General features: G+C 46.9%; 7 protein-coding genes across 12 annotated transcripts; 4 read left to right on the top strand and 3 right to left on the bottom strand.

Annotated features, from left to right (window-relative positions):
* The first annotated feature begins 15,894 nt into the window (after positions 1 to 15,894).
* Positions 15,895 to 23,007, top strand: C1ql1 (complement C1q like 1). Its single transcript, XM_008838217.2, has 2 exons — positions 15,895 to 16,781; positions 22,345 to 23,007. Exons 1-2 carry the CDS (start codon positions 16,185 to 16,187, stop codon positions 22,522 to 22,524), a joined length of 777 nt encoding a protein of 258 aa, XP_008836439.1. The 5' UTR covers positions 15,895 to 16,184; the 3' UTR covers positions 22,525 to 23,007.
* Positions 23,008 to 32,452: 9,445 nt separating this feature from the next.
* Kif18b (kinesin family member 18B) lies at positions 32,453 to 54,575 on the top strand. 2 transcript variants are annotated; one of them, XM_008838444.3, is made up of 16 exons: positions 32,453 to 32,613; positions 42,756 to 43,082; positions 43,702 to 43,859; positions 44,175 to 44,279; positions 44,467 to 44,577; positions 44,656 to 44,853; positions 44,973 to 45,149; positions 46,053 to 46,127; positions 46,262 to 46,359; positions 46,766 to 46,952; positions 47,514 to 47,629; positions 50,630 to 50,835; positions 51,090 to 51,618; positions 52,556 to 52,645; positions 53,343 to 53,428; positions 53,648 to 54,575. In XM_008838444.3, exons 2-16 carry the CDS (start codon positions 42,764 to 42,766, stop codon positions 53,752 to 53,754), a joined length of 2,562 nt encoding a protein of 853 aa, XP_008836666.2. In that variant the 5' UTR covers positions 32,453 to 32,613; positions 42,756 to 42,763; the 3' UTR covers positions 53,755 to 54,575. The 2 variants fall into 2 exon arrangements, with proteins under 2 accessions (XP_008836666.2, XP_029421882.1); XM_029566022.1 differs by having other exon boundaries at positions 32,454 to 32,578.
* An 8,931-nt stretch (positions 54,576 to 63,506) lies between these two features.
* On the top strand, positions 63,507 to 72,060 carry Gfap (glial fibrillary acidic protein). Of its 3 annotated transcripts, XM_029566021.1 has the most exons (10): positions 63,525 to 64,036; positions 64,906 to 64,966; positions 65,128 to 65,223; positions 66,039 to 66,200; positions 67,104 to 67,229; positions 67,398 to 67,618; positions 68,134 to 68,177; positions 68,534 to 68,653; positions 69,867 to 69,952; positions 70,573 to 72,060. In XM_029566021.1, exons 1-10 carry the CDS (start codon positions 63,582 to 63,584, stop codon positions 70,612 to 70,614), a joined length of 1,413 nt encoding a protein of 470 aa, XP_029421881.1. In that variant the 5' UTR covers positions 63,525 to 63,581; the 3' UTR covers positions 70,615 to 72,060. The 3 variants fall into 3 exon arrangements, with proteins under 3 accessions (XP_008836434.1, XP_029421881.1, XP_008836435.1); XM_008838212.1 differs by lacking the exon at positions 68,534 to 68,653 and having other exon boundaries at positions 63,507 to 64,036; XM_008838213.2 differs by lacking the exons at positions 69,867 to 69,952; positions 70,573 to 72,060 and having other exon boundaries at positions 68,534 to 69,102.
* A 731-nt stretch (positions 72,061 to 72,791) lies between these two features.
* On the bottom strand, positions 72,792 to 74,310 carry Fam187a (family with sequence similarity 187 member A). The gene has a single exon (XM_008838215.2). It carries the CDS (start codon positions 74,239 to 74,241, stop codon positions 72,997 to 72,999), a length of 1,245 nt encoding a protein of 414 aa, XP_008836437.1. The 5' UTR covers positions 74,242 to 74,310; the 3' UTR covers positions 72,792 to 72,996.
* A 52-nt stretch (positions 74,311 to 74,362) lies between these two features.
* Positions 74,363 to 78,435, bottom strand: Ccdc103 (coiled-coil domain containing 103). The gene is made up of 4 exons (XM_008838216.2): positions 78,330 to 78,435; positions 76,850 to 77,001; positions 76,182 to 76,320; positions 74,363 to 75,557 (listed from the first exon to the last, which is right to left on the bottom strand). The coding sequence occupies exons 2-4, from the start codon at positions 76,990 to 76,992 to the stop codon at positions 75,120 to 75,122; spliced, it is 720 nt and encodes a 239-aa protein (XP_008836438.1). The 5' UTR covers positions 76,993 to 77,001; positions 78,330 to 78,435; the 3' UTR covers positions 74,363 to 75,119.
* Positions 78,436 to 78,612: 177 nt separating this feature from the next.
* Eftud2 (elongation factor Tu GTP binding domain containing 2) lies at positions 78,613 to 128,649 on the top strand. Of its 2 annotated transcripts, XM_008838211.2 has the most exons (28): positions 78,613 to 78,764; positions 83,593 to 83,701; positions 92,511 to 92,676; positions 93,259 to 93,337; positions 95,276 to 95,351; positions 95,833 to 95,898; positions 96,621 to 96,656; positions 99,434 to 99,524; positions 100,176 to 100,258; positions 103,177 to 103,343; positions 105,927 to 106,051; positions 111,556 to 111,619; positions 112,027 to 112,117; positions 114,591 to 114,726; positions 116,844 to 116,971; positions 118,046 to 118,239; positions 119,865 to 119,976; positions 120,379 to 120,519; positions 122,074 to 122,175; positions 123,232 to 123,314; positions 125,360 to 125,446; positions 125,638 to 125,764; positions 125,963 to 126,050; positions 126,668 to 126,786; positions 126,937 to 127,031; positions 127,472 to 127,625; positions 127,792 to 127,899; positions 128,200 to 128,648. In XM_008838211.2, exons 2-28 carry the CDS (start codon positions 83,597 to 83,599, stop codon positions 128,293 to 128,295), a joined length of 2,919 nt encoding a protein of 972 aa, XP_008836433.1. In that variant the 5' UTR covers positions 78,613 to 78,764; positions 83,593 to 83,596; the 3' UTR covers positions 128,296 to 128,648. The 2 variants fall into 2 exon arrangements, with proteins under 2 accessions (XP_008836433.1, XP_029421880.1); XM_029566020.1 differs by lacking the exon at positions 78,613 to 78,764 and having other exon boundaries at positions 128,200 to 128,649.
* A 454-nt stretch (positions 128,650 to 129,103) lies between these two features.
* On the bottom strand, positions 129,104 to 131,334 carry Higd1b (HIG1 hypoxia inducible domain family member 1B). Of its 2 annotated transcripts, none has more exons than XM_017799437.2 (4): positions 131,251 to 131,334; positions 130,365 to 130,555; positions 129,845 to 129,979; positions 129,104 to 129,239 (listed from the first exon to the last, which is right to left on the bottom strand). In XM_017799437.2, the coding sequence occupies exons 2-4, from the start codon at positions 130,462 to 130,464 to the stop codon at positions 129,178 to 129,180; spliced, it is 297 nt and encodes a 98-aa protein (XP_017654926.1). In that variant the 5' UTR covers positions 130,465 to 130,555; positions 131,251 to 131,334; the 3' UTR covers positions 129,104 to 129,177. The 2 variants fall into 2 exon arrangements, with proteins under 2 accessions (XP_017654926.1, XP_008836432.1); XM_008838210.3 differs by lacking the exon at positions 131,251 to 131,334 and adding an exon at positions 130,606 to 130,798 and having other exon boundaries at positions 130,365 to 130,516.
* Between the last annotated feature and the right edge of the window lie 8,129 nt (positions 131,335 to 139,463).

The following is a 139,463-nucleotide window of genomic DNA, read 5'->3' as shown; positions in this document are numbered from 1 at the left end:
CTGTCTTGTGGTATGCAGGTGGCTTTGTGAAGGCACAAGAAGGAATGTGTGAGCTAAGGATGTAGCTTAGTGGTAGAATGCTTCCTTAGCATTGGCAAGGTCATGGATTCAACCCCAGCATGGCCAAAACCAAACAAAAAAACAAACCAGGAATGTGGGTTAGAAGTCAAAGGACTCAGAGTTTCAATATTTCTCCAAGCCTCTAGCAAGTCACCTGATCTCTCTAGGCTCAAGGTTTTGTTTATTTTTTTCATGCAAACGTAGTGAAAAAAGGTTCCATACGCAGGGATTCTGGTTTAGTGGGTCTGGGATAGTGACCTGCACTTTTTTTAAATAATATTTTATTTATTATTTTTATTGTATATGTATGAGTGTACTGCCAGCATGTGTGTAAGTGCATCCATGTTGTACAATGCCCATGGAGGTCAGAAGAGGGTATCGGATCCCCTGGAACTGGACAATGTCAGCCACTACCTGGGTGCTAGGAATCGAACCTGGGGTCCTCTACAAAAGCACCCAGTGATCTTAACTGCTGAGACTTCTCTCCAATCCCCCAAAGTTTTGTAATCCAGGCTGGCCTGGAGTTTATGATCCTCCCAGCTCAGCCCCCTGAGTACTGGGATTACAGCACGAAACTCTCAGTTTCCTGATCTGCAAAAGGAGACAATACTCTCAAGACAATGCTATGAAAATGAAGGAAACAGCACAGGACCTGGCACACCGTAGATCCTTGGTGCTTAACTAAAACTGACCTCTCTTCCAGCTCTCAAGTCTGAGGACAGCTTTCTGAAATGAGATTCTTCCACCAGTATCACCACCTCACCATCTACTTCCACCACCCCCCTACCAGCAGCAGTACCATCTCCCATTACTACCATCACCAGTAGCATGGTTACCACCAACAGTGCCACCTCCTCCATCACCACAACCTCTCCACCAGCATCACACATACACACATGCTTTTGTAACTGAGTCAGAGTGAGGAAACATTGACATGCTGTACTGTTTAGGTGGTGCAGGAGCAAAGCCAGACCTGTCCATCCTCCATGCCACCAATAAGAGACCCCCCCTTAGAGCAGTCAGAGTGGAGGACTGCATGAAGCACAGGTTCATGGTGCAATGGAATGCTGGGCCTTCCTGTACCCCCAGCTTCTTTAACTTCCTCTGCTGGCTATTGTAGATGCAGCAGATACAGTTGGCATTAGTTGAGGTGCTACTACATCCCAGGCACTATCTCTGGTGCCATGTATATCTATATACATATATATGTATATATAGAGTGGTATATAAAATCTCCTTTTGTGCTATGGTACTATGTGATGGATACTAGTGACTACATTTTACAGAGAAGGAGAAATAGTAACTCAGAGACAGGATTTGCCTGTGGTCACCTGATCAGTTACATGTGAGATTCACACCATACTCTTATCTTTTTTTTAAAAAAAAGAGCCTTTTTTTTTTTTTTTTTTTGTCTTTTTGAAGCAGGGTCTCCCTGTAGCCCCAGCTGTCCTGGAACTCACTATGTAGACCAGGCTGGGCTTAAACTCATAGAGATCTGCTTGCCTCTGCCTCCCAAGTGCTGGGACTTGGAGTGTGCCACCATGCCCTGCTTGGTTTGTTTTTTTAAAAATATTTTGTTTATCATTTTTATTTCATGTGTATGAGTGTACTACCTGCATGTATGTAAGTACACTCATGTCATGCAATGCCCATGGAAGTCAGAAGAGGATGACAGATTTCCCTGGAACTGGAGTTTCAGATGGTTGTTAGCCACCATGTGCGTGCTGGGGACCAAACCCAAGTCCTCTGCAAGAACAGCCAGTGTTCTTAACTGCTGAACCATCTCTTCAGTCCCTTATTTTTATTTTTTATGTATGAGTGCTTGCCTTCAGAGACCAGAAGAGGGAATCTGATCCCCTGGAACTGCAGTTATGAATGGTTGTAAGCCACCGTGTGAGTGCTGGGAACAGAATCCAGGTCCTCTAACCACTGAGCCACCTCTCCTCACAGCTCACCCTTGCTCCCATTCCAAGATGGCCTGCTCAGGAGACCCGAGCTGAAGAGGGGCCACAGGGAGGTGCTGATCCTGGGATGATAGAGGTTTCTGGGTCACATTTTTACTTGCTTATTTATTTACTCTTGGTTTTGAGTCAGGGTCTCATGAAGCCCAGGCTGGCTTTGAATACACTATAACTGAGGTTGGACTTGAACACCTGATCTTCCTGGTTCTGGCTCCCAAGTGCCAGAATTACAGACATCTGCTACCATATCTGAATATCCAGCTTCTTCTTTAAAATTAAAAATATTTTTACATTTATTTATTGTACATGTGCATGTGTGTGCATGTGAGATGCATGTGTTAATCAGTCTCTCCTACCATGTGGATCCCAGGAATTGAACTCAGGTTGCCAGGCTTGGTGACAGATGCCTTTACACAGCAAGTCATCTCATTGGCCCTGATCTTTTTTTTTTTTTTTTTTTTTTTTCCCTAACAGAGTCTTGCTATGTAGTCCAGGCTGGCCTTGAACTCTCAACTTTCCTATCTCATCCTCTCAAGTGCTGGGGTTACAGACACACAACACCACATCTGGCTTCTGGATCATTTTCTAGCTTTCAGCTGGAAGAATAGGATGTCTGGGTCCCTGGACTAGGCACTTTGATATTGTCCTTCAAACCCTAGGGGGATAGACATTATGAAATCCCCTAGACCCCAGGGAGTCTCTTAGCTGTACATTTGATCATCTTTGGCCAATTCTTAACGCCTAGCAAGCAGGAACCTTGCTGGGCTCTCTTACTGACTGCCAGGACACAGCACAGGGCCCAGCACTGTGATGAGTAATGGTGGCTGAGTAAATATATGAATGAACTTGTGAAAGCATGAATCAATCAGGACGTCAAGACCTGGGCAGAACTGCACCGATGACTAGAAAATGGGAAAACAGCAGTCAAAACCACTTTCCCTGCTTTTTATTATTATTTTTTTTGTCCTTTCTGATTTTATAGAAATGGTTCTTCTCAGATTGCAGAGCACAAACTGACTGATTGATGCTCCAGAACTAATACCCGCAGACAGACCCGAGGCAAGAAGGACGGTTATTTAACACAGCACCCAGGGGCATGGGGTGTGGGAACATCATTCTTGTGCAGTATAGCAGATGAAAAAAAAAAAAAGTTTATGCCAAAAACATGTCAGGCTCCTCCTTGTGGTGGCTTTCTTTTTTTCCCCAGCCCCTTTAAGGCCCTGTCTGTGTTCCCACTCCTGTGGGTCCTGGATTCCTGAGAACAGAGGATTGACCTATGTTCCCCAAGCTCTGCTTCTGAGTCTAGGTCCCTAGGCAAGGTCTAGTTAACACTGTCCATCTTTTGAGGAGGGGGACCTACTTACTCCCTTCCCCCAGATGCAACCCTGCAAGGTAAGGGCAGTGATGATGGCTGGTCTCATCTGGGTCCCTGTGGGTGATGAGATGGGCACTGACTGATGGGTGAGCTGGCAGCTGGGCTGGAGTGGCTGCCCTGGGCGCTGTCTTCCCTGCTTGTCACCACTCCCGGCTGCCCAAGCAGCAAAGCCAAGCCACTGTGACAAGATCCAGAGGGGAGAGGCTCCAGCTGGGGATGGTGCTGGTCTTACAGGCCACTGGAGCAGGAATGTGACAGCTTCTCATCTGGAGGAGGGGCTCTGTCCCCAATCCCTGCCCCCTCTGTTCCAACCCTGTCAGTCTCCATTTCTTTGGCTTCCCTTTGTTCCTGTCTTCCATTCCAGGCTGACCTCACCTCCCAGTGATTCCTGGTCCATGCCTCTCTCCACTTTCTCCTCCTTTTTCCTTACTCTCTGACCTCAGGGCTTAGTCCCTACACAAACACACACACACACACACACACACACACACACACACACACACACACACACCACACACACCCCTCTGACAGGACATAGGAACCTCTTCCCAAGATAAGTATTAAGACCATAGCATAGTGGCCTGTAGGTGAGTATAAACTGGTATGTGTGCAAAGGCATGAGCCTGTGAGCATCAGTGCAGTTGCAGGAGTCAAAATGTGTGTGTGCACACAAGTGTACAAGTGAAGGTCCCTGAGAGTTGAAAGAATATGTGTGAGATGGGTGAGTGTGGCCTTGTTATATGAGCCCTCAGGTGGGCAGGGTGAGGTAGGAGGATGGGAAAGATTCTGGGTATGGAAACCCAAGTTGGGGGCAGCTGTACAAATGCATCCTTCCAGCTGGAATTCTGGATGTAGAAGCAGCTAACCCTATACCCTACTGGACCATCTCCTTTGTCATCCTAGACTCCCTCAAATCAGGCCAGAGAGTAAGGAAGGGGGAGTGAAGCTGCTGAGCTGCAGGCAGAGCCCGTGCCTGCTCCCTGGGCCTGTCAGCCACTGATCTGTTCATGTTCCTATAAATATTTACAAATCCCAGCTGCTGAGGAGCAAGACATCCTCCACCAGCTGGGGCTCCCAGGCTGGAAGCTGGCAGGAAGGAACTGGTAAGTGAGGACCGTGGGAGAGGGTAGGGCTGTAATGGAGAGACAGGCACCCAGGACTCCTGAGTTCAGCTTTGTAAAGCTTAGCCTAAGTGCCCTTGTAGATTCAGAAATATTAGCCACAGCTTGGCCTCAGGAAGCCTGCCCCACCCCTATCTAATAGAGGATCACCCCCGACACTTTTCAGCCAACCTTATGCATCTACTTATGATTCTCAATTAGGATACAGAAAAGGGTTTTTCTACATTTTAGATGACATAAAAACTCCCCCAGAGTCCCTGGAGGGTACTGTCTCTGAATTTAAAATCTTTCCCAGAACAATTTTATAATCCCCCAGGAGCTTTCTGGATTGAAGGAGACCAGTGGGCCTGTAGTTCAAGGACCCCCTCTACAATATATCCATCTGTACACTAAAGCATTTTCAGCTGGACTCACCCTCTGCCATACCCAGTTCGGTCACTCTTGCAGCTGGGCTGGGAGTAAATACCTAGAGAAGGAGGAGGAGGAAGAAGAGGAGGAAGGGGAGGAAGAGGAGGAGGAGGAGGGAAGGAAAGAGGAGAAAGAGGAGGGAACAACTTATATGGAACCTATGGGGAAGACCCAGGCCATCTACACTGGCCCAAAGTGGTAGTCAGGCATCCTGGTGAGCTAGCCAAGGGAAGCTCTGTTTCCTAGAGACTGAAAATTGGTTCTCTATGCCTGTGTCTAGCACAGTGCCAGATATACCACAGGCCCTTAGGCATCATGAGTGTTGTCTGACTGGCTTTGAACTTGTTACATAGCTGAGGTTGATCTCTAACTTGAACCTCTTGCCTCCACCTTCCAAGTACTGAGATTACAGACATGTGGCACGATACCTGGCACTCCCATTCTTGAAGTCAAGTTTCCCCAGAAGCACTTAGAGGCAGATTCTAGCTCCTAGTGGTAGTAAAAATGTGCCCAGTGTATGATACCCCAAGCTTCAAATGACCCAGTCTACCCAGTTCAAGCAAGTCTAGTGTGGATCCAATACAGAGCATCTACAATTTCACGCAAATGTTTGCTGAGCTCCCCTGACCCCCAGTGGGACTCCCCTTGACCTTGCCAGATAATGCCTATCCTGGTCTAGGTTTTTTTGAGAAGCCAGGCCCTGTAGTGAAAGGAAAAAAAAGAAAAAGCAGGCAAAGGGGAACCCGACATTGAGGGCCTCTGACTGCTTGTGTGGGTCACCCAGCTGGAACTGGGCTGGCAGGAGCTGTGCTCTGCCAGAGGGTACAAGCCAGCCCAGTAGCTTCCCATCTTACTCTCTGGCATGCAGGTCAGCAGTGTGTAATTGATCCATGCGGGTGCTGGGAGCCAAACTTTTTCAAGATGAGAAGTAAGGCTGGAGAAATGGCTCAGCAGTTAAGAGCGCTTACTGCCCTTGCCAAGGATCTAGTTTGGCTCCCAGCACGCACATAGGGCAGCTCACAACTGCTTGTAATTCTAGCTCTATAGGATCAGTTGGGCTTCTGTCTTTTGTGGGCACCCATACATATATGCACCTGCAAACACACAGACACACATACATACATATAAATAAAATATATAATAACAATTTTTTTGAGACAGGGTCTCCCTGTAGCCCCAGCTGGCCTGGAACTCACTATGTAGACCAGTCTGGCCTTGAACTCACAGAGATTTGCCTGCCTCTGCCTCCTGAGTGCTGGGATTAAAAGCATCCACCACCATGCCCAGCAATAATAACAATTTTAAAGATGGAAAAGGCTGGGGCGATGCTCAAAGCGACTGCTGTGCTCAGTTCAGGGATTTGGGGAAATGAACAGAAAAGGGGGCCCAGGGGCCAGGAATTTTCCATGGCAAAAGGAAAACTCTGATTTTCTTAATTGCCAGGGAAGAAGAGCAGGGGCTGGGAGGAGGGAGCAGAAACGTCTGCTGATGGCAGTGGTATGGGAAGGGTTAAGAATATTCCTAAAATAGCCAAGCCAGAGCCTAAGCTAGCCAGCTAGTGCCTTTCCCAGAGAGCATGGATCTATAGCAAGAAAAAGCCATCCTGCTCTACACCCTACCGCCTGCTGCCTGGCATGGCTGCTAATTAAGCCTCCCAGCCCCTTCCACCAACCCCTTCTGTCCCAGCAGGAGGCCTTGGGAGGAGAAAGCAGAGTGGTTACATCTCATTTCCCCAAATGACAGAAAATTCCACCTGGGACCAGGGGTCTGATGTCCAAAGGTCCCCATTCCATGTATACCCCTGGCCTGGGTCAGGGGTGGGACACAGATGGACAGGCAGGCACAATGTAATGAGCCTGCTGTTGACAGGACACTGCCAAGTTCTCCCAATACATGCATGGTAGGGTGGGGACCCTAGGAAGCTCATCAAACACCAGTTTCTCTTAGGTCTGTGTCCCCTCCACAATGGGTAATATTAGGGGCAGGGAGGAAACAGGGGAGCCGCCCCAAGATCAAACCATAATTTCATTTTAGGGATAGGACCAGCAACATTATTTGCAGGACCTGGTAAAAATGAAAATATGGAGTTTGTTTAAAAAATTGGTAAGGGGGCTAGAGAGATGGCTCAGTGGTTAAGACTGTTCTTGCAGAAGGCCCGGGTTTGAATCCCAGCACCCACATGGCAACTAACAACTGTCCATAACTCCAGTTCCAGGGGATCTGACAGCCTCTTCTATCCTCCGAAGGCACTGCATGGCACCGGTGCACTTACCTACATGCAAGCAATACACGCACACACATAAAATTTTTTAAAAAGTTGGTAAGAAGTGAAGCCAGGTGTGGTGGTGCATGCCTTTAATCCCAGCACTCAGGAGACAGAAGCAGATAGATATCTGTAAATTCAAGGCCAGCCTGGTCTACATAGTGAGTTCCAGGCCAGCTGGGGCTATAGGGAGATCCTGTCTCAAAAAGACCAAGAAAAAATTTTTTTTCAAGTGTAAATTTGAGACTGGGGAGATGGCTCAATGGTTAAGAGCACTGGCTACTTTTACAGAGGACCCAGTTTCAGTTCCCAGCACCCACATGGTGGGTAACAACTATCTTTAACTCTAGTTCCAGGGGATCCACACCCATTTCTGGTCTCTAAAAGGTATTTCATGAAGAGAGTGCACTTACACACATGCTGGCAAAACACTCATACACTTAAAATACAAATAAATTTAGAAAAAAAATAATTTCAGAGTGGCAAGGATAGAGTATTGTTCAAGTTTGCTTTTCTTTTTCTTTTTTCTTTTTCTTTTTCTTTTTTTTTTTTTTTTTTTTTTTTTTTTTCTTTTTTTTTTTTTGTCTTTTTGAGACGGTCTCCCTGTAGCCCCAGCTGTCCTGGAACTCACTATGTAGACCAGGCTGGCCTCAAACTCACAAAGATCTGCCTGCCTCTTCCTCCCAAGTGCTGGGATTAAAGGCGTGCACCACCACGTCTGGCCTCTAGTTTGCTTTTCAATTGCTGTGACAAAACACTGACCAATACTAACTTGAGGAGGAAAGAATTTATTTGGCTTATATCTCCCTAGTCACAGTTCATCATTGAGGGAGCCCAGTACAAATTCAGAGCAGGAACCCAAAGGCAGTACCTGAAGCACAGATCATGGAGGAACGCTGCATACTAGCTTGCTCTCCTAGCCTGTGCTCAACCTGCTTCCTTCCTTCCTTCCTTCCTTCCTTCCTTCCTTCCTTCCTTCCTTCCTTCCTTCCTTCCTTCCTTCCTCCCTCCCTCCCTTCCTTCCTCCCTTTCTTTAATATTTTTATTTTATGTGTATAAGTTTATTGCCTGGATGTATGTAAGTGCACCCGTGTTGTGCAATGTCCGAGGAGGTCAGAAGAGGGTGTTGGATTCCCTGGAATTGGAATTATGGATGTTGTTAGCTACCATGTGGGTGCTGGGGATCAAACCCAGGTCCTTTTCAAGGGCAGGCAGTGCTCTTAACTGCTGAGCCATCTCTCTAGCCTCAGCCTACTTTCCTATATAATACAGGACAACCTGCCCACTCAACAATCAAGACAATGCCCCACAGACATAGCCACAGGCCAGTACAATGGAGGCAACTTCCCAATTGAGGCCCCTTCTACCCAGGTGTGTCAAGTTGACAACTAAAGCTATCCAGCACAAGCATTAAACCAAGTTCAAGTAAAGTTTAATCTGAATGCAGGGCTTATACCACTGCCTAGACTTCACATTCATGAAGCCAGCCCAGTCCAGGGGTTCTGTTTAATGAACATCTAGTATGTACCCATTGGTCAGCTTTACCATCTAAGACTATCCCTTCCATGGAGGAACTCTGGAGCCCCCTTTTCATAAAGAGGTGAGATCCCTTTATGAATCTAGCAGGAGAGGGGAGTGAGATATCTCCAACTCTTGCTGACTTGGGCTCTCCAAAGATACTGCTGCAACCATAGTTCCAGCTCTCCCAGTCAGCTGCTATATCTCTCTGAAGCTCTACCCTCCACTAACCACCCTCAGAGGCTCTGTAGGGACCACCCAGTCCACAGGTGTGTTCCTGGGCCCCTCACCAGGGTGACCTTGGAAAGATCCTTAGGGATTCATCCTGGTTCTGCTCAAGATTGGCCTTGCAACCTGGGACAAACCAATCCTTCCCTTCCCACAGACTCAGTTTCCCTGTCTGAATGGAGAGATCTCTAATACTTCTCTACATCCTAATGTCTATGTCTCCTGAAGTGCGGGGGTGGGGGGCAGGTTTTTCCTGGAAAGGAAAGCGCTTTTGAGCTGGGCCTGGCTGCTCAGGCTTCTACTCCCAGCTACCTAGAAGGACAGTTCAAGGCCTGCCTGGGCTACAGAAGTGGTTCAAGGCTAGCCTGGGAAATTTGGCAAGATCCTGTCCCAAAATAAAAAGAGGGTTGGGCACAGCAATGGGAATCTAGTCAATTTAGCTCAATGGTAGAGTCCTTGCCTAGCATGCACAAGGCCTATGCTCAATCCCCAGTTACCCCATTCAAGAAAACAAAACAAAAACAAAAAGAAGAGAAAGAAGGCCTTCTCCCCAGGCTCCCATTCATAGACTCAGAACCTCCGAAGCCCTTCCTGAAGTTCCTCAGGAGCCCCAGTTCCTTCTCCTACTTTGCTGGTGGGGCTGAAAGAATCAAGGCTTGTGGAGGGGGAATCTAGAGGGAGATTGCAGACCATGTTGACCAGAGGAGTCTCTCTGCTGCCTTTGCAGAAGGCTCAGCATAATTGCACTGCCTGTCACTCCTGTGTCCCGCTATCTATCTCTCCAGCTGACCCTTCGCACCCGCTATTATATTGGTTCCTGTTGGGGCTGCAGAGTCTCATCACTTATACATGCAGCTGGGATATGCAGGCTGGGATGAGAGAGATGGCCCCTCCCCTTAGCTCTCCTCCATCCTCAGCCAGAGCCTTTCTTGAGCTGTCTCCCTGGAGTTGGATCTGGGATGGCAGTAGGCATCTGCTGATCAGAATGGGTGGGCAGGATGCATATGGCTGGGCAGGTCCCTGGAACCTTCAGGCATGAGGCCCAGGGTTCTCTGATGAGAGAGGGATAAGAAAACCTGCCAGCGACCCAGAAATGTTGGTTCTGCTCCTGGACCTGTCTTTCTTCCTCAGGAGATAGGTCTAGAGGCAAGGAAGGAAGGAAGGGCTTCTGGGAGGAAGCCCTCTCTCCAACCTCTGAGATGGGTCAGGACTGAGTTCTGAGGGCCTTTCATGAAAGATCTAGAAGTGTCTGAATTAAAATGTCATGGTGGGATTTAAAATATTTTAATGGATGCCACTTGGGAGATGTCCTTACCGTGAGCATCACAGCCTTTCAGAGCTGTCCTGGACAATTACTCAGTCCAGAGAAAGAAAGAGAAGCCCTAAAATGTGGTGAGACTTCTCCCAAACACTCACGACAGACTGGTAGCCTAGCTGAGCCTTCTAAGTCAGTCTCTGCCTCTGATGCTCAGCTCCCTGTCCAGTCTAAGGCAGGGCTGTAGAGAATAGAAAAGAAAAAAATATGCCTTTCATACATCTGAACATTGACTCTGAAGTTTTCTTTGTCTTCCCTTTCAGATGTATGCTCAAGAGAGTTAGAGAGGTAAAAAGACTGTTCAAAAAGACTGTTCCAGTCCTGACTCTCCCTCTTACCAGCTATATGATCCTGGGCAAGTGTCTTAACCTCTGTGACCCTCGGTATCCTGTTCTCCAATATAGAGTTGGCAACACTTATTCCCTAGACTTCTATGAGGATTCAATATATAGAATATAAAAGCATCTGGCCCATATCAGTACCTGTAATGGCAACATCCATCTATCCTTCATTCCTTTAATAAGCATTTTAAGAGCCTTCCATAAACCAGGAAGTCCTCTGTCTTCCTCCCTCTTTCCTTGGGTCCCTTCCAATCTGTCACTAAATCAATTCATTCTACCTTTTATTTTTAATTTTTTAAAAAAAATTATTATTTTTATTTTATGTGTATGCCTGTATTGCTTGCATGTAGGTAAGTGCAACTGTGTCGTGCAATGCCTGCAGAGGTCCGAAGAGGCTGTTGGATCCCCTGGGACTGGAGTTATGGACAGTTGTTAGCTGCCATGTGGATCCTGGGATTCGAACCTGGGTCTTCTGCAAGAACAACCAGTGTTCTTAACTGCTGAGCCACTCTCCAACCCCTACCTCTTATTTTTAATTTTTAAATTTATTTTAAAATTTTATTTATGAGTGTTTTGTCTGCATGTATGTAAGTGCACCATGTGCATACAGTACCTATAGATACCAGACGAGGGCACTGAATCCATTGAAACTGGATTTATGGACTGTTGTGAGCAACCATGTGGGTGCTGAGAACCAAATCCTGGTCCTCTGTAAGAGCAGCAAGTAGTCCTAACCCCTGAGCAATTTCTCCAGCCCCCTAATTCTACCTTTTACCTGCCCAAGTTAGGCCACTATCAACACCTGCCTGGACCACCATGACTGCCTCCTAGTCTCTCACCATATTCTATTTTAATCTTTCCTCCATATAGTAGCCAGAGTAACAATTCTCATGTGAAAATTCTGATTATATCACTCACTCAATATCCATCAGTAGTTTTAATTGCCTTGGGATAAACTGTAGACTCTGTCACATCACAGCCCACAGGGCCCCAGAAGCTTAGTCCTTAACACATGCTGTTCCCTCTGTACTATTCTTCCATCCCTCCCCTATCTCTGACAGGCATTCTCTGTACCTTGCTGACTCCCTCATCAGGGATTAATTTAAATAACACCTGGACCAGGAAGCTGCCCATGATTTCAGCCTCCAGATGAATTCAGGTGTCAATGTCACACATTCCCATCCATTCCCAGGCAGCATGCTTGTCAGGCTTAATAGCCATTGCTTGTTTAATTGTCCAGGGTCTAGTGATACACTGTAAACTACATGAGGTCAGAAGCCTTCTCTTGTTCATCATTATGTCCTATGATAATAAATCTGGCCACTAGTCAATTAAAATGTGTTTATAGAATGGATGAAGAACGGATGAATGAATAGACAGGTGCAAAAGAATGACACTTCCTCTGTAATGCCTTCCTAGAGTCCTTTGGGCTGGCCATTCTTCATCTGTGCGTCATAACACCTCAGAGAAACCTCTACTCAAATCTAGATTCCTCGGCCATAAAATGAGACAAAAAACAGTGTCTGCCTCAAGGTTTGTACTATTAAGACATGTGTAACACTAAAACCATCATAATCAATTGTGAAACTTAGAGAAGGGAATCCACATAAAATGCTTAGAATGCATTTAGTAAGTACTCAAAACAAAGGAACAAAAAACATTGGGTACAATAATTACCATAGCATTTATAATTTCTTTCTACTTCTGCCTCCTCCCAAACAGTGGTCCTGAGTTCTTTTCTTTGGTAGATCACTACCACCTTGCAGTGCCCAGCTAGGTGTCTTCTGTCAGCGCAGAAACAAATGAGCACATATTTGCCAGCTACTGAGTCAAGGCACAGCACCCCCTTCATTACAAGCCCGACACCACTAGCACAGTCTCTTACACTTTCACACCCACACACATTCATTCAGAGCACCTCCAAACACCAAGGAAAAGCCACTCAGTTTCCTAAACCCAGGCATGCATGAGTTAGGAGGCCTGTACTCCTTTCCCTGTGCCGTCCCCAATCCACACCAGCACTCAGGATCCAGCCCCACCACTAAAATGATGGGGGTTACAGCCTACAGTAGGAATGACCCCTCACTCACAAGGGGAAAATCAAAGCCAGAGCTTTAGCCTCAGCCATTGCAGGATTCCAGCTGCAGATGCCCTCCCAGCAGAAGCCTCCCTCCAGGCCCTTCCTGGACATCTAGGGCCCTGGCATTAGCCCATAGTTCAGAAGAGGTCTGGGAGCCCTGGGGCTGGCACTAACCTGTAATCTCAGCAATTAAGAGGTTTAGACAGGAAGAATATAGATTTCAGGTCAGCCTGGGTTACATAAGAAGACCCTGTCTTTTTTTTTTTTTTTTTGGTTTTTTTGAGACAGGGTCTCCCTGTAGCCCCAGCTGTCCTGGAACTCACTATGTAGACCAGGCTGGCCTCGAACTCACAGAGATCCACCTGCCTCTGCCTCCCAAGTGCTGGGATTAAAGGAGTGCGCCACCAAGCCCGGCTCAAGACCCTCTCTTAAGTGGAGAGAATAAAAAGGACAGATGAAAGGGAAAGAAGGCCAGTAAGATGGCTCATAGGGTAAAGCACTCACATACAATGCCAGGCCACCTGAGTTAGACCCCCAGAAGCAGCAATGAAGATCAAAGGAAGGGGAGAACCAACTCCACAGAGTTGTTCTCTGACCTCCAAATGTGGCCCGTGGCATGTGTGCCCACATGCATACATCATGCACACGAAATAAGAAAAAATTAGAAAAAGAGAGCTCTACAGACAGAGGTGTACCTGGGAGCCCAAACTCCAGACTTCCATAATCTCTCATGGCTGGCCTTGTGAACCTGGAAGCCCATTGCCCTCTCCTAACCCAAACACAACAGTGTTCAGGAAAATGACCACACAACACCAAGGAGACTCAGGCCTGGGGTGGTGAGGGGCGTTCTTAGACTTGAGGTGAAATAATTATATTAACTACTAAGACCCAGCCTTTTATTTACATTATATCTCATTTAATCCTCACCACCACTCTTTTTCCAGAGGAGGGCACTGGAGGTATGCAGGTAAAATCAGGTAAAATCACGAGGTGATTGGCACCCTGTTCATTAATTCCAGAACCTTGGATCAGGTTTTTGAGAATGGAGAAAACCTGGGGAAGCCTTTAGGAATTAAAATGGGGAGACGCCCTCAGTGTAGCACCCTCTTAGCCCAAACCAGTTGACCCCAGTCAAGGGGTGCTGAGCGGCACATAAGAGGACGGTATTTTTGGGGGCCGTAGCGCGAGCCCAGGGGAGGAGCCCAGGGCCTGAAGGCGGTGGCCCAGGCTCAAAGGCCAAGATGGCTGTTAATTAAAGTGCTGGCACCAGCTCCTTTCTGCAAAGTTTGAAGCCGTTATTTTCCACTCCAGCGAAGCGGGGAGAATCCGGCTGCGCTGGCAGAGACGCCACACCGCGCTAGGGGAGCCGGCGCGCTTCGGGGCGAGGGGCGGAGCGTGATGGCGCTGCGAGCAGGTCCCTACGACGCCCCGGCGAGCGCTGGGGTGGTGGCTCCCGCCCTGTGCTCCACGCGAGCGGGCTGCCGGCTTCTCTCGCAGGCCCAGCCACAGCTGCAGGCTGCCAACGACACCAGCCGCCTAGTGCACGAGGAGCTCGCGTGCGCGTCCTGGAGGGTGGAGGTCTGCACAAACCATACTCCAAATGACCATGCACTTGGCCCTCGGGGGTCACCACCCCGTGGCTCTAAAGGGAAGCACACTAAAGAAACTGCCCCCCCCCCCCCCCCCGAATCCCAGGCAGGAGAGCCGAGCGCTTTGGGCTACCTGGCCTAAGCAGCTGCCCTAAGCATCCTCGCAGCATCCTACACTTAAAAGTCCCCAGAGACTCCATCGCACTGAGGTTGGAAGAGCTTTGGGAAACAGGCCGCGGGTTTGAATCTCAGCTCCGCCATTTCTTACTTTTTTGACTTGGGGCAAATCTCTTAACTTTGCAGAGCCTCCGTTCTCCATCTGTAAAATGAGAATAAAGATGGGCTTTATTTCTAGATTTCTATGAAGATCAAAGGTGGTTCAACATGCAAAGCGCTCAACATGATTTGTTTGTTTTAGCTGCCCCCTCCTTGGTGCTGGATGTCATTATTACTTAGATTAGGACTTGAAAGGGCAGTCTCAGCTTTAGGTAGGGACTGTCAGAGAATCATAAGGATGACAGGAGGTCAGCAGGGAGAGGGTGAGCCGGGAGGAGTCCTGCAGGAGAGGAGAGTGACGCTGGAGTGTCATTGTTTAGAGTGGCCAGAGGTTTTCAAAAGGCAGAGCCCTCCCCTGGATGGAGGAGGGTGATGGGGGAACAGTGCAGTAGCTGGAGCTGGGCCTCAAACATTATGACAAACATTTTGATGGAAGGAGACACATTTCAGTTTATGCAATCTAAACACTTTACTGCACTCGAGGAAGAGGAGAGCACTCAAACGACCTGATGGGCAGAAGGGTTAGGGGAGCCCTCAGGGGCTAGGAGAGATCAGCCCCTCCTCTTGGTCGCTAGAAAAGTGTACACTGGTCAGGAGGGATAAATACCATAGGGGGTGGGGGACACCTCACCTTCTTAGGGTCCTTATTTCTCCCTTGTCCAGAAGCAGGGATCAGAGGAAAACGGAGGAGAGAGGCCCCCAGGTAAAGGCAACCTCGAAGAAGAGGTTGAAGATACTGGCTTTCCTGGGAGAAGGTGACCCCTAACACTTGAAACCAGAAAAGATGAAGCGGTTGCTATCAGAATTCAGGGGTCCCTCTGAGCAACCTAAAAGCAAAGGATCCAGTCTGGTGATATAGATGCTAGGTCTTGGAACAGACGGAATGCCCCCTCCCTAATTCTTCCCTCAAATTCCCCTTTCTGCTCCTGCCCTCTTGCTCCCCATTTTGTACCCACCCCTCAATCACTCTCTTGCGCCCCTCAAGTTACAGGGTCCTGTATGTGGAAGTGGGCCCTTTGCTGGCCTGTAACCGTTTTCCTCGTGACTGACCCTCGGGACGTCTCTCCTGAAGCCACTTTGAACTCCCTTGCGCTTGCTCTTTGGTCCCTTCCCTCTGGGATCCTCCTTGTTTATCAGACTCTAGTCCCCTTTCCATTCCCCAGCCTCAGTCTCCCCCTACACACCCTCATCTCCTAAGCGCCGCCCCCTCTCTGCCCCTCCCACGCCAAGGCGCCCGCGGCCCAATTAGGCGCCGGGCCAGTCCGCAGCCCCACCCCTCGCCCTCTCTGAGCCGCGCTAGCGGGTGGGGCGGGGCCCAACGGAGGGGGCGGTGGCCCGAGCGCTGGGAGGCGGGAGGAACTGGGCGGGAGGCGGGAGGTGGCGGCCGTGGCGTTCAGTCCGGCAACGCAGCGGGAGGGAAGCACGAGGCAGGAGCCGGAGGCTGGGCTCCGTAGCGCTAGCAGCGCAGCCGGCGCCCGGGGCCCGGCCCCATGCCCGCAGCCCCGCCGGACCGCCCTTGAGCGCGGGCGTCCTGCCGGCGCCCCCCGCCCGCCGGCACCATTGCCCCGACGGCGCGGCCGGGTGGCCCGGCGCTTCCCAGGCTCCGCGCCGGCCGGAAGACGCTGCTGGCAGCTGCCGCGGGCGTGGTCATGCTGTTGGTGCTGGTGGTACTCATCCCGGTGCTGGTGAGCTCCGGCGGCCCGGACGGCCACTATGAGATGCTGGGCACCTGCCGTATGGTGTGCGACCCCTACCCTGCGCGGGGCCCCGGCACCGGCGCGCGGCCCGACGGCGGCGACTCTCTGAGCGAGCAGAGCGGTGCGCCCCCACCCTCCACGCTGGTGCAGGGCCCCCAGGGGAAGCCGGGACGCACCGGCAAGCCGGGTCCCCCCGGACCTCCGGGGGACCGCGGTCCTCCGGGTCCTGTGGGGCCGCCGGGGGAGAAGGGTGAGCCAGGCAAGCCGGGCCCTCCTGGTCTCCCGGGTTCAGGAGGCAGCGGCGCCATCAGCACGGCCACCTATACCACAGTGCCACGCGTGGCCTTCTACGCCGGCCTCAAGAACCCTCATGAGGGTTACGAGGTGCTCAAGTTTGACGACGTGGTCACCAACCTAGGCAACAACTACGATGCGGCCAGCGGCAAGTTTACATGCAACATTCCTGGCACCTACTTTTTCACCTACCATGTCCTCATGCGCGGCGGCGACGGCACCAGTATGTGGGCGGACCTCTGCAAGAACGGCCAGGTGGGCCATGAGGGGGCATGGGGCTGACCTGGGGGCAGGGCACCCAGGGAGCCCCGGGAGAATGCGTATTGGATTAGAGTCGATAGGCACGCCAGGCAGGAGTAGAGACCCCAAAGCGGCCCCCTTAACTATGACAGGAAGGATAATTGTAATTAGCGTCCATCCTTGATTCCCCAGTCCTTGGGCTCCAGCTCTAAGGCAAATGCTATTGAATACCCGCCGCATTGAAATGCGAAAAGATAAACCCAAGTAGTCAGATCATAGGGCTCTGGGGCGCGCTGACTGGTGCTTGGGGGAGGCTGATTCGGGCTGTTTGCACTTGAGGGCTGAGATTCAGGCAGACGCCAACTGGCGATAAAGGAACAGCAGAGATGGGCTTTGGGGCACCGGGTAGGGAGAGGCAGCTTCTGCGCCCTCCGGCTGTGCGCACAAAAGGAGAAGGCGGGCTGCAGGAAATGTTTTGGGTACAAAGGCAGAGGGAGTGCTGTGCCCAAGAATCTTAGCTGAAGTACATCCCCGGCACTAGAGGAGGGCTGATCTGTTACCCTTTGCAAAATCCCGGGAATGCACAGCCTTCTCCAACACTGTACAAGAAGGCAGCCTCCCGGGAAAGTTTTCCTCCAGAGGCGGGGCAAAGAGATGGAAACTCCTCTCCTTAAGATCTTCAGGTCCAACTCTTCACTCGCCTAGAAGGTAGTGGGGGTGGGGAGAGTCCGCTATTCTCCAGAGTGCTTAGGGACTCCGAGACTGGGACCTCAGATGAGCAGGGCTGTCCTTGGAAACACCCACCCGGGATTAGCCTCTATCCAGTCTTGCCCTAGCGCCAACAACCTAACCCAGCCCCCTCTGTTCCTAGTGCTCCCACCTCTCTAGCTTGGGGCTCCAGGGGGTGTGGTCAGGCTGAGCATTCTCTTAGAAGGAGGGGCCCCTGGCTAGAACTAAGGCTAGGATGGTGGGAGTTGGAAGGAATCTTCTGAAGTTGAGACCCCAGCCCTTCTAGGAGCTCCTTCCACAGCAGCACTACCCTGCTTTGGGATCTGCAAAGTTTGGAGAGAGGGGAATGGCAGAAAGCCTATCACCTTGGAAGTCTGTCCTCCCCTTTTTTCTTTCTCCTTCCATCTCTCCCACCCCCAACTCCAGTTTCTGTCTCTGTCTCTTGACCATCTCTTATTGGAATTTGCCATTCCTTTCCATCTCTCTCCTCTGGGTCCAGCCCCCTCTATTTGCTGTATCTCTCTCCCATTTGTGTCTATCAGGCTTCCTAGTGTCTCTCCTCTTTGTCCTTGGTTCCTGACCAAACGGGACGCACCAGCATCCAGCAAAGGCTCTTTTTGCAGACAGCCCAACAGTTCCTCTTATTAATTACCAATAAGGGATACAGCAATGTCACCTTCTTTGGTGGAATTTCTTATTTCCTCGAAGAAAGTTTGAGGTGGCCCAAAGCTGATGTTTCTGGGACTAGGGGCTTGCTGGGAAAGAAGAGCAGTCACTAGGCCCTAGACACTGCAGCAGCAGAGGATGTCACAGAGGGATCCAGCAGTAAAGCAAGAGGAGGCCCCAAAGATAGAATGAGCTTGATGTGGGGCCACTTGCTTTAGTCACTTGGAGGTAAAGCCATTCCTTACCTTACCCTCCAGCAGAACCAGGGTGTTGGCAGAGCCTGATGAAGGGGGGCTTACAGAAGGGGGGATCACAGGCTGCTAGAGGCCCACTGGAAGAATCTCTTTAGGGGTTTTAAAGACTCACCACATTAATGGTTATTCGTCAAATAAACCTCTCCAAAAATATAAAAAAATAAAAACAACAATGGGGCCAGCAGCCTCCTCCACAGCCTTTTCTTCCAGACTGTCCACAAGGCTTACTTAATCTCACAAATCATTCCACATATTAGTTTTGAACCCCTACTAAAACCAGCTTTGGTAACTAGGAGTCAGTCCCTCATCCTCTAAGACTTCACAGCCTATGTACAAGGGACAGTAGTAGTTGCACAATAACACACCCCAACAAGTACTGCATTAAAGGTAGGCTGGGAGTGCAACTCACAACTCCTGTCCCCATATGTGTTGGCTGAGGGGTGATTCAGTAAGCCCTACCCTAGCTCAAGCTCACCAGGCAGGAGGGAATGGATGATGGACTTGGGTCCACCAGGTTAGGAGACCAAGGTAAAGAGAAAAGAAAAAGTCTGGTAGGGAAAGGGTGGCTCATAGGTCAGTGAAGACATCTAACTAAGCAGAGAAAATGTCAGGGCTGGAAACTGGGTGGGAATTGAAGAAAAGATCTTCAGCCTCCTGTGCCTTCAGGATCAAAGGCCACCATGGGCTTTGGGTTTCTAGTTTCCTGCCTGCAAAGAGGTTTCCAGTAATTTTTTTGGGAGGCTGAACCAAATCTAGGCTCTGGTCCTTCCCTGAGCAAAATAAATTGAGAAAAGAGATTACCACTTGTGTGCCTAGTGTCTAGGACCTTTGAGGCCCACTGGTCCCTCTCCCTAGGGGTAGCTTTGAGTCTGCACCAATCTGATAGAACCTAGTGCTAGTCCTTAGGGCATGAGGAGCCTGAAGACAGGGTTCTAGGTTAGCCGACTGCTGAGCTGCCCACGACTGCCTACATATCGGTGGTTCAAATGGGTCAGGGTGGATACAAAATTGATAAACGGTGCTAAAGGCTCTACGTGGGGACATGCCAGTAGTCTGGGTGCTGTTTATCCAAGGAAGTGGGAATGTGGGGATGAGAATTACACATGGGTGAGGGCTTCAAGGACAAAGGCTGACAGAGATATATAAATTGAAGGCTGTGCTATAAAAACCTGAGGATCAGCCTCTTTTCTGGAAATGGGAGAAAGCTGCAACTGTCCTCTCTGGCTTCGAGTACCATTCACAGCACAGAGCCCAGTGCTAGCATAGAAGGGTCCCAGTAAACCTGTGAACCCACAATTTGTGAGTTAGGTTGGTTAGCTGTCAAAGCTACACTTGCACACCCAAGACCTCAGCATAAGACCAGGCGTGATGGTGCACACCTTTAATCCCAGTACTTGGGAGGCAGAGGTAGGCGGATCTCTGTGAGTTCAAGGCCAGCCTGGTCTACATAGGGAGTTCCAGGCCAGCCAGTGCTACATAGTGAGACCCTGTCTCAAAAAACTAACAACAAAAAACCCCCAAGACCTCAGCATGGATTTAGGACAGGGCTACTTTTTTTGGCTATACCCCAGCAACCCAATTCCCCAGGTCAGGTCACTGCCTCAGTTTTCCCTCCTGACATCACCCAAGGAGATGGTTCTATAGCACCCTCTCCTGACAAAGCACAGGCTGCTTTCCTGCTTCCATGGCAACCTCAATTCCCTCAACTTCCCCAGGGCTCTCAAGAGGAGGTGGATACCTCAACTGCTTCCAGCCTTGGGTAGAGAATTGAGACTCCTGGGTTCCATTCCCAGATCCCCCACTGTCTAAGGATGGAAGAGCATAAATTCTCATGCTTCTGTGGATAATTAGGATAATTACAGCAACAATCATGGTGATGAATAAATAATAAACATAAGCATAACAGTTTTGATGCCTGTCACATCACCAGGAGATTCCTGGTGACAGATGACTGTATTCTAATGAGTTTGGCTATTAAAGAGCACACTGTTTTAATGAGTTAAGGCTAAATTAATCTGGGTAATAAAAATAATTGTTATTAGTAGTAATTTATTAGCAAAGATAATGAAATGCACATGTAATAATAAATACTACTAGGCTTAGAGCCCAGGGAACAATGTAGAAGTTGGCTGCTTGCTTTTAGCTCTTCTCTGGTAGTTTAAAGCCCCATCAAGACTTAATTTTTTTTTTCCTTCACCATCTAAAAGCTTTCATAAATGTGGCTTTGGTGAGATAGGGTCTTCTTATCCATTTTTCTAGGCATAAACTGAAGCTTTTGATAAACAGGGGGGAGCAGTCATTTTATTTCCTCCCATCTTTAAATTTTTTTATTACATTTATTTATTTGGGGCAGGGGTACACGTATGACATAGTGTTCACGTGGAAATCAGAGGACAGTTTGCAGGAATCAGTTCTCTCCTCCCACCATGTGAGTCCTAGGGATTGAACTCAGGGCATCCGGTTTAAAAGTAAACATCTTTACCTGCTAGGTTATCTCACCAGCCCCTCCTCGTACCTTTTTAACTGGACCTTGAGTTTTCTAGGTTGTGACCCACACAGAGTTCCATCCCAGGCTGGGGATGAGGTTGAGAGGAGAGAAGGGTCTGGAAGGATGCTGGGTTTATGGAGGGCTGCATACAAATGTGTTGGGCCCTCTTCCTTGCAGCATTACTACTGAGTCAGCAGTTTTGGCACAGATGATCTGCAGTTATGCTTCCAACCTTAGAGAGAGGACAAGCCCCTCCCAGTGTGGTTTAGGTTCAGTCAAGACATCAGTCCTGGGTTAGGGGGAACGGACAGCTGCCTTCGGGAAAGGAGCTGCCTTCAGGAAAAGAGGGGCTGTGAAAAAGCTAAGAGAGAACGTGGTTCTCTGCAGCCCTCCTCACTGCAAACCACAATCCAGGAAATGCTCCTCTCCTGTTCTTTATTCAAGTTATCTTTGAGAGGCCCCAAGTCCTAAGGCTTAGCCTTCCTATTGCCCCAGGAATGTCCCCAAGTAATACAGCTACCAGGTCCCTCCTCCCAATGTCTTGAGATTGTAGTCAGAGCCTCCAAAGGTTAGCAGGTTTTAAACCCCAATGCTAGTGCTCCCTCTGACCCATCATTCTCCCTGCCCTTCCCATCCTCCTTTAAGATAAGGACCAGCAAGTTTGTCAAATCAGACTGACTGAGGATCACAAAGGATGTGATTCCTTGCTTCTCTCTGCCACCCTGGGATGAGATAAGAGCTGGAAGTCCTCTAGCCAGGGCAATAGTCACAGGGATATGCCCATAACTCCCTACAGCCTTGGGCACCCTGGCCAATCTAAGCCTTGGGAGGGAAAAGAACTACATGGCCCAGTGTGGTAGTGTGAGAGACTCTGGGATGAGCTCTGGACAAGAACAAAGGCCCAACTGTGGCTATGGGATGGTTCCTTATAGCACTCTGCTATTGTTCCAGCTGCCTGACATATGGGCCTGAGCTGCATTCTTTGTCCATCTGTTGACATAGGAGCAGGTGGGTGTGACAAATGAAAGGCACCATTACTATTGAAATAGAGAGGATGGAATGCAGAGGAGAGAGAAGGTTCTCCATCTGAATAAGCACAAGGCAGCCCTCTGCAAGGAAGGACTTCCAAGGCAGGGTCATTTTGGAGGGACTGAGGTAGGCAGCAGGCAGATGGTAAGACCTGCAGGGGCTATGGAGGAAGACTTCATCTATACCCCAAATTCAGGCCCAGATGAGTCCTATCCTAGAACCCTGTGTTTGGCTCCCAAACATGTTATGAATGAGTGGAAGTGGGAGGGGTGGGATGACAGGGAGAAACAGGCCAAGGTCCTGAAAGCTGGGCTTTAGGGTCTCCAGATCCTCACCAAGTGGCTGCCTTACCTCCCTCCCCTTTTACACCGCCCCACTCCCCATCCCCACATCCCCGGCCCTGCCCCCGCAGGTGCGGGCCAGTGCCATTGCCCAGGATGCAGACCAGAACTATGACTATGCCAGCAACAGCGTGATCCTGCACCTGGACGCCGGCGATGAGGTCTTCATCAAACTCGACGGAGGCAAAGCACATGGCGGCAACAGCAACAAATACAGCACTTTCTCCGGCTTCATCATCTACTCAGATTGAGCCCCTGTGTCCCACTCCATCCTCCGTTCTTTTCTGTGGGTCCCCTCCCAGAAGGGACAAAGAAGAACCCATCCCTACTCATTCCCAAGTTGCCTGGCCCAGGCTGCCAACCCACCCCGGCTGAACCTCCCCTAGCCCACCTCTACCAGCGAGTCCACGTCTAAACCCTCCCACTTGGGAGCACAAAGCCCCTGGTGCTGCAGTTCCGCCCCGGGTGGCAGGTTGCCTTCCTGGTCCCAGCCTGCGCTGTATATTTGTACAATAGGACTGTTTACTGCCCACCCTCTCCTGCCAGTCAGCCCCAGCCTGGGGGGAAATTGGCGGGGTTGCTTCCTGCACTGGGATGAGCTGCTCTCCATCTACTGATGTCCCAGCCTGGGGAGGGGAGGGCTGGGGGCTGGATAGCTTCCCAGGACCCACAGAACCCTGGACCAGCTGCACCCTGTCTGACCAAAGCTATAATAAAAACATTTCCACCCCGTGGGGGATCTCAGTCTGTGCCCTGGGGAAGGCTGCAGGAGACATCTGGACTATGGACTTCTCTAAGATTGGTAAGGAGTATGGTGGAAATTTCTGGAGGAAATCCAAAGGCAGGTTCAGAGCTGCTTTGAAAGGAGGGCCAAAAGGACTGATGATGCTCACTACCACGTGGGCCTAGGAAGCTGGAAAGGGAAGCAATCCACTTACATCTTCTATAGTGGTAAAGTTACATTTTTGCATTGCTGAAATGCATTCCCAAAGCACAAGCAACTTTTAGTCTGAGACCTGGGTTCCTGGTCTTTTGTGGTACCATGTGCAATCTACAAGTCATTCTCTTCAGACTCAATTCTTGGTTGGTGACAGCCATAGAATGGAACAAGCTTTGCACTACAGGCTGGTTGACCTTAGTCCAAGAACTTGACCTCTGGGCCTCAGTTTTTTCATCAGTAAAATGTGGGAGGATTAAAGAGGTGTGATGTATATGCACAAAGTACATAGCTCTAACTAATCCTATGTCATTTTAGTTTACAGAATCCTTTCAGGTGTGTCTTCTTATTCAAGTTAGAGTGAGGTGAATGGGCAGGTTTTATTCTTCCATGGACTTTAAAGTGACATGGTTGCTAAGTTTTGGGGTTGCACTTGAATCAAGTCCTACTAAGCCTCCTTGGCCTGTAGTTGCCTCTCAGCCTCTTAGAATTGCAGAGCCACAACATACATAGTTAGGGCATTCCTAAATAATTATAACTAATATTTAAAAAGACCCACTGTGTCAGACACATAAATATTTTCCTATAGGTATGTGTGAGGTACAAAGTGGATTCATAGGAAGTATTTCTGTGCCCATAGACGCTGTTATTCTATCCATTTTAATGATTTATTTATTTTGAGATAGAGGTTTCACTGTCTTGCCCAGGGAGGTCTTGAATATCTGAGCCCAAGTGATCCTATTCCAGCCTTCCAAGTTAGTTGGAACGACAGATACACTCCATTACACCTGACTGTTTTATACATTTTAGATGAAAAAACTGAGGCTCAGAGAGGTTATGTAACTTACCAAGATCACAGAGCTAGGAAGAGGCAAATGCCAATATCTGAACCAAAGACAGTGCTCTTACCCAGTCCATCATGTTTCTTAAGGAACTGGGATCTTCAAAGCAGAACTTTGACTAGCAGTGGAGGAGCCCAGCCTACCTTTCTAACTCCACCCCAGCCCTACAGAGGCCTGATGCATTTATAAACATCTGTCCTGGGCAGCCCCCATGGAATGAGGCGGAAAGGGGTAAGGTCCCATCTGTCTCCCCAGTCTGGCTCAGCTGGAGAGACAGGAAGGAGGGGTAGCCTCCTTCCTGGCCAGGCCCCATGTATGGACCCTTGTCATGGCTGGCAAACTTGAATAACTTTCTTTATCTTCCCTTCTCTCTCCTAGTTCCCCCCACTGCCAGCTGTGGCCATTTAATAAAATTAGTTTAATGCTTGTTCCTTCCCTGTGGGATCTGGAGATTGAAATCTGCGGGTCCCCACAAACCCAATAAAACCCCTGGCAGGTCTGGCTGGAACTAGAGTCTCCATGGGAAGTGTGATTAGATTAGAAGGCACTCCTCCTGTCCCCCAGTGCTGCCCACAGCTGACTCTGCTTCTTTAATAGTCACATTGGCCTGGAATTGCTCAGCCACCATATTTAGGGGCTTCCACCCTAGTGCCAGAGGCCACAGGGACTGGCCCAGGACCTCTGTCACAATAAAAAGCATGTTAATCATTTGGACAGTGAATGCCTGGCTAGCCGACTGGCTTGCTTTTCTCTCTGGTGACTTGATAATCCTCATGTCATTTTGAGAGATGGGACTGAAATCTCCCATTTTTGCAGATGAGGAAATCACAGAGAGAAGGAAATTCGTGACTTGCCTATGGTCATGCATTTAGTTTGTGGCCCAGCTGGAACTGGACTGAAGCCAAGGAGGTTTTCTACCTTTGCAAAGCTCCAGGAATGTCCAGCAGCTTGTCACTTAGGCAACATCCCAGCTACAACAGAATCTACTAGAAGGTGTCTTCCCCATCAAATAGTGCCTCCCTAAGAATAAAAATCTGTTTTTTTCCTTCAGATGAGAGACAGCTGAGGGCAAGAGCTGTGTCTCCATCATCAGACTGAAGTTTCCTGAAGGCAAGGCTTGTGTCTCTTTGCTCAGACTAGGGCAAAGACTATTTTCTCTTCAGTCAGCTCCTTCAGGGAGGGATGTGTATCTTTGTTTTGAGACAGGGTTGCCCTGTTGCCCCAGCAGACCTGGGTTACTCACTATGTAGACCAAGCTGGCCTCAATCTCACAGAGATATGCCTACCTCTGCCTCTGGAGTGCTGGGATTAAAGGTGTGTGCCACCACACCCTGCAGGAATTATTTTTAAAAGACAAGGTCTTACTATGTATGTAACCCTGACTGGCCTGGAACTTGCTGTGTAGACAAGGCTGCCCTCGAACATACAGAGTGAGTCTGTCTCTGCCTCCTGAAGGCTGTGATTAAAGGACATGCACCACCACACCTGACAGGACAAGAATGTGATTCCTTAGTGCAGAGATGGTGGCTTCCACTAGTGAGTCTGTGAGCAGGCACTAGTTTAGTTTTCTGTTCCTGTAGGCCTTTCTAAGATGAGGTGATAAGTCTTTTCTTTTTTTGTCTTTTTGAGGCAGGGTCTCCCTGTAGCCCCAGCTGGCCTGGAACTCACTACGTAGATCAGGCTGGCCTCAAACACAGAGATCTACCTGCCTCTGCCTCCTGAGCGCTGGATTAAAGGTGTGGGCTACTATGCCCGCAGAGATAGTCTCCACTCTTAAGCTAGGTTTCCTTTACGGCAAATTTTCTCCTTATTCAACTGGGGACTTTCCAAGAACAGCCTGTCTCTCCCAAACCTCCTTAATCAGGGCTTTTTAGGTAGAAATACTCCAGGGGGTAGGGCTGGTTAGGAAGAGGGCTTGACAGGCAGAATGGCAGGGCCACTCTAGGGAATGAAGGGAAGGTTCCCCCCCCCCCCCCGGCCCCAGTTGCTTCCCCTTTAGAAAGATGTGTGATTAATTAAGGAAGAATGTCCCCAACAGGAGGGGAGTGGGGATGGAGGTTTCCCTAGAGCTCACCCACATAGGAATGGCAGACCATCATATATCCAGGCAGCTGCCAGCCCAAACCACTGGTGTCACCCTGGTTTCTGGGGTTATGGGGTCCAAAGGGGACAGTGAGGCCCACTGCTGGGTGCCACCCTAATTGGATGACTTTGCAGGAAGGCCAGACAGGTGTGCTCAGCTCTGCTTCAGCTTCCTACAAACACATCTGCCATGGTGAGGTCTAGGGGTTAATTGGCTCCTGCCTCACTCTTGGTAACCAATATTTCATTTACTGCTCGGAGGGGGAGCTAACCAGACAATCAATCCCGAACAAGCATCTAGGAGGTAAGGGAGCTGGACTGGCATGGGAGTTGCTTCAGGCAGAGTTTGGAGCCCCACAGAAGGAAGGAGGAGGCACATGCCCAGAGAAGATGGCCAACTGCTCAAGGAGCTTCTGGCCCTGGCTAGAGTTCTACTCACCAAAAAAACCTTCTCAGAACCCTCAACGGCTGGGAGAAAAGTCCCAGGGATCCAGAGGCTTCCCTACTCGAGCCTGCCATGCTAGATTCCTTCTGCATTTATTTATCTCTGCGCCCCCGCCCCCAACATAAAGCTGTGGCAGGTTAGATGCTGTTAATAAGGTTATTTTCACAAGTGATGAAGGTATATATGAAAAGTGGAGTTGGAGGTGTGAGCTTCTTGCTCCCAGGTAACAAACCTTAAAATTCTACAAATGAGGTGATAATAAAGTGGAAGTGAAAAGTCTGTACATGTCTGGAACAGGAAGGAACTGGAAGGGTTACTGAGAAATGGCAGCTGGGAGCTGAAAGAGAAAGGGACCAGAGCACTCCCCCATCTCTGCATTTTCAATATGCTACCCAAACACCCCATCTGCCGAAGCTGAGACTCAAAGCCATAAAATAGATGGTGCCCATTCCACAGCTGGAGAAAACAAAGGCCCAGAAAGGAGCCCAAGGTTGCTCAGGACAGAGCTAGAACCGGGGACAGCAGGACCTAGTGGATACACAGGGGATGGAGACAGAAGACCTGGGTTCAGGTCCTAACCCTGCACAATGTTTTTGGAAAAAGACACTTCGTTCCTCTGAGTGTCTTTGTCTCCTCATTTACAAAATGGGGCTAGATAGTGAACATATTCACTTGAAAGGCTGATGTGAGGAAGAACTTATTTTGGAAGTTATAAAGAAAAATTCAAGCGTTACTGCAACCCAAGCCTCCTGAGCCCCATGATTTAGTGTTCTTTGTACTTCAGTGCCTGGGATGGAAATGTTGATCACTGAAAGATGACACCTGGGTTGTTTTCCTACCCTGGTAACAGCTAAGTGAGTGAGGGGTTCTAAGGGGAGGACCTGATATGGGGGACCCAGGAGGCATAGCTAAGTATCCAGAATGAAGCTTCCAGTCTCCATTCTGGACTTTCCCACCCTTCTGTTCTGTGACCTCCCATTTGGGGTGAGAACACAGGGCTCTTCCACAATGTCTTCTCCTGGCTAGGAAAAGGCAAATCCAAAGGCAGAGTCATCCCAAGTCCTCAGGGTAGAAGCCTCTTAGCTCCCTAAGGAAGGAGTCCCAGCCTGGACTAGGAAAACCACCTAGCCGGAGAGTACAGACCTCCCCTGGACTGATCAGCATGGATATGCTAGACCCTTGGCTGATGCAGCTCACTATTCAAAGCCCAGATCCATTGCCTGTTCTTCCACTAAGCTTTCCTGGACTGTCCTAACAGCTTTCTGTCTCCAAGGCAGACTGAGGCCATCCTCCAAAGAGAACATGACACTGCTTGCCATATAAGAACCATCCTACCATAATAGCTGCTATTCCAAACATCTTTCACCCTCTTTAAACTTCTGCGTTTTCTTCCATGGTGGGCAGTTGGGCACTGTGAGGCACTGCCCAGGTCTCCTTCAGGACCGAAAAATGCATTCCCCTACCCACTGGGAGTGCTGCCAGCAGATGGCTCTACCAGTTCTCGGTGGAGATTACCTCTACCAATGTAAGCTGCCTTGCTCCCCATCCTGCCCTCTTCTCAGGACAGCCTGTTCTTACCACTGATTGCTATAATCCCCTTCTCAGAGCTTACTCTGCAGAGTACCAGCCTGTAACACCTACCCTTGATCTTGTTCGTTCAATGGCTCTTTCATCCAGTGCTTATTGAGGACCTATTAAGTCAACCAGCAGCAAGGGCAGGAGATGGAGTGTGAAACTGTCTAATGGATGATCATCTTCGATCTTATGTATTTGCTGGATATTACAAGAGGGAGGCTTCACCAACTTTCCATAAACTTTAGCCAGGTCCGTGGCAGCACATATCTGTAATTCTAGTACTTGGGAGATGGAGATCAGAGGATCAGGAGTTCAAGGCCAGTCTGGTGATATGAGACCCTGTCTCAGAAAACAAAACCCCAAAACATCCACCAACTTTCCTGCACCTGTGCCTCTCCATCTTCTCCTTTCCTCTTATCTATATGGAAAATGCTCTGCATTCTGGTGCCCTCACCAGGGTGACCAACCTGACCTTGTTTGCCTTGACTGCCCCAGTTTTAAAACTGAGAGCCCTGCATTTGGTGAAACCTCTGTTCATGCAAATGGTCTATTGTCCTACCTCCAACTTCTTGGAGACTTTACTTAGTTGATAATCACACTTTTCTTTTGTACTTTTTTCCGTGTGTGTGTGTGTGTGTGTGTGTGTGTGTGTGTGTGTGAGCGAACACATGTGGAAAACAGAGGTCAATCTAGGGTGTCATTCTTCCAGAGTTTTTTAAACTTTTTAAAAAATTGTTATTATTTTTATTTTATGTGTATGTGTGTATTGCCTGCTTATAGGTAAGTGCACCTGTGTCATGCAATACCTGAGGAGGACAGAAGAGGCTGCTAGATACTCTGGGACTGGAGTACTGACAGTTTTTAGCTGCCATGTGGGTGCTGAGATTCGAACCTGGGTCTTCTACAAGAACAACCAGTGTTCTTAACCGCTGAGCCATCTCTCCAGCCCCTCTTCCAGAGTTTTTTTTAAAGACAGACTTATTTACTGGGGTTGGTGATCTCCCATTAGCCCCAGGTCACCTGTTACCACCTCTCTAATGCTGGCATTACAAGTGTGTGCCACCATGCTCTGCTTCTTACCTGGGTGCTGGGGGTTGAACTCAGGTCCTCCTGCTTGCATGGCATGCATTTTTCTGACTGAACCATTTCCCCAGGTCTGATGATCACATAATCATATTTTGGTATTAATCTTCAGCTGTTCATGTTTCGTTAGTTCTTTCCTATATATACTTTAAAAGTATCTTTTAGAGGCTGAAGAGATGGCTCAGCAGTTAAGAGCACTGGCTACTCTTACAGAAGACCCAGGTTCAATTCCTAGCACCCACATGGCAGCTAACAACCATTCATAACTCCAGTTCCAGCGGAATGTTTTTCAGTCCTCATCATACTTGGCTCCTGTACTTGGCCAGACCTTAAGATTTGGTCTGGGGTCCAGCAAGATGGCTCAGCTGGTATAGGTACTTGCCAACCAAGCCTGATAATTTGAATTTGATCCCTGGAACCTACATGGTGAAAGGATAGAAACAACCCCTAAAGATTTCCTTTGACCTCCATGTGTGCTATGGCACACTGGAGCTAGTGCCATTTCACTGAATGTCTAAAAGATGTGCTACTTACATTTTTCTTGTTAAAATTTTCCTTATTATTGTGTGTGATATATGTGTGTGGTCACATGTACCATGATGCACTCTGTGTGAAGGTCAGGGAACAACCTTGGGAAGTCAGTTTTTCACCTTAATGTAGGTTCCAGGGATCAAACTCAAATTGTCAGGCTGGGTTGGCAAGCACCTTTAGCTACTGAACCATCTTTCTGACTTGACCTGCATTATTTATTTCTTTAAAAGTATTTATTTATGGGGGCTGGAGGGATGGCTGGCTGCTCTTGCTGAGGACCTAGGTTCCATTCCCAGCACCCAGATGGTAGCCAACAAATGTCCTTAATTCCAGTTCCATGGGAATCTGACGCCATCTTCTGACCTCCGTGGGCACTGTACAACATGGGTGCACTTACATACCTGCAGACAGTACACTCATACACATAAAATAAAAACAACAAAATATTTTTTAAAATATTATTATGGAACCAGGTGTGGTGGCTCATGCCTTTAATCCCATCACTTAGGAGGCAGAGGCAGGTGAATCTCTGTGAGTTCAAGGCCAGCCTGGTCTACATAGTGAGTTCCAGGCCAGCTGTGACTACAGGGAGACCCTGTCTCAAAAAGATGAAAAAATTAAAATAAAAATATTATTATGGGACTGGAGAGATGGCTCAGCAGTTAAGAGCACTTGCTGTTCTTCTGAAGGACCTGGGTTCAGTTTCTAGCACCCATGTGGTAGCTAACATAGTACACTACATACCTGTAGGTGAAACATTCATAGACATAAAAATAAAATTTTTTATATGAGTGTTTTGTATGCAGTACATGTATGCATGCAATGCCCATGGAGGCCAGAAGCGGGCAGACAGATCCCCTGGAACTGGAGTTAAGGATGGTTGTTAGCCTCCAGTGGGTGCTGGGAACTGAACCTGGATTCAGCAAATGCTCTAAACTACCGAGCTATCTCTCAAGCCCCTCAATCAGCTATGACATGACAACTCCTAGCCTGATGACAATTCTAATGGAGGGAATTCTGCCTTCCTTACATACTCCAGACCTGTTCTCAGTGTCACAGTGGGAACAAACCATGTTTACTGAAAAGTGGAAAGCAACTGACTCCTTATAGTCTTTACTTGTTAGATCCTAATCAGATTCATAAAAAACTATCCCTTTACCAGGGCATGGTGGTACAGGTCTATAATCCAGCACTTAACAGGCAGAGATAGGCAGATCTCTGTGAGATCCAGGCCAGCCTAGTATACATGGTGAGTTCCAGGCTAGCTGTGCCTACAGGGAGACTCTGTCTCAAAAAAACAAAAAGCTATCCCCTTACATAGGAAAGGCAGGATATTTACTTCACTTCATAGATGAGGAAACTGACCTTCAGAGAGCTGAAGTGACACCCACTGTGTCAACACTAGCTAGCCACTCAGTCGGGTCCAGAAACTCAGGCCTCGAGAGCCGAGTGCAAGGTTTTCTCTTCAACTCCTACCTCCAGTGTTGCAGATCAGCATGCAGTTGGCCCACCTGAATCCAAGCAGTAGGTAGCTATGGAGGATGAGGGTCATGAAGTACACTGGCTCAGTTCATTTCCTGACAGTCAAAACCACACAGATGGAACTGCCATTTTTGCCACTGCCAGTTCCCCCCATTTATGGATGTCCCAGAGCAGGAGAGACAGTGGTTGAATATCCCCTCTTGGGTAGGCAGATGCCCATTTATGCCACAGAAGTAAATTTAAAATCCTGTTGAAACTGCCAGGCATGGAGGCACACACTTTTAAACCCATCAGTCGGGAGGCAGAGATAGCAGATCTTTGTAAAATCTAGGCCAGGCTGGTCTATATAGCAGTTCCAGGCCTGCTGGGGCTACAGGGAGACCTTGTCTCAAAAAGACCCCAAAATGGCTCAGCAGTTAAGAGCACTGGCTGCTCTTACATAGGACCCAGGTCCAATTCCCAGCACCCACATGGAGGCTAACAACCGTCCTTAAGCTCTCCAGTTCCAGGGGATTCAACACATTTCTGACTTCAGCTGACATTGCACAATACGGGTACACTTACACACATGCAGGCAATATATTCATACACATAAAATAAAAACAATTAAGTATTTTTAAAGAAATAAATAAATAAAAAGAAGGAACGAAGGGAGGGAGGGAAAAAGAAAAGGATTCAAGTTCTGGAAACTCACAGAAGATGAAATAAAATCTGGAGTTCGATGGTGAAGGGTGCAGGATACTGTGAATGTGTTTGATGACTTTGAGCTGGCTGTACACATATGAAGTCAGGGTGCGAGATGGGGTGTTAGAATATGTGATTAGTATGCACAAGGCCCTGAGATTGCAGACAAAATACTCATACACTTTAAATACAAATAAGCCCCCCGCCAAAAAAAATTTAAAAACAGAGCCGCCCCTCCCAAATCCCTGTCGAATGTCTGGTCGCTGTAACTGGTGCTGAACTCAGTCCAGGAACAGAGATGAGGCGTGGCCCCTTGTAACCTAGCAAGGTACTGGTTTCTGCCAGTCATTCAAGTCAGTCTAGCCCGAGACAGCCAGGGAAGTCCAGCAAAGCAGGAAGGCGAGTGCGCAAGCGCACTTCGGGCTGTCTTTGTTACTTAGGAAACAGCCAATCAGCGTTCCGGACAGTGACCAATGGGAAGCACGAATGAGCAGATGGGCTCATTTGAACAAGCGGCGCGGCGCCGGAAGGATATTGCCGCGGTGGGAGAGGGTGTGAGGCGACCTCTCCTGCCTCAGAGGGCGCCCGTCCGCGGCACAGGGACGCGTGAGCGGCCGGACACCAGCGGCTGGAGCCGACGACCGGTGAGCTTTGGCCCCGGGTGGAGACGGCCCCGTGGGTAAGTTGAGGTCTTGGTACGCAGCCCTAGCTGCGGGGTGCTGCACCCTGAGCCCGGGTTTCTGTTATGCAAGCCGGGTGGGAGGGCACTTCCTCACCCCTTGTGTTTGGAAGATCGGGACCCCTCTGCCCTTCTGCCCAGGACCCAGCTGGGGCCTGTTCATCAGCTCCGGGTCCTCTGAAAGATACACCCGGTAAAGATGCCCCTCCTCGCGTGTGAAGTCGAACTGGTTCTTCCTGCACGCTAGACCTGGAGAGCTGGGGATCCCCCCCCACTTTCCCCGCAACCTCCGGGTTAGAGAATGGGGTATCCATGCTCCTCTCCATACAATGCTACCTAGCTGATTACACAGCTGTGTGTACCAGGGGCTGCAACTTGGTTACTGGAGCACTCCATAAATACTGGCTTGAAGGAAGGCAGGATAGAAAACCAGGCTTCTATTACTGCTTCTAGGATGATGCTCCTCCTTTTAGCTGTGAACCTTTAAGATCTCTAAATGATCTTTTTAGAAGTAGCGTCTAGCCGGGCGTGGTGGCATTAGTCCGTTAGAAACTTGCGGATCTCTGAGATCGAGGCCAGCCTGGTCTACATAGCAAGTTCCAGGCCAGCTGGGGCTACGGCTCTCAAACAAAAAAGGTAGAGCCTTTCTGTGCCAAAGCACTTGGGTTCTGGGCACCATGGGAAGTGCTGTATATCATATAATTTTGTTAGCAGTGTCTGATACTTGTTGAGTATTTAAATGAACTCAAATTCCAGGTTTGAATGAATTCATTTAATCCTCACAATAATCTCATGGGGAAGATACTAATAATGCTTACAGTTTACAGATTTAGACATTGAGGCACAGAGAACTTAAGCCTGGCTCGGGAGAGGGCATCTAGAATTTTATTATTTGAAATGAGCTCAATGTTAGTACCCCCATTTCTTCTGTTGCCTATTTCATTATGAATTCCCCCACACACAGATTTTTCAAGGTGTCTCAATTTCAATTAGTTGGTTTTTATATTATCTAATTTAACTTCATGTTTTTTTTCAGGGTGCTAGCCATAGTACCTTTTTTTGAGACAGGTCTGGTTGGCCTGGAACTTGCTATGTAGCCAAGGCTGACCTCAAACTCAGAGAGCTGCCTGCCTTTCCTTCCCAAGTACTGAGATTAAAGGTGTGCATCACTACACCTGGCTCCTAGTATTTTTTAAAAAAAATAAAAAAATTTTAAAAAAGTAGCATACTGTTAGAGATATTTGTAAACTTCTCTCTACTATGAAGACAGAGCAAATGTAAGCAATTATAATACTGTACAAAATACATTCTCTATCCACAAGCAATTAAATTATAAATAAAAGCCAGGCATGATGGTGCATGCCTATAATCCCAGCACTAGACAGGCTGAGGCAGGCAGATCTCTGAGTTCAAGAGTAACCATAAGGAGCCTGTCTCTCTTTTTTTAAATTTTATTTATTTGTTATTATTATTTTTTTTATTTTTTTGGTCTTTTTGAGACAGGGTTTCCCAGTAGCCCTAGCTGGCCTGGAACTCACTATGTAGACCAGGCTGGCCTTGAAGTCACAGAGATCCTCCTGCCTCTGCCTCCCAAGTGCTGGGATTAAAGGTGTGCGCCACCATGCCCAGCTCTTATTATTATTATTTTTATTTTATTTTTTATTTTATGTGTATGTATGTATTGCACCCATGTCATGCAATGCCAGCGGAGGTCAGAAGAGGCTGTCAGATCCCCTGGGACTGGAGTTATGGACAGTTGTTAGCTGCCATGTGGGTACTAGGATTTGAACCTGGGTCTTCTGCAAGAACAACCAGTGTTCTTAACCGCTGAGCCATCTCTCCAGCCCCAGGAGCCTATGTCTTAAAACAAAAATAAGCCTGGTCATGGTGCCTTTAATCCCAGTACTTGGGAGGCAGAGGCAGGTGGATCTCCGTGAGTTCGAGGCTAGCCTGGTCTACATAGTGAGTTCCAGGACAGCTGGGGCTGCAGGCAGACCCTGCCTCAAAAATACCAAAAACCCCCAAAACAAAAATAAAACTACACTCACAATGCAAATAAATAGAAATGAAAATTAAATCCATATTTGTAAATTTAAAAAATATATTGAACTTGGGGGCTGGAAAGATGGCTCAGTGGTTAAGAGCACTGACTGCTCTTGCAGAGGACCCATGTTCGAGTCCCAGCACCCACATGGCAGCTACGAACCATCCTTAACTCCAGTCCCAGAGGACTCCAAAGCCCTCTTCTGACCTCCACGGCATTACACGATATGGGTGCACTCACATACATGCAGGCAATACACTCATACACATAAGATAATAATAATAAAAAAATATATAATATATATATTGAACTCAGCCAATGGGGCTGGAGAGATGGCTCAACAGTTAAGAACACTGGGTGTTCTTGCAGAAGACCCAGGTTTGAATCTTAACACCCACATGGCAGCTAACAACTGTCCATAACTCCAGTTCCAGGGGATCTGAGTCTCTTCTGTCCTCCACGGGCATTGCACGACATGGGTGCGCTTACCTACATCCAGGCAATACACGCGTACACATAAAATAAAAATGATAAATAAAATTAAAAAATATATATACTGAACTCAGTCAAATAGGATAGCATAATTATTAAAAGATGATTAGCACCGGGCGTGGTGGCACACGCCTTTAATCCTAGCATTTGGTAGGCAGAGGCAGGCAGATCTTTGTGAGTTTGAGGCCAGCCTGGTCTTCATAGTAAGTTCCAGGACAGCTGGGGCTCGAAAAGACAAAAAAAAAATAATAATAATAATTAGCATGGAATTGAGGGTGTGGCGTAATGTCAGACATTTGCCTAGCATATATGAGGTCCTGAACTCAATCCTCAGCAGCTGCCCTACTCCCCCACAAAAGAAATTGTGGAACTTGAGGAGGTCGAATTAGTTTAAAATTTACCTTCACACAACTGAAAAAAAAAAAATCCTAGCAAACTCCATCAGAAATTTATAGTCGGTTAGAAAATCAAATGTTTCTAGTCTATCTTATGACTTCAGATTTTATCTTACATGATGAAAACTACAAGTCAATCTCTTACAAATGTAGTTGTAAAATTTCATATAAAACATTGGCAGTTATAAACCAGCATGTTCAGTGTCCTGAGTTCAATTCCCAGCATTGCTGGCATCAAGTCAAAACTGGGCTACACAGTGAGACCCTGTCTCAAATATCAAACAGAAACAACAAGGAAAAAGAGAAACAAACAGAACTATTAGCAGTTACAGTTCAGTGCCAGAGTACTTGCTTGGTATGTACAAGCTCCAGTTCAATCTCCAGCCCTGGGGTAGAGGGAATTATAGCCTGTGATTATCTATTTAAGAAACAATCCATGTATAGGAGGAACCAGTTATTATAACACACTGTTCAGTGGATACCGTAGAGGTGGGCAAAGCCCAGAAATTAGGAGTGGGGGAGGCAGTAAAATTATCTCAAGGGCAGAACAGCCCAAGAATCTAGCAGTGCCTCTGAATGAGCGGCCTTGCTCTGTGATGGGTTAAGTTCTTCCTGTCTCCACTTTACCTTTGGAGAATAGGAATGTAACAATTATCAATATTCACATACTAAAATTGTTAGGAAAGCTAAACCAAAATATTTGTAAAGCATTTAGCATAGAGCACTTAGCACACAGACCCATATACTCAGTAAAACACTCAGTAAATGTTAGCTATAATGATAATTATTTTTAGGCTTTTGGGTTCAGCCCTTGCCCTTCTCTACACCTTATTCATTCATAGGACCAATATTATTCATTATGTGCTGCATGCTGTGCCTGGTACCTAGGTTTTTGGCGTTACACAGGTGATGGCCAAAGAGGGTCTTGCTCCCTTGGAGTTTAGGGAGAAGACACAGTGTCTTGAGTGATGATAAAAAGCAATGAAGGGGCTACAGCTGCCTCTAACAGTATCCAAGGACTGGACTCCTTTCCTCCCTTCCTTAGTTCCTATTATCCCCAGGAGGATCCTCTCAAGTCCTCAGAAATTCTCCACGTGTTTCTAAAGAGCTTCTGCTTGTTGAGCTCATCCCCTACAAGGGTGGGTAGAAGAGACCACCCCCAAAACATCTGAATCTTGGCTTCCTAGCCCCAGCTCAGCACACTAGCCTCTGGGTTTTAATGAGCTGCCCAGGGTTAGAAATAGGACTTGAATGTGGCTGCCTGAGAACCCTGAAGATCTTATTAAAGCATCATCTCCCTTGTACTTTGGGCTCAAATGCTCTTTCCAAGCGGGGATCAAAGCAAGCTTGACAAACGTTCTCTCATTAATCTCCCCATCCCCCTGGGGTGGGAGCAGATTGGTAGCTGTTCTCTCTGGCTCTCAAAGAGGGATACTGATGTGACATTGACAGGTTGTGGCTCAGGGAAAGACCTCCCCACTAGTCAGATGTCGAACAGAGACCAGGACCTAGGCGCCTAAGGGCGTCCATGTCAGGTGTCACCCTGCATTCTGTACCCGGTGCCCCCAGCACTGTCTTGAGAAGAAGGAAAACATCTCATTAGGCAAACAGACTCGGCCTCTCTGGCCCTCAGGAGGCGGGAGGAGAGAACTGTAAAGGTTATGCTCAGTCTTTGCCAGTGCCCTTTTTAATTTCCTGCTTAGAATGTTGGGCCTCTCTATGGCTCCTCCTCAGCCAGAACCCTCCCTGCAGGCAGCTGGGACTGCCAGGAAGGCAGCCAGGGTAGACCCAGCAACCCTCTTCTCCCATAGAAAAGCAAATTTCCTGGGGGTGTGAGTGTAAAAATGAAAAAGGAACTCTGAGTGTTGAAAATTAGGTACAGTCTATATATCTGCAAGTGTTTGCAAAATATGTAATATAGTTCCATAAAAGCATTATAATCATTATACAAACATAAGGGACTAGTCAAACCATGTGATCGTCAGAGCATACTATATAATATCATTATCAGGCAGGATAGCGGGCGCTGCGGTCAGGCTGCCTGGGTTGGAACTGGGGCACCATCACTCACTAGTATTAGAACCTTGGGCAAGTTGCTTAACCCTCTCTGTCTCAATTTCCTCACTGAAAAATTAGTGTAATGATGCTACATCCATCTTGTGGGTTGCAATAGAGATGAAAGGGAATGCTATGTGTAAGGTGGTTTGAACAGACCTAGATAGAGTGAGCCTTTCACTAATATGTTCCTTATGACAATCTGATTGCTGGGACAAAAACTGAATTATGCACACATAAAAGGATTATTGTTGGCTGATCTCTTTCCTCTGTTTGGTGTGGGCAAGAAGGTTAGGGATGAGAGGACTAGAGTTTCAAATCAGCTCATTTTGCCTCATTCCCTAAAGAAACCCTGAGTTGTTGGCTACAGTATTCTGTAGAAACCCCACTTTCCTTTGCTGAATGACCTTGTTTATTATACTGATCATCTATTCGTATCCCTCAGGAACAGCTCCTGCTCCTTCCCCCTGTTAATAAAGCTGGGCTAAATTTTTCCAAGGTAACTGACTCCTACCTTCATTCCAAAAATTCTGCTCCCGCCTTCAGTAAGCCTGATTAAAGGGTAAATGGAGAGCCACTAAAAGGGAATGGGCCATAAGCATGTGGAATTACTACTAGGTTAATACTGGGAAATCTGTTGTGTTACTCTCTGCAGGAAGAGATTTGAGGAGAGATACAGTGTGTTCATTTCACCAAGCACTAAAAGCATTTGATAAAAGTCAGAACCCATTTCTACATCCCTAAAGGACAGTAGACAGTAGGCAACTAAATAAAAGGAGCTGAAAATAGAAAGTAACTGTCATTATTTGCAAACTATATTATCACTTAATTGAAAGGTCTAAGAGAATCAATGGCAGCCTATTAGAACTAATAAGAACATTTGATATTCTTGCTAGATATATAATCTACATCCAGAAATCTGAAGCTTTCCTGTATTCTGGCAAAATATGATTTTGAAAATGCAATTTTAAAAGGCACCTATTCACAATATAACAAAGACTGTGTAGTAACTGGTAATAAACCTATCAAGAAATATGTGATACTCATGGGAAGAAAATTACAAAATTTTACTGAAGATTATAAAGTTTTGAATGCATGGCAAGAGACACCAGTTCTAGATGGGAAGATTTGATATCGTAAAGATGCCAAGTCGTCTCATATTGATCTATAAAATAAAAATAATCCAAATTAAAATCTTAGCAGGGTTTTTTTTTCCCCATAGAGCTTTATAAGCCAATTCTAAAATCATGCAAGACAAAATGTCCAAGAATAGCCAAAGAGAGCAAGAGGTGGTCTATTAGAGAACTCTGGAACTACAGCAGTGACACACTAGAAAAGATACAGGCAGTGGAACAGCATCCACAAATAAATCCATGTTTCTTTACAAATTTAGTTAAATTTGGTGTTTGAAATTGGTGGAGAAAGAAGTCTTCAGTAAATGATTTTGAGATAATTACTTGCCAATTGGAAAGAAAAGGTTTTTGCAAAATTTACCGAGTTCACAAATTCTCTCTCTATAAAACACAAAATTTAAGAAAGAAATTAGACAGTAGTATAAGAAAAGCATTTTATTACTTTGGCAAAAAAATGTCTTTTGTTTATTTGGTTGGTTGATTTTTTTTTTTTTTTTTTTGAGACAGGGCCTCCCTATAGCCCCAGCTGACCTGGAACTATGTAGACCAGACTGACTTTGATCTCACAGAGATCTACCTGCCTCTGCCTCCCCCTCCTGAGTGCTGGGATTAAAGATGTACACCACTATGCCTGGCCCAAGAAATGTTAAGTATGACATTAAAGTCATTAAAAAAATACCTGGGCATGGTTCATACCTCTAATTTTACCATTTGTGAAGTGGAGTCAGAAGGATTAGAGTTTGGGGCATCCTTGGCTACATAGTGAGTTCAAGGTCAGCATGAGTGACTTGCGACATAAGAGAAAAATGACATTTGACCATTTTAATGTTGAAAATCTGTCTCTAAAAAAAAAATGAATAAGTAAAAATAAGCAAGTAGTGGTGCACTCTTTAACTACTTCATGAATTCAAGACCAGCCTGAACAACATGAGACTCTTTCTCAAAAAACAAAATAAAAAACTAAAAACCACTGACTAAAGAGGAAAAAAAAACCTTGAAAATTGCTTACTATGATTGTTTATCTTTGCTGGACACAGTTACATACACCTGTAATCTTATCACTTGGGAGATGGAGACAAGAAGATAAGGCAGAGTTCAAGGCTAGCCTGTACTATGTGAGACCCTATCTCAAAACAAAACTGATGAAAGTTTTACTACATTTAGAGCAGGGTTTTTTTTTCCCCTCTAGGAACGTATGGTTGTTTTGACACCAGTAATAGCCAATAATGTTCCACAGGGGGAAAAGACAGAGAAACATCAGGAGATCCTAAAAGGACATTAAATAAAATTCTAGACCTTTCTGATAACTCTACTTAAAATAATTATAGGATGGGGCTGGAGAGATGGCTCAGCAGTTAAGAACACTGGTTGCTCTTCCAGAAGACCGGGTTTGAATCCCAGCACCCACATGGCAGCTAACAACTGTCCATAACTCCAATTCCAAGGGATCTGACAGCCTCTTCTGGCCTCCTCGGGCATTGCATGACATGGGTGCATTTAGCTACATGCAGGCAATACACGCATACACATAAGATAAAAATAATAAATAAAAATATTTTTTAAAAATTATAGGATGAGGCTGGGCATGGTGGTGCACACCTGTAGTCCTAGCACTTGGGAGGCAGAGGCAGGCAGATCTCTGTGAGTTCAAGGCCAGCCTGGTCTACATAGTGAGTTCCAGGACAGCTGGGGCTACAGGGAGACCCTGTCTCAAAAAAAGACCAAAAAAAAAAAAAAAAATTATAGAATAGGCTAGAGAGATGGCTTAGCAGGTAAAAGCACTTGCTGCACAAGGTGAAAGTGAGGTTGTTGTCCTTTATCCTCTATGCACATGTCTATACTTACACACCTGAACCCACACACATACTCACACAAATATATATATATATTTTTTTTGGGGGGGGGGTCTTTTTGAGACAGTAGCCCCAGCTATCCTGGAGCTCACCTTGAAGACCAGGCTAGCCTTGAACTCAGAGATCCGCCTGCCTCTGCCTCACCCGGCACAATTTTTTTTTTTTTTAAATAAGAAAATGAAACCAATGCTATACATGTGGAGAAAAGGGTGAAGGAAATCCTGAAGTACATAATTGTATATCTGGCAAATCTAAGAAACTCTTATGAAATATTGGAATTAAATAAGAGATTTTGATAGTGGTAAATACAAGGCAAATATCTAAAAATCAGTTGTGTTTCTCCATATTAGCAATTACCAGCTGGAAATGGAAATAGGGGAAAGTATTCCATTCATAAAAGCAATTAAATCAGGTCAGCAGGATGGCTTAGTGGGAAGAGAGGTACTTGCTGCACAACCCTCACAACCTGAGTTCAATCCCCAGATCCCCCATGTACAGGTGGATGGAGAGAACCAACTCCACAAAGTTGTCTTCTGACCTATGCACAAACATGATGACAATAAATACAATTCTTTTGAAAAACAATTAATCCATAAAGAACTTGGGAATTACATTAAAAGAATAATTATGGGGCTGGAGAGATGGCTTAGCAGTTTGAGAGCATGCACTGTTCTTTGAAAAGACCTGAGTTCCCAGCATCCATATGATGTCTTTCACAACTGCCTAGAACTCCAGCTCTAGGGGATCCAATGCCCTCTTCTGGCCTCTGCAGATATCTGCACTCACATGAACATAATACACAACACACACACACACACACACACACACACACACAATTTAAAATCTTTTTTAAGAAAAATAATTATATAATCTCTTTGAAAAGATTTTTTTAAAAAACTATAGCTGGGCGTGGTGGCACATGCCTTTAATCCCAGCACTGGAGAGAAAGACGGGAGATCTCTGTGAGTTCAAGGCCAGCCTGGCCTACATAGTCAGTTTTAGGCCAGCTGTGGCTACAGGGAGACACTCTCAAAAAGACCAGAAAACAAAACAAAAAAATTTAAAAATTAAAAAAAAAAAATCTTTTGGGAGGTATAATAAGTATCTGAATAGACAACAGTACATTTTTGTCTAACATAATGTTTGATATAATTAGTATGTAAGTTTAATGTAATTTCAGCTGGAATCACAATAGGGTTATTATTGAAGAGAGAAAGTTTTTGATTGGGGGTAGTAAAATTTCTTTTTATGTATGTATGTTTTTAGTGGTGCTAGGAGTCAAACCCAGGGCCTCATGTGTGCAAGCATAAGCTCTCTACCACTGAGCTACATTCCCTACTAGCAATATAATTTTCTTTTTTTCCCACCCTTGATACTAGGAATTGAAGCCAGGGCTTCATGTGTACTTGGTTCCAACCCTCTTTATATTTTGTTTGTTCGATTGATTGCTAGACAGGATCTCATTAAGTTGCTCAGACTGACTTTGAACTTACTCTATAGCCCAGGTAGGCCTTGAACTTGTGATCTTCCTCCCTCATTCTTCCCAGTAGCTGGTATTATGGTCTTGCTTCACCATCTCTAGCTCCAATAAAGTTTTCTTAAAGTCAAATAGCATAATAAATGCCTGGGAATAATTACGAAAGCTTTAAAAAAAAGTAGTGGGGCAATCTTGCCCTGCTTGATTTACTGCATGCTGTAACCATAGGAAAAGTGTGGTGGAGGTATGAGTATAGACAAGTAACTTAATGTATTTTATTTATGGGGGGAGGCATGCACATGTTGGAGTTAGAGAACAACTTACTGGAGTCACTTATATCCTTGTACGATGTAGATCTCCAGGATCCAACTTAGGTCATTGGGCTTGGCAGCAAGCATCTTTACCTATTGAACTACCTCACTGACCCTGTAACTAAATAGCTTAGTGGAAAGTATAAAAAGTCCAGTAAAAAGACCTTTGGAAACAGTCATTTGAATATAACAAAAGTGATATTTCAAGTGAGAGCTATATATTAATAATCGATACCGCTACTGGTATTCTTGTTCTCATGGGGGAAAAGTAAAGAGGAGGTCAGTCACTGGAGGGTGAGGGAAAGGCAGGGAAGAGGTCTGAATGCTGAAGCATACCCTTGAGTTGGCTTGGTCCTCATCTCCATCATGTCTCTCTGCACAGGTGTTGCCATGGTGATGGCTGTGGAAGACAGCATGATGCGGGTGGTGGTGCGGATGAGGCCCTCCACCCCTAGGGAGTTAGAATCACAGCGGCGGCCTGTGATTCAAGTGGTAGATGAGCGGGTACTGGTGTTTGACCCTGAAGAGTCTGATGGGGGATTTCCTGGCCTAAAATGTGGTGGCCCCCATGATGGCCCCAAGAAGAAGGGCAAAGACCTGACATTTGTCTTTGACCGGGTCTTCAGTGAGGCAGCCACTCAACAGGATGTGTTCCAGCACACTACCCACAGCATCCTCGACAGCTTCCTCCAGGGCTACAACTGCTCAGGTGAGAACCCAAGGCCTGCTGGATAGTGACTTGCTTTTGCTTCCTTCTGAGAGAAGGGTTCCATGTACCATCTCATCTGCCTACCTACTAGCTAGGCATGGCTTAGGGCCCATTCATTCACATGACCATGGCATTCCATTGGGCCCTAGTCTACAAGAACTAATCTGTCAGACATGGTCTTGAACTCTGATGCTTATAGTCTAGAAGGAAAAAGTCACTAATCATAAAATCACAGCTGTGTCTGTGTATCTGTATGTGTGTCTGTGTCTGTGTGTTTGTAAACCCAAGTGAGTGATGCAAGAAAATGAACTGTGGTCTTCCATTAGAAGATATCCATAGTTTGGAGAAGGACGGGATAGCCCTCCTCTCCAGTGGAGATTTTTTTGCCTTGGAATCCACAGGCCTGTGGGAGCCAGGAAAATCATCAGGAGAACGCAAAGGCTGAGCTTGAACACTGGGAGGGTATCAGTGGTAGAAGCAATGGACTAGCATCATAGACATCAAAGGAAAAGGACTTGGGAAGAAGGCAGGGCTGAGCCTGGTGGAAATGTGCTGGGTCAGCCTAGGGGAAGCAGATCTGGCCCTGCCGCCAGCCTCTTCCCCATTCTGTCTTCTATAGTGTTTGCCTATGGGGCCACTGGGGCCGGGAAGACGCACACCATGCTGGGAAGGGAGGGGGACCCTGGCATCATGTACTTGACCACCATGGAACTATATAGGCGTCTTGAAGCCAGCCAGGAGGAGAAGCGATTCGAGGTGCTCATCAGCTACCTGGAGGTAGGGCTGCTTCCTCCCGAACCTGTGTCATCCTTCATTCTCAGAACACCTGAAGAGGGGGTAGAGTGGACAAAGTTGGGGCAGGGTAAGAGTGTCCAGGGTACATATATAGCCCAGTAAGAGACCATCCATGAAGGAAACCTGCTCTCCCTGCTCTTGTCATCTGACATCACCCTGAAAAATGCCACTCTTGTGACTTGTGTTTCAATGCACCAGCCCATCCCTCCACCCCCTCACCCCCAGCCAGTGCTCAGTTGCTGTTGGAGGGAAGATGCTCTCTCTCTCAGGCCTCTTCCTCTTGCCCTTTTTCCTCAGGTGTATAATGAGCAGATCCATGACCTCTTGGAGCCCAAGGGGCCCCTTGCTATCCGTGAGGACCCTGACAAGGGAGTGGTGGTACCAGGACTTTCTTTCCATCAGGTATGGGCTAGGGTTCGGGTGGGACCAAGCCACTCTTTTGGTCCTCTGGGGTTTCCTCAGAAGGTGGTCTGGGGATGCCCTGGTAGTGGTGGCAGTGGCAGTAGTAATAGAGCATGACACTGGCTCTGAAGTGGGAAAAGCTCTGCTGGAGAGACCACAGCCCCCTCCTTGGGTATCTCCTTTGTAGCCAGCCTCAGCTGAGCAACTGCTAGAGATGCTGACCAGGGGCAACCGTAGCCGCACACAGCACCCCACCGACGCCAATGCCACTTCTTCCCGCTCTCATGCCATCTTCCAGGTGAGCGGCATCATAGGTTGAGCCTGAAGCTGAGGGTCCTGATTGCCCACATACCCTCACTCCTACCCTCTGCCCCAGATCTTTGTGAAGCAGCAGGACCGGGTCCCAGGACTGACTCAGGCTCTTCAAGTGGCCAAGATGAGCCTGATTGACTTGGCTGGCTCCGAGCGGGCATCCAGCACTCACGCCAAGGGAGAGCGGCTGCGGGAGGGTGCCAACATCAACCGCTCTCTGCTGGCTCTCATCAATGTCCTCAATGCTTTGGCTGATGCAAAGGTAAAGCAAACAGAGTAGGTCCAGCGTCCCCCCAGGATAGCAAAGGAACACCTGAACCCAGTGGTCCTTCCCTCCAGCACAGAGCAATCTAGTCCAGCTATCTGCCCACTTTCCCCCAGGGCCGCAAGTCTCACGTGCCCTATAGGGACAGTAAACTGACTCGTCTACTCAAGGACTCCATCGGGGGCAACTGCCGCACTGTTATGATTGCTGCCATCAGCCCCTCCAGCCTGGCCTACGAGGATACTTACAACACCCTCAAATATGCTGACCGTGCCAAGGAGATCAGACTCACGGTATGTGCCAGCTGGGGGTGGCCTGCTTGTAAAGGGAGCTCCCAGCCTGAGACGAGTTGGGACCAAAGCCCTGACAGCTTCCTCAGATTCCTGTCCAGTGTTCTCAGGTAGAGGAAAGATGTTCTAGCCAGGTGTGGTGGCACACACCTTTAATCCCAGCACTTGGGAGGCAGAGGCAGGCGGATCTCTGTGAGTTTGAGGCCAGCCTGGTCTATATAGCGAGTTCTAGGTCATCTGGGGCTACAGGGAGACTATGTCTCAAAAACACCAAAAAAAAAAAAAAAGATGTTCCCTGTACTTGTCTTCAGGGACAGTCTTTGGGCCAGAAGCAATGCTATCCCTGTCCTGGGGAGGGACTCCAGCTAGAGCCAAACAGGATGTCCAGACTGGCTATAGGTAGCAGAACCCTATTTTTAATAAAATGACATCAACATCTACTTTTTTTTTTTAATCTTTTTTTGAGACAGAGTCTTCCAGTAGCCCCAGCTGGCCTGGAACTCACTATTATAGACCAGGCTGGCCTCAAACTCACAGAGATCCACCTGCCTCTGCCTCATGAGTGCTGGGAGACATCAACATCTATACATTGCCACAGACAAAAGCAGAGGAGCTCTGGCCTCTGGCAGAGGCCCCCCTTGTCTGTCCCTAGTGAACTCTGTTTACCTGGAGCTGCTACAGAGAAGCCCCCACACCTGGCCAGAGCATTCTGGTTGGAGTCAGAGCCCAGGCCACAGACAGTCCTCTGTCCCTTGCTGTGGTTCTAGGCACATTACTGACCTTCTCTGGTTCATTTCCTGACTTGTGAGAGTGAGGCTGCCCATATAGCCTGTAGTTGTGGGAGATAGGTGGTAAAAAGCTGTTGGAATGAAGAAAAAACAAATCTCCCCTCTACCCCCATCACAGCTGAAGAGCAACGTGATCAGCCTGGACTGTCACATCAGCCAGTATGCCACCATCTGCCAACAGCTGCAGGCTGAGGTGAGGAGCATGCCTGAGGAATAGGCTCCGGGCAAGAGCAAGACAGCAGCTCGGGCTCCTGCCAGGTCATTTTGCCCACCCTTGGCCTTCAGTGATAACCTGGAGCTCTGAGGACTGGCATGTTACTATTCCAGGTTGCATCCCTGAGGAAGAAGCTCCAGACATTTGAGGCAGAAGCCCAAGCCCGGCAACAGCATGCTTTACCGTCCTCCAGGTTGAGCACACCACAGCAGTGAGTTTGGCTGCCCTTCCTGTCCCACCCTTCAACTTGGCTGGAGAGAGAACCAGCCCATCCTTTTTCTGCCACTTGGAGTGCTGAGAACCCTTGCTGTGTTCTAACACTTAGAATGAGGGGTTTCTAGGCAGGGCCCAGTGACTAATTGTTACTTTGAGGAGGAAATAACACTCCAGCCCATATAAGCAATAGTATCTCCTCCTCAGGAGAAAGTGATTTAGGGGTTGGCTGTCATTGTCTCTTAAACCAGAAAGTCCCCGACACCTCCTGCCCCATGGCTGCCCATTTGTTACTCAAGTGTTGCATATGGGCTGGGCTACCTGAATACCACAGAAGTCCTGCCCCTCCCTGCTCACTCCAACTGCCACCCCCATCATGTCTCTCAAACGCATGTCCCCCTTAGGCTTCCTAGCTCCCCATTACAGTCCCAGCTCCACAGCCAGTCCTGCACCCCAGAACTCCATAAAGGGTGTGGAGTCCTTCAAGAGGGGAGTCTAGGGACAGAGGCCCAGGAACAGAGGGCCGTGGAAGAAAATTCTTCAGAGCAGGAGCAGCCCTCACAGGATATGGGCGAAAATCCAGATGAGGAGGTAGGACTTACAAGAATGAAGCCCTGGCCTTGAGAAGACTTGGGCTGGTGGAATATTGGAAGATAGGCCATTCCTCATTCTCCATTTGGTTGTCTGGCATCTGCCCAGGTGCTTGTGTGTTTGGAAGTGAATGGGAGAAGGGAAGGGAGGATTATTATTATTATTATTGGTCTTTTTGAAACAGGGTCTCCCTGTAGCCCCAGCTGTCCTGGAACTCACTATGTAGACCAGGCTGGCCTTGAACTGGATTAAAGTTAAAGTTCCGGCCACCACGCCCGGCATTAATTATTATTTTTTTCACATTTATTTATTTATTTATTTAATTATTGTGTGTGTGTGTGTGTGTGTGTATGTACATGCTACAGCGTACATGCAGAAGTCAGAACAACTTGTGGGAGTTAGCTCTCTCTCTTTCTACCATGTGGATTCCGAGTTTATCCAACTCAGGTCATCAGGCTTAGTAGCAAGCCCCCTTACCAGCTGAGCCATCTCACTAGCCCAAGAGAAGGATTTTAGTAGCTCATCCTTACTTCTCTACTAATGCTTTTCCTTTCTCTTTAGGTTCCAACCCAGACACTAGAGCTGACCCTGCCTGGGTCCCCTAATCTGAATTTGCAGCCTAAGCCAGCCACCAACCGCCACTCAGCAAAGAAACGGGGCAGGGACCATTTTAAACAGTAGGTGTTTTCTTGCTTCCATTTGAATCAAAGGTGGGAGGCAAAAGGTCAGCTTCCTGGGGTGATGACTGATGTTCAGAATGCCATCAAAGTTCTGGTTCTTGGCTGACAGTCAAGTCCAATTTCACCAACATTACCCCTTAGCTGCCCTCAACCCCTTGCTGTAATCACCAATTTGATCTTTTTTTTTTAATATTTTATTTTTTTTTATTTTACGTGTATGGGTATATTGCCTACATGTACGTGAGTGCACCTGTGTCCTGCAGTGCCTCGGAGGTCAGAAGAAGGCTTTGGATTCCCCTGGAACTGCAGTTAAGGACAGTTTGTAGCCACCATGTGGGCGCTGGGAATTGGACCTGGGTCCTCTGCAAGAGCAGTCAGTTCTCTTAACCGCTGAACCATCTCTCCAGCCCCCAATTTTATCTTCTTATCATTATCACCATGTATTCTGACATAGTTGACAACTTATCAGGCAAGGGAGGCAAACGCCAGACTGCATTGAGTCAGGGCAAGCTGCTGGGGCTAGCACTTCACTTCCAGTCTGTGGGCAGAGCTGCTTGTCCATCCACAGCCAGGAGCTGGGCAGAGCCTTCCTGAGTCAGGTGTTTCTTATGTCCTCAACAACAGATTGTGGCTATTTTTTTCCAGAAGTAAATATGATCCTTCACCTGAGCCAAAGGAAGATTTGGACCATTCCTTCTGGGCTACATATAGGGGTGCTGTTAATTTTTTTTTATGTCCCCCATATACAAATCCTTTGTCACTTAGCTTTCCTACTGCCAGCCCCACTCTCCCCTCCCCAGCACGTTTCACACTAGGCAATGTATTTAAAGCTTCTGGACAGAAGGGCCTGTTTAATTTTATTTCTTGTTGGGGAGTGTCTGTTCGCGACTCAGCAAAAATGCTGTGGCCTGAATAATCAAAAGCTCATTATCTGTCTCTTGCTGCCAACTCCCGAGGGCCTGGGGAAGCAGGGATATATGACATGGGTGGGATGTCCCATTGGGCCTCCCTGGGAACAACCACAGACTCCTATGGATGACTCAGTGTCTTTCTGTTTCATGTTCCCCCTTATGGAGAGAAAGGACACTGGGTCCTCGTTCTACTCTTCCTGTGCTTTTGTGCCTCAATCTAGGCTGTGATTTGTGGATCACAATTCTTATTCTAAGTTCTTTGAGATGAAACACTAATAAAATATGACAGAAATCCCAAGTATCAGTGTTGCAGAGCATTTTGATCATCTTCATATTTGGAAAAACTCTGACAACCAGGGAATGGTAATTTCTCTTTGACTTGATTAGAATTTAGAATCTTGGACCACCAGAGCACTGAACAGATTTGAGATTTTCCAGTTCAGTGGTTTTTCAAGGTTTTTTTTTAACTGTAAAATCCTTTCTTCACGTGGAACCTCATGCTAAGGTATAATATACAGGACAGACAAAACAATTTACGTTGTTCTATCTTGTGGGTGTTTGGAAAACAAATTTGAAAGTCCTGGATTATAGACCAGCTGTCCATGTGTTAGCTGAGAGTTTGCAACCTTTGCCTGGGGTCACAGAGCAAGGACAGAGCCAGACCTGGGTTGTATGACATCCAAATCCATGCATTTCTTAAATGCCCACTTTTTTTTTTTTTTTTTTTTTTTTTTTTTTTTTTTTGGTCTTTTTGAGACAGGGTCTCCCTGTAGCCCCAGCTGACCAGGCTGGCCTCTACGTCTCCTGAGTGCTGAGATTAAAGGTGTACACCACCATGCCTGGGGATGCCCACTCTTTTAAAAAGAGTTCAAATTGTCCTCATAATAATGACTCAAAAAGATACAGAATGAGTTTCCATTGTGTCCTTTTAAATTAATGTCCTGCCTTTCACAAAGGCCCTGGGGCTGCTTTACCAAATGAGTTTGGATTTCCTGAGCACACACTGACTGAGGGCAGTGAGGGAGTTCAGAAAGCCCAGACAGGTAGTTACCTGAGGATAAATCATTTGCCATGAATAATCCCTACCAAGGTAATTGTGTTTATTCTTTTATCATAGGGATGCCTTAGAGAAAGAAAATTTGCTTTATGAGAATCTGAATTTACAATATCAATAATCACATTACCTTCAGAATTTCCTTTAAATAGTCCCCCGGTACATGTGAAATATATGTTGATTTGCACATACTTTTCAGGATCCCAACCATTAAATAGAAGACATAGATCCAAATGCATTTTTGAGGGTCTTCTCAAAGCCAAGGTCAACATAGCCCATCTTATTTAATCTCCCCTTATTCTAATAAGGTAGACACCACTTTACAAAAAATAATAGTTTACTGTGTGCCAGGCATTCTTTAAATATTCTGCATATAAAATAACTCATTTACTGTTTCCAACAGCCCTATGGGATGGGTGTGCTTGTCATCCCTACTTCTTAAGTTTGTAGAGGCTGAGGTTAACCAGTGCATTCAAGATCCCACAGCTGGGAAATACTGAGCTTTTATTTGAGCAGGAGCTGACAGTCTGACTCAATCTGGGTTCTTTAATTACTGTCTCACCCTGAGGGAAAATGAATTTAAGATCATAACAGTAAGCTGGGCAGGATGGCACACACCTATAATCCCAGCATTTGAGAGGCGGCAACAGGAGGATTAGGATAAGGAAATCCTCAGCTATAGAGCATGTTCAAGGCCAGTCTGGGTTACATAGGACCAAAGAGACCACAGCACTAATAAATGGCAGAGCTAAGAGGGTACTCAGTCACTTAGCACCTTTTCCCTATTTCTTTGGCATGGGGCATGTATAATGGGTAACACCTCCCATCATTACCTATGGTGATGTTGGCCTTCAGTAAGAGTAGACCAGAGCGGGATCCATGGCCAGGAGCAGGGTGAAGCGAGTAAGCTAGTGCAGGGCAAGGCAGGAGGGAGCTAGTAGACTAGCCAAGCACACTCCTCAGCCACATCTAGACTGAGGGGACAGTGGTCAGGGTCTAAGTCAGGTGAGAATCATCTTCCTTATGTTCCAGGTTGGCCCTCCGGGTGCTGTGCCTGGCCCAGCGACAGTATGCCTTGCTGCAGGCAGCCAACCTCCTGACTCCTGACATGATCACAGAGTTTGAGACCCTGCAGCAGCTGGTGCATGACGAAAAAACTGAGCTTTGGGCTGAGAGTTCCAGGACTCCTTATCTGGCCAGGGGGCGCCCTCTGGCTCAGGAGCTGTGTTCAGAGTCTAGTGAGTGTTGCTTTTGTTCTGACTTACCCTATTGGTGCAATGTCTAAGGCCCACTTGGAGCCAAGGTGTGGCTTAGGACCTCAGATCCTGGGCTATGCTGTGTGGGAGGCTGGAACCTGGGATCGTGGATTCTACATGCAGATAGGCCCAACAGACCTGAGGAATTAAAGGCTCCAGTGCCTGCTCCCCAGGTTTGACACTGGCTTCCCTCTGACCAGCCCAGATCCCCTCTCCGCTCTCTCCTCTCTGTCCAGAGTCCCCAAGGTATTGTGGCCCTGTGACCCGGACCATGGCAAAGCAGCTGAATGGCCTCATACACACTCTGGGAATCCCACTCAGGCCTGACTGCATACCAGATGAGGCACCCAAAAAGCCCATCGAGAAGAAGAAGAAGAGGAGACTGAGCTCCACAGAGCTAGATGGTCCCCCAGCCCCAAAGCGAAAGACTAAGCGCCAGCGCCAGTCCTTCCTTCCCTGCCCAAGGAGGGGCTCTCTTCCTAAGGCCCAGTCTTCATTTGAGCCCAGTACCCCCCAAAAAGGAAGCACCTCCTCCCCCTGCCCTTCCCCTCGCATCTGCCCAGCTACGGTCATTAAAGGCCGGGTGCCTCTGGGCCCTTCCACCATGCAGAACTGCTCCACTCCTGTGGCTCTACCCTCTCGTGACCTCAATGCCACCTTTGATCTCTCTGAGGAGCCCCCCTCCAAACTCAACATCCATGACTTTGCTGTCTGGGAGAAAGGCCCCAAGGAGCTGACCAGGCCAGCCCAGCCCTTCATCCCCAGGTAAGTCTGCCAGCATCTCTCCCAGTCTTCCCAGAAGAAGGTTGGGGATCAGTGAGAAGCAAGGGTGCTGCCCAGAAAAGTGAAAGACAGCCTGACTCTTAGAGCTGCGCCATTCGTCATCTGTTTCCCCTGTTTGTACAGGCCCAGGAGAGCAGCATGCACAGTTTCAGTGGCAACATGGATTCCCTCGGAGCCCCTGTACCCATGCCTCAAACCCCCCCTCAGCTCTGTGCTGGTGTGTGGTGTGCTCATGAGTAGCTAATGGGACCCCAGTTTAGAAAGAGTCATCTGGGAACCAAGAATTAACAATCCGTGGCCAATCTGTTCTTAGGCTGTGTTTGGGTTCTGTGACCCGGACTGAGTTTGTATCCCACCAGCAAATGGCTATTTCTGCTACCTTGTAGTCCTAGATTTTTCTCTCTAGCTCAGTGTCTGGAATAGGGAAGGAAAACTTTATTCAGTATTTTTCTAGTGCAAAGATGAAGTTGTTACCTTTGTCCTCCTTCTGCATGATGGAGGTGGGGAACAACAACCAGCTCAGGACAGTCCAAAGCCAAGAGCAAGCAGCAGATTGACCTGGACTGGTGAGGCAGAGAGGTCAGCAGGCTGTCCACCCGCAGCCCCACATCTTCCATGCCTCCTGAACCAGCTCTCAGTAACAAGCTCAGAGCTGGGCAGGTGGAAGGGTGAAATTGTTTGAACTCTTACTCCCTGGACGCACCAGAAACTGACATCTGGATGTCCTCCCAGAACAGGGCTGTCACTCAGCTGTCAGTCCAGGCTGAGGGAGACAGGGAGAGAGTCTACCTCTTAACAGGAAGAAGCCTCAGGTCATTTGGTCCAACCTCCCTCCCCCAAGCAAGGGGGGACTAGAGGGAAAAAGTGGCCAGAGCCATTTCTGGCTCCCTCGTTATCTGCCTCTCTCCCACCTCCACAGTGCACCTGTGATCCTGTTCACCATGAAGGGTCCCAAGCCACCATCTTCCCTCCCTTCAACCTCTGCCTGCAAGAAGAAGCATACCATGAGGTAAGGTCTAACCAGGAGCGGAGAAAGCTCAGACCAGAGCAGTTAGTGCCAACTGAGCACAGGACCCCTCTTCCCCTCGACAGTCCACTCCCTGCCTGGTGTCTCTGAACTCCTTGGAGAAAGCAGCTGAGATTCTATGACCAGGGCCAGTACCCGGTTCTCTGATTGGAGTTTCTCTTGTCTTTGCTGCTGTTTATCTATCACAAGAACATCCCAGCAATGATAGGGGCCTTGGGTCCCTATCCATGAGGAAGATAGTCACCATTTGTTGGTTACTTAGTCCAGTAATTGGACTGTCCCCCTCACCTTAGTCCCCCCCACACCCCCCCCCCCTTTTTTTTTTTTTTTTTTTTTGAGACAGGGTCTCTCTGTAGCCCCAGCTGGCTTGGAACTCACTATGTAGACCAGGCTGGGCCTCGAACTCACAGAGATTGACCTGCCTCTGGCCTCCTGAGTATTAGAATTAAAGGCATGTGCCGCTGTGCCTGGCTCTTAGTTTCCCTTGAATGTCCCTAATTCCACAAGCCTCCTCCCCAACCCTCTTGCTTCTCCTACCCTTACACATGGCTCTGAAAACTGCTGGTCACCCCAGCTTCTCCTTCCCTCAGAGCTTAGCATCTAGCTACCTCCCTCCACCACACATCTACAGTTCAGAAGATAACTCACCCACCTTCCTCCCTCTGCTTCTCTCCTTCAGTTCCTCAGTCTCCCGGGGCCTCAGCCGCATTGCCCGCCTCCCCAGTAGCACCTTGAAGAAGCCAGCCAGATCCTTTGCAATCCCAGGTGACTAACATTGGGGACAAGTATCTCTAGGCAATAGTAGCAGCAGATGAAGATGGGCTATAAGACAGGGTGGGTGGAGACCTAGGTGGGAAGAAGGCCTAAAGTACTTGCAAGCATTTTAGGAACCCTGATGATGAAGGTAGAGGATAGGCTAAGAGGGGAGGAAACTGGGACAGAGCCTCATGTTGCTGTACCCCTCCCCATTCAACTGACCTGCAGAACCACCCCAGAGTCCTCGAAGCCTTGGCAACCAGAAGGTTCAGAAGGAACTGATTGAGGTTGAGGGAGTGCTGTCAACTGGGCGCTGTATCACCAAGGTGTCCTGACCAGCAGGGGCTCCTGACCTCCAAGATGTCCTGATCTGCCAACACCTCTAGGCTGGTTGCCTTCTCTGGTCTTCACCTAGCAGTATCAGGAGCCTTGACTGCCTTCCTCACCTGGGAACAATTAACACCAACACGCCTTTCCTGTATTGACACCCCTCCCCAACCATTCATTCTGCTGTTTGCCTTTATTAATCTCTTACACTCAGCTTTTCAGTATATAGATGTTTGTGTGTGTGTTAAATGTGTGGCTATTTTAAAGGATGCTGTCATGTTTTCTCATTTCCAAAGCCTTCCATGCAGGCAGGGAGCTCTTGAGCTCTGTTCTTCACCCCCCACCCTCACCCTGGTGTGTGTATGACTGACCCAGGGCTGTGCATAGTGATGACCACTGCACAGTAAAGAGGGATGAGGGCAGGAAGGGGCTTGCTAGAGAGTCCCAATCTGGCTCTTCTGGTTTCTGAGAGGGGCATCTTGAGCCCCATCCTCATAGCCTGAGGTGGAAATGTCCCTGCCCTATCTCGATGATGATGATGGTGCAGCTCGTGATGGTGCCTTGGTTTGTAAAGGAAGCCAGCATTATTGTCTTCATTCATTGAACACAGGACATACAGTGTAGAAAGATGTGTAAGAAGAAGGGGAGGGGTGCAGCCTTAATGTTGCCACCTAGGTATAAATGCTAGTTATATTGGGGTTAAACTTCCTTCTCATTCTGAATTTCTGCATATATACATATGTATTTATATGTATATACACAGGTACATATATATGCCTATAGATAGAGATGTATTTTTTTACTACAGTGATTAATAAACCATCTCCATCCCTGGTATGTGTTTTTCTCTGTACACCTACATAGTTAGTACCACCTTTTTTCACTTTGAAGACCTCATACGGGGTATGGTGACACATGCCTGTAATCCCAGCACTTGCAAGGCTGAGGCAGGATGATCATGAGTTGGAGGCTAATTTTTGCTATATAACAAGAAAAAAACAGGAAACTTCTGAGTCTGTAGCTCAGTGGTAGGGTATTTGCCTAGCATCCTTGGGGCCCTGAGTTCAAGAAACTTCTGAGAATAGAAAACAGTACTTACCCTGCCTCCTGCAGCCTTAGGTCTGGGCCTGTGCTTGAACCTAGCTCCTCACTCTGCTTGAGATCCTCCTCTGGGCCTGGGAGTTAGCTTGGTGTGGATATAAGCACTTGCAGGCTTGACAACCTAAGTTCAATCCCCAGAACCCAAGTAAGGTGGAAGGAGAGAACCGAACCTGTCCACAAAGTTGTCCTCTGAACACACACACACACACCAAAAACTCTCTTTTCAGCGGGCATGGTGGCGCATGCCTTTAATCTCAGCACTTTGGGAGGCAGAGGTAGGCAGATCTCTGAGTTTAAGGCCAGCCTGGTATACCTAGTGAGTTCCAGGACAGCTGGAGCTACAGGAAGACCCTGTCTCAAAAAGACCAAAAAGCCAGGCATGGTGGTACACACCTTTAGTCCCAGCACTCAGGAGGCAGAGACAGGCATATCTCTGAATTCAAGGCCAGCCTGGTCTACATAGTGAGTTCCAGGCCAGCTGGGGCTACAGGGAGACCCTGTTTCAAAAAAAAAAAAAAAAAAAAACACAGAAAAAAAATATATTTCAGAGTCTTTGGCTTCCATTGGATTGAAAAGGAATCCTGGGCTGGAGAGATGGCTCAGTGGTTAGGAGCACTGGCTGCTCTTGCAGAGGACCCAGGTTTTGTTCCCAGAACCTACATGACAGCTAACACTGTAACTCCATTTCCAGGGGATCTTGACATCCTCTTCTGGTGTCCGTGGGCAGTGTCAACATGGATGCACTTACATGTAGGCAAAAATACTCATACACATAAAAGTGAATTTTAAAATTAAAGGGAGGAAAAAAGGAATCTCACTTGGATACCTGCTTTGTGCTGTGGCCTTTAAGATGGGTAGTCCTGTTAGGGAGGACCTTTTTGGTAGTACCTAGGTCTGGTGTGAGGTGCCAAATGGAATCCCATCTAGAGCCCACTGCAACCCACTCCTATCCCCAGCCCTCCGTCAGCTCTTGGGGGCTTTCACTCCACTTATTGGATTGTGTAGCAGTTCAACAGTTATCTCCATGAAGGCATGGTTGGCTGAATGAATTAATAGTGTAAACAAAATTACAGGAGCTTGTGTTGAACTTGCTTCTGAAAACAAACATGTTAAGGGTATTTAGCACATTGTGAATAGTGGGTAAATAATGTTGCTAATTTCAAAGGAGTCTTGGTTGTTCTGGGGGAGCAGCTACCCTGTGTCTGCTGGGCCCCTCCTGCTCAGTCCCATTCCTTTTTAGAGTGGGGCGAAGAGCAGGTGAATGAGCATTCCATGGCTGCCACTTGTCCTGTTGTTTCGCAGAACTTCACAGCCCTATGAGATAATAAGGGGGAAATGGGAGCGGGGGAAAAAGCACCCAACTTGCCCAGGGTTATACTCAAGTGTTTGGGATCCAGCCTGGGTCCTGCTTCTTTGTATGACATAGAGCTGCTTCCCTTTGGAAGCTAACGGGCATCATTTTTCTTTGCCAGCATGGAGTTCCTGCCTCTCCAATTACTCTTAAAGAGTTTGTTCCCCTGTGTACCATGGTTCCCTTGAAGCAGTCATAGCTTCACATACGTAGCAGCTTGGGCATGGTGCTTTGACCTCAGGAGGTCTCGCTGAGTATTGGGTGGATTCAGATGGAAGAGCTTCCCCATTTCCTGGGGCCCTCATCTATCTCTTCTGACCATCACTATTACCTTGCAAGTGCAGAGGCAGCCAGCACAGGGCAAGACAGTAACGAGGGCCAGGAGGGCATGCTCTGCACAATAAGGTCCTTGCATGAGACAGTTTGCCCAAGCTAGGGGCAGCCTGACAGTGGAAGAGGTCACTCCTGACAAGGATGTTCGGCAGCTAGCCATTCACTCGGCAAACATTTGTGGCTCTGTGGTACAAAATATGCTCTCTGGTGACCCATGAAATGTACAAAGACTGGGCTGATGGAGCTAAGCATGGGTGGCTCCTGCCCTCAATCATAGGAGGTCGGACTGAGAGAGCTCTCTGTGTGGTTTCCTGAATGCCAGAGGCAGCCTGGCTGGCTAAAGCTCACAGGGAGCTGGCAGGGGCTTCTGGGGCCAACAAGCTGACATCTAGCTCCCAGCTGACCTCCATGGATGATGAGACTTTGAGATTGGATTGTTCTTACATAGAGTCAACTATGAGACATGGCAATCGATGCCTCCCCAGTCACAGTAGACTCAGCTTGGCCTGACGCCCTCTCTCCCTGCATTGTCCTAGCCCTGCTCAATTTCCCCAAGTTTAAAAACCCTATCTCTGAGATCCTTATGGCTACTTCCTTGCTCAACCTGAGACTCAGGTCTGAATCTGCCATGGAGTACAAGTTTCTGTCCAGTTCATAGAACCAGGCTTTCAGCCAAGAGTTGAAAACAGAATTAGACCTGGTCCTTTCACAAAGGGAGAAAAGAAGGCACCTAGTCCTGTCACCTGAATGTAAGTCAAATCTTCCATTGGCATTGGAAACTGCCAAGAGGAAGGAACTGGTCTTTCCTCTGAGGTCCCCCTACACCCAGCCTTCAGCTTGCCCTCCCTTCTCCCAGAAGACTTCATCCTGACCTGGGGTACCTCCTAGGCAGCGAACTCAGGAGTCCTTCCCTAGAGCCCTTACTCATCTGCCCCCATGTCCCCCTGGAATGGTCCCATGGCTCTTGGCTATGTTTAGGGCATCCTGATTTCAGACAGACTCTACAGAGCTGGAGAGGTGGCTCAGCAGGAAAAGGTGCTTGACCTGTGAGCCTGGAGACCTGAGTTCCATTCCCAGAATTCACTTAAAGGTAGAAGGAGAGAGAAGGATACAATCTAGGTTATAGTTGTCTTCTGCATGGTTCTTCTGTGAGCAGGGATCCAGGACAGCTAGAGATAAAGGGCAAGAGGGGAGGAAGGGACTAGATTCATCCCCAGGGGCCTGGGAAGCATGGCTGTTTTCCAACTAAGCTTCATGGCTCCCCTCAGCTCGACACAGCCCCATTCATTCTGTCCTGTTCACTTGAAGGACTACAGTTGCCAGCCCTCCCCTCCCACCAGGGCCACATCTGATCCCCACCTTTTACCCTCTCTGAGGGATCCAATCAGGCAGGGAGATGAGGGGAGCAGGAGCAGAGAAGACCGGGAAAGCAATTAAAAAGCAGATCTTGGGGTTAGAGACTGGAGGTAGACAACAAGCTGGCCTTGGCTGGGACAGGGAGAGGCGAGGGAGAGAGGGCCTGAGCTTATTAACCCTGCCACAGCAGCCTGGCCCTGGGGCCTGTGTAAGTGAATGAGTTGATGATTCCAACAACAGGCTGACGGGGCCAAGGAGGCGGAGAAAGGAGTCTGGGGTCTAGCCTGAGATGTTTCTGCAGCCATAGGAACTGATTTCTAACCAGCAGAGTCTGGTTGGGCATAGCTAAGGGTGAGAGAATGAATGGTCCTTGGTCTGAGGCAGCCCCCACTCCAACAGAAGACAGGAACAGCCCCCACTTGCAGGAGCTCCCACTGATAATAGCCCTGTCCTTTGGTGCCTTCATCTGGATGGAGCAGACCCTGGTCTGAGGGGAAGACAGAGCCTAGCATCAGGAAATCTCCATCTGCAAAGACACAACTCTTCTCAGGAGGTCTCAGGCTAAGGTGGAAAGGAAACCCACACACCAAGGTATCAACACACCAAGTTTCTGGAATTAGATGGAGTCATGAACTTCAAGCCTCCAGATAGGGAGAGGCAAGTGAGAACAGCCCAGCAGGGGAGTCAGGGAAGCAAGAATGCAGGTTAGGAGGCAATCTCTGCTTCCAGTCTCCATGCAGTTTCAAAGAACCTACAAGTAGGACTGGGGGTGTAGCTCCTGTACCTGACAGACTGCTTGCCTAGCATCCATGAAGCCTGGGGTTCGAGACCCAGCAGCATGCAAACTGGGTGTGGTAGTGCACACATGTAAATCCAGCACTCAGGAGATAGAGACAGGAGGGTTAGAAGTTCAAGATAATCCTTGGCTTCATAGGGAGTTCAAGGTCAGCCTGGGATAGATAGGACCCTGTCTCAAAAAAAAAAACAAAAAAAAAAAAAAAAAAAAAAACAAGAAAACCAACTAGGTTCCCTGAAGGACCTGAAGGCACCAACAGCTAGTGGTCTGGGGAAAAGACATTGATTCTCACTCTTTACTTATTGCTGTACCTCAGCCTTATCCACAGCTGGATAGTCTCCCTTTGGGAGGTCTGCATTTACTCCCAATAGAGCCAGTAGGACTTGGAAGTCCCCACTCAACTTCTGTCCCTGCCAGCCATCACAGACATGCTGACATACAGGTGGATAAATCTCACGGGAGGTGTTAATAAATGAAAGTTATGATTGTCAACAGTGCTTGCTGTGGCCAGTTTTTACTATCCTTTCAATGTTCTTAGAAAGCCTGCTGAGCAGGGCCTGGAGGCTCATACCTTTAATCCCAGTACTCAGAGGCAGATGGATCTCTGTGAGCTCAAGGCCAGCCTGGTCTACATAGCAAGTTCCAGACCAGCTGGGGCTACAGGGAGACCCTGTCTCAAAAAGCCCCCCCCCAAAAAAAACCCTACTGGCTGAATGGTGACTTCTCATTTTACAAATCTGGAAATGGAGATTTAGAGAAGGCTCCTAAGTCATTCAAGACTTCACAGCTCCTGAGGGGGTCCATGCTTTGCTCTCTGTAGACTTGCCCTTGCTATGGAGTGACCAGTCTGGATATGGGGATATAAAGGTGGACTTTCAAAAACCCACCAACATTAGGAGACTCTGATTTCTCCCGTCAGCTAAGCTTCAGTGGCCAGCCCTGGGCAGCTGAGCACTGCCATCTAGTGGCCCTAGGCCTCAGTTCCCACTATGGGATGTATAGATTGTGGTGGCCGAGGGGTCAGTCTTCTTTACTCCAGCTCACTGAGCAGGGGCAAGAGGTACAAGCAGAGCCATTGGGAAACATTCAAATGGCACGACTACCTGAATCAGAGACTGGAAAACACCAGACACCATGTGTATGGGTTGAGGCCAGAGGTGGGATTGGCCTATGTGCATGGGTTGAGGCCAGAGGCGGGATTGGCCTGTCCTAGGAGGTATGGGATTTTGTCCTGTAAGCAAGAGGCCATCTATCAGATTTTGATACAGTGTGAGGAACACAAGGAAACCATCTTTATCCTCATTCTGGCTTGAAGCAGGGCTCATTTTGGCTGCAGGTTCTGTAGAGGGGTGTCCAAGCATCTGTCTCCACGGTTGGCAGTACCCTGCTGTGGAGTCTAGAAGTCAGCCTGGAGTTTGGCCTTAGGCTTCAGATGTTGGAGACTTCTGCTTGGGAAAAAAGAAAAGGAGGCAACCCAGAGAATGGGGTTTGGGCCAGGCTAGGAGGATGGAAGTTCTGGTGGAAGCTGAGAGGGCAGAGGGCCTGTGTCACTCTCCTACCATGTGCCTGCATGGAGCAGATATACATGGATGTGATGAGAGAGAGAAAGAGAGCAAGAAGAGTGAGGAGAGCAAGAGATTCAACAATAGGGCTCAGTTAAATGAAGGCATAGTCTGGAAAGCCATACAACTGTTAAAATGATAATGTAGGTAAATGTTTATTGATTCAGAAAGATGTTCACAACATATTGTTGAAAGAAAAGCAAATTACAAAATAATTTGTACAGCATGAGCTTGTTTCAAAACAATGTATTTATATGTGTAGAAAAATCTGGTACTGTTTATCTCCATGTGTAACATTATGGCTAATTAAATTTTTATATTGCTTATCTGTATTTTCTGATTTCTCTACAATGAATGTATAATAAAACACTAATAATGAGCTGGGCGTGGTGGCACACACCTTTAACCGTGGTGCTTGGGGGACAGAGGCAGGTGAATCTCTGTGAGTTCGAGGCCTGCCTGGTCTACATAGTTCTAGTTTATCTGGGACTACAGGGAGACCCTGTCTCAAAAAGACAAAAAATAAATAAAACACACTAATAATGAAAGTCTGGACATCAACTATGACCAACAGTGCCTTTCTTTTTGGCTCTATGCACAGGGACTCTTGAGATCGTGTATCAAGGATCTGAAAGTTCAGTGGGGCTGGAATAGAACCTGGGCCTGCATCAAGGATCCAGGGAGGAGGCTGAGGGGCAGAGGCTGGGGACTTCTTGACTGGTTGAAACTCACACAGGACAAATTTTGCACTGTTGCTGACAACCACTCCTGCCTTTATCACATCTTTTCTCTCCAGAACCATGTCAATCATATTTAGCCTTGATTTACTTGAACAAAAGGCAAGGTATTGTTTGTGCTAGTCAACCTTGGTGGGAAGGATGGACCACTTCTACTCACAGAAATGTGTTCTGAGACAAAGGCTTATCCCTAGTCAGGCAATCTTCCTTTAACTTGTCTTGTCTGCTAACTTCCCAATCCTAGTAGGATCAAAAGTCGTTAAGGGGGTTGGAGAGATGGCTCAGTGGTTAAGAGGCCAGAGGACAACCCCTGGTGTCATCCTCGGGAACACTGTCTGCCTCTTTTGAGACAAGATCAGTCGTTGGCCTGGAGCTCACCAATAGTCTAGACTGGGTATCCAGTGAGCCCCAGAGAGCCACCTGTCTGTCTCACCTTCCCACAAGTGCACACTACCTGACCTGGAGAGATGGTTTGTCGGTTAAAAGCACTGGCTGCTCTTGCAGAAGACCCTGGTTCAGTTCCCAGCACCCACATGGTGGCTAACATCCCTTGGAAATTCCAGTTCCAGGGAATCTGATGCCCTCTTCTGGCCTCTGTGGGTACTGCATGCATGTGTTGCACTTACATACAGGCAGGCAAAACATTCATACACATAAAAATAAAGAAAATATAAAAAGTAATTGGAAACCCCTCTTTGTTGTTTCCCTCACTGTGCCATTGTTCAGGATCAGAGTAGATGTGGCTGGAGCCTAAAGGACTCCTCCCTTCCCTGTGGGACTCACAGGGGAACCTCAGCAAGCAGCTCACTACATGCTCAAGTGAATGACAGGTCCCTAGTATGAAGTAAGGGTGTTGCTGTGACAAGTGCTCAGGGGCCTGAAATGGCTTGAGGGCTGGGAGGGGGCGAGTAGCCAGGCCTTGTTTTGTAAGCTGAAGACCTGGCAGTGCTGAGCTGCCCCCCAGGACCTCCTCCTTGTGCCCACTGAATGATTCACCTTGGCATAGACACAATGCCTAAGGGTAGGCACACAGCCTATTTCCCGCTGCACTCCAGGCCCCCTTCGATGCTTTCTGAGAAGTCCATTGAACTAGGGTCTTGCACTGTACCCGGGACTGACATCCTGGCATCTTGGGATAAAAGAGGCACAACCCCATGGGGGCTGCCCTTGTGGTATGGTGCCCTCACTGGCGGTGGAGAACAAAGCTCTATTCAGCAACTAGAGATCAGAAGCTGGACAGTGGGAGGCCTGGGAGGTGGAGAGAGCAGAGCTGTCTGCTTCTCAGAAGCGCTGGAAAATGACTGAGGCGCCAGGGTGGGACCAGAGTGGAGGGGATGGATGAATCCAAAGTCTCAAAGGGCAACAGCCCCCTTCCCCTGTTGACCATGGCTCCTGGGCTTTAAGACCCACATAGCCCCAGACGTGTAGTGTGTGGGAACTTGAAAGAGATAAATCTCCTGGGAGAATGAGGGGTGGCCAGGGAAACAGGGTGTTACAGGAACAAAGATGCTAGCCTGCACAGCCAACTCATTCATAATTGCTCTGTGGAGCTGTCAAGGCCCAGGCTCTGGGAAAGGTACAGGGAAGCCAGGCAAGGGAGAAATGGCCCAGCAGGCTAGACAAGAGGCCAAAGAGTGACCCAGGGAGGAGGATGGCTGTTTTACCCTATCAGAATCCCCTTCTGTCATGTCCTCTGTCATGTCCCCCAGACATACAACCAGAGGCCTTAGTTGACCCTAGAGACATGGGGAGGGCTCCAGCCCTCAGCTCATGAACTCCAGAAAAGGAGAAGGCAGCAATGGAGGGGCTCATAGGAGAGGACTCCAGGCATGGGACTTAGCAGGAAACTATAACATAGGCTGATCCTGGAGACAGGGCACAGGTTCATTCTTCAAGTGCCTGCACCTCATAGGCCCATGGAGGAGCACAGAGTGAGGGCAGGCTTGGCTTGTGGGCTCTAAGAGCTGGAAGGCAGGTCAACTAGACTCTCTCTCTCTCTCTCTCTCTCTCTCTCTCTCTCTCTCTCTTCCTTTCTTTATCTGGTGTGTGTGCACAAGCTCATGTGTACCCAGATACGTGTGCTAATGTGTGTACATATGTGTGGAGGCCAGAGGTCAACCTCAGGTATTATTCCTCAGGAGTCATTGCCTTGTTTTTTTGAGACAGGGTTTGTTGCTGGGAGCCAGGACTCACCAGTTAGGCTAGGCTGCTGGCCAGTGAGCCCTAAGGAGCCTCCTGTTTTTGTTTCTCCAGCACTGGAATTACAAGTGCACAATGTCAAGCCCAGCTTTTTATGCGGGTTCTGGGGCTAGAACTCGGGTCCTCATGCTTTATTTCCCCAGTCCTTTCTTGATTCATCTTACCAGAGAAGAGGTTTCTTTGATCACTGGTGAGACCAGGCTGGTGTGCCGAGGGAAGCCTTGTCTCTGGCATAGTGACCTTAGTGGGGTGAGGGTAACTCTCCCCATAGCTGGGCTGAAGCCCAACTCCACCCCTCAGGCTAGTCCATGGGGTGTTGCCAGGCAATCAGGGTAGTGCCAGTTCAGCTCACTCCTCTATAAAGCCCTGTCATCACAGGAGCCAGCAAAGGCAGGGCAGGATGGAGCGAAGACGCATCACTTCTGCTCGTCGCTCCTATGCCTCCTCAGAGACGGTGGTCAGGGGCCTGGGTCCCAGCCGCCACCTGGGTACCATCCCCCGCTTCTCCCTGGCTCGAATGCCCCCTCCACTCCCTACTAGGGTGGACTTTTCCTTGGCTGGGGCACTCAATGCTGGCTTCAAGGAGACCAGGGCCAGTGAGCGAGCTGAGATGATGGAGCTGAATGATCGCTTTGCCAGCTATATCGAGAAGGTCCGCTTCCTAGAACAGCAAAACAAGGCACTAGCAGCTGAGTTAAACCAGCTCCGAGCCAAGGAGCCCACCAAGCTGGCCGATGTCTATCAGGCAGAACTTCGGGAGCTGAGGCTGAGGCTTGATCAACTTACTGCCAACAGTGCCCGGTTGGAGGTGGAAAGGGACAATATGGCACAAGACCTCAACACCCTGAGGCAGAAGTGAGAAGGGGGACAGGGAAGGGGGGCTGTGAGCAGTGAGACTGAGCTCTGGAGAGGGATGCTGGTAAGGGATGCCGGTAAGGGTGCAGCCTCCAGTAAGAATTCAGCCTCTTAACCTCCGGGTTTCCCCACATCTGGGAAGGAGAACGCTATCTTTGTTCCCTAACAGGATGCGAAGAGCCAGGAAGGGACCAAAACCTGTGATCTGATTCCTAAAGACCTGCTGTCAGAGAACTGGTCACTTGGTATCTCCCCACTGGGAAAGGCTGTGTTGGGAGGCCAGGGGAACAGCAGGCGGGGCTTTGCTGTTCCATTCACTGGGCACTGTGAATGTCTAGAAAGGAGGTTTGTGTCCACATGGAGGCTCTGGGCTCCAAGGTAAAGGAAGTGGGAGAAAGAGCAGGCAGGTCTGGGTATAGAACTGAGATGACTGCCTGTCGCCAGCCTCTGGCCCTAATCAAGTCATTTTGATTCCCACAGCGGTAAAGTGGAGATCTTATAATCTGTCCCCAAAGATCAGATTCTGGAGGCATGGTGCTTTACTAAGTGGACAATTCGTGTGTCCCCTCCAGTGCAGAAGGTGCACTGGTGCCAGGGAGTGTGAGCCTATGGTAATGGATGTGCCTGTGTGAGCAAGGGCAGGTGCTCCAACCACGATAAGGTGCCTCAATAATGAGTTAAGGCAAATGCCTTTATCTGCTTGCTTGCTCTCAGCTAAGGCCTCTATCTAGGAACCTTCTGTCTCTCATTCTCTGCTACTCTACTGGTCCTGTGGGGGTGATGATGACTGCCACATCCAGGGAGGCTGGGGCAGGGATCCAAGAGTCCTCAGAAAAGTCTAGAGTCAGTAATGTGTTCCCCTACCCTAGGCTCCAGGATGAAACCAACCTGAGGCTGGAGGCAGAGAACAACCTGGCCACCTACAGACAGGTCAGAGCGATGGGAGGGATGGGCAGTGAAGGTAGGGGAGAGGCTCATGAAAGCCCACCCAAACACAGCCCCTGAGTCTGGCCTCCACAGCAAGGAAGGGGACAGCAAGGCTGGTGACTGTGCTGGGGACTCAGGTCAGAGAGGCCCTCTTCCTTCTCCAGGAGGCAGATGAAGCCACCCTGGCCCGTCTGGATCTGGAGAGGAAGATTGAGTCACTGGAGGAGGAGATCCAGTTCTTGAGGAAGATCCATGAGGAGGTGAGGCCAGGTTGAAGGGAAGCCCAACACAAAACGGCAAATGACAGGCAGACAGACAGACAGACAGACAGAGACAGAGAGCTACTCAGAGAGGGAAGCAGAGAAACTAGAAGGCAGAAAAAATGAGAGAGAAAGAGTGAAGACAGAGACTAAGAAAGACAGATGTCTGAGTATCCCCAACCCCTGGGAAAATGCACACAAATATACTATGTACTGAGAAGTACAAAGCCAAGGGTCTTTGTTTCTCCTTCACACCAGCTCTGTGAGCACTTCTCACTGTCTTCTTTCATAGGGAAGGACATTGACGCCCAGAGAGGTTAAAAAACATCCTAAGAGCTGGGTGTGGTGGCACACACTTTTAGTCCCAGCACTTGGGAGGCAGAGGCAGGAAGATCTCTGTGAGTTCGAGGTCAACCTGGTAGAAAGTTTCTAGTTACATAGAAAAATGAGTCTTGGCTACATAAGATCCTGTCTCAGCACATACACACACACATACACACACATACACACACACACACACACACACACACACACACACACACACACATACACACACGCCCCTTTTAAACTCAAATCATAGGTTCACAATCCATGAGACATATTTGGGTTTGGTCACAACTATCTAGTCCTGGGAAAAGGATACCACGTGGCCTTCAAACTCTCATGCCATGCCCATTAGCCCGGGCCATGCACTCCTCCATAAGGGCTGATCCATTTCCCCAAGTCAATGCCTGGGCAGACAGATACTGGGAGATCCCCAACTGTAACATGGGCCTGAGTCCTGAACCTCAATACCCTTTCCTTTACTGCATCAGGAAGTACGAGAACTCCAGGAGCAACGGGCCCAACAGCAGGTCCATGTGGAGATGGATGTGGCCAAGCCAGATCTCACAGCAGCCCTGAGAGAGATTCGCACACAATATGAGGCTGTGGCCACCAGCAACATGCAAGAAGCAGAGGAGTGGTATAGGTCCAAGGTACCTGTGGGCCAGCCTGCCTCATCCAGGCAGCCCTCCTTGCTCCATACAGGAAAATAAGGGAAGCTTGAAGAACACCCTATCTAGATGACCAACCATCCGTAGAGAAATGAGATGACTTGCCCAGGATCACACAGGCACTATTACTTCTAAAACTACCCATCACCATTGCCTTGTTACTGTTACTATTAATCAGTGTTGTTGTGCTCCAGACCCTACCATTTGAAGTATCCTACTGTGAAATAGGCACTAACTACTCTTTGATAGATGAGAGAACTGAGGGCCGGAGGGGTTAGCTAGCTTGCTCAAAGTCACACAGCTCCTAGGTGATAAGTGGGATTTCTAATCCTAACCAATCTCATTCAAAAGTGTGCCTCCTTTTATGTCTCAGGACAGTCTGTGTCCTGTGTTACTGAACATCTACTGTATGCCAGCTACTTTCTGGGATACAGAAGGGCATTGACCAAGGAGATGTAATAAGGACCTAGCAGACAGAGTTTATACACAGTATGGCAAACTGGGAAGATGAAGGGATGGGTCTTGTGTCAAGCAAGGCAGGTAGCCTGGGGACTTGAGGGGAGGGAAGGGTATCTTAGGTGGAGAGAGAAGCAGTGTGGAAGACTGAGACAGAAAAAAACAGAGAGGCAGGTATCACAGGAGGTGCAGCCAGCCCAGGGCACCAAGCCCAGTGACATCAGAAGCCAGTGACAGTCTCAGCAGGATGAAGGCCTGTTTTGCCCTTGGATTACAGCCAGTTCTGGAGGAGACTCGGGTTGTCCCCACTTTCCTGTTATCCCAGAGATGGTGTCTGTCCACAGGCCTAGGCAGTTCGGGATCTGTGCTTCTGTGCCCTCTGAAGGCCCCGGCCCTTAGAACTCAGCCTAAGGCCCTTTCTTGGTTTAGTTTGCAGACCTCACAGACGCTGCTTCCCGCAACGCAGAGCTGCTCCGCCAGGCCAAGCACGAGGCCAACGACTATCGGCGCCAGCTGCAGGCCTTGACCTGCGACCTGGAGTCCTTGCGTGGCACAGTGAGCGTGGGAAGGGGTGCTGGGCGGACTAGGGCATTGCCACCTCGGAGTTGCTAGGAGGGAAGGGGCTCTGATGTCACCCTGGGTGGGCGGTGGGGCAGGGGACAGAGGACTTCGGAGCCTCTCTGAGCCCCGCAGGTCGGAGGGATCAGTGGCTCCATCCTACAGAACGAGTCCCTGGAGAGGCAAATGCGTGAGCAAGAGGAGCGCCACGCGAGGGAGATGGCAGGTTACCAGGAGGCGCTGGCCCGGCTGGAGGAGGAGGGACAAAGCCTCAAGGACCAGATGGCCCACCACCTGCAGGAGTACCAGGACCTACTCAACGTCAAGCTGGCCCTGGACATCGAGATCGCCACCTACAGAAAGCTGCTGGAGGGCGAGGAGAACCGGTGAGTTCCACCCCAGCCTCCCTCTTCCCTGAAGCCTTTCCCTCTTGCTCCTTTCAGGACTCAGGAGTTAGTCAACCTTGCGTCCAGGCCCCTTGCCCCAGTGTTCAGCCTAACACACACTATATTCAATAAACGTCTGCAAAATGGATAGATAGATCCAACCAGTATTAAGTCCCAATGGGGAGGACTTGGGCCATCTCCTAAACTAAGGGACTCACCCACCAGCCTAGCCCATACAGATCTGACTTCCCTTAGCCTGTTCTGCCTCCTTGGAGCTATCCTCACCATTTTCATCTCCTAAATCTCCATTCTGCTCCCTGGAGGTGCTTTGCCAAGCAGATAACACCCAAGCCCTCTACAGACTTTTCCAGCTCGAAAAGGCAAGTGAAAATTAGGGGACGGAGTCAGGCTGGCCTGGTGTGGCAAAGGGTCTCATGTCATGCTGGCCCTGGAATAGCACCCAGCCTGGAAGATGACCTAGGGCAGCCTCGTCATCCCTATGCCTCCTCTTTCAGCATCACCATTCCTGTGCAGACCTTCTCCAACCTGCAGATCCGAGGTCAGTAGACTGGGGCCTTATGGGAAGGGTGTTGGATTCCTGCCTTCTCCTCTAGGCCAGTGGGCTGCTCTGGGAACTGGGGCAAAAGGATCCAGGTTCTCCTTGGGGGCCTTCTTGACCCACCCCAGAGCTTTGAGCCAGAGCACAGCATCCTAGAACATTTGCAGGTGGGGCTTGTGCCTGCCTGTCTTGCTCTGCTTCCGTGTGTCTACTACCCCCTTGTGGCACCTGCAGAACTGAGTGAGGTCTGGACTGATAGCAGGTCTGCAAGCATGGACAAGCTCTGCCCTTCTGAGTGTTTTGTATTTTTGTTTGTTTGTTTTGCTTTGTTTTGTTTTAACTGCCTGTCACTACAGGGGGCAAAAGCATCAAAGAAGGGGAAAGTTACAAGGTCACAAGACATCTCAAAAGGCTCACAATCCAAGTTATACCAATACAGGCTCACCAGATTGTAAACAGAGCCCCACCAGCTCTTGGTTAGCTGTCTGCCTGTCAGCCAAACACTTTTCCCAGTGTGACAGGGAATGAGCCTCACCAAGCCCAGTTTCCTGGTCCTCTTGGCCTCTCCCCTCTTAGACCTCCCCTAAAGGACAGGGATTGTGTTCTTTCTCCAGGAGCTTCAGTGCCTAGCACAGGACCTGACATTGTATAACTAGGCTATACTAACAAGCTGGTTCATGTTAAAGGTAGCACGTCCCTAGGAGCTAAGATGAGATGCTCTGGGGCCTCTGAGCAAATGCCAGCCTTTGTCTCACCTCTTTCTGTCACTGGGAAGTTCCCTTGGGTCTTGTGGTGCCTGGTGGGTAGGCTCTGTGCTTGATTCATTTGTCTTCAATGCTTTGTTGCTCTGTTCAGTGGGGATTCAGCCCAGAGGATTAGTTCCATGTGGACTGCTGCTCTTGTAGTGAATAAAGTTTTATGTTCCCTGCTCTTCATTTTAAATATTAGTGTGACATGTTATATTTTTCTCTTTAAGGGGGGTGGACCAAATTACTTTTTACTGGTGTGTGGCCTTTAAACGATTCTTAGATAAGGGGGAAAATAAAATTCCTCTTATGGGTTAGAATATTTAGGAATATTAGGCATGTACATCTCAAGATGTAATTCAGCATTAGAAAGTTTACTAGAGTGATCAGGTAGAGGTGATACTGCCAAGCGCTAGACAGTCTAGAGTCACTAGTGTCCTAATAAATGACAGAGAAGAGTAGGAAAGGGGTCAGAAAAGGGATCCACTCGTACTGAGTCCTAATACATGTCAGATGTTTAACATACATTAATTGCTTCCTCACCCTCACCATGATCCCTTTTTGCAAGGGAGGAACTGAAACTGGGCCAGGTCAATTAACCTGTCCATAGTCACATGGCTGATTAGTGGCTGAACTGGGGTTTGAGCTCTGCTTGGTGAGATTTCAAAGCCCACGTGCTTCTTCATTGGTGCACACCTGGGTTGTCAGGAATCCAGGTGCCAGACCAGAAGACCGAGCAGTAGCATGGATACTGGACAGCAGCAGTATGTGCCCAGCACTGGGGGGAGTTGGGAGTCTCTTGGAAGAGCCAAGACTCTCCCTGGCTACTGGATAGGTTGGCTCTCTATTCACAACCTAGGATGTGTTATGGGGAAGTTGGGTACAAAGCAGGATGTCTAGAGTCTCAAGAGCCCACAGAGGCCTCCTCTCCTCATATCTGCAGAAACCAGCCTGGACACCAAGTCCGTGTCAGAGGGCCACCTCAAGAGGAACATCGTGGTAAAGACAGTGGAGATGCGGGATGGTGAGGTGAGGAGGGATTCTGGTTGCCCTCAGATCTTGTGTACATCTTGGAGAAAGCCTGGGACTGGTCCATACAGGTTCCTTAGTAGCTCCCAACAGAGTTCTAGAAGAAGGGATTGACCTTGAATGTAATTCTCCTTTCCTAGCCCCTCCACAGGCAGTGCTAGGGAACCTGGATATCAAGGCGATCTGATGAGTCCCAGACTCAGGCTGTCTCCCTTTCTTACTCTATAGACTCAGGTGTTCCCACTACCAGGCCTGAGGAAGAGAGGAAGAGGGTTAAAGTTTGTAGCTCTTACTTCTCTACTCTCACTAGAACAGATAAAGAACTTTCAAATTTCACTCAAAGGAACCTTCTAGAGAGGAGTGAGAAGAGGGTATTTGGCCTAGCCTTCTTTGCATTGTTGGGATGGCAACATGTCATTGTGACAGGCATGGTGCTAAATGTTTAATAAGTGGAGGTTCACACCCCACCTTGACAGCTAGATACAACTGCAGTGATTATCAAGGGAAGGCAGACACAGGTCAGCTGGGGACTAGCCTCAGGATGTACAACCTAGCATCATGGGCCTAGGGTCTGTGTGAGCGCCTGACTTTGCACTGTGCACCTTCACTGTTCCCTGCAGGTCATTAAGGAGTCCAAGCAGGAGCACAAGGATGTGATGTGAGGTGGGACCACCTGGTGGCCCCTGACACAGTGTGAAGGCCCAAAGCTCCTCCTCCAATAGCCCCTTTCCCCTACCCAATTCCCATTCCCACTGTGTGCCCTTTCCGTCTCTGCCTTTATGCCAACTTGCTGCCCTAGGTTCAGTCAGCACTAAGCCTGACAGATGGCACACACCCAGCACCTCTAACTAAATGGGCACTTCCCTCAAAAGGGCAGTCTAGAGGAGAGGGGCCAGCAGCTTGGGTTAGAATTGGAAGGGAAGAAGGAAGTTGGGCAGGACAGGGAGATTTAACAAATCATATCCTGCATCTCTGTTGTTATGGAAACTGTTGTCAGAGCTGGAGGTCTCTAGGAACTGGAATGAGTTTCCTCAGGCTACTAGAAAATGGAAAGTCAGACAGGAAGGGGAAGTTTCCAAAGCAAGGTAGCTCTAGCCACAGGCTCGTTCTTCCAGAATGACCCTGACTGGTCTAAGACTGAGTGAGGAAGACCTGCCATATGGAATGGCCACTAGGCAGTCCCTCAGGGCCCTCCTGAGTGATGATCTGTCTCAGCCTCACTCAGTTGCTATGCAGGGACCCAGCCTGTGAGCATGGAGGAACTTGGTTCTCTGCACCTGGAGGATCTACAGTGTAAGTGGGGAGGGAAGTAGTATTGGGAGGAAGTAGAGGAGGGCTACCCAGCTCCTAGGTGTGGATGCAGAGGTCAAGCCCAAGAGGGTTCCCTGACCCAGGCTGGAGGGGTGCTGGTAGTAAAGGCACCAGTGTGGATGATGTGGACATCAGAGTTGGGGAGCAACCAGTTACACTTGGCTGCTGAGTTATGGGAATCAAGGAAGTGACTCATCTTCTTGAAGACGCTGAAACAGAAGAGAGGGGCTGCTGTCCACAGGGCTGGGAACAGCTGTGTCCTACTTCTGAAGGCCTATTCCTGGCTGTTTAATCCCCATCCACTCAGACCTCTGAACCCTGTGACTACTGCTTCTCAACCCTGGTGGAGTCACAACCATCCTTCTGAGCCTCTCCATCCCATAATAACCACCATTCTCTAAGTCAAGGACCCGTGTTCCCTCTTACTCGTATACAAAATATTACTTGTATTTTAGGCAGCACCCTATTTGACAGCTTGGGAAGTTGACCATGAGCTGAATGAACTGGCTGGTATTCCTGTAGCTTGGAGAAGGGGTACATGGGCTACCATTTCCACCTCAGAGCACTATTGTGCCATCTGGGGTTGGCTGGTGGGCAGGTGTGGGGATCTATGCCCAGAAAGCAGGCTGAAAGCATTCACTCCATAGTCTTTTTTTCCTCCCTTCTGAGCCCCTCCCTCTTCTCAAGACTTGGTGCCCTTCCCCCGACTCCTTGCTGCCACCTGCTGCTGTTGCTAACCTTCAGGGCAGTGCTATCACCTTTACTCACTAAGGAGAAATAAAGACTGCCACAGCCTTGGCCAGTGTGGATCTGATGCGCTCAGGAAAGGGTGGGGCCAAGGCCAAGACAAATCCCAACTTGCCCATTATCACTCATTGTTTTGGGAGCCCAGACCCCCATAGCTGCAGCTACCTGTCAAATCCCATCTCCAGTACAGCCCTGGTGCCCTGGTCTTTGCTCCACCCCCCTCTTCTCATTCCCAGTCTCCAGCTCATTCTACAAAGTTCTGAGTTTGAGCTCTACTTTCCTCACCAATTCCCTGTCCTACTGTCCTAGTCTTTACCTTCCTCTTCACACCTGCTGTTTCTTTTTTTTGTTGTTGTTTGTTTTGGGGGGTTCTTTTAGTTTATTGGCTTTTGTTTATTTGTTTGAGACAGGGTCTCCTTGTAGCCCCAGCAGGCCTGGAACTCACTGCATAGACCAGGCTGAATTGATTACACAGAGATCCACCTGCCTTTGCCTCCCTAGTGCTGGGATTAAAGGTGTGCACCACCATGCCTGGCCCACAGCTGCTGTTTCCAGAATAATATTGGAAGCAGAGGAGGGCAGAGACCAGATCCCTCCACTTTCCTTCTTTCCTCTCACTACCCACCCCCCAAATTCAATAAGGGTCCCACTCAATAGTCCTCAATGCAAGACAGCAAAGCACCTCCCATGTCAACAACACTGATAGGCAATTTGCTGGGTATTAGTTCACTTCCTCTTTCTCTGACCTAAATATGAAATAAGAAGACACATGTCCCTGGCCATGTCTCTCATGACTTTAGTCCCCAATCTCCCACCTGCCTCAGGCTTCTCCTCTTTCCAGACCCAAGATCCACCCATGAAATTGGGGGGCAGGTTGCCCATCTCCTTGCCACATGTCCCAGGCCAAGGTGCCCACCCCGAGGCATCTGGAATTACTTTACAAACACATTGAAACACAACTGGTCTTCAGCTGGAAAATAAATGGCCTACAGAGAGCATTTGGGACAACTGCAAAATGAGTAACAGTAGCAACGACAGAGGTGAACGGTAACAAAGACTACTGTGATGAGCAGATAGCCTATCAGGGTGAGTTCCATGGCAGTTTGAGTCTCAGGTTCTGAGAACGAGGCTGGGTAGTGCCCTCGAGAAGTCACACTCAATCGGAAACCAGCGATTTGTACCCCTTGCCGCCAACAATAATAGATGCCCCGGTCACTCAACTGGGTGAAGCGGATGTGGAGGTGGTTGCCATGGTCGATGAACACCCTCATGGAACTGTTGACACCTTTTAGGTACTGTGTGCGGTAGAGGTGCTGTTGGTCTTTGTCCCAGGCCACAGCATGCTCTGGCCGGGCCCCAGGACAGGAGATGATGAGTCCGTGGCCTAGTCTCTGCTGGTGGAACTGAATGGGCACCTTAGGCACCCAAGGCCGGCTTCCCACCTTGGACACATAGTTGTAGATTGCCAGCACACCCTTCTGGATCCGATTCCTGTTCTCACAGGGCACTAGGCAGCTCTGAACCAGCAGCTCAGGGGTGTGGTACTTGGTCTTGGTACGCAGCTTCCTTGGCACAGCCTGAGAGCCACAGGACACCACATCCGGCAGTGTCTTACGGTATCGGGGGGAGAGACCAGGGCTCTGTAGGTAGCAGAGTCCAATGCGCCACTGTTCCCCATGCACACCGCAGCGGTCACAGGGGGTCCACTCCCAGAAGGTGGTGAAGACATGGAGTCTCCCATAGTACTCATCTGCCAACGGCTCCTGGCCCTTGTCCCTGAAGGCGGCCACCATTCCCTCATTGCTCTGGATATCCACATCATAGGCATAAAAATAGTCTCCCTTGCGGGTGCCACAAAAATATAGGCCTGAGTCCTCTGGCTGGGCATGATAAACCAACAGGCTGAACATGCGGATGCTGAAGCGGACCAGAATGTCACTGCCCACTCGAACTTGGGCTGCCTCCGTTAGCAAGCGCCCATCGAAGTCTGTCAGCACTTTAGTGTGGCTGCTCCCCAGGTGCTTTTGGTAATACCACACCACAGCTGAAACATCCTCAGGCTTGCAGTGGCAGGGAAGCTCAAAGCTCATGTCAGCCAGATAGGCAGCATTATCAAACAGCAGGAAAGCAGGGCAGGGAGTCTGCTGAAAAATGTTCTCCTTCTCCACAATTTCAAAGGCTTGGAGACTGCCCCAGGCCCACAAGAGCACAGTGGTGTGGGCCAGGCTCATGCTTGTAGGAGAGAGGGTCTTGAAGGGCAGGGCAAAACCCAGACCCTGAAGGCCTATGGCTTTCTAGAAATTACTGCTGTTAAGCAGCCAGGAAAAGAAGCAACAAACTGCAGAGGCAATAGCCAAAATGCAAGGTAATTTATTCCCAGCTGATATACAAGATGTCCTTCTAATGTTCTAGGCCTGATCTCAAGGGAAAATCATTCTAGAACCTACCATTCTTTCATCTTTCTAGAACACTGGCACTCTCCCAAGAATGGAGAAGCTAGAATGAGCTGGAACCCCCCCCCTCCCTGCCTACCCCGGATAAAATCCTTCCCTCTCATCAATCTGAAAGATGGAGGAAACCCTCTTCTTGCACAGCTGGCCATCTGGGATGCTGGCCAGTCCTGAGCCAATGACTTGGGGATTTCCCAGGCGCAACCTGCATAAGAATTCAGTCCCTAGGGGAAAATTCTGCACCTCAAATGAAGTAGCAGTTGCTCATTGCTGATTAGCTGTCTGTTCACTGGCTCTGGGTTATAAATATTCTGGTTAAGAGTTATGATCAGTGTTTATTTTTCATGAAAGGTGAATGAGTTAGCTTATTTATTTTCCTGAGTGGTGGCTGTATCTGGTGAGACCAGCATTTAGTTGAGAACATACCCATCTCTCAGGGCCAGGAAGCTAGAGGCATTGTAGACTTGGAGGATGGGAAGCAAAACAGCCCTTGCCTGTCCTGGGGAGTCACATGGTTCAAAGACTGGAGAAGTGGCCAAGCTCACTAATTGAAAAGGAAAGTGGGTGTGGGTTCCTCACAACAGTTCTCAGAAACCCCAAAACAATCACCACAAAATGCTTTCTGAAACCACTGGGGATGCTACAAGCAATCAGTCCTATCAATCAACCCCATACAGTCCTAGCAGTTCCTGTAGGAGCCCCTCCTCCCCCTGGGTCCCACCTGGCTGCTCCTCCATGCTGAGACAATCCTGCATGGGTCTGGCGGTATCCATGGCCTGCAACTTCTGAAACAAGCGTCTGCAGCTCTCTCTCTCTGCATGGCTCAGCAGGCTCAGGTTCAGGGTGAACCGGCCAGTATTAGCCAAACTGTGCAGGATCACTAACACTGTTGTCCGGTCATTTGGCTTCACATGATCAGCCAGTGCCACCAGCAGCTCTCCCAGAAGTCCAAAGCCCACATCCTTCTGGAAGAGCTGGCCCACCTTGGAACCCCCAAGCTGAAGAAGGGCTTGGTAGCGCTCTGGCCCACTTCTCAAGTGTCGCCTCCAGTCACGGTAAAACTCCGAAGAGGTTCCAGGCTGGAAGGGTGATTTCTCCTACGTTACAAAGGGAAACAGGTTTATAGCTTTTCTGGCTTCATGGCAACTATGAGGGGGAGGGAGCCTATGAGTTTTCATTTTAGCTCTGCAACTGCTCTCTGAGCTCTGAAAATGCTGGTCTCTGTGGCCTCATTTTCAGATGAGGGAGCTGGGGATGGAGGAGAATGGGAGAGCCCAAGGAATCCAGGCTATGATTTGAATGTCTCATTTGTACTGGGGTTTTCCTCCTGAGGAAAGGCACATAGCTCTGGCCTTTAAAGTAAGTCAGAGTTTGCTCTAAGAAGGGTAAAAGAGTTTACTGTAAATCTCAGGAAGAGAAAAAAGAACTCAAAGTGAGTGTCTAGGGTCTGATAGGTTCTCCCAACAGTGCCACGGGGTTGTTATACTGTCTACCACCTTATGGGAAGGACAGACAGAAGACTGATGGAACAGACCTGTTGAGCCCTCCATCTACCCCATCTAACTCACCTCCTCCATCTGATTGCTGTTCTGGGATTAAAAAACAAAACTTGGTCTCTCTTGGTTTCCATGAGATATAAGGAAGAGATATTTGTTGTAAGAAGACAGGATTGTAGGCTTTAGGACCCAGAATCTTGCTGGACCAAAGAGGCTGACCCTTACCTGTTCCTGGGAAATTTCAGTGGCCACATCCTGGAAGGTCCTTTCCCGAGTAGTGTGACAGTTCCAGAGCACAGTTCTCTTCCCCCCCAGCTTGTCCTTCTTCTCCAGTGGTTTGAGATGTGATGCAAGGACAATACCTCTGGGTCAAAACACAGAGATTGGGGGATGAACTTAATGTTGCATGTTTGAGTGTGGGGCAGCTACTCTGCCTGCTGTAGGCTGGGCCTGTTGATGGGAAACATGGCAATAACAAAATAACAGTTGCATAGACAGTTGAAAGTACTCAAGCAATTCACATGTGCTGAGGGTCCTATGTGCAGTAATTAATACAACAATAGAGTCTCTCTTTTACACAAGACTTGAGACTCAGGTTAAGGAACTTGAGTAAGGTCACAAAAGTAGGGGCTGGAGAGATGGCTCAGTGGTTAAGAGCACTGGCTGCTCTTGCAGAGGACCCAAGTTCAATTCCCAGCACCCACATGATGGCTAACAACTGTCCATAACTCCAGTTCCAGGGGATCCAACACCCTCTTTTGACCTCTGCAGGCATTGCACAACATGGGTGCACATACACTCATACACATTTAAAAAAAAAAAAAGATGACTAGACTGCTTGCTATTAACTACTAAAGACCACCATAATGGGAGAGAAATGGCTGCAAGCCAACCTGAACTCCTCATAGGAAGGCACCCTCTGCTCAACTGCCCGGAGCTTGGCAGCATTCTCCCTTTTGTATTTCTCGTCAGCAGCGAGTGCAGCCTGTAGCTCTTTCTCCAAAGCCTTGAAGTCAATGGCATCATTCTTTTCCATGGCTCAGAACTGGGAAGGCAATAAGGAATGCCTATTAGCAGGTTCTATTAGCCTCTGGGGTCTTCGCCAGAATGTGAAATGACCCAGATCAATCTGATATATAAAAATCTAGTCTCCTGCTTTACAGATTCAAATTGCATAGTGAGGACTTCAAAACTTGCCACTGAAAAGAGTAGAATCCTTTCAGTTTGGAATCCTGTCATAATTTTTTTTTCTCTCTGCTTCAAACACTGTATTAAGTACTAAGGGCTTGCTCAGTGGTAGAAGTTCACTTAGTGTGTGTAAGGCCCTGGGGTTTGATCCACAGCACTACAAAACAATTAATTTGGGTGCTTCAGCACCCAAGAGGCATTTGGATCTCAAGATTCTGTTCCTTCATTCTTCCACTTAGGATTTCACTATAACAAGTTGTTACATAAACTCACAAGAGAGCAGGGTTTTTACTAGCTACTCCAGCTCAAGAACAAAAACCTTATCCATTATTATTTTTTGTGATGGAGAAAAAGCCCTTTCACCTAACCAGAAGCAATTACAGTGCAGGAAACTGAGTAGACCTGGCAAAGGAAGGAGCTCAATGATCTCCATGCTCAAACCCCTGTCCACCTGAGGCTGCAGGCGCAGGTGCCTAGGTATGTAGGCAGTATCTTTAACCACTGACGTTCTGCAGTCCCCTTATCTGAGTCTGATCGGCTGTTTGTACAGGGATCTATGTGGGTTCCAGTCTGGGCTTTGACATTTACTTGAGAGATTGCCCATCAGAATCCTGGTGAGTTGAAGCTAGATTTTGTAGTACAAGTGGGAAAAGCCCTGGACAGGAAATGAACTGGTGGGTAAGCAACCCCCCAACCCTGCCCCACCAACGTGGAATGCCAAGTGGGCTGTGATAGCCAGCCAGCAATGAGCAATGAGACCCAAACGTCTCCCATTCCTAGCCAGTGGTTTGTTTTTTTTTTTTTAGACAAAGTATCACTGTGTATCCCTGACTGGCCTGGAACTCGCTATGTAGACCAAGCTGGCCTCAAACTCAGAATTATCAACCTGCCTCTGGCTCCTGAGTGCTGGGAATAAAGGAATGCGCCACCACGCCCGGCTTTTTAAAATTTTTCTTTTTTTACGGGAGGTGGTGTGTGTGTGTGTGTTTTAGGGGAGGTGGGGTGTGTCTGTGTGTGTGTCGCTATTTAGTCCAGGCTAATCTCTCCAAACTGCTGGGCTCATGAGCCTCCTGGAGCAGCGGACACTACAGGCGCGCGCCACCCGCCCACCTCCTTGTCCTTCCCCAATCATCGAATGACTAGAAAAACTCATCTGTCCCCTTAGCTCTGTCCTCAGGCCCTCACCTAGCAGCCCCAGTCTTGGTACCCTTGCTTTTTTGGGGGGATCCCCTGATCTCATAGAGCTCTAGGACACCTCCATTCCTTCCGCGCCCGACGGCAGTGGTTGCTTAGCAACGGCACCACAGCCTGCCCACGTGACTGGCCCGAAGGCCCCCCCCTTCCAGGCTGTCCCAGGGCGCCTGATCAGATGCTTGTGTCCTCTTTGTATCCTTTGGAGCAGCCCACGCTTCGGGTCGAGGACACATAGGTCTGCCCGTCGGGTTTCCGTCCTGAGGTCTACAGTCCCCGGAGCTGGTGTTCAGGCAGAGGGGTGTCCTCCTAGTCGCACGCCGCGATGGCGGCTCGGGGTCCTTCCTGCAGACCGGCGCCCGTGTCGCGGCGTGGGGCGGAAGCGCGGGCTCGGGCGCAGACTGCGAGCTGGGGCTGAGCGGACTTGAGGTGAGCTGGCCGGGGAAGGGTGACCCTGGGCTTGGGAAGTTTCAGACCGCGTTCTCGGGAAGGGGCGTTACATGCCTTTTGTTCCTTTCGCTTTACATGTGGATAAGTTGAAGCCTGGAGAGGGAGTGAAGGAGGCGCCCCCACCCCCACCCCCGACACGCACCGTTTCTGAGGTTTTCCTCGGTATCCTGCGTGGTTAAAATCATGTCCCTGAAAAGAGGTGGCGTGCTGAAGACCTAGTCCCCTGCCACACCCCCTTCCACTTGTGCCACCTTAGCCACTTCTCTGCCAAGCTCCTTTGGTCTTTGGACGACCCTGCATCATCTGAGCCGGTTGGTGATGCCTAATGCCTCCTTCTCCCCCATCCCCGACCCCCAAGATTGCCGCAAGTTCGAGGGCAGCCTAGGCTACTCAGTGAGAGCCTGTTTCAAAACAAAAACAAAAAGAAATGATTCAGCATTGGTTTGAGAGTATTTGTTGTAGTAGGAAGATACAGGATTGGTACCAAGAAATTACTTTTGCTTAACTGTGAGCAAGTCTAGTATTAGAATCGTTAATTCACCCTCCCCACACCTCCCCAAAAATTTGAGGCCCTATTTTGTGCCAGGAACTGTGTTTATTTTGATTGCTCCCAATTTGTTAATGTTTATTGGTAGCAGATACATAACTATTCCTTTGTTTACTGTTCATTTTCTCAACTACAGTTTAAATAAAGGCTTTATTTATCAGGCTGGGGATGTAAGCTAGTGATAGAGTGCTAAGTAGAGGATGAGAACCAGGATTTAAGCCCCAGCACCCTGAAACACACAGGTAAGAACTAGTGTAAGTGGGGATTGGTAAGTGTGTGGGGGAATAGAGTAACGGTGACATTTCAATAGAGACTTGAGTTCAATGAATTAACAAAGTTTAAATATCCGAGGGACAAAGAGTATGGCAAGTGCAGTGGTCCTGAGGCAAAAGTGAACCTGGTGCTTGCTCTGTGTAAAAGTTTGTGCCATCACTTGATAGAAGCCTTGGGAGAAGGAAATGAATGTAAATGTGGTGACCCTTTAGAAGTAAAAAGAATGTGCATATTAAAGTAGTCCCAGCACTTGGGAGGCAGAGGCCGTGGATCTCTCTGAGTTCAAGGCCAGCCTGGTCTACTTAGTGAGTTCCAGGCCAGCTGGGGCTACAGGGAGACCCTGTTTATTTTCCTTTTTCTTTTTTTAATATTTCATTTGTTATTTTTATTTTATGTGTATTGCCTGCATGTAGGTAAGTGCATCCATGTCATGCAATGCCCGAGGAGGACAGGAGAGGCTGTTGGATCCCCTGGAACTGGAGTTGACAGTTGTTAGCTGCCATGTGGATGCTGGGGTTCGAACCCAAGTCTTCTGCAAGAACAGCCAGTGCTCTTAACCTCTGAGCCCTCTCTACAGTCCCGGGAAACCCTGTTTCAAAAAGTCCAAAAAAAAAAAAAAAGAAAGAAAAAGAAAAGTCTAGTAATAATTTACATTTAATTACCAGTTATTGGAGCTGTTAATTAATTTATTTGCAATCAGCACTCAGCAGATGACATTGAGGGAGGTAGAGGTATTAGTCTACCTCAAGAAGACACCAGTATTTCAAAGCTAAATATTCCATTCAGTTAACGTTATTTAGTTCTTGTTCATGCAAGGTGTTGTCTTGGGCATTAGCAGGTGGGCCCAAAGAACACAGGTGTTCTTATATTTGGGAGTGGTTGCTGGTTAACATTTATTGTTACTTAATCATCTTTTTGTTGTTTTTTGAGACAGTGTCTCCTATGATCCAAGCTACCTTCAACTCACTTCATAGTATTAAACGTGTAGGCCACTATGCCCAGCTATCCTCATACTTTGTGTGTGTGTATGTGTGTGCATATTTGTGTATATGAATGAAGGTTCCTGAATGCATCCTCCACAGCATGCACGTGGTGGTCAGAGGACATCCTTCAGGCATTGGACTTCACCTTTCTACTTGGTTTGAGACAGGGTCTGTTTGTCACTGCTTATGCCAGGCTGGCTCTTGAGTTTCTGGAGATTCTCGTGTCTGCTTGGTGTACTAGGATTACAGGCACTGTGCTCCTGGCTTTTGTGTGTGTGAGTTCCAAGGATTGAATTCAGGTCATCAGGCTTTTCACAGCAGATGCTTTTACCCACAGCCTCTCCTTACATCCTTCACAATTTCTTTGGTCTTTTTGAGACAGGGTCTCCCTGTAGCCCCAGCTGTCCTGGAACTCACTATGTAGACCAGGCTGGCCTTGAGCTCACAGAGATCTGCCTGCCTCAGCCTCCCTAGTGCTGGGATTAAAGGTGTGCGCCACCACGCCCGGCCTTTCATAATTTTTTTATGCAGTGATCATTCACTCCATTTTGTGCTTGAAATACATAGAGAGGTAAAGTAGCCTGAGGTACATCATTGTTAGAAATGAAGCTAGGATGCCAGTCTAGGGCTTCTAATTCCAGAGGCCTGATGCTTCTCCCGAGCTCTTCTTTGTTGCATTGCTGTTTGTTGGTGAGGGTAATAGCTACAGTTAACTAACATTCAGGCCAGAAATACTAATGAAAGTAGAAAAGGTTATAGCAGTATAGAGAAATGAGAAATTGGAGGTCTAGGAAAGCATAAAGGAATTGGTATGTAAACCATTCCTTTGATTACAATTTCAGTAGTCAAAGCTGAAAGAAAGTCTCCAGTTTTAACTAATTAGAAAGTGAAAATGAGGAGTTTTATAATGAAAAAGTCTGTCAGCTGCCCCTTCAATTGAGAGGTCAAAGTTAGCATCACCACTAAAGGACTAATTGGAATCATGTACCACCTGATAGGAAAAACACTGAGAAGGGCATGGCATCCCGTATGTGGCATCCCTGCCCAAGATGCACAACCTGAGTATAATACTGAGGAAATGCCAGGCAAACCCACATGAAGGGGCGTTCTACAATCATTTGCTTGTAGTCTCCAAAAATTGTCAAGTGGTAAGAATCAAGACTAAAGACAACTCAGTGCAGTTGTGGTCCTGGATGAGATCCTTGCTGTGCAGTTCATTATTGCAACAGTTTGTCAAACTTGAAGGGGATCTGTACATTAGGTTAGAAGTAATATGCCAATATTTTCTGATTTTGATGGTTCTATTATGATATTGTGAGAATGTTAGTGTTAAAAAAAAAAAAGTGAAGCCTGGTGTAGTGGTGCACGCTTTTAATCCTAGCACTCGAGGGGCAGAGGCTGGCGGATCTCTGAGTTCAAGGCCAGCCTGGTTTACATAGTGAGTTCCAGGCCAGCTGGGGCTACAGGGAGACCCTGTCTCAAAAAGACCGGAAAAAAGAAAGAAAAGAAAAAAAAGGTGAGAGATGGCTCAGCAGTTAAATGCATTAACAAATGCATTTAATCATGAGACCAGAGATTGGATCCCAGCACCTTTGTAACAAGCTTTGTGCCCCACAAACAGTCTGATGCCTTCTTCTAGCACATATATGTACATTCACAGAGACTTAAACACAGAGAAACAGACACATACACATAAATAAAACAAGCAAGTTAAAAAAAAATAATTGGGTATGGTGGTGCATACCTCTAATAACAGCACATGGGAGGCAGAGGCAGAAGAATTGAGTTCAAGGCTAAGGCTGGAGAGAGAGAGCTCTTCCAGAAAGCCCTGAGTCTAGTTCCCAGCACCCACATCAGGCAGCTCCCAACTGCCTTCAACTCCAGCTCCAAAGGGATCTAACACCCCTGACTTCTGTGGTACTTGCACCTGCCCACACAGAGACAGACATATACTCATAATTAAAATAATAAAAATAAATCTTTTTTTTTTTTTTTTTTTTTTTTTTTTTGTCTTTTTTGAGACAGGGTCTCCTTGTAGCCCCAGCTGTCCTGGAACTTACTATGTAGACCAGGCTGGCCTTGAACTCACAAAGATCTGCCTGCCTCTGCCTCCCAAGTGCTGGGATTAAAGGTGTGTGCCACCACGCCCAGCATAAATCTTTTTTAAAAAAAGTTTAGGGGCTGGAGAGATGGCTCAGCGGTTAAGAACACTGGTTGTTCTTGCAGAAGACCCAAGTTCGAATCCCAGCACCCACATAGCAGCTAACAATTGTCCATAACTCCAGTTCCAGGGGATCCAGCAGCTTCTTCTGTCCTCCGCAGGCACTGCATGACACGGGTGTACTTACCTACATGGAGGCATAACACTCATACACATAAAGTAAAAATAAATAAAATATTTAAACATTAAAAAAAAAAAGTTTAAGGCCAGTTTGGGTACAATAGTGAGAGCTTGCCCTTAAAATTAAAAATAAAGACAGACGTCACATGCATCCCTGTAATTCCAGACTGAGGTAGGAGAATCAGGAGTTCAAGGCCAACCTCAGCTACATAGAATTTGAGACCAGCCTGATTTATAAGGGAACCTGTATCTAAATGAAGAAGTAAAGAGGTGGGCTGGAGAAATGGCCCAACAGTCACATATTCTTGCAGAGGACCTAGGTTCAGTTCCCAGTATCCTGTAACTCCAGCACCAGGGGATCCATTGCTTCTGGCCACCACAGGCATCTGTGCTCACATGCACATACTACAACTACCCCTACATACACATAATTTTTTTTTAAGGAAATCTTTAAAAAAAAGGGGGGGGGCATATGTAAATAGACACGTTGACACAGTGGGAAGGACAGAGAGGTGGAGAACATGCTGGACTCTTTGGGAGATCATTCATTCACGAGGTTGAGGAGTTACTGCTTCACCTGAGAAAAGCTGTGCAAAGGTGAGGGAGCGCCATGGAGGCGTTCCTGACCCTGCCAGACCTGACTCTTCTCTCCTTGAATTTTAGCATCATGGATACGGACTTGTATGATGAATTTGGAAATTACATTGGACCAGAGCTTGATTCTGATGAAGATGATGATGAATTGGGAAGAGAGACAAAAGATCTTGATGAGGTAAAACACATATATTCTTTTCTTCAGTCCTTTCCCTTTTTTTAAAGTTTTTTGAGACAAGGTCTCACTTTGTAGTGCTGGCTATCTTGGAACTCACTATGTAGATGAGACTCGCCTTGAACTCAACAGTGATCCACCTGCCTCGCTTCTTGAGCGCTGGGATTAAAGGTATAAGACACCACATCTAAGAGTCCTATCCTTTTTATTTGTTTGTTTGTTTGTTTATTTATTTATTTATTTTGGCCTTTTTGAGACAGGGTCTCCTTGCAGCCTCAGCTGACCTGGAACTCACTCTGCAGACCAGTCTGGCCTTGATCTCATAGAGATCCGCCTGCCTCTGCCTCCCAAGTGCTGGGACTACAGGTGTGCGCCACCACGCCTGGCAGTCTTTTCCTTTTTAAAGCATTGTTCCCATAATGATGAATGTGCTTACATCTTTTTTTTTTTTTTTTTGGTTTTTTTGAGACAGGGTCTCCCTGTAGCCCCAGCTGGCCTGGAACTCACTATGTAGACTAGCAGGCTGGCCTTAAACTCACAGAGGTCAGCTTGACTCTGCCTCCCGAGTGCTGGGATTATGAGCATGTCCTACCATGCCGGACTGAAGCTCAGATTTCTTTTTTTTTTTTTTTTTTTTTTTCTTGTCTTTTTATGTATGTTTTTGTTTTGAGACCGGGGCTATAAGAAGCCCCAACTGGCCTGGAACTAGCTATGTAGACCCAGCTGGTCTCAGTCTTAGAGAGATTCGCCTGTCACCATGCCCAGCATAAACTCTGATTTTTGAAGAGGCATGCAAAAGGAGGGTGCAGATTCCCATGATTCCCATTTAGGATTGTGGGAGATGAAGTTTAGAATGTTTTGGGGCTTGCAAAAGGCACTGTATTAAAGCCAGGAGTGGTAACACACACCTGTAATCCCAGTACTTAGAAATGGAGGCAGGTGGTCAGGAGTTTGAGGACAGCCTACTTTTCTGGTTGCTTCAACCAAGTACATGACAAGAAGTGAAACAAAGGAGGATTTCATACAGCTTACGTGAAGTGATGCAATCCCTCATAGCAGCGAAGTTGGCTCCATGGCAGTGGACCAGGAAGCAGAGATAGGACAAGAACCAGAGCCAAACTGTAAACCTCAAGCCCTACCTCCTAAATGTTCCACAGCCTCCCAAAACTGCCAACTAGGGCCAGATGTTCAGGCACATGAGCAAGTAAGGGACCTTTTGCATCCAGTAACAGTCACCAGAGGTGGCTTTCATGTTTTGGCATCATTCAGCTCATGATGAGTAAAAAGTAGATTTAATAAAAGTAGAAGGGAGATTTGTTGGGAAGAACAGTTTCAGTGGCAGAGGGAGGGGACTGAGAAGGGAATGGCAGGTAAGAATGACCAAAATTCATTATATAACTATATGAAATTGCCAAACAATGAAAAAACTAGATTTATCCCATTCCTTAGCAATGGATTAGTCTGGATCGACAAGGAGGTATGGTGTTCATGGGACAGCAGAAAATTGAAATAACATCCTGGCTGCTTTGTCTTCTCCGTCAAGGAAAATGTTGTTCATGCTGGAAAAAAAGAAAATTGAAGCTTCTTGTAGGTATCATGAAAGGAGAGCAGTTTTAGGTGTATTTATGCCTGCATGTCTAGGTGAACTACATTCTGACTGTGGTGTTAGGGAAATCTTGAGGAGGTAATCTGAGAGCCACTGTGATCATCTTTAACAAACTGGAGAGGGCTGGGAATATGCCTTAGTGGCATATTTCTCTGATATGCATGAGGTTCCCTGAATTCCGTCCCCTGCACTCTTGAGATAGGGTGTGATAGGGAGAGGCCGTAGAACCAAAAATGAATTAGGTAACTCATCTCAATTTTTTTTTTTTTTTTTTTTTGTCTTTTTGAAATAGGGTTTCTGTGTAACCCCAGCTGGCATGAAACTTGCTGTGTAGACCAGGCTGGCCTTGAACTCACAGAGATCATCTTCCTCCTCTACCTCCCAAGCACTGGGATTAAAGGCCTGCCCTACCCCTGGCTTCATCTCTGTTTTTTTTCTTGGTCTTTTTGAGACAGGGTCTCCCTGTAGCCCCAGCTGTCCTGGAACTCACTATGTAGACCAGGCTGGCCTCGAACTCAAAAAGATCCGCCTGCCTCTGCCTCCCAAGTGCTGGGATTATAGGAGTGTGCCACCACGCCCAGTCTCATCTCATTTTTTAAAGATAGAGGTAGGGTGTTGCATCTCAGGTTAGTGTGATAAGTATCCATGTAGAATTAAGGAAGGGTTTTTTTTTTTTTTTTTTTTTTTTTTTTTTTTTTTGGAGGCGGGGAGGTTGGTTAGATAAACACCATATCCAAGGCAACTTATAGATGGAAGAACTTATTCGGCTTACAGTTCCAGAGGGCTAAGAATCATCAAGGCAGGGAGGCCTGGCAGCAGGAGATGGCCTGAGCAGAAAGCTGAGAGCTCTTCTTCAAGTAGGCACAGGAAGCAGAGAGAAACTGGAATGGCATGAGGCTGTCTGTTCTCAGAGCTCAGCCCGGTGTCATGCTTCCTCCAGCATGCTCACTCCTAAAAATTTCGTGACCCTCCCCAGACTGCGTCACCAAATGGGGACCAAGTGTTCACATAACTTGGAGCTTCTGGGGGACATTGCCATTTCAACTACGACAGGGGGTTTGAAACAAGCCCTCAAATTTCTGACAATCCTCCTGCCTCAGCCTCCAGTGCTAGGATTGCAGATACGATCTACCTACCACACCTGGCTTATAGGGAAGGACTTTTTAATATGGGGGACCATTGAACACTTAAGAACCTAGTGTGAGTTTTATAAAAATAGTTTTCTCTTGGTAGATTATTAGGTTGAGATGTAGGTCAGAAGTATGCTGTGGACATCATCTGTGTGGATATTTTTTAATGTGTGCAGGGGACTGGAACCCAGGACCTTGTATTTGCTAAATATATGTTTTACTTTTAAATATGACATTTGCAGTCTTACTCCTGTCTTACATGCCTTTTTAATTTTTTTACTTATTTATTTTTAAATATTTTATTTTATGTGTATCATTGTATTGCCTTCATGTGTGTAAGTGTACCCATGTGCAATGCCCGTGGAGGTCAGAATAGGGCGATGGATTCCCCTGTAACTGGAATTATGGGCAGTCGTTAGCCAAGTCATCTTTCCAGCTCCAGTATTGCATACTTGTAATCCCAACATTGGGGAGGCAAGACAGGAGGATCTCTGGGGCTCACTAGACAGTCAGTCTACACTATTTGGTGAGCTTTAAGCCAATGAGTGATCCTCTCTCAAAGAAGATAGTGTTTCTGAGGATGATACCAGAGGTTGTCTTCTGGCTTCCTCACAGGAACATGGATGCACCTGCACACATGAACACATTACACATGCATATTAGAAATAAAAAGGGCCTGGGGCTACATGCAGGCAAAACACTCGTACATAAAATAAAAATAAATACTTAGGGACTGGAGAGCTGGCTCAGCAGTTAAGAACACTGACTACTCTTGCAGAGGACCTGGGTTTGATTCCCAGCACCGTTCAGTAACTCTAGTTTTGAGGGATCCAACACCTTCTCGGGTACTGTAGGCACATGGTGTACTTACATATATGCAAGCAAAACATTCATACACATAAAATCAAAATAAATGTTTTTTAAAAATAAGCAAGTAGGGGCTGGAGACATGGCACTGACTGCTTTTACAGAGGACCTGCGTTCAGTTCCCAGGACCCACATGGCAGCTAACAACCATCTGTCTGTAACTCCAGTTCCAGAAGATCTGACACCTTCTGACCTCCTTGGGCATTACACAACATGGGTGTACTTACATACATGCAGTCAATACACTCATATATAAAATTAAGAAGAACCAAATAATACACATATATTTGGGGGGGGTGCTTTTTGAAACAGGGTCTCCCTGAAGCCACGGCTGACCTACCAGGCTGGCCTTGATCTCACAGAGATTAAAAGAAATTATTGCAAGCCAGGCTGAGACAAGTGGATTAAGTTTGAGGCTAGCCTGCCTGCTTTTATTCTCCCTCCCCCAATTATTATTGTAAAGTATTTTTTATTGTTTAATCACTTCACAAGCATATTCTCATTCAAATCATACAAATAGGTAAGTTTAAAAAAATAATTGGAATTATTGCGTAAGAGTTTGATAAGAAGGCTGTTCATCCTGGAGGGAAGGAATGCATCGAGGAGGAGCCCAGAGGTAGTGTGTAAAGGAGAACCTTTTCTTCTCAGTTCTCCACAGTTCCGTCCTTTGAGGACAGCTGTGGGTGTGCAGCAGAGGAGGTGAGGCCAGGGAGCTGAAGGGCTTGGATACAGAGCAGTAAGGGATGGCATGATCAAAGTAAGATGCTGGGGCTCTTCATTTAGTGAAAGGAGGGTTAGAAGACCTGGAGACAGCCAGGAAATTCATGATAGTGCTTCCAGCAAAGCCTATGGACATGTGGAGTTGGACCACTCTTTGAATGTCAGGGGAGAAAGGGAGTGAGGGAAGCTGAGGTGCCTGGAAGAACACTGCTTTTTGGCAGACAAGAGGGGGTGCTGAAAGGATGCTCGTTTAGCTTTATTTAGATGCTTCAAGTTTGAGCTGTCATGATGCTCAGGTGGAGTTGATTGGAGGCAGTCAGATGTTCTTACATAAAATTCTGCAGTTACATTCTTAATGTGTTCAGCAGTATGGAGCAGGAGAAGACTGGCTTGGTAGCTATTGGATCCACCACCAGTTGGATATGTTTGGCTGCTAAAAGAGTTGATGTGATCTCAGGCCACCTTAATAGAAGTAGGGTGTACAGATGGCAGGAGGTAGCCAAGCAGCCTGCCACAGCAGGTGTTTACATTCTTTTTTTTTTTTTTGGTCTTTTTGAGACAGGGTCTCCCTGTAGCCCCAGCTGTCCTGGAACTCACTATGTAGACCAGGCTGGCTTTGAACTCAACAGAGATCCACCTACCTCTGCCTCCCAAGTGCTGGGATTAAAGGCGTGCACCACCATGCCCAGTGTTTGTGTTCCTTTTAAGAAACGGTGGCGTTTTGAACTTTTTGTGATGGGAGACAAGTGCCTACTGCTTTATCTACCCACCTCACTGCACACAGTGCCTTTCAGTCTGTTCTTGTGGATGAGTCATTTGTTCTGTCAGCTAGAAACTAGATCCTATCCTCATCCCTTCTCACCACTCAAGACCTCCACCAGCACTTTGCCCCTCCCTCTCCATAGCATCAGCTTTCCCTCACTACTGGGTCATCCCTGTCAGTGTACAGGCCTGTACTTTATGTGACGCCCTCTCTGGTAATTCTAGCTACTTGGGAGACTGAGGCAGGAAGTTCAAGATCAACCTGGGCAACTTGATGAGATCCTGTCTGAATAAAATGAAATAGCTCTTGCCTAACATGTATGAGGGCCTAGTTCCATTTCTGGTACCCCTCTCCTCTTGCCTACATATCCTCCATCAGTTACTTCCCTATTTCCTTGCTTCCCAGTACAGCACACCTCAAAAAGTTGTTGAAACTTACTGTTTCTAAATCCTCTCCTCATACTCTCAAGGCATCCCATCCATTTGCCTTTCCTACTCCTCAGGCACTCCTTGCCAGTCACCAGTGAACTGCCAATCCAAACGTCCTGTTTGACCAGCCTGCAGCATCTGAAGGGCTGACATCCCGTGCTTTCTAAAGAGGCCCTTGGCTTTCCTGCTCAGTGGCCATTCTTTCTCAGTCTTTGCTACTAGCTTCTCTCTTCCTGACCTCTGGACTCCAGCAGACCCAGGGCTCTCTACACCTCTTCTCTACCTCTGCACACTGCCTGGTCGCCTTATCCAGTCTGTCAGATGACTGCTGTGTCCAGAACACTCTCATATTTTCAATGTGGACCCTTCTCTTGAACCTCAGCTTTGTGTGCTCTGTATCTGACTTGGCATCTCTTCTTGATGTCTAATGGAGGATCTCAAATGTAGCAGTAGAACTTGGAGCCACACTGAGTCCTCTCCTGTACTGTTCTTAAACTCTTCCTCATCCCTATGTATACACTGCCATCCGTACTCCACTTTCTCATGGCAAAGGCCTTGCTCTTCTCTCTCTCTCCTCACACCTACTTTCATTTATTAGAAAACATTCTCATTTATTAGAAAACATTTGATTCTACAAAAATATTTCTAGAACTCAAACTCTTCTCACCACCTTTATAACAGCTATGGTACAAATCTCTCCCTCCTGAATTGCTGTGGGAGCCTCCTAACTAATCTTCCTTTACCTTCCTTTCACTGTGTTCTCAGGATAGGGAACAGAGTGGGTTTTTGTTTCAAACGCCATCCTGAGGTTTGAACCCAGGGCCTCATGTTATACTGAGCTATAACCCCAGTCCCCCACAGTTGTTCTTTTTTTTTTTCCTGGTCTTTTTGAGACAGGGTCTCCCTGTAGCCCCAGCTAGCCTGGAACTCACAGAGATCTGCCTGTCAAGTGCTGGGATTAAGGGCATGTGCAACCATGCCTAACCTAGAGTTATTCTTTTAAAACAAAGTCACAGCCTAGCACTCCTCAGACCTCTGGGTGCTGAGTTTCTAAACCTAAGCCCCATTGACACTGAGGCCAGACAGTTCTTTTTGTGGGGAGTTTCTACATTATTGACTGTTCACTAGTTTCCACACATACATACCCAGTCACAGCCTCCAAAAATGTCTTTGGCATTATCAAAAGTTCTGGATTTCGTGGTGGTGGTGCAGGTGCAGGTGTACATCACCCTGGTTAAGAATCTCTGTTCTAGAAAAAAAGAAAAGTCAGGGCCAGGGAGAATGGCTCAGTTGACAAAGCACTTGCCTTGTAAGTATGAGGACCCCAGTTCAGTTCTCAGAACCCACATAAAAATGCCTTGTGTGCGTTTATAATCCCAGTGCATGGGAGATAGAAACAGGTGGGTCCTTGGGGCTGGGCTGGCAGGCAGTTTAGTCTAACATAATCCTCAGGTCCCAGTGAGAGACCCTGTCTCAAAAGAGATGCTTGGCAGTCCTGAAGCTAACACCTGAAGCTGTTCTCCAACTTCCACACACACTCCTGAAGATATGCTTACACACACACATACACATTAAAAAGAGGAAAGAAAGTGAAGTCAGGTTACTTAAATAATCTGAAAAATCTTCATTGATTACCTCCCACGTGACTTCCGCTCATTGTTCTCCCATTGTTTACTCTTAAACCTGTTGGCTTCCTGGCTAATCCTCACAGTCATGACACGCTCTTGGCTCAAGGCCTTTGTGTTGACTGGTCCAGCTAGTACTTAGCGTTCTTTGGTGCATTTCCCCAGACACCTGTGTAGCTTAGTCTCACTCTTCCTTCAGATTGGCTCTGGTGTGATCACTTTCCTCCCCAACCCTGCCCCCCATTGCTCTACTACCAACTCCAGAACAGTGCCTGGCACCTAGTAAGTGTTCAGAAATGTTGAGGGAATGAATAAATGAGGAATGTCTGGGAACCTAAAGGGCAATGTAGTAGCTGCTTTAGAATTGGGAATACTTTGACTCATTGATGCTTATGACCAGGGTTGATAGGTAAAGAAGTAACATCTGAGGCTGCTTCATTGTCAAGTACTTAATTTAGTGGTTTTTAGGATATTCGCAAGGTCATACAGCCATTATCATGATCAGTTTTAGAACATTTTCATCTTCCAGAAGGAAACCCTGTACCTGAAGCTAGTGCCTTCCCAGTGTCCCCAGCCCCAGCCCTGTTTTCTTTTTCTTTGTAGTTGCATATTCTGGACATTTTGTATAAATGAAATTATGTAACATACAGCTTTTGATGCCTAGTTAGTCCCACTTATATCATGTTTTCAGGGTCAGTCCATGTGGTAGCATTGTATGTACAAGTAGCATGTGTATTTCTTTTTATTGCCAACTACTATTGTTGTATGAATGAAGTATATTTACTCATTCATTGACCTAACATTTGAGTTTCTACTTTTTGGCTATTACAAATAATACTGTTGTATTTTTAAAATATTTTATTATTTTTATTTTTATGTATATGAGTATATTGCCTGCATGTATATAAGTGCACCCATGTCATGCAATGCCAACAGAGGTCAGAAGAGGACATCTGATCCCCTGGAATTAGAGTTACAGACAGTTGTTAACTGCCATGTGGGTGCTGGGAACTGAACTCAGGTCTTCTGCAAGAGCATCCAGTGCTCTTAATCACTAAGGCATCTCTTCAGTCCCAGTGAATATTTATTTAGAAGTCTTTATGCATCCATAGATTTTCATGTATTTTAGGCATAATATACTTAAAAGACTAGAATTGCTGGGTCATGTTTAGTGGTATGCTGGACATTTTGAAGAACCACCAGTTTCCAGAGCAGCTGCTCCATTTCCCCACTTGCAACATGTGAGAATTTCAGTTCTTTCACATCCTCACCAACTCTTGTTATCTGTCACCAGCTTATTTTTCAAAGCCGAGTCTGTGAATCTAAGTGAAAAATCTAAAGGTATAGGTTTGTTCCTAGTTTCTATTTCTGGCTTCTGTTGTTTTGCTCTTGGAAAAAAGTGGTTCTTTTTCCTTAGTGGACGGTTCTGTGGTGGCTGTTTGTTTTCCTCATTGTCAGTCCACTGTGGCCAGTGACCCTAGTGAGGAAGGTGTGAGCTTGACACAGGAGAGCTGGCCATAGCCTTTGTTCCCAGTGTTCTTGTGTAGATGGTCTTCCAGGGTTGGGGACCCTCCTGATGAGCACAGAACATGAAGGAAGAAGTGGAAAGTTAGCTTTTACTCAGGGAGTAGCAATTGGTCCCTTTATATCCTCTCTCTCCCTCTTGCCTTTAGATGGATGATGATGAGGATGAGGATGATGTAGGAGAACATGATGAAGACCATCCTGGGATGGAGGTGGTACTGCATGAGGACAAGAAGTACTACCCCACAGCTGAGGAGGTGTACGGTCCTGAGGTGGAGACCATAGTTCAGGAGGAAGACACGCAGCCTCTCACAGGTACTACGGGGAAACTTCCTAGCCTGTCAGCAAATCTTCAGAGTTCAGTGAGCTAACTTGTCAATTTTTTTCTAATTTCCAGTTCTGTTTCCAGATTAAGATTCAATTCACATTATTTTAATATTCAGTAAAATGCTTAGCTTGTTACTAAGCAGTTAAGAATTAGTACTTTATCTAATTTTTGTTCAGGTGCTTAAAAACCATTAAGTTCTCCATTTGGTCTGATGTTTTTCCATGCAGATAATTCTAACCCTTCTTATCAGTCCCAACCTCTTATAGTCATGAATGATCTTCTGGAAAGTAATTTCATTTTATAAATTTAAAGACAGAGAGCTGGGTTTTTAAATGTATTGTTTCTCTGACCTCCCACCTAATAAGCTCCAGATGCTTCAGTTCAGGTTCCTTCATTCTCTTGCCAAAATAGCATTCCCGGAGCTTTCTCAACATAAGCAATCCTTGAGAATAAAATAAATTGATGTTCTATATCATACACTCTGAAAGCTCAGTGCAGAGGAATAGAGCTCTGTATTTCTGTTTTATGTCTACCTACATGTCACTACTTTTTTTTTTTCTTCTTCCTAGAACCTATTATTAAGCCAGTGAAAACTAAGAAATTCACTCTGATGGAACAGACATTACCTGTCACGGTTTATGAGATGGAGTAAGTTATCTGTTCTCTGCAGAAATAGTGGGGCATTTTTTCTTGAAGGCAGAAAGAAGATGGTTCATGGTTGAAATAGCCAGAGAACTGTGACGGCAGATCTTTATGGCCTGTCAAAATGAAGTCTGCTGGGATATTTAAGTTTAGTCTTAACTGCTCAGCTCGTAAGGATGAGGTATTTAAAAAGGTTTTTTTGGATTTACTTGTTTTATTGTTACATGTATGAGTGTTTTGCCTGCATGTTATGCAGTGCCCAAGGAGGCCAGAAGAGGGCATCGGATCCCCTGGAAATGGAGTTATGGACAGTTGTTAGCTGCCATGTGAATGCTGGGAACCAAACTCAGGTCCTCTGGAAGAGCAACCAGTGTTCTTAACCACTGACCCATCTCTCTAGTCCCTAAAACATGACCTCTTATATATATATAGTTGTTTATTACTATTATTTTTATTTTATGTGCATGAGTGTATTGCCTGCATGTTGGTAGGTGCACCCATGTTGTACAATGCCTGTAGAGATCAGAAAAGGGAGTCAGATCCCCATGGAACTGGAGTTATGGATGTTTGTTAGTTACCATGTGGGTACTGGGAACCAAATCCAGTCCTCTGCAAGAGCAGCCAGTGCTCTTAACCACTGAGCCACTTTCTTTTCTTTCTTTCTTTCTTTTCTTTCTTTTCTTTCTTTCTTTCTTTCTTTCTTTTCTTTCTTTCTTTCTTTTCTTTCTTTTCTTTCTTTTCTTTCTTTTCTTTCTTTTCTTTCTTTTCTTTCTTTTCTTTCTTTTCTTTCTTTTCTTTCTTTGACAGGGACTCCTTGTAGTCCCAACTGACTTGGGGCTCAATATGTAGATCAGGCTGGCCTTGAATGAACAGAGATCCACCAGCCTCTGCCTCCCAAAAGACTGCTGGAATCAAAGGTGTGCGATACCACACCAGGCCTCCTTTTTTGTTTTTAAGCCCTGGATGGCCTGGAACTTGCTATATAGACCAGGCTGGCCTTGAATGCACAGAAATCTGCCTGCCTCTGCCTCTGCCTCCCAGTGCTAGGACTAAAGCATGCGCCACCATGCCCAACTTACTAACCTTTTCTTATTTTCAAATTTTATTTATTATTTTTATTTTATGTGTATGCGTGTATTGCCTGCATGTAGGTAAGTGCACCTGTGTCATGCAAAGCCTGTGGGGGCCAGAAGAGGCTGTCGGATCCCCTGGGACTGGAGTTACAGACAGTTGTTAGCTGCCATGTGGTTGCTGGGATTCAAACCCGGGTCTTCTGTAAGAACCACCAGTGTTCTTAACCACTGAGCCATCTCTCCAGCCCCCCTAACCTTTTCTTAATTTAACCAACCTACCTTCCTTCCTTCCTTCTTCCTTGCTTCCTTTCATTTTTGAGACAGGGTCTCCATATAGCCTGAGCTAGCCCACAGCTCTCTATGTAGACCAGGCTGGACTTGATCCCACAGAGATCTGCCTCTCACCATGCCTGGCTAACCTTTCTTTTTAAGTCATTATTTTACTGTTGAAATTCCCATGAGGGCCAGTAACATGGCTCAGTAGGTAAAGACACTTGAGGCCAAGCCTGACAACCTGAGTTTGATTCCCAGGACCCACAGGGCAGAAGAAAACTGACTCCAGAAAATTGTCCTCTGACTTTGACATGTACTCCATGGCATGCTCATAACCACATACATACACACGCTAGCTAGCTAGCGAGATAGATCGATGATAGATGTTTAAAACGATTTCTCTTTAAAGAGTCTCTATGATAGTTCACTTCCAGATTGTGCTGTCTCATGGTCACATCCAATCCCAAAGCCAGGGCTATCCAGATACTCTGCCTTTGAGCATTCCACCATTGGACTAAGGTTGTTCCTGGCTGAAAATCTGAACACCTTTGTGCCACTCCCTGTCTAGAACTTTTTCTTGTTGCCTTTCTCCTTCCAGTTTTTTGGCGGATCTGATGGATAACTCAGAGCTCATCCGGAATGTGACCCTGTGTGGCCATCTCCACCATGGCAAGGTGAGCGAACGCTCTGGCTCTTAGAACAGTTCTGTCTATCTGCTCGTCTTTTGAGCAGAGTCAGCTAGAGTCACAGAGGTGGAAGCTTGGAGTCGCAGGGCTGGATGTTGGGTGGGGGATGACATGACAACACTCCATGCATGCTCTTATGGAACTGTTATGAAAGTCTAGCTTTAAGAGCCTGTTCCTAAGCCACTTGAATGCCTGAACCTTGTGTCTACATTTGGAAAGAAAAAGGGAAATTGAGTATTATCTCTCACTTTTAAAACTTATTTCCTGGGGGAAATCTTTCTGAGAAAGATTTCATCTTTCACTTAAAAATAATCTTGTGGCTTCTTTGTTAATCCTTTGCTGTCCTATAATCCTCTTTGTTCTCTTCCTCTCGTCTTGCCTAAATCACATGGCATATTGGGAGCTGGGGGAAGGGCACAGTAGATTTTCCTTTGCAATTGGCAGTTCTTAACCATCTCCTCTCTTTCAGACGTGTTTTGTGGATTGTTTAATAGAGCAGACACACCCAGAAATCAGAAAGCGCTATGACCAAGATGTAAGTAGAACTTGGAATGAACCTTTTCCCTTCCCACACTATTATAAACAATGGCGTCTACAGAGTGCTGCTGTACAATTGTAATCTCTATTAATAGGCTGTAAAAAAATAATTTCAGCTTTCTCAGGAGCATAGAGAACATTAACCTGCAGTATTTTTATACTTTCCATTCTGCACTTGGGATCCCTCCTCGGTTATGATGTAGCCTGACTTTTATAGTCTCTTCTTTCCTGTCATTTTATTAATAGTCTGCTCTATAAATATCATACAATTGGACCTTGTTGTTTTCATGGTAAATTTAAACGCCTGTGAATGAAGCCAACTGTGGCGGCAAGTCTCAGTGCAATAAATGTTCAGACTCTGCCAGATTGACTGTTTTGACATATGAGATTTCTAAAGTTGGCATGTGTCTACCTTTACCACTCTTAAGATCCAATGCATAGGATACAGTCACATGTAGTCTTTAGTGACCACTCACATGCCCCCACCTCCCCCCAACATGCACACTCAAAACCCTCTCCACACATGCAGGAACATTTTCCATCTGGGAGGGCACTGGTCTCATTGTCTGGAATTGCTGTGGGAGCACCCTGCTGTCTTCAGTCTATTCTCCTGAGGCAGAAACCCTTGAGTTGGGAGATGATGAGAGAAAGTGATTGATAGTTTGCATGTGGGAGAGAAGTTTGAATTTAGGTGATAACATATCTCAATTTTTTTTTCAGCTATGCTATACTGACATCCTCTTCACAGAGCAAGAGGTAAGTGTGCCATGGGAAATCAGACTGTTGAGCACACAGACCTGCCAGCCATAGTTTTGAAGAGAATGTGTGAAGGTCTTTATGATTTTGGTCCCTATCCTACCTCTTTCAGCCTTGACCCACACTTCTTCTCTTCTGCTGCTCTTAGTTTTCCATAGGGAGGTCTTGGTCGTCTGGGGATGAGAACTGGGAAGGGAACTAGGGAGGCAAGCTGCAGGGCAGGAGGGAGGCCTTCCTGTTTCCTATCCTTGACTAGATTCAATTGGCCTAATACGATAAATACTGAGAAGTGATGTCTGTATTCTGAAACTCAGTATAATCTTTTTATTGTTTTATTATTTTATTTATTATTTTGTGTATGAGTGTATTGCCTGCATAAATGTAAGTGCGCCCAAGTCATGCATTGCCCATGGAGGTCAGAAGAGGGCATCTGATTCTCTTGAAACTGGAATTATGGACAGTTAGCTACCATGTGGGTGCTGGGAACCAAACTCACATCCTCTGCAGGAGCAGCCAGTGCTCTTAATCGCTGAGCCATCTCTTCAGCCTATTTTATTGTTTTTATTTTATGTGTATGAATGTATTGCCTGCATGTATATAAGTGCACCCGTGTCATGCAATGCCTATGGAGGTCAGAAGAGGGCGTCAAATTCCCCTAGAACGGTTGTTAGCTGCTGTGTGGGCGCTGGGAATCGAACCCAGGTTCTCTGCGGGAACAACCAGTGCTCTTAACCACTGAGCCGTCTCTCCAGCCCCTTAATATGATCTCTAGATCATCCTTAAAATCCCTAAAATGGGCTGCATGTGGTGATGCACACCTTTAATCCTAGCACTTGAGAGGCAGAGGCAGGTAAATCTTTGTACGTTCTAGGTTAACCAGGACAACATAGTGAGACCCTGTGTCCAAAAAATAAATAAATAAAAATTAAAATCCCTAAGATGACTCCTATAGAGCCATCTCCTTCCATTATTAGCTTCTTTCTAAGAGGTTCCTGGGTCTTTGTCTCCTGACTTTAGCCCTCCCGTCACCCCATGTCTTTCCTCTCACCTTTACTCTGTCCTTTTTTACCCCTAAAGAATGACATAGAAGGCTCACATGCATACATATGGCTAACAAAGGGAATTGAAAGAAGTGCTAGCACGTGAAGCTATCAGAACATGTTCCTATTGTTTGTAACATTTATTTGAGGTGGCTGGGGTGTTTCGTTTTAGTTTGTTTTTTAACGTTTTGAGGTAGTCTCATCTGATCTTGAACTCAATATCTTTCTGCCTCAGCCTTCCCAGAGCTGGTATTACTGGACTGCACCGTACCTGGCTAGACTGTGGTGTTTGGCTTTTTGTTTTTTTTTTTTTTAGTATTACTTCCTATTATTATTTTTTAAAGCAGGGTCTATATGTATAGTCCTGACTGGCCTAGAACTCATTGTGTACACCAGGCTGCCCTCCAACTCACAGAGATCTGCCTGTCTCTGCTGAGATTAAAGGCATGGGCCATCATGCCCAGCTCTGCTTGAACTTTTTTGAGACAGGGTCTCCCTGTAGCCCCAGCTGGCCTGGAACTCATTTTGTAGACCAGGCTGGCCTTGAACTCACAGAAATCCGCCTGCCTCTGCCTCCCAAGTGCTGGGACTAAAGGAATACACCACCATGCCCAGCTCATGCTTGAATTTTTTTTTTTTCTTTTTAAAAATTTATTATTTTATGTGTATGTGTGTATTGCCTGCATGTAGGTAAGTAAGTGCATCCGTGCCATGCAATGCCTGCGGAGGTCAGAGAGGCTGTCGGATCCCCTGGGACTGGAGTTACGGACAGTTAGCTGCCATGTGGGTGCTGGGATTTGAACCCGGGTCTTCTGCAAGAACAACCAGTGTTCTTAATCGCTCAGCCATTTCTCCAGCCCCTCATGCTTAAACATTTATAATACTCCTTTTCTTTAGTGAAAACTTTTTTTTAAAATAATTATTTTTATTTTATGTGGATGAGTGTTACGTCACATGTGGGTAGGTGCACCCATGTCCTGCAGTGCCCGCGGGGGACAGACGAGGCTGTCGGATCCCCTGGAACTGGAGTTAAGGACCGTGGTTAACTACCATGTGGGTGCTGGGATTCGAACCCGGGTCTTCGGCAAGAACAGTGTTCTTAACCGCTGAGCCATCTCTAGCCCCAACAAAAACTCTTAAGATAGTCCAGATTATTTCTTTCTTAAACTCTTGCCTATTGTCTTTGTTTCCAGTGAATGAAGGATAAGATTCTAGAACCCTGGATTCTCTATTGCAGTTTAATCATTACTTTGAATTTATTTTTGTTTTTTGTATTTGAACTAATTTCCACCTGCAATACTATTTAAGATATTTCATTTTGCTGAGCTTGGTAGTTCAGGCCTGTAATCCCAACTACTCAGAAGGCTGAGGCATGAGGATCAGAAGTTCAAGGACTACCAGAGCCACAGAGTGAGTTTGAGGCCAGCCTGAGCAACTTAGTGAGACCCTGTCTCAAGAGATATAAAAAAACAGCTGGAAGATATTGCTCATGGTATAAATACTTACCTAGCATGTAAGAAACCCTGTGTTTAGTCCCCAATACTGCTCACCCCCATCATCTTTGGGGCTGGGATGCTCTGTAGTAGAATTACTGGTTAACATGCACAAGTGGTTTGTTCCCCAGCACCATAAAGAAGTGTGTTGTGTGTGTGTGTTCCATCTACAAGATCATGCTGGATCGAGGTCTCTATTAAAAATAAATAAATCAGCCGTGACTACTCTCTCTGTGAATTTCAGAGAGGCGTTGGCATCAAGAGCACACCTGTGACAGTGGTCCTGCCAGATACCAAAGGGAAATCTTACCTTTTTAACATCATGGACACGCCAGGTGGGCCTTCCTTGACTTAAATGTTTGTTTAGTTCAGTTTTTGTCAGGCCCCATGCTAGCCACTGATGAAATAAAGGTGATCAGACCTGATCCCTGGCCCTCAGTATGCTCTGTCTTTTAGAGACTAGTGGACAGAAATTACCAGGGGTGCAACGTACTTTGCTGTGCAGCTCTTTCTTTGATGGAAAAGACTGACTTGAGACAGAATTATTTCAGCATCTGGACAATTTGGGGTTTGGCGGATTTGCCTCTAGTGCATATCTCTGTCTAGTACCTTGGTGCTCTCACCTGCTCGCTCCTGTTCCCAGCAGCCCCTTGCCTGGAACCTGTCCTCTTGGAGCAGCCCCTGTGCTCTGGGCCCTCCTTTGCCCTTATTCCCTACCTCCAGATGGTCATAGGTCTGCAGAACTGTTGTTCACTGATCAGATTAAGCTGGCCAGATTATGTTATATGTGGGAGCCTTCTCTATAAAAACTTAACCACAGGATGGGACTCTGGTGGGAGAAATGTATACACTGAAAGGTGCTGTAGGTAGGGTAGGAGGAAGGATATTTGAGGGTTTACAAACTTTGCAGTGCCCCTGAGGTCACCCTACAAGTTAACTGCCTCATCCTGCACAGATGATGACTGACTTGATATTTGCTCTTTCAGGACATGTTAATTTTTCTGATGAGGTCACAGCTGGCTTGCGCATCTCAGATGGAGTGGTTCTTTTCATCGATGCTGCTGAGGGGGTGAGTCAAATAGGGCTCTGAGAATCTTTCCGTTCTTAGTATTTCCCTACACATTACTTAAAGCACCATGTGATCTGGGAGCCAGGAAATAGGAAAGTTTGTGGGATTAGTGCTCATATTTCTCTAAAATTAGGAAAGCAAGTGAAGCTCAGAATTAATTCTCAACGTGGGTCTCCTTGCTCCCTTACCTGTAAGGCGATAGCAGGTAAGACCCATTGTCACAGGAAGCACAAAGGGAGAATGGAAAGGGAAGGGGGACAGCATCTTCGTAAATAACATATTTTAAAGCTAATAAGTTTTTCTAAGAGATTGGAGTTAAAAGTCTTTTATGTTTCTCAGTTGAAAGATTGGGTAACTTCACTAAGCTCATTCATACAGTTTCTATTGAGGTACCAGCAGAGGGAGCCAGAGACTCCTTTGATAGACAATTTCAAATTTAGTGATGAAGACACTGCATGAATAGTGCAAGGAACACATCCTGATTTGCTTTATGACTTCCTCTCTACTCATAAACATACTTGCTTATGTGTCCGCTCCCTCAAATTATTTAAAGTATTTCAGAATTTGTTTTTGGTTTTTTGTTGTTGTTGTCATTTGGTTTTGGTTTTTGTTGAGGCAGGGTCTCCCTGTAGCCCTAGGCAGCCTGCCACTCACTGTGTAGACCAGGCTGGTCTTGATCTCACAGAGATCCATCTGCCTCTGCCTCCTAAGTGCACCACCACACCTGACTTCTTCAATCTCTTAGTTGTGGCTGTTCTTCAGCCTTTCTTCGTCTTTTATGATGTAAGTATCTTTGAAGAGTGCAGAACATTGCTTTGTAGAATTGTCTCTCAGTTTGGTTTTGAAATTTCTTTCTCTTATTTTTTGAGATAGTCTCATGTACCTCAGGCTAGCCTCAAACTTTCATAGGCAAGGATAACTTTGAACTCATGATCCTTTTTTTTTTTTTTTTTTTCTAAATTATTGGAGGGTTGCATGTGCCACAGCACATGTGTGGAGTTCAGAGGACAACTTAGTGTAGTCAGTTTTCTCCTCCCACCTTTATGTGGGTTCCAGGGTGAACTCAGGTTGCCAGACTTGCATGGCAAGCACCTTTACCCACTAAGCCATCTCACCAGCCCCTTACTCCTGATTCTTCTGCCTCTACCTCCCAGCTACTAGGATTATAGGAGTGCACCATCATACCCAGTTTATGGAATCCTGATTATAAAACGCAGGGCTTTATTGTTATTTTTGGCAGGAATACTATGTCAGTATTCTTTTTTGTTTTTGTTTTTGTTTTAAGATAGCATCTACTATCTGACCGACCTGGATCCACCTGCATCTGCTGAGATTGAAGGCACATGCCACCATGCCCTGTTAAAGTTGTATTCTAATAGTCCATCACATTAGAGGGTATATGGTGTTACCCTCGCTACTAATTGTGGTGTTAACTTTGATCTCTTGCTTATGGTGGGCCAGCCAGGCTTCTCTAGTATTAAGTTCCTATTTCCCCCTTTGTAATAAATGATTTGTGAGAAGGTACTTTGAGTATTCTGTTCCTTTTGAACCGTACCTATTAATTTTATCATCCATTGATGATTCTTTGCTTTTTTTTTGTAAGACAGTTGGAAATGGTAGTTTTTCTCTTTTTCTTGTGTGTGTATTGGTTAGACTCTTATATTCCAAGGGTTCTCTCATCTGCTCATTTGTCATATGCATAGATGGATTTGCTCTCGCCACAGTGGATTATGTTCACTCTCCTTGTGTTTTCAGTTGACCCATATGTATCTATCAAGAGCTCCTTGGGGCTGGCCCTCTCATCTTTTTGTCCTGCCCCATCCTTCTTTGAACGCTTTCTTACTTTGTAACATAAAAAGATATTCTAAGCCAGGCATGGTAGCGCATGGCTTTCTTTAATCCTGGCACTCAGGAGGTAGAGGCAGGAGGTTCTCTGTGAGTTCAAGGCCAGCCTGGTCTACATAGTGAATTCCAGGACATTTGGGGCTACAGGGAGACCCTGTCTCAAAAAGACCAAAAGAAAAAAAAAAGATATTCTAGATCCATCTTGTCCTTTCATTGTCCCAGTCCTAAAATCAACATTTCTTCAAAGAACTCTGACTTATAGTGGGGACCAGTATTTAGAACCAAAGTGTGTTCCTTGCTACTGCGATGCATCACTTGCAGGCCCGTTCCCCTAGCACAGCTAGGTACTACACACCCACACGTCTACCACCTTCTGCACATATGTATTGAAAAGTCATACATTCAAACTCAGTGTGGTCTTTTGGGGTTTTTTTGAAACAGGATCTCACCACGTAGCCATGGCTGGCCTGAAATGCACTATGTAGATCAAGCTGGCCTCAAACTCACAGAGATATACCTGCATCTGTCTTCTGAGTGCTGGGATTAAAGGCATATATTTCCACACCTGGCCTGAGTGGTTCTGTATTCTCAGTGTTTGGGAGGCAGGCTTAGACTGTGTAGCCAATACTGGGCTAGCCAGGGCTACATAGCAAGATCCTATCTCAAAGACTCAACAACAACAGAAAGAAAAGGACTTGTTCAGCCAGGCATGGTGGTTCATGGCTGTAAACCTACTTACACTGGAGGCCAAAGCAGAAAGATAGACTTAAGGCCAGCCTGAGCAACTTAGTGAAACACCTTTCTCAAAATAGTGTGAAAAAGGGCTGGAGGTGTTAGTTCAGAGGTAGAGTGCGTGCCTCAAATGTGCAGGACTCTAGGTTCAATCCTTAGGACCACAGCAAAAGAAAAAGAAAAGAAAACAAAAACCAAAAAAATAATAGAGAACGTCATAGACACCCTAATATTCCTGATTCCGTTTCAGCACCATGTGTTGAGAGTGTTCTTTTTGGCTCAGCTGTAGACTTTCTGCCCTCTGCTTTTAGCACCACCTTCATCAGCCTTGTGTTTCTCAGGTGATGCTGAACACAGAGCGGCTGATCAAGCATGCGGTGCAGGAAAGGTTAGCGGTCACTGTGTGTATCAACAAAATTGACCGGCTGATCTTGGAGTTGAAGCTGCCTCCAACTGATGCTTATTACAAGCTTCGCCACATTGTGGATGAGGTCAATGGATTAATAAGGTATAAGACCCCTGGGGGTTGGTTTCCTGTCCTTACAGAGTCTAGCTTTTCTAAATCTTAATTTTACCTTTGAAGACTTCTGGGAGCAACTCTCCCTTATTTTTTGGTATGTGTTGATGAGCGTGTCAGTATTAAAGGCACATTTCAGATCTCTGCGGGATTGCCCCCAAGACTGGCCTCATTAACTCATTGTCTCAACCAGTTGTGCAGCTTAGTACATCTCTGGTTTCATGGTCAATAGAATGTAGAATCAGTCTCGTCTTCACAAACCAACCATGTAAAGTTGGGGAAATTATTTAAAACTCTTTTTCTTTACAAAAAAGAAGAAACCAAATGCAGTGTGGTGGCATACATCTGTAGTCCCACACTCGGAAGGCTGAGACAGGAGGATCTTAAGTTTGAAGCTAGCTTGGTTCATACAGCAAGTTCCAATCAAATCTGAGCTACCTAGTGATACCCCGTCTCACAAAGTCAAATTAGGGCTCTGATATGGCCCAGTGGGTAAAGTGCTTGCTATATGAGCATAAGGATCTGAGTTCAGATTCTCCATACCTAGGGAACAAGCTGGGGAGGTAGGACATACCTGCAGTCCCAGCACTAGGAGCCAAAGACTAGGAGCCAGTCTAGCTGGTTGATGAGCTCCAGGTTCAGTGAGAGACAGACCCTGCCTCAAAAAATACAGTGGAGTGCAGTAGAAGCAGATACTCTATATCAGCCTCTGGTTTTGTGAGAGTGGGTACCCACATCTCTCTCTCTCTCTCTCTCTCTCTCTCTCTCTCTCACACACACACACACACACACATAAAATAATTAAAATTTTAAAAATAAAATAAGCTGGGCATAATGTTCCACACTATTAATCCTAGCACTCAAGAGGCTGAGGCAGGAGGATTGCCGTGAGTTTGAGGTTAACCTGGGCCACAGAGTTAGACCCTTTCAAAAAACAAAAAGAAGATTGACAAGATGGTTCGGCAGGAAAAGCACTTGCCACACGAGCCTGGCTACCTGAATTGAATTCCCACGGAAAGATGGAAGGAGAGAACTGTGACTCCACAAAGTTGTTCTCTGACCTCTAAGTTGTATACTGTGACATGTGTATACCCCCCATCGTGCTCTCTTGCACTCTCTCTCTATCTCAAACACACAATATATATGCAATAAGAACGAATAAATTACATAAATAAATAAGGAAATGAAGAAGAGCTTCCTATTGGGATGTTAAGAGAAATTAAGTAGTGTAACTCAGTAAGCGCAGTGCTTACCACCTGGCACCTAATTGCTGAATAATATTGGCTATACTTGTCCTATTACTAACACAGACTATGTAAATTAAAAAACTGTTTACTGTGGTTTTCTGGGTATATCTGCTTCACAAAGATGAAAGATTTAGAGCTCACATTGGCATAGTTGCTTTAAAGTTGATCCATTTGAGCATGCTCTTTTTTTTTTTTTTTTTTTTTTTTTTGAGGCAGGGTCTCCCTGTAGCCCCACCTGACCTGGAACTCACAGACAACTGCCTGCCTCTGCCTCCTGAGTGCTGAGCTATGTAGACCAGGCTAGCCTTGAACTCACAGACAATTGCATGCCTCTGCCTCCTGAGTGCTGGGATCAAAGGCATGTGCCACCATGCCTGTCTCAGCATGAATTTGTAAAACAAAGCCAAACAGAATAAAGACAGAGACATTATAAAGGAGTAATATCATTATGGAGGAGTAATATTGCTCCATTTCTCTCCTGTTTTCAGTGGTGTTTGTCTTTTCCCCCCCGTAACAGGGTGTCATATAGCCCAAACTGGCCTTAAACTTGTTATGTAGGGGCTGGAGAAATGGCTCAATGGTTAAAAACTGTTCTTAGTTCTTGCTGTTCTTCCAGAGAACTCGGGTTCAATTCCTAGCACCCATATGGTGGCTAACAATCATTTGTAACTCCCATTCCAGGGGATCCAACTCCCTCTTCCAGCTGCAGGCTTTGTACACACATGGTGCACTTATATACATGTAGGCAAAACACTCATACACAAAAAAAAATAAAAAATAAATCAAAATATTTTTTAAAAACTTGCTGTGTAGACAAAGATGACTTTGAAGTTTTAATTCTTTTTCTTCCACCACATAACTGGGATTATAGGCTAAGCCAACACACTTTATGTGATCAAATCCGGGCTTTGATGCATGCTAGGCAGGCATTACCAACTGAACTTTATATTTGTTGAGTTGAGATATCTCTCGTGTCCCTCTCTGATCCTCACATTCACTTCTTGTATTCCAAGGTCTCTGTCTGTATCCTCCAGGTTTTCCTGTGTCTGTCCCATGTAGTTAGCTTTTTAAAAAATTGTGCAGAATGTTCTCAGCTCTGGGAAATCAGCTTGTTATTGGGAGTTAGGGAACAACTCCATCATGTCACTTTCTTGGACCAAACTGTTGGCAAATCTGAGAGTCTTATGCAAGTCCCTCCTGAGCCTGGAGAGTAGCTGTGACAGAAAGTTCCTGCCCTTCCCCCTTGGCAGTGTGTCAGGGCTGCTGCACAGCCAGGCAGAGGGCTAGTGCACAGCCTGGCTGTGGCTCACAGGAGTCTCTGTTTCAGCATGTATTCCACCGATGAGAACCTGATCCTTTCCCCGCTCCTGGGCAACGTCTGCTTCTCCAGCTCCCAGTACAGTATCTGCTTCACACTGGGCTCCTTTGCCAAGATCTATGCTGACACCTTTGGTAAGCTCTGCCTGGTACTGTCTCACCAGGAGTATGTGTCCCTTTCCTGCTGAATGGCTTAGAAATTGGCTTTGTGTCATAACCTCCTGCTGAGGGGGTGGGGAGTGGCACTTCATAACCTGTTATAGTCACATTCGGGGTTCCTTTTGGCTTTTAAACCCTTCTTCAGGCTAAGTAGATTTTAAGGTGATTAGGAAGAAGCCAGGCATGGTGGTGCATGCCTTTAGTCCCAGCACTCGGGAGGCAGAGGCAGGCGGATCTCTGTGAGTTCAAGGCCAGCCTGGTCTACATAGTGAGTTCCAGGACAGGTGGGGCTACAGGGAGACCCTGTCTCAAAAAGACCGAAAAAAAAGGTGACTTAGGGAACTGGGCATGGTGGTACATGCCTTTAACCAGGGCCCAGAAAGCAGAAGCAGGTGGATCTCTGTAAGGTGAAGTCCAGTATGGTCTACTTAGAGAGTTCCAGGCCAGCTATGCATATTCCAGAAAGGCCAGCTATGTTCCAGACAGGTCAACCCTATCTCAAAACAGAAAAACAACAAAAAGATGACTTAGGGAGAAATAGGAGCACTCATTTTATAAATTTAAAAAAAATCCCATCAGGCGTAGTGGCACATGCCGTTAATCCCAGAACTTGGGAGGCAGAGGCAGACAGATCTCTGTGAGTTCCAGGCCAGCCTGGTCTATATAGTGAATTCCAGGCCAGCTGGGGCTACAGGGAGACCCTGTCTCAAAAAGACCCAAAAAAAAGAAAATCCATTCTAGAGTGAGACAGTTTGTAAAGGGGGAATAACCCATGCCTACAAAACAATTTAATTCCTTCTCTAAGGTGGACTTTCACTATTAGTGCTTTTAGCTGTCTTTCCAGCTATCTCTAGGTACAAATAAACTTGATAGGCCTCATTGAGAACTCATATTGGATTTGCAGTCAGTGTTTACAAGCCTCCCTGGCAGGCACTAGTGAATGATTTTATGGATTCCTAGAGCCTTGACACCAGATCTCTGGGACCACTTTCCCTACCCAGCAGGCTCCCTGGCTTCTATCTGCCTCGCTGATTAACTCTCATTCCCACAGGAGCCGTATACTGAAAATCTCATGTGTGTCAATGTGAAATTTCCTTAGAGAGGAGTTGTTATTCCAGTCTTAGACTCGGGAGACAGGCCCTATGGGAGGTCTTACAACAGACAGACAAGAGAGCACCACCACAGCTGTTCCCACCCAGCCTGTCTCAGTGTGTGCTTTTGCTCTTGGTCCTTTTTTATCTTGTGGTGGTTGGCGTTTTTGTTTTTGGGGTGTTTTTGCAGTGCCCAGGATTGAACTCAAGGGCTAGGGGCTAGGCAGACATTCTACTGCTGAGCTCTACTGTGTGTGTGTGTGTGTACATATATATGTATATATAAACATATGTTAACACATGCTCATAATGAAAAAGTGGAAAATAAAGTTTATTCAAGTAATTCCGATTCTCTGTAATATGATTTCTTTGCAATAATCACTGTTAGGGTTTTGTTATGGTTCCCTCTTTTGCTGTTTATTATTTTATATGAAGGGGATATTGTGTATATGCATCTCCTGTGTTTTCCACTCATCATTGGAACATGGACCATTTTCTTGCCGTTAGACGTTTATTTTAGTTATTTGTAGTTGTAAATTATGAATGGATGGGCTGAGAGTGGAACTCGGTGATGCTGAGCACGCACAAGGCCCCAGCCAACAAATAAAGAGATGGATGATGAGTAGGTGGACAGTGAGTGGAAGTCAGCTGAGCAGGGTTCCAAGAGTTTTCATGGTCCTCACTGTCCTTTGTATTGACCTGAAAGCAAAATCAAAGACTTTTTTTCTTGAATTCTAAGCTAGCAGTGCTTCAGGTTCTTTTTGTTCTTGTTATTTTCAGACAGTTTCACTCTGTAGCCCAAGTTGACCTGGAACTCACTATGTATCCCAAGCCAGCTCAAAACTTCTTCCTCAGCCTCCCCAGTGCTAGGGTGACAAATATGAGCTACCATATCTGGCTGAGATGTTACAGTTTCTTATTTTTATTTTATTATTTATTTTATTTTTTGGTATTTTTTGAGACAGGGTCTCCCTGTAGCCTCAGCTGGCCTGGAACTTGCTGTGTAGACCGGGCTGGCCTCAAACTCACAGAGATCTGCCTGCCCCTGCCTCCCAAGTGCTAGGTTTAAAGGCGTACATCACCACGCCCAGTTATTATTTTTTAAATTTGTGCTTTTTGTTTTTTTAATATTTATTTTTTATTTTATGTGTATGAGTGTATTGCCTGCATCTGGGTAGGTGCACCCATATCGTGCAGTGCCCATGGAGATCAGAAGGTGGCATCAGATCCCCTGGAACTGGAGTTATAGACAGTTGTTAGTTGCCATGTGGGTGCTGGGAATAGAACCCGAGTCCTCTGTAAGGTCAGTGCTCTTAACTGCTGAGCCATCTCTCCAGCCCCAGTTTCTTATTTGAAAAAGGCCCTGAGCCTTGGGAGAAATGGTTGCTCATTCACTGGGCCCATTGTTAGTGTATGAAGGAGCCAGCCATGGGCTCTAGTATCCTCATAACAGAGCCACAGAAAGTCATGCAGGCACTTGTGGAAAGGCCATACTGAAGGGATGTGTGAGATCACAGGTCCTTGTCCTTCACTTTTCATGTGATCTGTGCTACATTTCGTTTCATATACTCATGTTACATGTGGTCACAGACCTTAACTGCTAAAGTTGGGACCCCAGAACCTATTTGTACTATATTGTCAGATCAATATGTCTTGCTAGCAATATAATGCCACAAGGTATGGTGAATAAGGCTACAGTAAGTAATCACCTGCTCCGAGGAACTTCCTCTGGTCCTAGGTAGTCAAAAGCCCATACAATGATGAATGGCATTGTGAGGTTCTGGTGGAAGCTGGATGCCAGGTAGTTGTGGCAGGCAGGTATAGATGAGAGAATGAGGGGAGAAGTCAGCACCAGTATCCTACCAGCAGGCAGGCTGCAGGATGACAGGGTGTGATAGGCAGAGGGTAGAGAGCTGGGCACTTCAGGCTTACACGATCCAAAGGCCCGTGAAGGCAAGCATTCTTTTTCTGATGTGTGCAGATAGCAGTGAACTGTGCCGCCAAGGAGAAAAATGAAACCCCCTGGCAGAACCAGGTGTGGTGGTACACACCTGCAATCCTAGCACTTGAGAAATGAAAACAGTAGGATTGTGACTTCAAGGCCAGCCTGAGCTACATAATGAGATCATTTCTGAAAAAAAAAAAAACCCGACCAGTACCAGCACCAGCAACAAAAAAGTGCTGGTGGGCTGTGTCATTGCCCAATGGAGGATTTGGGATTCCAGGTACTTTATTGGCATTTAGGAGCTGTTAAAGATTCTGTTGGGTGTCTGCAAAGCTGATAAAAGACTGCAGGAAAGACAGCCTGTTTAGCTATTTTGCCAATATTCAGAGACAGCATTGTGACTGGATTACTGTTACCTGTTAGATTGGAAAGGAGGTGGGAGGAAGAGGGTGTAATGTGTTGTCATTCTTTCAGTAAGCATTCAGGAAGCTTCCTTGAAGTGCTAGGCCCTTTATTGCAGCTGTTCAGAGTTTGTTTTGGAGACAGGATCTCATGATGTCTCCCTTGAACTTGGAATCCTCCTACCTCAGTCTCAAGAATGGGATTTTAGACATACCACAGAGCCTGACTTTTTTGGAACTACTCTAGAAGTTCAGTTCAGAGATGGAGGGATGGCTCAGTGGTTAAGTGCACTGGCTGCTGTTGCAAAGAAACAGGTTCAGTTCCTAGTGCCCACGTGGTGACTAATAGCAATTTGTAATTCCAGTTTCAGGGGATCCGATGCCCTCTTCTGACCTTCGTGGGCATTGCATGACACTTGTGCACTTACATACATGCAGGCAAAATACTCATGCACATGAAATTAAAAATAAATTTTTTTTAAGTTAAAAAAAAAGTTTGAGTGCTTGCCTAACAAGCTGAGACCCTGAGTTCGGTCTCTAGCACTCCAAATTCAGCCCTGTGATAATGATACCACACTGGAAGTGCAACAATAAAGGGTGTGGTCACGTGTAACATTGCATTGGAAGGGAAGTTTGGGTAACTGCTAAAGCAGGAAAGAAGGTGCTGGGGATGTGGCTTGGTTGGCACAGTACCTACCTAGCATGCAGGAGGCTCTGGATTTTATCCTCAGGACCAAACACTCTGGACATAGTGGCTGGCACACACTTATAATCCCAGCACTTGATAGAGGAAGGGGGATCAGAAATTCACAGTCATAGTGAGTTCAAAACCAGCCTGAGCTACATGAGAATATGATCTCAAAACAAAAATACCCTAAGATGAAATAAAAATAAATTTTTTGTCTTTTTAAAAAAATTTTTTTTTTCAATCTTTTTGAGACAGGGTCTCCCTGTAGCCCCATCTGTCCTGGAACTCACTATGTAGACCAGGCTGGCCTTGAACTCGCAGAGATCCACCTGTCTCCGCCTCCCAAGTGCTGGGATTAAAGGCATGCGCCACCACGCCCGGCTAAAAATAAAATTTTTTAAAAGCAGAAGAATTTTATAATTAGCAGTAGGAAAGAAAAGACTTTGGGGAACTTGTTTGAAATGCAGCAGCAGCCTCACTGAGAGGGAGGAAAGTCTGGAAGGGAATGTGACTGGGGAAAAGGATATGCTGCCTTTATACTGTCTCAGGTAAGAAGGAACAGCCTGACATCTGGGTAGACATTTCCAGGAGGTAGTTGGTGTTACCAGTGATCAAGTTGAATGTTTCAGGAGCTCTGTACTCAGGAGATTTTTGTTGTGTTTTTGAAAGGCTGGGGATTGGATTTGTGGGCTCATGCATGCTAGACAAGCGTTCTATTACTCTATCAGTAAGTTATGTTTCCAGCCCAGGCTCAGAAGAGCTTGAATTTTAAAAGCCACAGTTGCTTCATTAAGCAACTTGACAAAAATAAAAAAAACAAAAACAAAAACCAGATAAGCCACAGGTTTGGTCTTACCTGGTTTCTCATTACAGTTGGATTGAAAACATTAATTGGTAAAAGATGAGACATTTTTTCATTAGACTGCCTGCCAGAGGCTTAGGGCTTGGTGAAGCCTCATACTGACACTAGGTGGATGAGAAAGGAAGGGACCATTAAGTTCCACTTGCAGAAAGGATGGGTGTCAGTGTAGACAGACAAGCAGCCGAACCTGCTCCATCAGGAAGGGACACAGCATGCTCTTGTCCATAGCTCATCCTTCCTCATGGGCCACAGTCCCTTGCTGTTGGGGAGATGCCTTGGTTCTCCTTTGGGCTCCAGCATGACCTTGTCTACTTTGAGCCAGTCCTGTCCTTTATGCCCAGTGTCCCTGTCTGACCACCTCATTAGAAGATGTCAAGACCTTAGAAAGGAAGGTGCTAGAATTCTTCAGCTACAAACCACTTGCAGCACCTAAAAGAGAACTTTGAACTGCACTGCTCTAGACAGATTATAGTTGTGTGTGCTTCTTCTATAGGTGACATTAATTACCAGGAATTTGCTAAAAGACTCTGGGGTGACATCTACTTCAATCCTAAGACGTAAGTAGAATATGGAGTGTGACCTGTGGACTGAGGATCTATTTCCCCAGTAAGTAAAATACATAAAGAGTCTCTGGGCCAAGTATGATGGCATATCCTTTAATCCCAGCACTTGGAAGACAGAGGCAGGTGGATCTCTGTGAGTTCAAGGCCAACCTGGTCTACATAGTGAGTTCCAGGACAGCTGGGGCTACAGGGAGACCCTATCTCAAAAAGTTAAAACCATTTTTTCTCTTACACCGGAACTGCTGTCTTTCTGCCACCTGAGTGGTTGGTATCATTGGAAACTGTGGTCTTCCCACTGTTTGGCTCCTACTCCAATTCAGAATTTAGGCAATGCACCCTTGGGGTCAGTTACACTGTCTTCTCCCTCCTAGGTCACTCACAACTTTCCTTTTTCTTGTTAGGCGAAAGTTCACAAAAAAGGCCCCAACTAGCAGCTCACAGAGGAGCTTTGTGGAGTTTATCTTGGAACCCCTTTATAAAATCCTCGCTCAGGTGAGTGTGGGAACACCTGGTTCAGATCTGCTTTTCTAAATACAAGGTAGGAAAACTGGTGAGCTTGAACTCTCCTCTGCCTTAACCCTTCTCTGTTAGTGTTTAGTTATCAGTTTTAGGTTTTTGTATGTAGTGTGTGTGTGTGTATGTGCGCATATGGAGGTCAAGTGTCTTCCTCTATGATTTCCCACCTTATGTTTTGAGACAGGGTCGTTCACTGAACTTGGAGCTTACCAGTTGACTATTGGTTAGCCAGTTAGCCCCTGAGATCCTGCTTTCTTCACCTCCCAGTGCTAGAATTAGAGGTGCACACTGCCTTGCCCAACTTTTTATGTGGGTCCTGATCTAAACTGAGGGCCTCATGCTCACACAGCAGGCACTTTACCCACTAAGCTATGTCCCCAGCCCCCTCATCAGTTGTTTATTAAGAATCTTTTGGAGGCTGGGGTGTCGCTCAGTTGATAGTGCTTGCCTATCATGCACAAAACCTTGTGTTAAATCCCTAGCACCACATAAAACTAGGTATGGTGGCATATGCCCATAAGTCCAGCATTTGAGAGGTGGAGGCATGAGGATGAGGAGTTCAAGGTCATTATTGGCCACATAGTGAGTTAGAGGCTTGCCTTGACTACTTGATACCCTGCCTCAAAAAACAAGGGGGCTGAAGGGATGGTTCGACAAGTAAAAGCATTACTTCTCTTGCAGAGAACCTAGGTTGGTCCCAAAAACCCACATCACCGGGCTCACAACTGCCTGTGACTCCAGTTCCATAGAATCTGATGCCCTCTTCTGGAGTCTGCAGGCACCTGCACACATTGGTTGTACAGAAATTCATGCAGGCACACACGTACACATAAATTTAAAAAAAAATTCAATTACCTTTTGAATGGAGATTAATATTTCTCTGTCAATATTGCTGTAAAAGTAAGGAAAGCAGGAAGGTACAAAAGGAAAGGCACAATCTAGGAAAAGTGTGTGGCTATTCACTGGCAGTTAAGAACTAATCAGGTATGGAAATCTAACTTGCAGGTAATAGTAGTGAAAGTCCTCCTGATTATGTTATTAAAAATGTTGAAGCCAAGTGTAGTAGCACCGGCCTTTAATCCCAGTATTTAGGAGGCAGATCTTTATGAGATAGGTCTACATAGCAAGTTCCAGACCAGCTGGGGCTACAGGGAGACCGTGTTCAAAGAAAAAAAAAAAAAATCCCAAAACACAAAAAATGAATGGCAATTGTTGGGCATGATGGTACATACCTGTAGTCAGTCTCAAGCTACTAGGGAGGCTGAGACAGGAAGATCACTTTAGCCCATGAATTTGAAACCAACTTGTACATGGTGAGAACCCATCTCAAACAGCAGCTAATATTTTTTAAAAAGAATGGTTGTATGTATTGTGTAATAACTATTCTGGTTATTTATGCATATGATGTTTGTCAGATTGAAAGAATGCATCAGAAATGATTAAAGGTAGAGTTGTAGGTACTGGAGATGCTGAAGCAAGAGGTAAAAGGCCCGTCTGGGTTACAGAGTGAGTTCAAAGACAGCCTGGCAACTTGGTGAGACCCTGTCTTAAAATAAAAGAACAGGGCCAGGAATGGGTATAACTTGCCTAGCATGTGCAAACCCCTAGGTTTGCTCCCCCAGAAAGAACAAAAGAGGGTGGGAAGGAGCGGAGAGGAGGAAAGAAGAAAGGGAGGGAGGGATTCATAAGGATGTGATTAAACTTTTGAGATGCTTCAAGAAATAGAATGTAACATGTTTATACGAATTTTTGCTAAAGTTCAGAACTAAAGGGTAAAAAATAACTGTTTTCATGCAGACCTTTTGTCAAAGACAGTAATAAAATATGCAGGTGTTTGATAAGCACTTTGTCTAGTGGACATACCCATACACACAATCACATGTACACACAATGTGTATGGCCTTTCCAACCTACAAAAGAACAAGACATAGCAACATGACAAAATGATTAAAATTTATCAGTGCTGAAAAAAAAAACAACAGCATCTCATGTCAGACTGGAATGGATTAATCAAAGAAATGTATAGAATCTGCCTTAGTAAGGACCTTGAGTCTGCTGAAGATGATTTAGTTTGGCCTTGTTCTGACAGGATAGACTGCTAATTGCCCTTTTTAGTTCCTTCCATTATATGGATTCTCTAAATCTGGCAGTCTTTAAGTAGGAGGGGTAAGAGATTCCCAAGTGGGTATGATGCCGCATGTCAGGTGCCAGGGGGCAGTACTTACAGTAATCAAGCAGAATGCTTAGTTTATGGTATGTGGAGATTTTACCATGTCAGCTTCACTCTAGCTTGAGGCTAGGTATCATAGACACAAACTGTTTTTGCCAAGCGCTCTTCTTGTTGAAGACTGCTCTTCAGATTGTCCTTTGACCTCCCTTTACCGCCCTCTGTAGGGTGCTCTCTCACTGGAACTCTACAGAGCTGACCTGGTGTCTTGTGTGCTCACAGGTGGTGGGTGATGTGGACACCAGTCTGCCAAGGACCCTGGATGAACTAGGCATCCACCTGACTAAGGAAGAGCTGAAGTTGAACATCCGCCCCCTGCTCCGGCTGGTCTGCAAAAAGTTCTTTGGCGAGTTTACAGGTAATAAATAGCTCAAGGCCCTTAACATTATCATTCTCAGCTGTGCATAGTAACTTACACCTATAATCCCACATGGACAGCAGGAGGATCAGAAATTCACAGGCCACTCTGGGTTTCATGAGACCCTGTGTAATAAAACAGCAACTACCACATCCTCCTTTTGTCCCACCACAGGTTGTCCTGGAACATCTGCCTTACTCTGCAGCTTTATCTGCAGTGGTGACCAGAGTTGTGAAGATCTTTAAAACAAACTTCAGTGGTTTTTCCCAGCTGCTTTCTCTAGTTGAGTCTTGTGTTAGGAACCAAAAGGAATTAGCTTTCCCCATCAGGAGGATGCTACAAGTGAAGAAGATAGGGTGGTGGGTTGTGAGTTCTGGTGTATTTCTGGGGTCATTCGGGAAGTATGAAATAGTGGGGAAAGGGGCTGGAGAGATAGTGCAGTGGTTAAGAGCACTGGTTCTTGCAGAGGACTTGGATTTGACTCCCAACACCCACATGGCTGCTAACAACCATTTGTAACTCTAGTTCCAGGGGATTTGACGACCTCTGTAGGCACTGCACAACGCAGGTACACCTATAATACATGCAGGCAATACACTCGTACACATAAAATAAAAATAATAAAAAAAATAGGGAAGAAAGTGGAGACAAGGACTCGCCAAGTGTTGTAGTTTTATCACTGATAGAATGCCTGAGAGAAACGACTCAGGGCTCAAGGTTTCAAAGGGTACAGTCCATCCTGGTGGGGTTCATGGTGGGGAGAATGTGTAGCTGGGACTCCTTACATCTTGATAGACCAGAAAACAGCCTGGACTGGAAATGGAGCCAGGATATAGCTCTCATCCTGTTCCCCCAACCACCCACTTCCTCCTAAAGGTTCTGCAGCCTCCCAAAACAGTACCACCACCTGGGGATCAAGTACTAATACATGGGCCTGTGGGGGACAGTTCATATTCAATCTCTTAATAGGGGGTTTGGATTAAGAACCCCAGATTTCGCCAGGCATGATGATGCACACCTTTAATTCCAGGCCAGCTGGGGCTACGCAAAGACCCTGTCTCAAAAAGACCAAAAAAAAAAAAAAAAAAAAAAACCCACCCAGTTTTCCTTTCCCTTGACCTCCTTTCCTATCTTAGTTATGTAGAAACCAGGTGCTAGAGTAGGAAGAAGACTGGGCTAGCTGAGAAAAGACTTAAGGTTTGGGGGTAGGGGTTGTTTGTGTGTATGTGTGTGTGTGTGTGTGTTTGAGGCAGGATCTCACTGTGTAGCCTGGGTTGACCTGGCCTCAACTTTCTAAGAGCTCTGTCTGCCTCCTGAGTGCTGGGATTAAAGGTGTGTACCACCATGCCTGGCAAGGCTCCTAATTTTAATGGCTCATTCTGTTTTTTGGTTTTGTTTTGGTCCTTTTGAGACAGAGTCTCCCTATAGCCCCAGCTGGCCTTGAACTCAGAGATCTGCCTACCTCTGCCTCCCAAGTGCTGGCGATGGCATGTACTAGCAAGGCTCCTAATTTTAATAGCTCATTCTGGACTGGCCATCAGTCAGAGATGCTGGGCACCAATCAAAGCAGACACAGCTGGGATTAGGGCTGTGGCTCAGGTGTTGACCCTGGATTTGAGCACCAATACTGCTAAAAAACAAAAACTACCAATCCCAGTGTCCTAATGAGTGTTCTCTCTTTGATGGCTTACCCTGTCTGTTGGGAAAATAGGGTAACTTATTGACTAGAAACATATGCAGTGTTCCTCAGTGGGCACACTAGTTACCCAGGAACTATTCTATGTAAATCTAAGGAATACAGACAGACAAGAAGCATATCTATATCTAGGTTAATGTCAGTACTCAGTAAGTGCATCAGGAAATATATGGATCTCAGTGGCCATGGTTTGTTATATTTTCAACTTTATGTCAGATGGATTTCAAGGAATCATGTACCACAGAGACCAACTTCTGGAACTTCCTAATATTAATGTGACTCCAAATCTTTTATATCCTCATAGGAAATTGACTTCCCTGGAAGTGTTAGCTTCCTGGGTGTGTCTTTGACTCCTGCCCACTTAACCTGTAAGAAATGTGTGGAAATGGTGTAGTAATAGCTTCCTCTTCTCCTTCTGTAGGCTTTGTGGACATGTGTGTACAGCACATCCCTTCTCCAAAGGTGGGCGCGAAGCCCAAGATTGAGCACACCTACACTGGCGGTGTGGACTCCGACCTTGGCGAGGCCATGAGTGACTGTGACCCTGATGTAAGAGACTAAGTCCCCCAGTGCCACTTCTGCATGGACATACTGATTTTGGTTGCAAGAGTATTGCCTTCTTTGCCATCATTTCCTTGTCTTCTCCCTTTGAGCAGAATCGGGCCTGAATTCAAAGCCTGATTGTTGCCAAGAAGTACTGGGGTAACCTTAGGAGAATCCCTCGTGCTGAGTCTGTAATAGGATGATAATATGTGAGTGGTTGCTATGAAAATGAAGTAGTGTTTGAGGAAGGAGTAGAGTGTGGTGCCTGGCAGATAGCAAAGCATCAACAAATGGCAGCTCATCTTGTCAGCCCTGGTGTTGAGAATTATCTTTCCCCGAGGGGTGTAGCTCATTGGTAGAGCTTGTGCTTAGCAGGATTGAGGCCCCAGGATTCAATCCCCAAGCACCAAAAAGAAATCAAAAACATCGTAAGACAAGTAATTTTGTCAGTTGTGCTTGTCAGTCTGTGATCCTAAACCTTGCCCCCTCCCCCCCAAAAAAAGAATTTTTATTTTGTTTTGTTTTGGGGGTTTTGGTTGATTGGTTCTGTTTGATTTTTCTTTTTCTTTTTTTATTACATTTATTTAATGTGTTTGTGAGTACACACACGTACACATATGTCATAGAGCACATATGGAAGCCAGAAGACAACTTGTAGGAGTTGGTTCTCTCCTTCCACTGTATGGGTCCCAGGCATCAAACTCAAGATGTCAGGCTTGGTGGCGAGCACCTTTACCTGCTGAACCACCTCCCTGGCTTACTTTTTGTGTTTTATGACACAAGCTCTTGTTCTGTACCCCAGGCTGTTCTGCTCTGGTCAGTTTTCCTGCCTTAGCCTCCCTTATGCTAGGCATACAGGCGTGTATCACCACATCTGGCTTGGTTGTCTCATTTTCTTTTTTCTTTTTGCTATGTCTGTGTCTCCTTCAGAGAGGGAGGGGTAGTGTCTGTTTTGGAATTTTCCCAGGTGACGTCTTCCTTGCATTTTGCTTCCTCACAGCTCACATCATTGCTGTCAAGGGAGGTGGTACTTACCCCAAGGATGTATATGGTAAAGCTGTTCTCTGTTCCTTCCTCCAGGGTCCTCTGATGTGCCACACTACTAAGATGTACAGCACAGATGATGGAGTTCAGTTTCATGCCTTTGGCCGGGTCCTAAGTGGCACCATCCATGCTGGGCAACCTGTGAAGGTGCTGGGGGAAAACTACACCCTGGAGGATGAGGAAGACTCCCAGATATGCACTGTGGGCCGCCTTTGGATCTCTGTGGCCAGGTACTGCTGAGCAGACTCCGGAAGGATACATGTTGGCTTCTATCCTAGGGCCATCCCAAGGTGCTGGGAAGGGGGTGGTCCACCTTGGAAACACAACAGCTACCTGATTCATAAAGTACAGGATGAGACAACCCTCCCGATGCAGAACTGTTGACTTCTAGTTTTGTTTTGTTTTTTAATATTTTATTTATTTTTTATGTGTATGTGTGTATTGCTTGCATGTAGGTAAGTGTACCTGTGTTGTACAATGCCCATGGAGAACAGAAAAGGCTGATGGATCCCCTGGAACTGGAGTTACGGACAGTTGTTAGCTGCCATGTGGGTGCTGGGATTCGAACCTGGGTCTTTTGCAAGAACAACCAGTGTTCTTAACCGCTGAGTCATCTCTCCAACCCCCTACTTCTAGTTCTTAAGGTTCCCAGGACCCAAGGGCCACTCCTGTTGGAATGTCAAAAGCCTTCCTTTTGAGTTTTGGATAACTAGAATGACATATTTTTAGTAGGATTTCTTTTTTTTTTTTTTTAATCTTTTATTATTATTTTTTGTGTATGAATGTATTGCCTGCATGCATGTAAGTGCACGTGAGTTGTGCAGTGCCTGCAGAGGTCAGAAGAGGACATCGATTTTCCTGGAACTGGAGTTAAGGACAGTTGCTAGTCACCATGTGGGTGCTGGGAATTGAACCCAGGTCCTTTGCAAGAGCAGTCGGTGCTCTTAGCTGCTGAGCCATCTCTCTAGCCCCTAGGATTTCTATTTTTACTTATCTTAATCTGTTTTAGTCTCTTCTCTGTTCCTTAAGTTACTCCCTTCATGTTTCTTTCCAAAAGCAATAGTTTCTAAACCCCCACTGTCTATTCTTTCACTAAAGTCTTGCTCAATCTCTTAGCATCCCAGTCTGTTGAATCAAACTGAGCTTGGGCCTGTGGGCTGCTTGTGTCATTGAGTTTGGCATCTCAGTTGACAAGCAAAACTGAGCAATCCTGTCCTGATGTGTCTGCTGTGTTTCTCCAGTGGTCTTTTGCCTTTCCTCCAGAGCCTTTTATGGAAGGCAGAAGAAAATAGAAGTCAGGAAATTGTGTTTCTGTCTTTGGGCATCCCCTTCCATTTGATAAACCTCAGGGAGTAGCCTTTTACCAGGAGTCTCCATTTGGAATTAAATTTTTCTGTTACTTCTTTTTTCTTTAATATTTTCTTTATTATTTTTATTTTACGTGTGTGAGTATATCGTCTGTATGTATGTGAGTGCACCTGTGTCATGCAGTGCCTTGAAGGTCAGAAGAGGGCTTCAGATTCCCCTGGAACTGGAGTTAAGGATGGTTTGTAGCTGCCATGTGGGTGCTGGGAATTGAACCCGGGTCCTCTGCAAGAGCAGTCAGTGCTCTTAACCGCTGAGCCATCTCTCCAGCCCCTCTGTTACATCTTCTTATACTACGTCCTTCTGTATGTCCTTCCGTAACACTTGTCCTGTGTGTGCTTGTGTATTGCATCTCTCCCCTGCTAGAACAGTTCTGTTTTGTTCACCTCTGTTCCTGGCTCTCTGCCTGGCTTGTAGCAGATGCTTGTACATTTTTATGGAATGAATGCTCTACCTAAGTTCTGTGGCTGTTTATTGGCTGTTATTCCAGGTACCATATTGAGGTGAACCGTGTTCCTGCTGGCAACTGGGTTCTGATCGAAGGTGTTGATCAGCCAATTGTGAAGACAGCAACCATTACTGAACCCCGAGGGAATGAGGAGGTAGTGTTTCTGAAGAGGCCAATGGAATGATTTAAGCTATTGGGCACATTAAGCACAAGGAACCACAGTCATGTGAGCAAATAAGCATTGAAATCCGCAAGTTCCCAGCTCACTGCCACTTCCCAGCTCCAGGCCCGAGCACAGGCTCAGCTTCCTAGCTCTCCCACACTGCTGCGTTCTCCCTCCCTGTGTTCAGTTCAGATGCTAAGAATTAGGAGGTATGCCTCTTGTCTTTCCCACCTCTTTCTGCCAAAATGCCTGAAGTGAGTGGGCCTTTAGCTTGGACCCCATGGTTCTTAGTTGGAGAATGTCTGACTCTAGGCAAGTCTTCAGCTCCTGTCTTTGGCTTATGCCCTCTTGCCTACTCCAGAGGCCCTCACTTGTCTGTATTTTAAATCTCAGGCTCAGATTTTCCGGCCCTTGAAATTCAATACCACATCTGTTATCAAGATTGCTGTGGAGCCAGTCAACCCCTCAGAGCTACCCAAGATGCTTGATGGCCTGCGCAAGGTCAACAAGAGCTATCCATCACTCACCACCAAGGTATGTTCAAGACCTGCAGCAGCTGCCAAGCCCTCCGTGCTCCAGCTAGCTGCTCTGTGCTGCCCATGATGTGATGTTCATCAAGTGTTCCTGATCTGCTGCTTCTCACAGCCTCTTTCAGGAACAATCCCCATCTGTTGCTATCATCTGAGGGCCAAACAAAACCCCAGTGTGCGTGTTCTTCCTCAAATGTCTTTAGATAGACAGTATATATTCCTTGAGGGATACACATTTTGAATTGATTTTATTTATTTATTTACTTCTTATCTTTCTCAGACAGGATCTCCCTGTAGCCCCAGCTGGCTTAGAACTCACTGTGTAGACCAGCTAGGCCTTGAACTCACAGAGATCCGCCTCTCTCTGCCTGGGATTAACGGCATGCACCACCACACCCAGCTGAATTTATTTTCTGGAAAGAAGGGCATGGTGGTAGTCGCCTGTAATCCCAGCACTTGGGAGGTGAAAGCAGGACAATCCAAAATTCAGAGTCAACCCCAGCCACATAGCAAATTGGAGGCCAGCCTGGGCTACATAAAACCCTGTCTTTTACAGTGGGCTGGGTGTGGTAGCACACACCTTTAATCCTAGCACTCGGGAGGTCAGGCAGGTGGATCTCTTGAGTTCCAGGCCAGGTGGGGCTACAGGGAGTCTCTGTTTCAAAAAAACCAGAAAAAAAAAACAAAAAACAAAAAACTGTGACTCTGATCCTTGTATACTCTTGAGCCTACCAGCAAGGTATTTCTGAGTAGCAGGTAGGGAGGGTTAAAGGACTAGCATGTGTCTATGGGTGTAGGATGGTGTTTACCCTGAATGGCCAAGGTAGGAATCAAGTCAGTGACTTCCTTTGCAATAGCTATGTTGCTATGTCTTGGTGTCTTGAAGATCTACTGGTTAGGGAGGTGCTCTCTTCTGCATCCTTGTTTTGGGACAGAATCTTACTATGTAGTAATCTCTGGCCTGGAGATCACTATGTAAATCAGCCTGGCCTCAAGCTCAGGGTGATCCTCCTGCCTCCTGAAAGCTGGGATTATTGGTGTACCATACCCAGTTCCTTTCTTTTCTTTCTCTGTTTTTCTCCTTTCTTCCTTCTTTCCACCATCTTTCCCTTCCTTTCTCTTTCTTTTTTTTGGGGGGGGCGGTGAGTAATAAATCCCCTAGCAATAAGAAAATAGTTTTTTTTTGGAGGGGGTGATCTTTTTGAGACAGGGTCTCCCTGTAGCCCCAGCTGTCCTGGAACTCACTATGTAGACCAGGCTGGCCTTGAACTCAGAGATCCACCTGCCTCTGCCTCCTGAGTGCTGGGATTAAAGGCGTGTGCCACCACACCCGGCTAAGAAGATGTATTTTGAACCCAAGCCTCAAAGCTTTCCAAGAAAATGCTCTATCACTGAGCTACAACCCTAGCCTTCCACTGAACCTTCTTAAGAAGCTAGAGCAGTCACTGTTTCTGGTAGTGTGTTGTGACACCCTCTTTGGTCTCATGGTTTTATTTGCATCAGCTGTGGCTGCCATGAGAGCATGCAGGCTGTGACTGTTGGGTTTGCTGTGTTTCAGGTGGAAGAGTCGGGGGAGCATGTGATCCTGGGCACTGGGGAGCTCTACCTGGACTGTGTGATGCACGATCTGCGGAAGATGTACTCAGAGATAGACATCAAGGTAAACAATGCCCCTTGCCTGGCCAGGAGTCCAGCTTCCAGCTCCAGAGGGAGGGCCTAAATTGCCAAACACAGGACTCTCCTGAATGCCCACTAGAGACTCGTCTGTAGAAAGCACTCTCTGTTGCTCCTTGTCAGGGAAGATTTTTTTTTTTTTTTTGAGACAGGGTCTCCAGCTGGAGCTCACTCTATAGACCAGGCTGGCCTCGAACTCACAGAGGATCCGCCTGCCTCTGCCTCCCGAGTGCTGGGATTAAAGGCATGTACCACCACACCCGGCCTGACTTTCTGTTTTTAAGAAATGGTTGGTATACATTTGCCTAGCACTTTGTTAGTGGAGTGCCTGCCTCTGCCTCCCGAGTGCTGGGATTAAAGGCGTGCGCCACCGCGCTGGCTGTCAGGGAAGATTTTAAAAATTGATTTGCCCCACTCGCTCGCTGAGTCATCTCAATATCATACTTAATTAAAGTCAAGACTCTCAGGCCAGAGTCACAGTCCTTCATTAGGAAAAGACCTACCAAGTCTGTGATGACTGGGCCTAGTGGATGGTGTCGCAGAGATTGGGAGCTGGCGCTCCAGGGTTCATTGCCAAGTCCTGACCTAGAACCTTGAACGTGTATGGCTTGGCCATCTCCCAGTCCAGACATTTTCTCCAAGCCTCTGCTGCTGGGCAGGTGTCCTCGGGCTCCTCTTGGAGTCTCCCGCAAATGTGCCCAGGGGACGCTGAGTTTCCTGGGGAAAAGCTGTACACTTGGCTTGAGAATGGAACAGCTGCTCACCAGTGGGTTAGTCAGTGAATGTTAGATGCTTTCTTAGAAGACTATAGTTAAAGCCCTAGTTTGATCCACCACTTACACTTTTGACTGAGGAATGGGCTTTCTCTATGCCAAAGCTTTTCCGTGGTGGTTTGGATAGCTCTTTAACCTGCTGTGGCAGTGCACTCATGCTGCTTAAAGCGGAGGGAGAGCCCTAGGTGCTTCACAGGTCCCTTAAGGAGAACTTTGGCCTTTTAACAAAATTAAACTTTGCCTCAATTTTTTTCTTTTTAATTACCTAGGTGGCTGACCCAGTTGTCACATTTTGTGAGACAGTAGTGGAAACGTCTTCCCTCAAATGCTTTGCTGAAACACCCAATAAGAAGTAAGTAGAGAATGGGGAACAAGGGAGGGGATAGGAAGCAAATATGAGCAAAATACAATTAAAATGTCGCAGTGAAACCCATTGTTTTGTACACTTATGCACATTTTTTTCCAGGTGGAGCTCACTGTATCTTTCTTATCTTTGAAAAAAAGGGAAGGGTGGACAGCAATTGAGGAAGACTCAACATCAGACTCTCACCTGTACAGACATGCACACACTTTGCTCATGCAAATACACGCACAGGAAGAAGTTGGTTATATTGGTACATGACTCTAATCCCAGCACTTAGGAGATAGTGGCAAGTGGGTCAAGAGCTTAGGCCAGCCTCAGCTACATAACAAATTTAAGGGCAGCCTGGGCTACATGAGATCTCATTTCCACGCTGGGCATGGTGGCATACTCCTGTAATCACAGCATTCAACAGGCAGAGATGGCAAATCTGTGAGTTTGAGACCAACCTGGTCTACATAGGGAATTCTAAATTATCCAGGGCTGCATAGTATAAAACCCTGTCTCAAAAAGAAAAAAAAAGATGTTTCCAAAAGTTTAAAAAAATAAAAAATGAAAAGCTAGCCGAGCATGGTGGCACTTGCATTTAATCCCAACACTTAGGAGGCAGAGGTAGGTGGGTCAGTGTGAGTTAGAGGCCAACCTGGTGTACATAGAGTGAGTTCTAGGCCATCTGGGGCTACAGGAAATACCCTGTGTCAAAAAAACAAAGGCAAGCTGGGCCTGGTTGAGGCAGCTGTTGAATTTCACTGAGTTCAAAGCCAACCTGGTCTACAGAGCAAGTTCCAAGGCAGCCAGGACTACATAGTAAGATCCTGTCTCAAAATAATAATAGTAATTAAAATGTAGACATGGTAGCACACACCTTTAATCTAAATACTTGGGAAGCGGAGACAGGCAGCTCTTTTAACAGTTTGAGGCCAGCCTGGTCTACATAGAGAGTTCTAGCCCAACCACGGGTTGGAGAGATGGCTCAGCAATTAAGAGCACTGGCTACTCTTGCTGAGGACCCAGGTTCAGTTCCCAGTACTGACATGGTAGCTAATAACTGTAACTCCAGTTCCAGGGGAATCTATTGCCCTCTTCTGACCTCTGCAGGCATTGCATGAACACAGTGAACTTACATATATGCAGGCAATACATTCATATACATAAAATAAAAATAATATTTTTTTTAAATCCCACTAGATATGGTAGTGCATGCTTGTAATCTCAGTGCTTGGGAGGCAGAGACATGAGAATTGTAGAAAGTTCAAGGCCAACCTGGTCTACTTAGCAAGTTCCAGGCTACCTAGGGCTGCATAGTAAGACCCTGCCTCAGGCGGGGAAAAAAAAAGAAAGAAAGAAAAAGACTTAAGCTGGGAGTACAGTGTCCCTAGGATGGACAGCCTCAAGGGCATTCTCTTCCACACTCAGCCCCACTCCCCGCAACACAGCAACTGTAGCTGTAGAGACCTCTTGAGATGGACTTGGGTAGCTGCTGCTTAGGATGCTTGAGTTGACCCCAGCCCCTCATCCCTTACTGCTTTGAACACTTTTGTTGTGGAATTCCTTGCCTTGGATATTCCCAAGTTTTGTAATTGCCATTTCTCCTCTACCATGTCACCATTGAAAACTTTGTTCAAAATCTCAAGTGTCTTTGTTTGTGTTTTGCTTTGCTTTTGAGGCAAGGTCTGTCTCTGTAGCCCAAGATGGCCTAAAACTCACTAAATAGAATTGTGTCAGTTCTTCCTGTTTCAACCTCCTAAGTATGCAGGCATGAGCCACTATGCCCAGCTTCAGTGTTAGTTCTTTTTATTTGTTTATTGGTGCTGGGGGTGAAACCCCCACGTGCTAAGCTCCTGTTCTGCTACTGAGTTGTACTCCCAGCCTTGCTTTTTAAGAAAGAGCAGACAGAAAAGAAAACAAGGTGAGCCCCGTGCTGTCTCCCAGGACTCCCACTGCTGTCACTGTTTGGCTGTCCACTTTGTCATCCTTAGGAATGCCTCTGCTCATCCTGTGACCCCTCCTCACTGCCCTTGTTCTTTCTGACCCAGGAACAAGATCACCATGATCGCTGAGCCTCTTGAGAAGGGCCTTGCTGAGGACATAGAGAACGAAGTGGTCCAGATCACCTGGAACAGGTTAGAACAGGCTCTGCTTCCAGGGCTAACACTACAGCTTCTTTGCCTGGTGTGTAATACCACACATCCTCCTGGGAAGCATGTAGCCCCTTTGCTGTTGTCCTGGAGGTGGTATGTGTAGAGTGAGGTCATTGTCCCCCAGAAAGGGAAGATCCATGGCCCCAGGAGCCAGTTTCTCTTCTTTTCCCCAGGAAGAAGCTGGGAGAATTCTTCCAAACCAAGTACGACTGGGATCTGCTAGCTGCCCGTTCTATCTGGGCCTTTGGCCCTGATGCCACAGGCCCCAACATCCTGGTGGATGATACGTTGCCTTCGGAGGTAGAGTGAACCAGTGGGAGCCATGTAGCAGTGTGTTAGCCCTTGAGTGAAGAACCTACAAAATACTCTTTTCTCCAAAGACTTTTTGTGTCCCCTGGTGATAGAGTGGCCCCTCACAGCCCCACTTCTTTTCTCCTCCCTCCAAACCTGTTAGCTATTTCCAGGGGACTGCTAAGGGGCCCTCATGTTTCTGCGCAGGTGGACAAGGCTCTCCTCGGCTCAGTGAAGGACAGCATCGTTCAAGGTTTCCAGTGGGGAACCAGGGAGGGGCCCCTCTGTGATGAGTGTAAGTCCAGTGGCACCTCCCAGCCCCATTCCCAGGGCCCTTGCATCCAGCTACATGAGGTCATGAAGTGAGGATAAGTTCCTTATCTTTCAGACCCAGCAGAAGAAACTTGGGATGCACTGGGTTATCCCAGTCTTAGGCCAGCCTCCTTCCTCTCTGCTCCCTCCCTTTCGCAGTGCCATCATTAGGTTCAACTTGAAATGAAGTCATTTCTACACTGACATTCACTCTCGATTCCTAAGTTGAATCTTTGGCTGTGTTAAGAGAAATACTACAAGAATGATGATTAGAGTGGTTTATTGACCCAGGTTGGACCGGCTAGATGTGCAATTTCTAGAGCATAGTTATAATTGCCCTCCACCCCCCAAAAAAATCTTTAGAGGTAACACATAAGATTGTAGGAAAGTTCCACCTCAGAGCATGGCCTGAAGTAAATGCTAAGAACATGTTTAACTGCTGATCTCTTTGCTACTGGCCTTGCTGATCTGATTAGGACAGCCACCTCTGGTGTGACTTTTGTGCCATATCTTCTGTGGTGGCAAGGTACTCTGCTGCTCTATCGTGGCCCTGTGACTCGCCCCAGCTCTCTTCACTCAGTTCTCCTGTCTCCTTTTCAGTGATTCGGAATGTCAAGTTTAAGATCCTGGACGCAGTGGTTGCCCAGGAGCCCCTCCACCGGGGAGGTGGCCAGATCATCCCAACAGCCAGGAGGGTAGTCTACTCTGCCTTCCTCATGGTAAGAGTTGAGTTGTTGGGACTGGTCTTTCCTCGACAGATTAAGGGGAGGACCAGGCAGAAGCCACAGAAGGACCCAAAAGGTCTGGAGACCCTTTATTCTCATTCTTCAACCTTGCCATAGCATAGCCCTTTCTCATTCTGTTTGCAGGCCACACCTCGTCTGATGGAGCCTTACTACTTTGTAGAGGTCCAGGCCCCTGCAGATTGTGTGTCTGCTGTTTACACTGTCCTGGCTAGGCGCAGGTGAGTAGCCCAGGGTATTAGGATTCTGAGAACAAGAATCTCCTTGGCTGCTGGGGGTGGGGAAGTGGCTTAGCCTTCCTACCCTCCACTCCAAAAGCCAACTGAGCTTGTTTTCCACAGGAAGTAGGAGAGAACTAAGTCCTAGCTTTACCACAGTGATAGTTGAGGTATCTCCTTAGCTCCTGGGGCAAGTGCTACTGCAAAGCTGTAGTGGGGCTGTTGGTGAAGTCCCATTGTATCAGTGTCCATACCGTTGTCTCCTGCCCAGAGGTGACTGCTTCTGTGTCTTCTTAGAGCCCCAAGCCCATTCTCTTTGTAGAACCTGTTACAGTTCTTTGATGTTAGCTGGGCTAGTATACATGGAGGAGCTGCAGAAGCCACATTGCTCCTTGCCTTTTGGCCTGTATACAACTAGGACCTCAACTTTTTGTTTTTCTCAGGGGGCATGTGACTCAGGATGCACCCATCCCAGGCTCCCCTCTGTACACCATCAAAGCTTTCATTCCAGCCATCGACTCTTTCGGCTTTGAGACTGATCTCCGCACTCATACTCAGGGACAGGCCTTTTCTCTATCTGTCTTCCACCATTGGCAGGTGAGGAAACCTTTTGGCCTTCTACGGTAAGACTGACCTATTTCTGGCCAGTTACCCTTCCATACCCCTAAGAGAGATGTTCCAACATCCTAGAGAAGAGTCCTGCATCTGGGCCTGAATCCTCAGGGAAGCTGTTTGAACTGCCTTAAACCTCTTGGCCTTTCAGATTGTCCCTGGTGATCCTTTGGACAAGAGCATTGTCATCCGCCCCTTGGAGCCACAGCCAGCTCCTCACCTGGCCCGGGAGTTCATGATCAAAACACGACGGAGGAAGGTAGGTGTCCTTACAGGCATTGCCATCCCTCAACCCTCATGGTCTCCACAGGCATTGGTGTTTTCATTTCTTTTTTTGGATCCTTTTCCTAAAAGTAGTTTACTACTGTTTGGAACACTATACTCTGTATTCCTCAGGCAACCAGATCTAGGGCCCAAAGGGAACTAACAGTACCCTCAAGGCACAGCACCACTAGTCTGCACCAGCCTTCTTTCCCATCAAGCACAGGTCTTAGATGCCTCCCAGTTAGTACCCCCTCACATGGAGGTCACCCTTGCATTTGACCCCTGTTGTCCACAGGGCCTGAGTGAAGATGTGAGCATCAGCAAGTTCTTCGATGATCCTATGTTGCTGGAGCTTGCCAAACAGGATGTTGTGCTCAATTACCCCATGTGAATGCAGAGGGCTGGCAACTCCTGCTCTCTGTGTAGACTACAGCCCTGGACTCGCTGGGACCCATGTGATTGGGCTTTCATGCTGTATCTGGGAACTGCTGTGGTGCCATCTTGAACAACCCAAGAGCCTCCAACTCAGTGAGGAAGGGGTGTCTGGCCTCCTGGTTCCTTCTGTGGCCTCTGTCTGGCTCCATTCCCAAGGAACAGAGAGAAGCTTGGACCCAGGGAAAAAAGAATGAGAACAGCATGAAAATGTTTAACCCCAAGGGGCCTGTCCTCAGGATTTACATGGAATTTTATTTCTTAAAGTTCAGCCTTAGCCATGGTTTGTAAATGAACAGAACATTCTGACCTATGCCTTGGTCTGCTTTCTTTCCATCCCCCTCATTCCCCCACCCCCTACAGCCTGTCTAATCTGAGCACTTATATTCTGGGTATGTGATCTCCCATGAGGCATCACTGCCTCTGCTCCCAGCTGTAGCCTCCTTCCTGCCTGGGTCTCCAGGGAAGCAGCCTGTGGTGGAAAGAATGCCTATGTCTGATTTGGTGTTCCCATGAGCCTCAGGTTCCCTTCCCTACCCCCCACACTCCCACCCAGGCTGCTTCTCAGTGGACCTGAGGTGGTATAGGAGTTGCTGGGACCCTGGGATCCAAGGTCAGTTCTCCTCCCAAGAGACTGCTATACCTTGTATCTTTCTGACTCTTGAGTTAGGGGCCAGAACCTTTTAGTTAGCATACGTTATATTGGGTCCTCCCACCAGCCACCACAGTTCCCTTTCTGTGCTCTGCCCTTGAGCAAGACACTTGACTTTCCTCAGCATGGCTTTATTAGGCACATTGGGGAGACAGATGGGGGATGGGCTGCCCTGCTACCCCAGGAGTTCTACTTCTCAGCATCCTGTGATGTCCTCTTGATGTAATCTTTGTACATTGTGTACACAGCACCTGCACAAGGGAGGAGACATGCCCCTTGGCATCTGATCCCTACACTCTTCCTCCCTGATTCTCCCAGGTGTCCCAAAGGCTCCTTTGAGCCTTTCCCTTGAGAACTCCGCTTCCCTGCTCATCTTTCTGCCCCAGGTCCCAGCAGCTGCTCCAAGTATCCAAGCACACAGCCTGGAGGGAGCAACTGAGTAGACAGTTCCCAAGCATTTTGACATATTCTGTCAAGTGGGCTAGTCAGAGATAGTTATGTTATTCATGGAGAAACAGGCTCAGTGAAAGGGACTGGCCACAGTCACAGCTAGCAAGTAGCAACTTCTTGATTCAGAGAGGATGAGAAATCCAGCTTACATTCTGCTCTGTGATTGTTCTCATCTCTGGGGCAAACTCATAAATAGGCTGTGGCTATCCCATCAGCCAGGGACAGGTAACCAGTGGGGAACCTTGAACAGGCCTCACTGGGGGGGTTCATGAAGGAACTGATATGAATGCTAGTATGGGGAACAGGGACTTGATTCATAACTCCCTTTAATTGAGGATCACAGGCTGCCCGGTCAGTTTTGTCCTTGTTCTCCCTGTACACCCTCTCCCCCTACCAAGCTGCTTACCGAGCATAATGGCACCCACAGCACAAGCCTGCGCTGCCACTCGGGTGTGGATCAGATGTATGGACAACTTGGTAGAACCTCGAGCCTTCAGCCGGTAAATCCTATAGGCTGCCACCACCAGGCAACCTCCTACACCTGTGGACAAAGAATGGGATCTCTGGGCCTATGTCCATCCCAGGCTGCCCCTGCCTAGTGAGTGATACCTCTCTTGGCAGAGTATGTTGGACACCTGGATAGGCAGCTTTTCATGCACCAAGCATTTGGATATTGAACTGTTTGCCCTTGGTGGTGTTTTCAAAGGGCCTGTGAGCCTCTAATGATGCCCCTTCCCCATATTCTGATAGTCTATCATGACTACACCCCTACCTTAGCTTCTCCAACCGCTCTTGGCACCTACCTCTTAGTTATAGGCATTTTCCTACTCTAGGGCCCTTAAGGGAAATTCTGGGGCAATCCCAAGTTGCAATAAAGAGATGAGCTCACTGAGAGGCCTCCATCCCACTTCTCTTCCTCCACTCACCTATAGGAACCAGTGGAGACTCCCTGGTCTTCCTTAGGAACCTTTCAGACAGGTTGTCTTCACCTTCAGGTGGCTCCCACCAGCCCTTGTTAGCAGACATGATCCTGGATCCAGATGTTAGCAGCTGGGGCTACCTAGGCTTCAGCACAGCCCTGGAAGAAGGCAGCTCAAAATAAAAACTAATTTTCAGTCTAGAGTGGGGGGAGGAAAAAAAAAAGGTTAGCTGCTAGGACCCTCTTACCATTGCTCAGCACAGCCTCCACTTGGAAAGATGTCTCTCCCAGGTGTCCTGTCTCAGGAATCTGGGCCACTAGTGGCCACTTTCTTCATGTCCACCCTGACATCCGCCTCTTCCCTAGTTCATTCTGACTTTACTGTTCTCTGCTTCCTGCTCTCTATTTGTAACCCTATGGGTGTAGTCCTTGTTCCAAGAAAAACAGCTGGAAAAATCCATGGAGGGAACTGGGAAGAACAGTCCTTGGAACTTGGGGCCTCCTTTGGTCTTGGATCTGTTGACAGTTGTTCCTAAGGGAGCTCCAGAGCAAGATCTGGCCCTGGGGAGCCAAAGCCAATCCAGACAGACAGAGCACCATTTACCAAAACACGAGGCAGATTGAAATGAGATGATAGATTTTGCACCCTAATACTAAAAGAACAAATCCTGGTCATCTAGCTGGTCCCCACCCTGCTACATCTGTCCTATCCTGAAACCTCTACTGATCTGCTTGTGAACCTTGTAAATGTTTATTCAGAAGCTAGATAGAATCCTAGTCCTCAGGACCAATTCTGCCAGCAGGATGCCTTCTAAGTCCAAGCACAAGACAAATACTCTGCCTGAGTCAACTCTTCTTGGTGGCCCATGGATCTTCAGTGTGCCTATGCTTACCCTAAGAGAGATGGCTAGAAAATGGAGAGTAGCAGCTGGGCCAGGACTCAGCATCTGCTTCTTTGATTCAGTCAAGAGCTGATGCCGGAGCTGTCACTATGGGGTCAGAGAAGCAGTGACTTGGGCTTTATGGAGACTTTGAAGTCAAGAAAGAGGGGAGGAGAGAGAACACAGCATCAGTCTTAACCCCCCATCTGCTGAGCTCCAGATGGTAGAAAGTAAGGTTATACAGATGTAAGAGCGCCCTTAACTGATGGGAACCCATTTCCCCTGCACACGTGTGGCTGCTGGTAGAGATCTGAAAGAAGCAAAGATAGAGCTCCTGGGTCCTTCCCACATTAAGCTCTCTGAAATATTCTTATGAGCAATGTCAGAAGTAAGTAAAATACCACAGTTGTAAGAGACAGGCTTTCTGGTCTTTGTCTTCTGGACAGGCCTGGTGACACCTTTAACCCCAGTACTCGGGAGGCAGAGGCAGGTGGATCTCTGTGAGCTCAAGGCTAACCCAGTCTGCATAATGAATTCCAGGCCAACCAGAGCTCTGTCTCAAAAAATATTAAATAAAAGGGGGCTGAGGCGTATACCTCAGTGGTATTTGCCTAGCAAGTGGGAAGCCCAAAGTTCAGCCTCTGTGTGTATGCATGTGGGGGAGTGCCTCTGGATCAGGGAGGTTTTTAAAAATTTATGTGCATGAGTGCTTTGCCTGCATGTATGCAAGTGCTCCATACGTGTGCAGTGCCCAAGGAGGCCAAAAGATGGCATCAGGTCCCCTGGAATTGGAGTTATAGATGGTTAGCCATCATGTGGGTGCTGGGAACCGAACTCAGGTCCTCTGAAAGAGCAGCCAGTGCTCTTATCTGCTGAGATCTCCAGCTCCTGGATCAGGGAATTTTATCCAGAAATTTGAGACAACTGAGATGATTGCTTACTCAGGTTTCATGACCATGACCCAATGATCTGAAGCTAGTGCCATTCTGTACCAGGTATTTGTAGTTCAGACCTGTCAACAGATGACAGAAACTGAGCTTCAGAGAAGCCAAATGACTTGTCCAAGGATACACAGCTAGTAAATGGTGGTGTCATCATCTGTCCTAAGTCTGGCTGGCTCAGGGGGCTGGCCAAGTTGAAACCCTTTCTAGATTAATATTCTGGCCTCCTTGACCAAGAAGAAAAGGCTCTTGCTAAGCCAATGGGACAGATCAGGATGCACTGTGTGTGTGTGTGTGTGTGTGTGTGTGTGTGTGTGTGTGTGTGTAATGCACACAGGCATTACTCTCAGCCTCTGTGTCTGTGTGTTCGTGTGTGTGTGTGTGTGTGTGTGTGTGTGTGTGTGTGCGCGTGTGCACGCGCGCGCACGTGTTCCCCAAAGGGATCTTTTCAGCACTGGAAATTTGTCTAGCAGCTGATATCCTTCTTTTCTCTCCCTAACACTAGTTGCTCTATGAACAGACTCAGGGTCACAGCAACTCCCCAGGGCATTCACATATCCCCCAGTGTCCATGAGAACACTCCTCTCTGCCGTTCACACACACTCCTGTGCTGCTTCTCCAGGTCCCCACGGTGGCCTGAATTCTCAAGAGATAGATGGTATATGCTCTCCTAATTTAGGATACAGGAGGGGGGTTGGAAATGACTGGATGAGACAGGAAATCAGGATCAACTTCAAAGCCTCTAAAGAACAGGGCCTGGAGAGATGTCTCAGCAGTTAAAAGTATTTGCTGCTTTTGCAGATGACCTGGGTTCAATTCCAGTCACCCACAAGGGATCTTATGCCCTCTTCTATGCACCAAGAACATGATTGGTTCACAAACATACATGCAGACACTCAATACATACATAGAAAATAAAAATCTTGAAAGAAAAGAACAGGCCAAACTACAGAGAGCCAGATTCAGCTTTCTCCCTATTGAGATATGTTTGCCCGGGCTGGAGAGCTGGCTCAACCGTTAAAGGCTTGGGCTCACAACCATAAAAGACGAGATATATTTGCCCACCCACATTTCAGCCCAGATGTCTTGGTTTGTTTTCAGTTGTGACAAAAACACTGACCAAAACCATCAAGGGAAGTCAAGGCAGGCACTCGGCAGGAACCTGGAACACAGACCATAGAGGAACGCTGCTTACTGGCTTGCTCCTCCGGCCTGTGCTCAGCTTTCTTTCTTTGGTCTTTTTGAGACAGGGTCTCCCTGTAGCCCTAGCTGCCTTCACTATGAACTCACTACATAGACCAGGCTGGCCTTGAATTCACAGAGATCCTCCTGCCTCTGCCTCTTGAGTGCTGGGATTAAAGGTGTGTGCCACCATGTCCAGCCTTCAGCCTGCTGTCTTATATCACCTGCCCAGGGGTGGCACTGCCCACAGTGGGTGGGGGCAGAGCCCTCCCACATCACTCAACAATCAAGAAAATGCCCCACAGACATGGCCACAGGCCAATCCAATGGAGACAATTTGTCAATAGAGGCTCCCTCTACCCAGTTTTGTCAACTTGACAAAAGACGCTATCCAACACACCAGAGTTGAGAAAAGAAGTCAGTGTGATATTCAGTGTCTTCTGTGGGCCAAGTGGTTAAGTGCTCTCTGTAGGTATGTTTGTCATGCTATGGATCAAACCCAGGGCATTATGCATGCTAGGCAGGTGCTTTGCCCTATCCCTATGTAGGTCATTTAATTCTCACAATAACTATGGTGTAGGTATGTTAACCATCCTGGCAGGAAAGGAGATATTTATTATTGTTGAAATTTTATTATTAGCTGGGCGTGGTGGTGCACACCTTTAATCCCAGCAGAGGCAGAGGCAGAGGCAGGCGGATCTCTGTGAGTTCAAGGCAAACCTGGTCTACATAGTTCCAGGACAGCTGGGGCTACAGGGAAACCCTGTCTCAAAAAGACCAAAAAAAAAAAAAAAATTATTGTTGGGGCTGGAGAGATGGCTCAGAGGTTAAGAGCTCTCGTTGCTCTTGCAGAGGACCTGAATTTGATTCCCAGCACCCACATGGCAGCTAACAACTGTCCATAACTCCAGTTCCAAGGGATTAGACACCCTCTTCTGACCTACCTACATGCAAGCAGTACACTTATGCACATTAAATAAAAATAAAATATTTTTTTAAAAAATTTAATTGTGTGTGATGTATGTGTGGCCATGCACATATCACAGCACATGTGTGGAGGTCAGAAAGTTGGTTCTCTTCTACTTTTCACGTGGGTTCTGGGGATGAAACAGGTTGTCCAGCTCAACAAAAAGCACTTTCACTTGCTGAGCCATCTCTCAGGTCCAAAAGAGATATTTTAGGGAGGCAAGGCTGGGGAGATGGCTCAGTGGATAAAGCACTTTCTGTGCAAATGTGAAGACCGGAGTTTGGTGTTCATATATGCCAGTACCTGGGACACTCAAAATCAACCATTGGTCATATATGCCAGTACCTGGGACACTCAAAATCAACCATTGGCTTTCACATGCACATGCACACACACCTGCATAGGTGCACCCCCAAACACATTTGAACACAACATACACAAAGAGAAAGATGAGCTGTTCCCTTTGGCTATTGAACAATAAACTCCAAAGAATTAAAATTTCCCCCAAGAATCCCATGCTAGAGGAAAGGAAGACCTAAAGCCCTGGCTCTAGTCAGAGGAGGTACTTGCTCTTAGGAAGAGATTTCATGTAGTTCTGACAATTTATTTGAACACAGTACAGACCAGACCTAACAGAAAGTGACAGGTGTGTGATGGGCAGGACCACACCTTAACCAGGACTGCTTGATGATGCATATCTTGCCCTCTACTCAAACCTAAGCCTCCTGTCAGTACACAAAGACAGTTGTAGGTGTCAGTGGACCCTTTATTTGTTCCTCTTCTCAGTGTGGCCACATTGGATAAATTTCCTTTCTCTGCCTTTACCATTATTCATCTCTATCATTGGTATATCAGGATGGGTGGCTGAGCCTAGCTTGTTGGGGCTGCCAGTGCCCAGGCTGTCACCCTAAAAACTCTGGGACAAATACTATTATTATCTCCATTTCACAGATGGAAAACTGAGGTTCAGTTAAATGTCTTACACCAAGCCAAGTGTGGTGGTGCACTCCTTTAATGCCAGCATTCAGTAGGCAGAGGCAGGTGAATGGAAATCAAGACCAGCCTGATCTACATAGCAAGTTCCAGGCCAGCTGGAGCTACAGCGAGACCCTGTTGCAAAAAACAATAACAACAACAAAATAAACAATGAACAAAACATCTTGAGCAAAGTTACAGACTGTGATAGAGAAAAAATGACCAAATTTCTAACCATTCCTAAAATCAAATTCTACTATTCAGGACTAACTTAGAATAATGTACATAAACTGGAGAGGGAGTTTTGAGATAGAAAAAATAAAATTTCTTTTTTATTTTAAAAACTTCTGAAGAGGGCTGGACAGTGGTTCAGTTGGGCAGTTTGTCTAGCATTCTTGAGGCTCTGGGTTCAATCCCCAGCACTACAAAGGAAAAAAAAAAAAGACAGTAACTAAAACTTCAAGGAACAAATTTCTAGTGTCCTGTTTTAGTAAACAGATAAGATAAAATTACGATAGCATCATTTTTGTTAATATGCCAAATCTTTAATAATTGTTTCTATTTAAGCACTTCTATGTTAGTAATTTGCTTACTAAACTTTTCTTCCAAAATAGGCCACATTAATAGAAATTCTGGCTTAGAGGAGTCTTAATGATACAGATAGCCTCAGCGTACAGGTCAGCGTCAGATGTGGAATTAATTGGCCGATACACCACACAGCTCTAATATTTGGTTATGTAGTCTTTGGGTTGCCATCCTCCCTGTAGAGATAGCCAGATGATTGTTCCAAGGGTTAAAGGGGATGATGGTTAGAATTCCCCAGTGCATTGCCTGCTCCTCTTCCTCCAGAATGGACTAGTGGCAGGAAATGAATAGCAGGCTGCCAAGTCCCTGACAACAAACACATAGGAAGGTTACCATGGTCATTGTGATCCCAAATTCACCACACCCTTTCTCTTCCTGTCCCACCTCACCCTAACTGGAAGCTTCAAGGATGTTCTCCCCGTCAGGTTGAAGTGGGAAGGGTTGGGGAGAAGGGGATAGCATCTTAAAGCTCTGCATACAATCTAAGGCACAGCTGTGCTATATAGCCCAAGGGAGCTGAGTGACCACATAGGGCAGGGGAGTGCCTTGAGCCATTAGCTGTGAGTGAGGGGACGATGAGAATGAACTAGACAAGAAAGGATGCTCCCAGCTGGGGCTGGAAAGGGATCAGAGTGGAAGGACTGGAGAAGTCACAGGAGAAAAAAAACATTTAGTCTATATAGAGGTGTCTGGGGGATTTGAGAGGCAAAAAGTAGAGTAACAGGAAGAAAAGGCCAGAAGACATTTCCAGACGAAGTGTCTAGGTTGAGGTAGCCCCTAGGAGGTGCCTGGGGCAGGGAAACTGAAATACCCTGTCTCCTTTAGAAATAGGAACAAGGTTCTAAAGACCTTGCAGCATTTGTCAAAGGACATCCCCAAGAGAAACAGGCATACAGCCAGGAAAGTGCCTTTGGTATTTTCCAGAGGAGACTCTTCACATATTTTAAACAGATTTTAAGAGGACATGAATAGAGCTAGGCCTGGTGATGTGTGCCTGTAGTACCAACTCAGGGGTTGAGGCAGGAAGTTCATTTGACCCCAGACGTTCAAAACCAGTCTAGGAGCCTGGCATGGTGGTGCATGCCATTAATCCCAGCACTTTGGAGGTAGAGACAGGCAAATCTCTGTGAGATAGAGGCTAGTCTGGTGTACATAGCAAGTTCTAGGTCAGCTGGGGCTACAGGAGACCCTGTCTCAAAAAAAAAAAAAAACTTTTAAAAAGCCAAGTATGTGTGGTGGGGAGTCGGGGGCGGGGGTAGAAGTAAGAGTTCAAACAGCTGACAGAGTGGACTACTGAACCTAAGGCTTCCAGGCATTCAGAAACTAGGCACTTTACCCAAGGCCAGTCCTGGGCCATAGCACTATTGTTTGAGTTATTTTTCTGTTGCTGTGATAAAACACCATGATCAAAACCAGACTTGGGCAGGAGAGGGTTTATTTGGCTTACACGTTCCCATCATAGTCTATCACTGAGAGAAACCAGGGCAGGAATTCATGCAGGTGCCTAGAGGCAGGCACTGAAGCAGAAATCTTGAATGCTGCTTACTAGCTTGCTAATCCTGGTTTTCTTAGCTACTTTTTAAACATTCATTATTTTTATTTTTTACGTGTATGAGTGTATTGCCTGCATGTGTGTAAGTGCACCCATGTTGTGAAATGCCTACAGAGATCAGAAGAAGGCATCTGAACCCCTGGAACTGGAGTTACAGACAGTTGTTAGCTGTCATGTGGGTGCTGGGAATTGAACCTAGGCCATCTGCAAGAGCAATCAGTGCTCTTAACTGCTGAGCCATCTTTCCAGCCCCAGCAACTTTTCTTCTACAACTCAGGCCCACCTGCCCAGGGCTGGCACTGCCCACACTGGGCTGGACCCTCCTAAATCAATTAACAATCAAGAAAATGCCTTACAGACATCCCCTCAGGTCAGTCTGATGGAGGAAATTCCTCAAGTGAGAGTCTCTCTTCCCAAATGGCTCTAGTTGAAAAAAAAAAAAAACCTAACCAGCACAGACTGGCTGTGATGGCGCACACCTTTAATCCCAGCACTTGGGAGGCAGAGGCAGACAGATCTCTGTGAATTACAGGCCAGCCTGGTCTACATATTGAGTTCCAGGCCAGTGGGGGCTACAGGAAGTCCCTGTCTCAAATAAACCAACAACTCCAAACCAAAAACTAACCAGTACCACTGCATTCTGGGCTTGACCATGGTGGTGCATGCCATTAATCTCAGCATTTTGGAGGTAGAGACAGGCAAATCTCTGTGAGATAGAGGCTAGTCTGGTGTACATAGCAGGTTCTAGGTCAGCTGGGGCTACAGGAGACCCTGTCTCAAAAAAATACTTTTTTAAAAAGCCAAGTATGTATGGTGGGGAGTGGGGGGATAGAAGTAAGAGTTCAAACAGCTGACAGAGTGGACTACTGAACCTAGGGCTGAACAGAACAGGTATTCTTAAATCTTATCCATCCCTAACTCCTAAATAAACTACACTTATCCCTTATTCTCCCAAGAAAACTTGCCTTTACTTTAAACTCTAACATTGACACACAAGAATCTATAAACAGGGCCCTGGGACACACCTAGTGGGAGTCAGCTACTGTTCCTTCTATACTATATGACTTGTGTTACCGACTCAAAAAACTTCAGACAAGACTCCAATTCAGCTAACATCCCTGTAGGCAAAGACAGGAAGAAATAGTATAATGGACCCTGTAAATTAATCGAAACTTTGGGGATTAGTGGAGGAGGGAGGTTTGAGCTGCTAACACCCTTCTCTCAGGTAGAAGAGGAATCCAGAACTTCCTTAGAAATTCTTTCTTCCTATCCAGGCTGGGCCAGGCAGGACTCCAGCTTGCCAACAGAGGACACTCTCAAGTGCTCAGTGCCTTTGCACCATCCTCCAAGACAGAGGAATCTGCTCTGAGTTTACTAGTCAAGTGGAGACCCTGGAAAATATGTAATGGAAATAGTGACACACTGCAGTCTTCCTACTGACCCTACTGTTCCCAAACCACAGAGCCCCAGGGTTACTTTCACATTCTCAAATTGGGTTTTGATCCTTTCTTGCTGGGCCCCATGTGAATAAGAAGTGATGTGGTTCTCATAGCATAGGGCTCTGCCCCTCCCTGGCAGAGCCTGCAACCCAGACCTATTTCCTCATTTGAAACTTGGGTCTCTCTCTCTCTCTCTCTCTCTCTCTCTCTCTCTCTCTCTCTCTCGGCTGTCTTTTTGTTCTAAGAATGGTAAGCTTTTATTCAGTCATTTCGCACAGTACGTGTTAGGCACTGAACTCAGTTCTACAAGCTAGGTCTGTGTTCCTGCCTTCTATATTCAACAGGCACCTTGCATTCTCCAGATCTCAGGAAATGCTTGGGGACAAGAGCTTCCAGCTACATTTCCCCCACCTGTAATGGGATTAAACATGGTACCAGCCAGCAAAGTGATTGAGGAGAGAAAAGAGAGTAGGGGATAGGGGACAGGAATGACAGACATGTCATTGTCTTTTTTTAAAAAAAAAAAAAACTATCCATAGGTAAACAACCTATCTTCCTTGGATCTTACTTTTTAAAATATTTTT

The sequence above is a fragment of the Nannospalax galili genome, unplaced genomic scaffold (genome assembly GCF_000622305.1).
Source record: "Nannospalax galili isolate Female #2095 unplaced genomic scaffold, S.galili_v1.0 scaffold95, whole genome shotgun sequence".
In the NCBI taxonomy this organism is placed as follows: Eukaryota; Metazoa; Chordata; class Mammalia; order Rodentia; family Spalacidae; genus Nannospalax; species Nannospalax galili.
The sequence above is the reverse complement of the archived record's forward strand: the minus strand, read 5'-3'. Positions and strand labels throughout refer to the sequence as shown.

What these genes read in the sequence shown, in the direction of transcription:
- Eftud2 (XM_029566020.1), top strand. Translation starts at nt 83,597, where the DNA reads ATGGATACGGACTTGTATGATGAATTTGGAAATTACATTGGACCAGAG. An exon ending in TAACATCATGGACACGCCAG is followed by an intron (nt 99,525 to 100,175) that starts GTGGGCCTTCCT and finishes TTGCTCTTTCAG; the next exon opens with GACATGTTAATTTTTCTGAT. An exon ending in ATCCATCACTCACCACCAAG is followed by an intron (nt 120,520 to 122,073) that starts GTATGTTCAAGA and finishes GCTGTGTTTCAG; the next exon opens with GTGGAAGAGTCGGGGGAGCA.
- Higd1b (XM_017799437.2), bottom strand. Translation starts at nt 130,464, where the DNA reads ATGTCTGCTAACAAGGGCTGGTGGGAGCCACCTGAAGGTGAAGACAAC. An exon ending in GTCTCCACTGGTTCCTATAG is followed by an intron (nt 129,980 to 130,364) that starts GTGAGTGGAGGA and finishes CTTTGTCCACAG; the next exon opens with GTGTAGGAGGTTGCCTGGTG. An exon ending in TGTGGGTGCCATTATGCTCG is followed by an intron (nt 129,240 to 129,844) that starts GTAAGCAGCTTG and finishes TCCCTTGTGCAG; the next exon opens with GTGCTGTGTACACAATGTAC.
- Kif18b (XM_008838444.3), top strand. Translation starts at nt 42,764, where the DNA reads ATGGTGATGGCTGTGGAAGACAGCATGATGCGGGTGGTGGTGCGGATG. An exon ending in CAGGACTTTCTTTCCATCAG is followed by an intron (nt 44,280 to 44,466) that starts GTATGGGCTAGG and finishes TCTCCTTTGTAG; the next exon opens with CCAGCCTCAGCTGAGCAACT. An exon ending in GCCAACAGCTGCAGGCTGAG is followed by an intron (nt 46,128 to 46,261) that starts GTGAGGAGCATG and finishes TTACTATTCCAG; the next exon opens with GTTGCATCCCTGAGGAAGAA.
- Gfap (XM_029566021.1), top strand. Translation starts at nt 63,582, where the DNA reads ATGGAGCGAAGACGCATCACTTCTGCTCGTCGCTCCTATGCCTCCTCA. An exon ending in CTCCAACCTGCAGATCCGAG is followed by an intron (nt 68,178 to 68,533) that starts GTCAGTAGACTG and finishes CTGTCACTACAG; the next exon opens with GGGGCAAAAGCATCAAAGAA. An exon ending in CAGAGCCCCACCAGCTCTTG is followed by an intron (nt 68,654 to 69,866) that starts GTTAGCTGTCTG and finishes TCATATCTGCAG; the next exon opens with AAACCAGCCTGGACACCAAG.
- Fam187a (XM_008838215.2), bottom strand. Translation starts at nt 74,241, where the DNA reads ATGAGCCTGGCCCACACCACTGTGCTCTTGTGGGCCTGGGGCAGTCTC.
- Ccdc103 (XM_008838216.2), bottom strand. Translation starts at nt 76,992, where the DNA reads ATGGAAAAGAATGATGCCATTGACTTCAAGGCTTTGGAGAAAGAGCTA. An exon ending in CCTTCCTATGAGGAGTTCAG is followed by an intron (nt 76,321 to 76,849) that starts GTTGGCTTGCAG and finishes GTTTTGACCCAG; the next exon opens with AGGTATTGTCCTTGCATCAC. An exon ending in CTGAAATTTCCCAGGAACAG is followed by an intron (nt 75,558 to 76,181) that starts GTAAGGGTCAGC and finishes TTTGTAACGTAG; the next exon opens with GAGAAATCACCCTTCCAGCC.
- C1ql1 (XM_008838217.2), top strand. Translation starts at nt 16,185, where the DNA reads ATGCTGTTGGTGCTGGTGGTACTCATCCCGGTGCTGGTGAGCTCCGGC. An exon ending in ACCTCTGCAAGAACGGCCAG is followed by an intron (nt 16,782 to 22,344) that starts GTGGGCCATGAG and finishes CTGCCCCCGCAG; the next exon opens with GTGCGGGCCAGTGCCATTGC.